Below are 123,085 nucleotides of genomic sequence, written 5' to 3'. Positions count from 1 at the left end.
CTTGGGCCAGGACCTTGGCCTGGAACCAATCAGGGGCTGAAGTGATGATTCACCCTATGTAAATGAAGACTCCCCCTGTGGCCAATCACAGAAAGGTAAGCATATGTAAAATAGGTGAAAACTAAGAGACTAAGGTGTGCCAAAGAGAGTGAAATATGTCCAAAAAGGGAGTGGTATTTGTTCATCTGGGTTCCTAGAGTAGGTATTTCCATTCCAGGATGCGGGCTGTCACTTATCTGGGGCCTGCAGTTTAATTTTCAGGCTGTTCTTTGTTTGAAGGAGTTTTACCAAGGACCCACCTTAACTGCCTGCCTGACTGGTTTCTTCTTTCTCCTCTCTCATTTGATTCAGAATTTGCTCTTGAACACTATTATACATTGCCTACTAAGATTGGGAGTGAATTTTTTTTTTATTTTTTAAGACAGTGTCTTGCTTTCTCACGCAGGCTGGAGTGCAGCAGCACAAGCTCGGCTCACTGCAACCTCCACCTCCCGAGTTCAAGCAATACTCCTGCCTCAGCCTTCCGAGTAGCTGGGATTACAGACACGTGTCACCACACACGGCTAATTTTTTATATTTTTGGTAGAGATGGGATTTCACCATGTAGGCCAGGCTGGTCTTGAACTCCTGACCTCAAGTGATCTGCCCATCTTGGCCTCCCAAAGTATTGGGATTACAGGCGTAAGCCACTGTACCTGGAGCTTTTTTTTTTTTTTTTTTTTTTTTTTTTTTTTTTTTACCACTGCCCTCCAGCCTGGGTGTCAGTGAGACTCTGTCTCAAAAATAAATAAACAAAGAAACAAATGAACAGCTGGGCACAGTGGCTCATGCCTGTAATCCCAGCACTTTGGGAGGCTGAGATGAGTGGATCACTTGAAGTCAGGAGTTCAAGACCAGCCTGGTCAATATGGTGAAACCCCATCTCTACTGAAATTATAAAAATTAGCTGGGCTGTGGTGGCGTGTGCCTGTAATCCCAGCTACTTGGGAGGCTGAGGCAGAAGAAACACTTGAACCTGGGAGGCGGAGGTTGCAGTAAACCTAGATGGCGCCACTGCACTCCAACCTGGGCAACAGAGTGAGACCCTGTCTCAAAAAAATAGGTAAAGATAAATAAATAAATAAATACAATACAATACAATAATAAAAAAGAATACAAAGACAAGCTGCAAATTGGGAGAATATATTTTCAAGACATATAACTGACAAAGGATTATTATCTGGAATTTTTGAAGACTTCCTACAAAAAAAGATAACCGGCTGGGCATGGTGGCTCACGTCTGTAATCCTAGCACTTTGGGTGGCTGAGATGGGCAGATCACTTGAGGCCAGGAGTTTGAGACCAGCCTGGCCAACATGGTGAAACTCTATCTCCACTTAAAATACAAAAATTAGCATTAGCTGCGCATAGTGGTGCACACCTGTGGTCCCAGCTACTTGGGAGGCTTAGGTAGGAGAATCGCTTGAACCTGGGAGGCAGAGGTTGCAGTGAGCTGAGATCGCACCACTGCACTCCAGCCTGGGCATCAGAGTGAGACTCTGCCTCAAAAAAAAAAAAAAAAAGAAAAGAAAAAGAAAAAAAAAGATAACAAACTAGAAAAATGGATGGGAATTTCACAAAAAAAGCAGAAATAGCTCATAAACATATGAAAAGTTATTCCCTATGTAATAATCAGGAAAATGCAAATTTTAGAAGATACCATTTCACACCCACTAAATTGGCTTTTTTTTTTTTTTTTTTTGAGACAGGGTCTTGCTCTGTCACCCAGGCTGGAGTGCAGTGGCGTGATCATGGCTCACTGCAGCCTTGACCTCCTGGGCTCAAGCAGTCCTCCCACCTCAGCCTCCCGAGTAGCTGGGATCACAGGCACGCTACCACACCCAGCTAATTTTTTTGTATTTTTTGTGTAGACAGAGTGTCACCTTGTTGCCCAGGCTGGTCTTGAACTCCTGAGCTCCAGCGATCTGCCCACTTTGGCCTCCCAAAGTGTTGGGATTACGGGTGTGAGCCACAGCAAAAGTTTTAAAGTCTGGCAATATTGAGGGTTGACATGGTTATGAATCAACAAGCGCTTTCATTCACTGTTGCGGGAGTGTAATTTGGTAAAACTGTTTTGGAAAATAGTTTGATATTACCTGGTGAAGTCGAATATGTGAGTATTTCAATTTACATTTAATATCTCAGTAATCCTGCTCTTAGACATATGCCCTAAAAACACAGGCAGTAAAGTTTATAGTCTCACTGCTTGCATTAGCAAAAACTGGAAATGACCCAATATCCGTCAACCCTAGAATGATAAGTTGTGATATATTCACTGGAAGGAATGTCATAGAGCAGTGGAAATTAATGAGCTACAGCCACACACATCCACTGGATGAACTTCAGAAAGTGAAAAAACCAAAACCCAGAAGAAAACATACAGTGCAATGCAATTTATAAATATTTAATATCAGGCAAAACTGAACAATATATTGTTTATGGGTAAATACATAGGTGGTAAAAATAATTAATAAAAAGCAATAGAATCATGACCATAAAATTAAGGATAGAAGTTACCTATAGTGAGCAAGGGAAAAGAGTTTGGGAATGGTTGTTTGGCAGTTAGTAACACCTTACATAGCATCTAATTTAATATGCTTGTTTTCCAATGAATGGCCAGCCATTTCAATATATACTATCATTTTCTTCTTCTTTTAACTGTTTCCTTTTACAGTTTTACCATATGCTTTTATTGTATACTAAGTTTCCTTGTATAGTTAGGTGTATTTCTGGATCTTAGCCTCTCTTTTTAAAAAAATTTTAATTTAATTTTATTTTTTTAAGACAGAGTCTCACTGTTACCCAGGCTGGAGTGCAGTGGCAGGATCCTAGCTCACTGCAGCCTCAAACTCCTTGGCTCAAGTGATCCTCCCACCTTGGTGACCTGAGTAGCTGAGATTATAGGCGCATGTCTCTTTTGTTGATTCTTTTTGTCTATTTCTCCACCCATAACACACTGTTTTAGTTAATGTTTTGAAATACTATATTTCAAAATATAGTATATTTTGAAATCTAATGCTGAGAGTCTTCTGTTATTGGTTTTATTAACTAAAAAAATTATTCCTATATATGGAAGATTGTATTTTCCAAATGTGGCCACAATGTTTCTGGTTCCACACACTGTTTCAGAACCTTACAACTTCCCTGTCAAGAGGTGGAGTCGGCCGGGCATGGTGGCTCACACCTGTAATCCCTGCACTTTGGGAGGCTGAGGCAGGTGTACCACCTGAGGTCAGGAGTTTGAGACCAGCCTGGCCAACCTGGTGAAACTCTGTCTCTACTAAAAATACAAAAAATTAGCTGGATGTGGTGGCGGGTGCCTGTAATCCCAGCTATGTGGGAGGCTGAGGCGGAAGTATTGCCTGAACCCAGGAGGCGGAGGTCGCAGTGAGCTGAGATCATGCCATTGCACTCCAGCCTGGGTGACAGAGTAAGACTCCGTCTCAAAAATAAATAAATAAATAAACAGATAGATACATAGATAAATAAATAAATGAAAGAAATGGAGTCTAGTCCCCTGTTTCCTTGAACCTGGGAAGGCCTTTGTGACAGGCTCAGTAATTGGAATGTGGTGGAAGTGATGCTGTGTGACTGTCAAGTGTCGGCTGGAGTAGGTGACACACCTTCACATTTGCTGCTCTCTCTTGGAACACTCGCTCTTGGAACCCAGCTACCATGTTGTGAGGGAGCCAAGCAGCCATATGGAAAGGTCATGTGTAGATGTTCTGGCCCCAGCTGAAGGTCCAAGTGACAGCAGCATGAGTCTCCAGACATGTGAGTAAGTGAGCTATCAGATGATTCTAGCCTCTAGCCTTTAAGCTGCCTCCACTGACACCAAGCAGAGACAAGCTGTTCCTGCTGAGCCCTGTCCAAACTACAGATCTGTGGGCAAAAGTAATGTTGTCATTGCTTTAAGCCACTAAGTTTTGGGGTAGTTTGTTACACAGCACTAGGTAACTGGAACAGTATACATTCGCATTTCCAGGCTAGTTTTAGAAAGACCTTGTCAAGTTTCATAAAAAATCTCACCCCTCTGAGGTGACATGTTCTGATAAGTATCCTGCCGTATTCACTTCCATGTCATTGCAAACACAGGGCCACTTAAATAGAGGTTTTGTTTTGTTTTGTTTTGTTTTTTGAGATAGAGTCTTGCTCTGTTGCTCAGGCTGGAGTGCAGTGACGCAATCTCGGCTCACTGCAACCTCTGCCTCCCAGGTTCAAACGATTCTCCTGCCTCAGCCTCCTGAGTAGCTGTAACTACAGGTGTGTGCCAGCATGCTCAACTAATTTTTGTATTTTTAGTAGAGATGGGGTTTCACCATGTTGGCCAGGTTGGTCTCAAACTCCGGGCCTCAAGTGATCTGCCCTCCTTGGCCTCCCAAAGTGCTGGGATTGCAGGCGTGAGCCACTGCGCCTGGCCTTAAATAGAAGTTTTTGTTGCTATTGTGGTTGAATTTGTTTTTAAAACTGGGGATTATACTATAGTTATAGAATTATTCACATAACTCTACGATTACTTTTTTTCATGAACAGTGTATTGCACACATTCCTCTAGGTCAGATAGTATTGAGAGTAGAGAGTCTGCCACACATCAAAATAAGGAAGTCAGGGAAGGGACTCCTAAGAGCATGCCAGAGGAGGCACAGAGCAGATATCCAGAGCATGGAGCCAGCTGGTCAAACACTTGGAAGATGAAAGTGGGAGGACTGGATGCAGGAATGTGAGAAGGAGGACCTCACTAATCCCTGAGATGAGTGCAATTGCCTGATGCTGTCTTTTAGAGACTTACTGGAGTGCAGTGTGTGAGATAATGCTTGAAGGACCAACGATGGGATAGACATCTGCCAATGCTCTCTTATATCCTTTGTCCTGGTGGACTGGCACTACAGCTTTTCTGAGGGTGTCCCTGAGCTCAACAAACTTTCTAGAACCTTCTACATGGCCTCATAAGCCATGGTGCTGGCAGGAGATCCTAGGTGATATAGTAGACTTTTCCCACAGCACACTCCTCAGCTTTGCTATTCTTGCTCATCTAGCCTGGTTCTGGGGTGTGGGGTAGAATCTTTGTGAGTGCAGCAGAGAGAGGTATCTGGGTGGGTACCCTCTGCATGTTGCTGGTGCCTGGGTTGTCTGTTACAGGAGGGCCTCTTGTTTTTGGAGTCTGTTTCAGTGATGTAGGGTTAGACATAGTGAGAGGATGCCAAGATCAGGATAAAAGTGAATAGAATTTTAAGCTTTTATTATGAAAAAGATTTCTTTCTTTACAAAATTAATTTTATTGTGTATATTTAAGAGATATATATATAATGTTACTATAGTGAAGCAAATTAATATATACATCTTCTCACAGTTACTCAATTTTTTTTGGTTTTTTTTTTGGAAGAACAGCTAAAAACTATGAAAAATTTCAAATATATAAGAGGAGAAGGAAGAATGTAATAAACACTCACATACACATACCCATCATCCTGCTTGAATGATTGTCCACATCTGATCATCTATTTTTTTTTTTTTTTGAGACAGAGTCTTGCTCTGTTGCCCAGGCTGGAGTGCAATGACATAATCTCTGCTCACTGCAACATCTGCCTCCTGGGTTCAAGGGATTCTCCTGTCTCAGACTCCCTGGTAGCTGGGATTACAGGCATGCGCCACCACACCTGGCTAATTTTTTGTATTTTTAGTGCAGACAGGGTTTCACCATGTTGGTCAGGCTGGTTTCAAACTCCTGACCTTGTGATCTGCTCACCTTGGCCTCTCAAAGTTCTGGGATTACAGGTGTGAGCCACAGCGCCCAGCCCCCCCCACCTTTTTTTTTGAGACGGAGTTTGGCTCTTGTCGCCCAGGTTGGAGTGCAGTGGCGTGATCTCGGCCTGCAACCTCTGCCTCCCAGGTTCCAGCGATTCTCCTGCTTCAGCCTCCTGGGTAGCTGGGATTACAGGCACAGACCACCATGCCTGGCTAATTTTTGTATTTTTAGTAGAGATGGGGCTTCACCATGTTGGCCAGACCGGTCTTGAACTCCTGACCTCAGGTGATCTGCCTGCCTTGGCCTCCCAAACTGCTAGGATTACAGGCATGACCCACCGCACCTGGCCATGATCTTTTTTTTTTTTTTTTGACAGAGTCTCGCTCTGTTGCCCAGGCTGGAGTGAAGTGGCGTGATCTTGGCTCACTGTAACGTCGGCCTCCCATGGTCAAGAGATTCTCCCGCCTCAACCTCCTGAGTAGCTGGGATTACAGGCATCTGCCATGATGCCCAGCTAATTTTTGTATTTTTAGTAGAGATGGGGTTTCACATGTTGACCAGGCTGGTCTTGAACTCCTGACCTCAGGTGATCCGCCCACTTCAGCCTCCCAAAGTGCTGGGATTAGAGGCGTGAACCACCGCGCCCGGCCGATCATCTTGTTTTATCCACGCCTCCCCACTCTAAGTTAATATAATGCAGAGATTCATTATATTGTATCATCTTTAAATACTTAGGTATTTACAGTAAATAATTTAATGTGACTAAAAAATAAAGACTCTCTTTTAATAATGCCCAAAGCCATGATCACACCTAAAAATTAAAAATTATCTCTCAATATCATTACACATCTAGTCAGTGTTCAAATTTCTCTAGTTTTCTCAAAAACTGTATTTTTCTCTTGATAGGTTCAAATCAGGATCAACAAAGGTCACGCACTGCGTTGTATTTGGTTCGGTTAATGTGTTTCCTAATTCTTTCTAATCCATAGTCTGTCTCTCTCAGTGGGTCTGTTGAGGAGACAGGTCATTTGCTCTATAAGATTTCCCACATTCTGGATTTTTATTATTGTATCTTTATGGTGGTGTTTGTTTGTTTGTTTGAGACAGGGTCTTGCTCGGTCACCCAGGCTGGAGTGCAGTGGCATGATCACAGCTTACTGCAATCTCCACCTCCTGGATTCAAGCAATTCAAGCAGGATGATGGGTATGTTTATGTGGGCATTTATTACATTCTTCCTTCTCCTCTTATATGTTTGAATTTTTTCATAGTTTTTAGCTGCTCTTGCCAAAAAAACAAAAAAATGAGTAACTATTTGAGATGATGTGTGCCTATGGTCCCAGCCTCAGCCTCTGGAGTAGCTGGGACCACAGGCACATGCCACCATGCCCAGATAATTTTTGTATTTTTTTTGTAGAGAGGGGGTTTTTGCCATGTTGGCCAGGCTGGTCTTAAACTCCTGAGTTTAAGTGATCCACCCGGCTTGGCCTCCCAAAGTGCTGGGATTACAGGAGTTAGTCACCGTGCCTGGCCTATAGTATTTTTAAACTTGTTCTTCTGTTCCTTGTATCTCCTATAAACTGATGAGAGACCTAGAGGCTTGATCAGACTTTTTTTTTTTTTTTTGAGATGGAGTTTCTCTCTTGTTGCCCAGGCTGGAGTGACTGCAGTGGCACGATCTTGGCTCACTGCAACCTCTGCCTCCCAGGTTCAAGTAATTCTCCTGCTTCAGCCTCCCAAGTAGCTGGGATTACAAGCATGTGCCACCAGGCCTGGTTAATTTTTTGTATTTTTAGTAGAGATGGGGTTTCACCATGTTGGCCAGGCTAGTCTCGAACTCCTGACCTCAAGTGATCTATCTGCCTTGGCCTCCCAAAGTGCTGGGATTTCAGGCATGAGCCAACACATCCGACAGGTGGGCAGCTCTGTTGCCCAGGCTGGAGTGCAGTGACGTGATCTCAGCTCACCAAAACCTCCATCTCCCATGTTCAAGCTATTCTTCTGCCTCAGCCTCCTGAGTAACTGGGACTACAAGTGCACACCACCACACCTGGCTAATATTTGTATTTTTGGTAGAGATGGGGTTCACCATATTGGTGAGGCTGGTCTCGAACTACTGGCCTCAAGTGATCCACCCGCCTCGTCCCCCCAAAGTGCTGAGATTACAGGTGTGAACTACCATGCCCATCCCTTTTGTTCATTTTCTAACTGGAGTGTTTGGTTTTTTACTGTTGAGTTTTTAGAGTTTTCCACTCATTCTAGATACAAATCTTTTGTCAGATATGGCATGAATCCTTTAGACATAGCCCCAGTTGTCTTTTTTTTTTTTTTTTTTTTTGAGACAGAGTCTCGCTCTGTCGCCCAGGCTTGATCGAGTGCAATGGCGTGATCTTGGCTCGCTGCAAGCTCTGCCTCCCAGGTTGAAGTGATTCTCCTGCCTCAGCCTCCTGAGTAGCTGGGATTACAGGCGTGCGCTACCATGCCCGGCTAATTTTTGTATTTTTAGTAGAGATGGGGTTTCACCATTTTGGCCAGGCTGGTCTCGAACTCCTGACCTCAGGTGATCCACTCACCTCTGCCTCCCAAAGTGCTGGGATTACAGGCGTGAGCCACCGCGCCCGGCCGCCCCAGTTGTCTTCAGTAGTTTCCCTGCCTTCAGGTAGGGCAATTGCTCTTACCAGAATGAACAAGATGAATGGGATGGAATATTGCTGAGCGGAATTTTAAGCTTTTAGGAAGAGATAGAAATGATGTAGAACTACATTATCCTTTCTCATTCTGAAGAAGTTTGGTTATTGAAGAGAACAGAGCAGAAACCAAGGAGAGAAACTTCTGGTAAAACCTTGTAAATCCCAAGGCTCCCTGTAACTTCCTACTCATTTTGAGCACTTCCTTTATATCCATTTATTCATTAAAGTGTACTAAGTGCCAACATCCAAGCTAGGTGCTGGGAATTAACAGGGAGTTTAGATTCCAAGAGACATGTGTTTATGATGAGGTTAAGTGTGGCAGGCTTTGTGAGCGTTAAAATGGGCCCCTGGCCTGGAGGAGCCAGGGAAGGAGGCTTCCCAGAGGACAAGGAAATCTGGCCTGGATGACAGGTGAGGCAGAAGGAGGGAATCAGGACTCCAGTTGAGGTGGACATTTCAGGGAGCATGTTTAAAGGCCTCAAAGGGAAAGTATGGTGTATTCCTGGGGTGGTGAGACCATCCTGGGGGTCCTAGGCTGCTCCAATGTTTAAAAGAAAGACACCTTTTCAGAAGACTGAAAAGAATGTAGGTCAATACCTGAATGTTGTTTAATATTGTCTAGGGAGAGAATAAAGGAGTCAGTAGAATTACCATTTGGGCTGGGCACAGTGGCTCATGCCTGCAATTCCAGCACTTTGGGAGGCCGAGGTGGGCAGATATCTTGAGTTCAGGGGTTCGAGACCTGCCTGGCCAACATGGTGAAACCCAGTCTCTACTAAAAATACAAAAATTATCCAGGTGTGGTGGTGCACGCCTGCAATCCCAGCTACTTGGGAGGCTGAGACAGAAGAATTGCTTGAACCCAGGAGGCAGATGTTGCAGTCAGCCAAGATCATGCCACTGCACTTCAGCCTGGGCGACAGAGCAAGACGCTATCCAAAATAAAATAAAATAAAATAAGAATTACCATTTGGCTGCTATCTCTATCAAATTTCTATCAGATTCCTTCTATAAAGGAATTTCTATCAGATTCCTTCTATAAAGAATTGAGTCAGGTGTGATGCTTATGCCTGTAACACTGAGGCTGCAGCGAGCTGTGATTGTGCCACTGTATTCCAGCCTGGGCACCAGAGTAAGACCCTGTCTCAAAAAAAAAAAAAAAAAAAGAATTGTAGGCAGGGCATGGTGGTTCACTTGTGTAATCCCAGCACTTTGCAAGGTTGAGGCAAGATGATCACTTGAGCCCAGGAGTTTGAGACCAGCCTGGGCAATATAGGGAAAACTTATTTTGAAAAAGAAGAAAAGAAGGAGGAGGAGGAAGGAAGGAGAAGAAGAGGAAGAAGAAGGAGAAGAAAGAAAAAGAGGAGGAGGAAGAATAAGGAGGAGGAAAAGAGGAAGAAGGAGGAGGAGGAGAAGAGGAAGAGGAGGAAGAGGCAGAAAAGAAAGAAATGAAGAAGAGGAGGAAGAAGAGAAGAAGGAGAAGAAGAAGAACAACAACAACAGCAACAACAACAACAACAACAACAACACCTCCACCACCACCACCTAGCACAGGGAAAGGAGACATCTCTGAGTAAGGTTCTAAAATACCATCTGGGTGAGGAGACAAGAGTGCCATGGCCTGGCCTGTTGGATTGGTTCACCATGGTGTTCCTAGCCCTCCTGTGTGGTAATGTTCCTGTATTCCAGGTAGAGGTGACACATTTAACCTCCTGATATGGTTTGGATCTGTGTCTCCACCATATCTCATGTTCAGTGGTAATCCCTAGTGTTGGAGGTGGGGCCTGGTGGGAGGCCGCAAAGGCATTTCAGAGACCTTTGCAGCAGCTCCTCCCATCACAGGCCCAGAGGCCTAGGAGGACTGAATGGTTTTGTGGGCCATGTCCAGGCTCCCCCTGCTCTGTGCTGCTCCCTGCATTCCAGCTGCTCCAGCTCCAGGCATGGCTCAAAGGGGCCCAGGTATAGCTTGGGCCACTGCTCCAGAGAGTGCAAACCTAAGCCTTGGCAGCTTCCATGTGGTGTTAAGCCTGAAGCTGTGCAGAGTGCAAGAGTTGAGGCCTGGGAGCCTCTGCCTAGATTTCAGAGGATGTATGGAGAAGACTGGGCTCCAGGCAGAAGCCTGCTACAGAGGCAGAACACTTATGGAGAACCTCTACTAGGGTCAGGTGGAGGGGAAATGTGAGGTTGGAGTCCCCACACAGAGTCCCCAGTGGGGCACTGCCTAGTAGAGCTGTGAGAAGAGGGCCACTGTCTTCCAGACCCCACAATGGTAGATCCACTGCCAGCTGGCACCCTGCACCTGGAAAAGCCACAGGCACTCAACACCAGCCCATGAGAGCAGTCGTGGGAGCTGAACCCTGCAAAACCACAGGGGCAGAGCCCAAGGCCTTGGAAGCCCATCCATAGCACCAGTGCGCCCTGGATTTGGGACAGGAGACAAAGGAGATTATTTTGGAGTATTAATATTTAACAACTGCCCTGCTGGGTTTTGGACTTGCATGGGGCCTGAAGCCCCTTTCATTTGGCTCATTTCTCCCTTTTGGCATAGGAGTATTTACCCAATGCCTATACCCCCATTGTATCTTGGGAGTAACTAACTTGTTTTTTATTTTACAGGCTCATAGGTGGAAGGGACTTGCTTTTTCTCAGATGAGACTTTGGACTTTGGACTTTTAAGTTAATGCTGGAATGAATTAAGACTTTGGGGATTATTGGAAAGGCATAATTGTATTTTGAAATGTGAGAAGGACATGAGATTTGGGGGGGGCCAGCGGCAGAATGATATGGTTTGAAACTGTGTCCCCAACAAATCTCATGTCAAATTGTAATTCCCAGTGTTGGAGGTGGGGCCTGGTGGGAGATGACTGGATCATGGGGGGTGGGTTTCTCATGACTGGTTTAGCACCACCCCCCTTGGTACTATCCTTGAGATCGTGAGTGAGTTCTCCTGAGATCTGGTTGTTTAAAAGTGTGTGGCACCTCCCCCCTTGCTCTCTCTCTCTTGCTCCTACTCTGGCCATGTGATGTTTGTGCTCCTCCTTCACCGTCTGCCATGATTGTAAGTTTCCTGAGGCCTCCTGAGAAGCCGGGCAGATGCCAGTGTCATGCTTCCTGTAGAGCCTGCAGAACCATGAGCCAATTAAACCTCTTTTCTTTATAAATTACCCAGTCTCAGGTATTTATAGCAATGCAAGAGCAGCCTGATAAACCTCCCAACAGCTGCGTTCTCCCAGTCGTCTTGCCATCAGTGGAAATATATTACACTATACACAACAGGGATCCTGGGGTCTCCTGTGTGTGAGGGAGCATGTTACATTCTCTTGAGAGTGATGGGTGAGATTTTTAGGTTCATTAAAAGAAAGCATGGGTTAAAAAATAAACAAAACTTTAGAAACACCGATTTACATTCTCTACCCCCAGGTCTCCTTGTGACGATCACCCCCAAAATTTTCAGATTTTGTCTGGCCATAAAAGTGAGATTTGGGCATTATTAGCATCATGTTGGAATCACTGGTGTGAACTAGTTACCATAACCCCCCCTGGAGGCCTCTTTAGCCCTTTCTTGTGCAAGATACAAAGGGTAGGCAGAAGAAGAGACACAGGCCCTGGGCCCCCAAAGACAAGGCCATCTGAAGGACAGGGTTACCAGTTTATTTCTTGGTGCCTCCAAGAGCTCATGGAAAAGCAGCACAGTGAGCAACAAGCAACAGTGGTCAGTAAATGTATATGACTCAACACATTGCCACAGTCTCAGCTTGGCTGTGTGGTACATGCTGCCAAGGGTCGGGTGCCAAGAGAGAGCAGAATGAAGCCAGGTCCCCAAGGAAGTGAGGGCCCAAAATAGGGAGTGTGGGTGATGAGGGTGGAGTTCAAATCCAGATGTCAGAGCTACAATCGCCCCCAGGGTAGCGGAGCTCATGGGCAAGGGCTGGGCCAAGGGGCTCCTTCCCAAAATCCACCAGGAAGTTGGGGTTCAACTTCAGCCCTCCTTTTACTGTGTCTACATCAACCTGCAGCATCACAGAGCCTTCCCTGGTGGAAAAGGGAACAGGGTAAGGGAGAGGTCAGAGGTGGCTGCCCCCTTCCCCTAAGATTTTAGGGGAAAGCTCCTGAGGAAGGAGGAATGACCAGGGTCTCAATGGGCCATCTGTGTGGTGGGGTACAGGGGTCTCCTTGAGGAGTCTTCAGAAAGCCAAATGACCCCTCTGGAAGAGGAGGGCTGGGGAGGAGAGCCCATGTGTCTGCTTCTCACCTGATGAGATCAGGGTAAAACTGCTTGTCCCAGGCACTGTACAGCGACGTGGTGACGTAGAGGCGATTCCCATCCAGGCTGAGCTGGATCATCTGAGGGCCTCCAGCCACCCGTTTTCCCTTGGGAAAACCAGGGGTCAGAGCCCAGGGTAACACACAGATCCTAGGCACCACCCCAGGCACCACCCCAACCCCAAGAGTATGCTCAGCTGCTCCCCCACATATTCCTCAAGCATGGGTCTGAGGGGTCCAGCAAGTAGGGGGAGAGGCTCTTACCTTGACCACTAGGGGCTCTGGCTGGGACTTTAGTTCCTGGTCCTCCAGCACTTGCACAGGGCCTCCCTTAACAATGCTGCCTCCGAGGAAGAGCTAGATGGGGAGGTGCAGAGTATAAGGAGGACCATAGTGGGAGGCGCAAACATTGCAGGAAGAGCAGCTTGCCTGGCTGGAACCCCTCTCTCCTTTCAGACATGCTCTGCATGCCCATCCCTGGCCTGGACAGTCCTGGGCCTGTGCTGTCCCACAGCACACATGTCTGCTTTTCCTGCACCTCCCTCAACATCCTGCAGCTGCTTCAGATCATCCACCCCATCCCCAGCTTCTCTTCTCCTTCCTTCCTTCCCTTCTGCTCCTCCTGCCAGGGTCTCCACCTGTCCTGTGAGGCGGGGTCTCTGTGGGTCAGAGATGTCATACTGCCTCAGGTCCCCATGCAGCCAGTTGCTGAAGTAGAGGAAGCGGTCGTCCAGGGAGAGCAGGATGTCGGTGATCAGGCCTGTGGGCAGGGGGCGAGTAGAGCCTTTAAGGACTCTTGTTTCCCAGGCCAAGAATCAACTTTCCTATGCCCTAGGCACTCACCTGGCATTTCGGGCAGCAGCCAGCCCTTCACTTTCTTGGGGGGCACCTGGATCACCTTCTCCACTGACCATGTACCTCCCTACATTGAGGGGTGGAGGGTGAGGTTAGCTGGCAGAGAGGTGAGCCTATCAGAATTGGGGACTAGGGGTTAGATCTGGGTTGCCCAGACCTGGGAGGGAGAGAATAGATGCCTGGCCTTCTTGCCAGCAGGATCTAACTCCATGCAAGCCCCTTGAGGCAGGGGTTGTGTCTGCTTCACCACTGCATTCCCAGAACATAGCACAGTGCCTAGCACAGACATTCACTAAGTAGTTTTTGAATGAATGAATAAATACGGCCAGTTAGGGTTCAGGCAGAAGTTGCCCTAGCACTGAGAGAAGAGAGACAGGGCATGCAGCCTCATTTTTTTCGTTCCTGGAGATGCCTGGGAGCACCGTTACAGAAGCCTGCTTAGGTAGAGCTGCTGACAAGACTACTGGGAGGGGAGGGCCAGAGGGCGTATGTCACCTCGTTCTTGTAGAAGCGCTGGATGGTGGAGCTGAGTGCGCAGCCCACAAAGCCTTGGGCAGCGTCTGGGTTGTGCAGGAAGCGGATCTCCAAGGGAATAAGCCCATCTTTTAGAGACAGGGTCTGCACAATCTCATGGTGCTGCCAGTCCCATACATATAAGTGGCTCCCGTACAGTCCTGGGGTGGGAGTGGGGCCGGAGGATAGGCTCAGCATCAGAGGTTGGAAGGCATGGGCAAAGACTGGGCCACCAATCAGGGCAGAAGGTTAAAAAATGGATTGGAGGGATCAGGAGGACGCTTGAGCAATCTGAGCATGCGGTACATCCTATGCCATCTCTCTTAGATTCTGGGGCCACAGGAGGGAAGTGCGGGGGTGGGAGATTTGGAGCAGAAAGCAAGGGGATGTAGGCCCAAGGCTCCTGCTGGCCCATGGGGGGATTCTCACCAGCCTCCACATCAGCGGGGTTGAAGCCATCTCGTAAGACATTGGGAGCTGCCCACTCAGTGCTGATCATGACATTGTGTCGAGGCTGGTACCAGAAGTCATAGCCCGACGGTGCAGCACCCCCAGGTCTCTCCCACGTCCCCTTCACCTCGAACGTCTCCCCATCCAGCAGCACAAAACCCCCTGAACAGGGAAGGAAGCAGGGTGGCAGGTAGAAGCAGTAGAGACACTAACCCCACCCTCCAGCCCTCTCCCCGAGGCATGTCTAAGAGGCTGTAAGCCCATTGCCTCTACCTCCACTGCTGGATTTGCCAGTTCCTTAAATTCAGGCATCCAGGGCTGGGGGCAGAGTGGCTCATGCCAGTAATCCCAGCCCTTTGAGAGGCTGAGGCGGGCGGATCACTTGAGGTCAGGAGTTCAGGATCAGCCTGGCCAACATGGTGAAACTCTGTCTCTATTAAAAATATAAAAAATTACCCAGGCATGGTGTCACATGCCTGTAATCCCAGCTACTCGGGAGGCTGAGGCAGGAGAATCTCTTGAACCAGTGATGCGGAGGTTGGAGTGAGCTGAGATCGCGCCACTGCACTCTAGCCTGGGCAACAGAGCGAGACTCCCATCTCAAAAAAAAAAAAAAAAAAAGAAAAGAAAAAGAGAAAAGAAAAAGAAAAAAGAAAAGAAAAAGTAAATAAAAAATTCAGGCATCCAAAGGGTCTCATCCAGGTATTCAAATTTGGCCAGGTGGCAGGGGGGCCTTTACACCAGTGCCCCTGTCTCCTGTCTACTTCATCTCTCTCTCAGACTACAGCAGAAATGTTTCTCCCACGAGATCTTCTGGAACTCAGCACCTGGTATTTCTCTTGTCCAGCCTCCCACTTTTGGAGTGGGATTCCTCCCAGAGTCTAAGCTCCATTCTGCTCACTACATTTTTTTGAGATAGGGTCTCACTCTGACGCCCAAGCTGAAGTGCTGTGGTTCTATCACAGCTCATTGCAGCCTTGACCTCCCTGGGCTCGGGTGATCCTCCTACCTCAGCCTCTTGAGAAGTGGGGGTTATAGGCCTGTACCACCACACCCAGCTAATTTGTGTATTTTTAGTGCAGAGTTGCCAGTGCCAACTCTGTATTATCAGCAGACAACACAGAGATGGGGTTTCACCATGTTGGCCAGGCTGGTTTGGAACTCCTGAGCTCAAGCGATCCGCTGGCCTCGGCCTCTTGAAGTGCTGGGATTAGAGGTGTGAGGCACAACACCTGGCCTGTTTTGACTATAACTTTGAACTGAATTCATCAGTGAAGACTCATCTTAATAGAAATATTCAAAACTGAAGTTACTTGCTAACATTTAAAATACTGGCTGGGATCCAGCTCACTGGTTCTCCTTGGGAAGTCATTCCAACCCTCCCCTTCCATTCTGCTCCTCCCACAGAAAAATGCTTCCCACATTTCACAGCTGTGGAAGTTTTCATGAGCACACAGTGCTGGCAGGTACCTTTGCCATTGCCCTTGACGTCTCCCAGGGAGCTGATCATCACTTCCCCGCTGGCCAGGCAGTGGCTGGTGTGGAGAAAGGCCAGTTCGCACTTGGCATGGATGTCCTTGGGCTCAATGACCTGGAAGGGGTGGGGAATGGTGTCAGAATCATACAGGACTGGGAGTCCCTGCTCTTAACCTCCATACTTCCCCTACTTCTATCTGCTGACTCTGTCATCTTTTCCTTCAAAACATGGACACAACTCTCCCTGTGGGAATATGACAAAGATTCAGTCTGGTAACTTCTACAGAGCAGCAAGGGAAAGTCAGAGAGATTGCTAATAACTCCCCAGGCAGAAAGCGCTGACCTTTCCCCATGTGTCCTGAAGGCACACGCAGCCCTGTGAAACCATAAGCTCCTCCCGGGCTGGCCTACACCAGTGTCAACTCTGTATTACCAGTAGACAACACAGTAAATGCCTGGCACCAAAAGTGCACTAAACAAAGTGTTGGGAGAGACCGGAATTTTTAAGAGAACCCTGAGCTCCTAACTGCATGGGGGAATAAATGGCTCCCTCCCTCTCTCAGAGTAAAACAAGAAGCCTTGTCCCTCTTCTCCCATGCCCTGGTCACCGTGCTGGAGCGTGATGACCCAGAATGCCTGGGTAGACTCTGCTCTGAGGTCCAACCTCCCTCCCTGCTGCCGAGCCAGTTGCTGCGTAAGAGCTGGAGGCTGCTGGTTTAGGTCTGGCTTCCTGCCCGTAGACTGCCTGGGGTGGCAGGTGTCTTATGGTCTACTGAGCTGGCAAGGGCAGAGGACATGCCTTGTGCAGCTTTGGGGCCCGGGGCTCAGAGCCCACGTCCACCACATAGATACGAGAGGAGATGAGACTGGGCAGCACCAGCTTGGTGCGCGACTTGGTGCTATCACCGAAGCAGCTGCTGCAGGTGTTCCATCCTGAGTGATGCAGCTCGTCCTTCAGGTTGGGCATGGGCAGCCGGTGGATGACCTAGGATGCAGGGAGAGGTGGTGCTCTCCCAGGCCATGCCTCTGTCCACTTTTGGAAGAGGCGCCCCCGTGGATGCATTTTGGTTTGGAAGCACGGCACAAGCTGGATTTCAGCACTCCCCTTGTCCCAGGTTGAGCGTGCACAAGCATCCCCAGGGAGGGCCAAGAAGGATGGAGCTGGGAAGGGGGGGCCCAGGGCCAGGGATGAGGGCAGCTACGGTCTCAAAGTAGCTGGCGCCCAAGCCCCGCCTAACCTGGCAATACTGGGGAGACTTGGGGTCAACATCCACAGTGGCCAGATAATCTGGGGCCTCAGTGCCTGTGTTTCGGTAAATGCAGGGCAGGTAGATGATCTCTTCCCTGGGTCCTGCAGGGTAGAAAGCAGGCAGCAGGGACGGCAGGGTGGGAAGGAAAGGTAGGGGAAGTGCTGGGTGTGCCAGAGGGTGGGGGCTAGATCTGAAGTCCCTCCACCCCCAGCTGTGGAATCAGTAGTAGGGCGCTGGCTCTCAGACCATGGGCAATTACCTTTCATGGCCTCCAGAGGGGTGGAGTAGCCGGGTCCACAATTCCCACATTTCGTAGCTGTGGAAGCAATGGGGCGCATTGGCTGGGCCACGCTCTGGAGGGTGAAGGCTCCCTCCGCACGTCCTGCAGCACACATCCCAGCGGGCCACTGCAGTGCAGCTGGCCTAGGTCCCCACTCCAGCCTCATCGCTCTGGCCTGTCCTCTCCGCCCCCTCAGAGCCCTGAGGAGGGTGAGGTTGTGCTGGGAAGAGCTGGAGACACATGACCTGAAGGTGGACAGACAGTCCAGCAAGGCCCCGGGAGGGTGGGAGGAGGGCTGATGCAGCCGGGGTCGTGTGGTGTAGTGAATATGACACGGACTCGGGGCCCAACCCCAGCCCACCACTGACTAGCCAGGGGAGCTTGGGCAAAGTACTGAAGCTCCTCGACCTCAATTTCTGCATCCTCTGTAAAATGGAGATGGTAAGAATTTCACAGTGGGCTTTTACGAGAAGTAAACACGAGGATGCAGTAGGTGTGCAGCTCTGTGTTTGTCTGGTCGAAGCCCAGGCACCCTTGGCTGTTCTTGAGGAGCTGCTCTCAGGGAGTGGGGTGGCGCCTGCTCAGCTCCCTTCACCAAGATGTTTCTATATCAGGGGGAGGCCACTTCCTGCTTTTCTCTCCCCTGGGTCCTGATCCCAGGCTGCTAGCCAAGGGCTGGATTACATAACCGAGGGTCTGGGGCTAATACCAACTGGAAGTCCTCAGGCTGGTTTCTACCCCTGGGTGTGCCCCACTTCCTTTATCTGTAAAGTAAGGTGTTTGGCCCAACTCTGGAGAGCCCAGAGGCCTGCCCACCAGAGAGGTAGGGAGCAACCCTCCCTATCTCTGAAGTCTGGCAAGAGGGGCCATGCTAATCTCCAGGATATAAGTCAGCAGATGTGCAGTAGGGCTGGGACATCACAGCTACCAGCACCCCAGCATCAGAGTTTGGGGCCTGCTGGGGAGCAGGGGTTAAAGAATACCCAGAGGGGGCGGCAGGCTGAAAGAAACCCTGGAGTGGAGTCCACAGGCCTGGGCCCTGTCTCCTGCCTTGTCCTGTGGCCAGTCCAGCCTCTGCCTTCACAGCTGGGCCGCAAGTGGGGAGCCAGGAGTAGGCAGAGTGGGGCCTCCACTGGGGCCTGGGACTCCCACTCGCAGCAGCCAAGAGACTTAGGAAGCTGAGAGGCAGCGACAGCGTTCAGAGTCTGGAAACCTGGTTTCAACTCCCAGGTTTGATGCCCCGTTTCTCCATTTTCTCCTCTTCATTTACGAAAAGTGGGCAATAATGATATTCTACCTACTTCGCTAGGTAGATATGGAGGACAAATAAGACAATGTATTCCAAAGGCCTTTCATAAAAATGAATTAGGCCGGGTGCGGTGGCTCATGCCTGTAATCCCAGCACTTTGGGAGGCTGAGGCGGAAAGATCACCTAAGGTCAGGAGTTTGAGACCAGCCTCACCAACATGGCAATACCCTGTCTCTATTAAAAATACAAAAATTACCCTGTATTAAAAATTAGCCTGTATTAAAAAATACAGGCATACACCTGTAATCCCAGCTACTTGGGAGGCTGAGGCAGGAGAATCACTTGAACCTGGGAGGTAGAGGCTGCAGTAAGCCGACTAATTCTGACTAAAAAAAAAATAATAATAATGAATTACTGTGTAAATATGGGAAGGGCTGTGCCAGAGGAGAGGAGAATGCCAGGGAGTGCTCGATGCCCAGCGAGAGGGCTGGAGGTGGGGCAGGGAGAGAGAGAGAGGTCCAGTTCACAGGAGTTAAGGAGACTGGTTCTGTTACACAGTCTTGCTAAGTCGGGGCTTGGCACCAGATGACTGTGGGTGGGGAAGGAGGTTGCTGGATACAGAAGGGAAAGGAGATTTAAAAACTCCAAGACATCAAGACAGAGATACAAAAACTACAAAGCTAGGGAGAAGCTGAGAGGGAAGTAAAAGTGCAGAGATGGAGCTGCCCGCTCTGCAGCCTCGGCCCACCCCACACCCCAGCAACCCCAGCCCCAGCATTTCTTAGGGTCAGGCCTGGCATGCCACTGCAGCCCCAGGGAGCATCATTCCTCTTTCTGGGGAATACCCCCATCTGAAACATCTCAAGCAAGGTCTCGGAGCAGCTTTGGGTTTGGGATGGACTCATGGAAAGCTCAAGTGGGTTTTCCATGTCAGGCTGGCTGCTGGGCATTCTGCCAGCTCAAGAGCCAGCCCCAGGCGGGGAAGGACCTCCCAACCAAACCTCAGTTCCTTCTTAGCCTGTCACCCAGAAGCCTACGGATGGAGGAATAGCAGGGCCAAGGGGGATTTAGGGGTGGGGGAGGCATTGAAACAGGTCCCCAGTGAAAGAGTGTGGGGGTCTCTGATTTCCCTCCCAGAGAGCTTTGCTGTGTGGAGTAGCTAGAGAGTGACCTGGGCACAGAAAGGCTTTGGACTCCCTACCTCGCTGGAGTACAAAGTTGGCCCAGGGCTGAAATCAGGATCACCTCTCTCCTATGTGAGGGCCAGGGACCTAGTGGTGTTTTCTAAGAGCGCCCATCTGATTTTCCCAGCTGCAGAAAGGCACCCTGGCCCCAGCCTCTGCTGGATGGAGCCAAGTCAGGGCCCAGGATCCCATCTCCCAGCAGTGCCTCTGCCCGTCTTCCTCAGAAAGTTTGGCTGAGCTGGGAAATGCAGTGGGGTGGTGGGGGAGGGGGTGTGCAGACTGGGGACAATGAAGCAGAGTCCACTACTCCCTCCCCAGCTCCCCACTCAGGTTTTCTAGCATTTTCTGGAGGAGGGCCTTCCAAATTAGGGGCAGACAGAGCAGGCAATGGGTGATTGGAAACCCCTCTCCTTACCCATGCTGCCGACTGGTACACTTTGATCCCGGCGGGTTTGCTGTGCTGGTGTCAGAGGCCGCTGTTCCGGGGAAGGAGCGAAGGGAGGGAATTTATACAACCAGCTGGGGGTGGGGCAGAGAAGGAGGAGGGCCCGGGCTGTAGCCCAGAGTAAACTACTCAGGGCAGCTGGCCAGGATACTCTCAAGTGGCCTAGGGCAACTGGTGTTTGAATTATGGGGTGTGCGTGTATGTGTGGGAGCCTGTACTTTATTTATTTATTTATTTAGAGACAGGGTCTCACTCTTGCCCAGGCTGGAGTGCAGTGGTGCAATCTCGGCTCACTGCAACCTCTGCCTCCTGGGTTCAAGTGATTCTCCTGCCTCATCCTCCCGAGTAGCTGGGATTACAGGCACCCGCCACCATGCCTGGCAATTTTGTATTTTTAGTAGAGAAGGGATTTCACCATGTTGGCCAGGCTGGTCTCAAACTCCTGACCTCAGGTGATCCACCCGTGTCGGCCTCCCAAAGTGCTGGGATTACAGGTGTGAGCCGCTGCCCCTGACCAGCTCGTGCTCTTTAGTGGGTGCCTGGGTGTGTGTGGATTTGTGTGTCTGGGCATGTGTGTGTTCCTGTATACCTGCGTGTTGCTCGTGCACGTGCCTGCATGAGTGTGTATCTGCGCCTGTGTGTGAATTTCCACCTGTGTGAATGTGCCTGTGAGTGTGCTTGTGTGTATTTGTGCGTGTGTGTGTGTGCGCGCCTCTGTATGTGCCTACCAGAGTATCTACGCCTGTGTGTGTGTGTGTGTGTGCGCTTCTGTGAGTATGTGCTTGCTAGAGTATCTACGCCTGTGTGGACATGTGCATAAGTGCTTGTGTATGTGTAGTATGTGGCTATGTGGCTGTGTATGTGCTTGTGTAAGCCTGCGCACGTATGTGTTCCTGTGTCTCCAAATGCTCATCTTTGTATTTGGACCTGTCTCTTAGCATTTAGGGGCACCCGGGACTGTGGGCCCATCAGCCAGGGTCACTTCTTCCCTAAGATTGCCCTCTTATTCCAGATATTCATACTCTTTGGATAAAAGCTCTGGGGTGAAGTTTTTATTGGCTAGGAAAAAGAATAAAGTCTGGGCTTGAGATTGCAAGTAGAATACAGGGTTTCCAAACCAGAGTGGGGGAAGGGGAGCAAAATTGGGCCTTGGTGCATTGGGTGTCTGTCTTCCTGGCTCCCATCAGTGAGGGATCATGTGCCCATCAAGGAAGACTCCCTGTGGCTGCCCGGGGCAAGGGTCTTCTCTTATCCCCAGCGCCACTCAACCCCTCTTGGCTCCATCCTGCATCTATTATCCTCACCATTGTGCCATCAGCCTGCCAGGCATCAAAGAGAGTCTTGTGTGTGCAGCTGCCCCACGGGGAAGGCCCCGAAGCCTGCTTTCTTGTCTTTGCCAGCTTCCTCCTGTCCTGACTACCTCCACTCACCCTGCCTTCACCCTTCCCTCTGGCCCTCCCCTCTTCCTCCTCCTGAGGTCTCCATCTCCTGCCTCTCTATTCTCCAGCTTCTTGGCTTGGGGTAGTCCACCACCCAAGATCTGAAAGAGAAAGAAACTTTATCCCCACCTTCTCATCAAAAATTATTGAGTCATTAACTTAAAAAAAAAAGGCTATTTTGTTTGTTGTGGTCTGTCATTGACTACCTCTTTTATGCTCCTGAGCTCTGACCTGGCTGGTCTCTGCAGCAACTCCATGGCACCCCTCACCTCTGCCTGTGGTTTTCTCCCTGAACTCTTGCTCTACAGCCAGCAGGTGGTTGGGGAAGTTATCCTAATCTGGGCTACAGAGGGAGGCAGTAAAGGTAGAGGGGCGATTCTCCTGCCTCAGCCTCCTGAGTAGCTGGGACTACAGGTGCCCACAACCATACCTGGCTCATTTTTGTATTTTTAGTAGAGACGGGGTTTCACCATGTTGGACAGGCTGGTCTCGAACTCCTGACCTGAAGTGATCCACCCACCTCCGCCTCCCAAAGTGCTGGGATTACAGGCCTGAGACACCGTGCCTGGCTGACCTGGATAATTTTTAAATTTTTTTTGTAGAGATGGGGGGTCTCACTATGTTGCCCAGGCTGGTCTCAGACTCTTGGGCTCAAGTGATCTGCCTTGGTCTCCCAAAGTTAATTTTGGATTTTTTAAAAAATAATAAGTACTGCTTTTGTAACTAAAAGCTCAAATAAATATATTAAAAGAAAAACTATAAGGAAGATGAAAGGAAGGATGGAAGGTCACATGCAGTGCAGGTGAGGGCCACAGTGAGGGCCCATGCTGGGGAGAAGGACTGGCCCCGGTCCCTTTTGAGCTACAGCTCTCCCAACCAGCTGCCTATCCTTCCCTCTGGAGCACCTCTTTTGAGCCAGATATGGTAGACAAAGTGGTGAACAGGGCAAAGTTGCTACCTTCATGGAGATGACTTTTTAGGGGAGATGACTGATAATCATGCAAATACACAAATAAATAAAATCACTTCAGATAAGTGCTATGAAGGAGTAGGGTAATGTAGGGGTGATGCAGCATTAGGTGGGGTTGCTTGGTATGTATGGGTACAGAATTATATGCAAACAAACAGTATAAAAGAACTAAAACAAACAAACCAAAAAGCACAAACGTGCGCAAAATGCCTGTAAGGCATAAAGGTAGCAGCCTATGGAGGTCTGAGGCAGGGCTGGCTGGAGAGGTTGGAGTTTTCACCAGCTAAGTAGAGTTTCAGAGCCCTGTTCTGCTCATTTCTCCTTATATTAACAGACCAACTCCATACCCTCAGGGGTGTGTAGGAGATGTGAAGGGAGTAGCGTTTACTGAGAACCTGCTACTAGAGGTGACGGGCGCCATGCCGGGCCCTACACACTAACAATTAGATCAGGTTCCGTCCATGGCACAGCTGGAGAGGTTAAATGCCTTTTTCTTTTTCTTTCTTTTCTTTTTTTTTTTTGAGACAGAGTCTCCCTCTGTCGCCAGGCTGGAGTGCAGTGGCGTGATCTCTGTTCACTGCAACCTCCGCCTCCCAGGTTCCAGTGATTCTCCTGCCTCAGCCTCCTGAGTAGCTGGGACTACAGGCGCATGCTACCACGCCCAGCTAATTTTTGTACTTTTTAATAGAGATGGGGTTTCACCATATGGCCAGGCTGGTCTCAAACTCCTGACCTTGTGATCTGCCCGCCTTGGCCTCCCAAAGTGCTGGGATTACAGGTGTGAGCCACCGTGTCTGGCCTGTAAATGCCTTTTTTTTCATCTTACATTCAGGAAACAGAGTTTTCCCAATTCACTCCGTTGCCCACACTTAATGCACTGTTTCTGAATGACAGTGAGTTCAAAGCCTGCTGCTCAGGGTAATAACATGGCTCAGAGAAGAGAAATTTTTTTTTTTGAGACGGAGCGTCACTCTGTCACCCAGGCTGGAGTGCAGTGGCAAGATCTTGGCTCACTGCATGTTCCATGTCCTAGGTTCACGCCATTCTCCTGCCTCAGCCTCTCGAGTAGCTGGGACTACAGGTGCCTGCCACCACGCCTGGCTAATTTTTCATATTTTTAGTAGAGACGGGGTTTCACCGTGTTAGCCAGGATGGTCTCTATCTCCTGACCTCGTGATCTGCCTGCCTCGGCCTCCCAAAGTGCTGGGATTACAGGCGTGAGCCACCGCGCCCGGCTGAAATAATTTTTTTTTAATGCCCTCTGCCAGGGCTGTCTATAAAAAGCATGATTTGAGAACCACTTGGAGGACTTTCTCCTCACTGCCAATCCACTCAGGAATATCCTCCCTTTGGCCTGCCATTGATGCTTGAAACGTCACCAATAGCAGTTTATTTCTTTGCGTTACTACCAGATGGCCTCTTCTCACCTCCTGGCTACAGTGAATGTCTCTGGAGTGGTAACCCTTTAAGCTCCTAGTACTGCAGCGCCACTCAGTTTTATCAGAAGCCTGTGTCCCAGTGGGCAGCACTGAAGAGTGGCTGGGGGCCTAATCATATCCAGGGAGATGCTAAGGTTGGGGACAGAAGGTGTTTAAAAAGCAAATGTTATCGTCTTGACTCCTTACCTCTATTGCTTAAAGAGAAGGAAGAATAAACAGTGAGGTGGCTCACACTTGTAATTCTAGCACTTTGGGAGGCTGAGGCAGGTGGATCCCTTGAGCTCAGGAGTTCAAGACCAGCCTGGGCAACATAGTGAAACACTTTCTCTACAAAAATTACAAAAATGAGCCAGGTGTGGTGGTGTGCACCTGCAGTCCCAGCTACTCGGGAGGCTAAGGAGGAGGATCACTTGAGCCTGGGAGGTGGAAGCTGCAGCAAGCTGTGATCATGCCACTGCACTCCAGCCTGGGCGACAGAGGAGGCTCCAACTAAAAAAAAAAAAAAAAATTATAAGCCATTTTGTTTCAGTTATGCCTCCTAGCCTGTAGCCTCCCTCCACCCTGAATTTTTTTTGAAACATTGCTTTAATGTTTCAGAATATATCTCTTTAAAATAGGAATTCTGAATTGGGTATGGTGGCTCACTCCTGTAATCCCAGCACTTTGAAAGGCTGAGGCAAGAGGATTGCTTGAGCCAGGGAGTTCAAGACCAGCCTGAGCAACATAGGGAGACCCCGTCTCTATGAAAAAAAAATTACCTGTGGTCCCAGCTATTCAGGAGGCTGAGGTGGGAGGATCACTCACGCCCAGGAGTTTGAGTCCAGACAGGACAACATAGCAAGACTCTCATCTCCTAAAAAAAAAAAAAGGAAAGGAAAGGAAAAAGAAGGTTCTGACTAGAACAGAAATTATGTATCTTGTTACACATTTAATGCACAAGAAGAAAAGATGAGGTGGGTTTGAAAACCAATTATGCAGACTGGAAGAGGTAGCAGCAACTTTGGTTACAAGAACACAGGTGACGCTTGCCATCACCAACACCCTCTCTCCAGCCTTTCTCCTGTGCCAAGCCTGGCTCCAGAAGAACTGAGACAAGAGCCATAAAATGGCTTTCATGCAATAATCTCCACCTTTACGAGGCCCACTTGGCTAGCACCCATTCATTTAAGAGTCCTGAGAAGAAAGAATTACATCAGTCTTGGTTAATGGCCCAAATTAAGCCATCAAACCCGTAATAAAGCTTCTATTTTGAACATGTTACAATACTTGAAATAAAATTTCCAAAGGAAAATAAAAGCCCTTCCATTTGGGGGCGGGAAGAATCTTTGGTCCCTGGGGTCATATCCCTGAGTCACAGTTTCTCTACTAAGGCTCAGGACGGGCAGAAACAAATCCCCTTCTTTGGGGAGCCCAGGCCTCCACTTTCTCACCTCAGCACCTGAATGCTGCCTTAGAAGAAGGTAGGGGATCCTTCTCCCAGTGTCCCAGAAGGACAGGAGGCCAGAGACTTTGGGAGACATGGCCTCAGGTCTACATGGAATCGGGAGGAGGCCCGGGCAGGGGCTTCACTGCCCATCCTGGATCTGCTGTCTCTTTTGCATCATATCCACCCGGCTGGTTTCCTTTACAATCTCCCCAGGGTCACGTCCATGTGCAGGAATGCTAAAAGTGCTATGTGGGATATGGGAGCCCCAGATTTCCTTTCTCACCTTTTCAAAAGGTGCTCAGAAACCAAAGTTTAAAAAGGCTTAAACTGAAAATAATAGCTGTTCCCAATATACAGTAATCTTTAACAAATCAATTGGAAAAAGATAAATTACACAAAGAAAAACATTCCAAGGATATGAAAATACAATATAAATGGCTAATAACCATAAGAAAACATACCTGGTCTCATTAGCCATTAGAGAAATGCTGGTTAAAGCAACAAAAAGATATGATTTTCAAAAATAAAAAGATCGATAATATTCAGGATCAGAAGGAGTGTGGGGAAAAGGACGACTCCTGTATTCTACTGGCAAGACTATAAAATGGTGGAACATTTTTAGAAGGAAATTTAGCAACATCTAGCAACATTTTAAATGGAAATCCACTTCTAGTGATCTACCTTATGGAAATCAATAAGTATATAAATATATAAATATAGGATGTTCATTGCAACAATGTTCTTAATAGTGAAAGGTTGGAAACAACCAATAGCAGAATGGTGAAATATATTATGGAACATCCATAGTATGAAACACCAAGCACCTTAATGTGTAGTTTTCTATATACCAACACAGAAGGATATCAATAAATACGGTGGAGGGGTGGGGGAAACCAGAAAGTATAATCTCATTTTATTTTATTTTATTTTTTATTTTTTGAGACAAGAGTCTCGCTCTGTCACCCAGGCTGGAGTGCAGTGGTGCCATCCTGGCTCACTACAACCTCCGCCTCCCGGGTTCAAACAATTCTTCTGCCTCAGCCTCCCAAGTAGCTGAGATTACAGGCGTGTACCACCAAGCCCGGCTAATTTTTTTGTATTTTTAGTAGAGATGGGGTTTCGCCATGTTGGCCAGGCTGGTCTTGATCTGCCTGCCTCAGCCTCTCAAAGTACTGGGATTACAGGTGTGAGCCACTGTGCCCAGCCTCATTTTAATTAAAACTACATAAAAATTAAGCTATATAGTTTTAACTAGTTAAATTTATATTTATTTATTTATTCATCCATCTATACGTTCATAGAAAAGGATTTGGCTTATGATTGATGCCAGTATTTTGGGAGGCTGAGGCAGGCAGATTGCTTGAGCCCAGGGGTTTGTGACCAGCCTGGGCAACATAATGAGACACCGTCTCTACAAAAAATTAAAACAATTTAGACCTGGCAGGCTCCTGTAGTCCTAGCTACTTCGGGGGCGGGGAAGGTGTGCTGAGGTGGGAAGATTGTTTAAGCCCTGGAGGTCGAGGCTGCAGTGAGCTGTGATTGCACCACTGCACTCTAGTCTGGGTGGCAGAGTGAGACGCTCTCTCAAAAAAAAAAAAAAAGTAGGCCAGGCATGGTGGCTCACTCCTGTAATCCCAGGACTTGGGGAGGCCGAGGCGGGCGGATCACGAGGTCAGGAGATCGAGACCATCCTGGCTAACACAGCGAAACCCCATCTCTACTAAAAATACAAAAAAAAAAAAAAAAAAAATTAGCTGGGCATGGTGGCAGGCGCCTGTAGTCCCAGCTACTTGGGAATCCGAGGCAGGAGAATGGCATGAACCCGGGAGGTGGAGGTTGCAGTGAGCCGAGATCGTGCCACTGCACTCCACCCTGGGCGACAGAGCAAGACTCCGCTTAAAAAAAAAAACAAAAAACAAAAACTAAAGGAAAGGATTTGTAGAGATAAAGCTTCCCTTATCATGCCAAATGTAGCTAACAGTGGTTACCTCAAGAATTGGATTACAGGGAGCAATTTTTATTTTTCACATTATGTATCAATCATATTTTAAAAATTTTATATTAAGTTTGAAATACATGTGTAAACAATTGAAACAGTGAAAGAATACAGTAACATTTTTGCCTATAAGATGGGCAAAAAATTTAAAGGTTAAAATCTTGTATTGGTGAGACTATGCGGCAAAGGGACCACTCATTTAGGACTAATGAGAGTGTCAATTGGTGCCTTACTAACAAAAACAATTTGTCAATACCTCACAAAAGTTAAACTGTGCATACTGTTTTACCTAGGAATTTCACTTCAAGGATGCAATCCCATGGAAATACCTGCACAAGTAGGCAAGAAACAGGTACAGGTTGAGGCGGTGGCTCACGCCTGTAATCCCAGCACTTTGGGAGGCTGAGGCAGGTGGATCCCCTGAGGTCAAGAGTTCGAGACCAGCCTGGCCAACATGGCAAAACCCTGTCTCTACTAAAAGTATAAAAATTAGCCTGGCGTGGTGGCACACACCTGCAATCCCAGCTACTTGGGAGGCTGAGGCAGGAGAATCACTTGAACTTGGGAGGTGGAGGTTGCAGCGAGCCAAAATTGCACCACTGCATTTCAGCCTGGGGCGACAGAGGGAGACTGTCTAAAAAAAAAAAAAGAAAGAAAAAAGATATAGGTACAGGTTGAGCATCCTTAATCTGAAAATCTGAAATCCAAAATGCTCTAAAATCTGAAATGTTTTGAGCACCAGTGTGACACCACAGGTAGCAAATTGCATGCCTGACCTCACGTGTTGGGTCACAGTCAAGACTTTGTTTCATGTACAAATTATTTAAAATATTGTATAAAGTTACTTTCAGGCTATGTGTATAAGGTGTTTATGAAACACAAATAAATTTGCGTTTAGACTTGGGTCCCATCCCCAAGATATCTTAATATATATATATGTATTCCAAAATCTGAAAAAAATCTGAAATCTGGAACACTTCTGGTCCCAAGCAGTTTGGATAAGGGATACCCAAACTGTAATAATAAAATAACAACAGCTATCATTTATTAAATACATGGTACTGTTCGAAGCACTTAGGGATAAAGAAAGAGAAATGAACCATATCCACCTCATATAAAAGCTTTCCATGTGCCAAGTACTTCTCTGAGCTCTTTGCATGTTCTGCCTTTACTTATACAGGGTTTACAACATCCCTATGAAGTGGGTATTTTCATTATGTCCAATTTACAGATAAACAAGTTACAGCATAGAAAGAGGAAGCAACTCATACAAAGTTACACAGCTAGTGAGTAGCAGAGCCCAGGATCTGAAGCCAGGCAGTAGCTTCAGGCTCTGGCCTGGGACCTCTATGCACATAAGTTCGCAGCCCCTTCAGACAGAATGCTTTTGTGTTTTGTTGCTTGGATGGCTGGCCAGCACATTCAGCCCTTTCTATATTGGGTGGGAGGCAAAAGGCCAGATACTCACCTTCCCAGGCCTTAGGCCTCCTTGCTGCTAGGAGTAAGCATGTGACTTGGTCTTGGACGCAGCCAGGTGTGCCCACCGGGGACTCCAACACAAGGAAGTAGGGAGTGGGTTCTGGTTGCTGCAGGGAAGGCTGGTGTGTGGGTGGGTCACCATGCTGCAGAAGCTCCCAGGGTCCAGCGCAGCTGGTGGTGCCATGGCAGCACATAGAACTTGAGGGGCAGAGGCAGTGTCCTTTGATTGGGGTCTAGGACAAGAAAGGGCTCTCTGGCTGCAACCACTTCTGCCACTGGGGCCTTATGATCGAGCAGATCCAGTGATGCTTGGTGAGTTGGGGTGATCCATGGGATGAGGCAGGCAAGAGGCAGAAGGAGAGTCCCCAGGGTGACCCCAAATGATTGAGCCCAGCCCACTTCAGCAAAGAACAGTTCTCTTGAAAAACAGCCTCTTCTGAGCTTCTGGGTCCCAAGAGAAACCAAACATGAGAGGATGGGACACCAGGTGGCCTTTGACTCAAGCCTCCTTATGAACTGGGGATTATCTGATCCACCTAGCTAGCCCAGGAACCAAGCCCAGGAGCTCCTCATCCTTAAGTAGAACTGGGTTGAGTCCGAAAGGAACCCTGAGAGCGAAGCTGCCAACAGCAGAGAGAAGCTGCGGAGTCGCCTGGCTAGCCCTGTCTTGCCAATACCCTCTCCCCTCAGTCCACCCTAAGAGCTTTAGAAGTTATACATGAAGACTACAGAGAAGAAAAACATTCTAGGCTGGGTTACAGGTGGCTGGCTCTCCACTATACACCATCATCAGCCAGAAGTGGTCTATTATTAAGAGATTAACAACGAGAATTTTAGAACCAGACTGTGTGTGTGAATTCCACTTCCACCAGTTACTAGCTTTATGAATCTGGGCAAGGAATTTAACCTCTCTGTACCTCGGTTTCCTCATCTCTAAAAGAGAGAAAATAAAATATCTATTCCCCTCATAGGGTGTTTTGAAAATTGCATGATGATATACATAAAGCTCTTCGAAAAGCACCCAGAACCTAACATACGCTGTGTTGTTGTTGTTGTTGCAGCAATACAGCCCTTCTGAGAAAGTTCTAGAGAGCTGTTGAACAACAGTGTGAAATACTTAACACTACTGAGCTATACGTTTAAAAATGGTTAAGATGGTAAATTTAATGTTTTGTGTTTTTTTGTTTTGTTTTTTGAGTTTCGCTCTTGTTGCCTAGGCTGGGGTGCAGTGGCGTGATCTTGGCTCACTGCAACTTCCGCCTCCCAGGTTCAAGCGATTCTCCTGCATCAGCCTCCCAAGTAGCTGGGATTACAGGCTCGTGCCACCACACCTGGCTAATTTTTTGTGTTTTTAGTAAAGGTGGGGTTTCACCATGTTGGCCAGGCTGGTCTTGGACTCCTGACCTCAGGTGATCCACCCGCCTCGGCCTCCTAAAGTGCTGGGATTATAGACATGAGCCACTGTGCCCAGCTGAAAATGTAAGTTTTTAAACATAGAATTTTCTAATTGTGATTTTCACTTTCAGGCTGGGTGTGGTGGCTGACTCCTGTAATCCCAGTGCTTTGGGATGCCAAGGCAGGGGGTCAGTTGAGGTCAGGAGTTTGAGACCAGCCTAGGCAACATAGAGAGACTGCATCTCTAAAAAAAAAATTAGCCAGCCAGCATGGTGGGGCACACCTGTAGTCCTAGCTATTTGGGAGGCTGGTGCATGGGATTCCTTGAGCTCAGGAGTTTGAGGTTACAGTGAGCTGATGGCGCCACTGCATGTCAGCCTGGGTGACAGAGCAAGACCCTGTCTCTGGAAGAAGAAAGGAAAGAAAATGAGTGGTCTTTTTATTAAATTGCAGATAATTAGAAATGCCTCTTTATTAAAAAAATAATAATAAAGCTGTTTTGAAAGACGGCCTTCGAAGTTACTGTCATTGCATTGGCCACGTTGCCTTGGAGGAGACGCAGCCTGAGGGTCTGCCCTGACTCATGAGCAGGGCCCATGCTTTGCTGGGTGGACAGACTTGGATAGAACAAAATCAAAGGGCTGGTGAAAGGGGGTTTGGGAAGAAGGCCTGTGAATGGACCTCACAGAAAGAGCCCAGAATGCAAGAATATTTGTGTCTAGTGTAGCCATTCAACCAGCAGGCCCTCTCCCTGGAGGATGCTCGTGACGATGGAGGGTGAGGCGAACCTGTTCTGTGGATGTCATTGTTTTCTCACTGATATTCCATGAACAAAGAGGTTGTGGTGGCCAGAGCAGAGGCTGCACATGGCCTTGCCAGCATGGACCTCCTCTTTCTGAGTCAGACCCAGTTGGAGCCACTGCTGAAGACACAGAAGCTACCACAACAGTCCACCACCTGGGGAAGGGTTGTTTCCACTACTGTCTGCCAACATGGAGGGAGCAGAAATGCATTCTCTTTAGAAGGCAGTTTCATATTTCTAGGTTTGGATTTGCGTTCTCTGACCCGATACTGCCACCACCACCATCTATAGACATCCTGGATGTCTCATACACTATCACAGTGCCCCACACTGAGTTACCACTTCTGACAAAGGGTCTCACTGTACAGTGAAAGACGGGTAATGATACCCAGCGTGTGACGAGTCCTGCAAGTGTTAACCCATCTTCACAGCAAACACATAGATCTAGGCACTATTATTAGCTCCATTTTACAGATAAGGAAACTAAGTCACAGAGAAGTTTCATAAATTGCCTGAAGTCAACTGTGAGTAGTGAGGTCCATATTTGAACCCAGACACTATGGCTCAGAGTCCATGCTGTGAACCCATGGGAGTCATGGAACTTACCATGTACCTCATCCCTCAGAAGCAGCTGGCCTTAGGGAAGACTCAGTTATGGCAAAACCTTCTGAGGTTGGAGTGCTGGCCACAGAATGCAGTTTATGCCCTGAACCTGCAACCATTCTGCAGCAGCGTTTCTGTCTCAGCCGGAATTCATGATGGGCCCAGGATCAGAGAGGTAGAAGTGGAAGTAGGGCCTCTCGCTATTGCACCTGATGACCCATTCACAACATTTTCACGTGCAGTCCCATGATGCTGAGCTCTGCTAGGTGGGAGGTTTGATGCCCCACAGAGATTTGCTTCCACAAAAATAAGCATTGAACTGGAAGCTGAGACAGCTACCTTGCTCTTCTGGGCTCCTTATGCCATCGAGTGAACAGGCAGAAAAGGAGGAGAAGATGTGAGCTGTGGTGATCAATCCTAACATCTTGATGATTTACAGGAAAAAGAGTTGCTGTTACACAGCAGGGCCAGGGAGGAGGATGGGTGGAACCCTCAGCAGCCCACAGGAATATCTTGTACCACCATGTCCAATAGTTAAGGTTAACAGAAGATGAAAGCATGAGATAACCAAGACTTCAGGTCCTCTAGCAGCAAAGGTTTAGGTCACTCCACGAGGAAAGAACCCCAACCATCTTCAGTCCTGGCTGTATTAACATAGTGGTTAAGAGGCTGAGCTCTGGTACCAGACTGGCTGGGGTTCGAATCTGTGTGCTAACACTGCTGGCTGTGTGCCTTTCCTTACATTAGTTTGCACATCTATAAAATCGAGATGATAATAATTAATATCTCAAATGGTAATTTTGAGAATTAAATGATTTAATACTTGTAAAGCACTTAGAACATGTTCTGGCATGTAATAAGCACTCTATAAATGTTACCTATTATTAAGTCAAAGGAATGAGAAGTAAAAGGGAACCAAGTCATAAATACTAGCTACAGCCTCAGGATCAGTTGGGAAAATGAGACTATGACACACAAAACCCTGTACAGAAATGTTTATGCCAGTTTTATTTGTAATAGCTAAAAACTGGAAAGAAAAACCCCAGATACCCTTCAATGTGTGAATGATTAAATGAACTAGTAAGTCCAGGCCATGGTGTATTACTCTCCAATAAGAGCGAATGAATGATTGATACATGCAGTGACCTGGCTGAATCTTCAGAGAATCATGCTGAGTGAAGAAAGCTAATCAAGAGGTTTCATACTGTATGATTCCTTCTAAAGAACTTTTTTTTTTTTGAGACAGTCTTCCTCTGTTGTCCAGGCTGGAGTGCAGTGGCGTGATCATGGCTCACTGCAGCTTCAACTTCCAGGGCTCAAGGGATCTTCCTGCCTCAGCCTTCCAAGTAGCTGGGACCACAGGTGAGTGCCGCCACACCCAGCTAATGTTTTAAAATTTTTTTTTTAGAGATGGTGGCTGGACACAGTGGCTCACGCGTGTAATCCCAGCACTTTGGGAGCCTGGGGTGGCAAATAACATAAGGTCAGGAGTTCGAGACCAGCCTGGCCAACATGGCGAAACCCCATCTCTACTAAAAATACAAAAATTATCCAGGCATGGTGGTGCATGCCTGTAATCCCAGCTACTCAGGAGGCTGAGGCAGGAGAACAGCTTGAACCCAGGATTTGGAGGTTGCAGTGAGCAGAGATCACTCCACTGCACTCCAGCCTGAGTGACAGAGTGAGACTTTGTCTCAAAAAAAAAATTTTTTTTTGTAGAGTTGGGGTTTCGCCATGTTGCCCAAGCTGGTCTCAAACTCCTGGGCTCAAGTGATCCTCCTACTTCAGCCTCCCAAAGTGCTGGGATGACTTACATGAGCCACCATGCCCAGCCTATAGTACAGGGGTCCCTAACCCTTGGGATGCAGACTACTACTGGCTGTGGCCTATTAGGAACCAGACTGCACAGCAGGAGGTGAGCCCCAGGCAAGCTTTACAGCCTGAGCTCTGCCTCCTGTCAGATCAGCAGCCACATGAGATTCTCATAGGAGCTCAAACCCTATTGTGAACTGTGCATGAGAGGGATCTTTGCTGTACACTCCTTATGAGAATCTAATGCCTGATGATATGAGGTGGAACAATTTCATCCCAAAACCACAGCCCATCCCCCGCATCTGTGAAAAAATTGTCTTCCATGAAACCCATCACTGGTGCCAAAAAGGTTGGGGACCATTGCTATAGGACATTTTTGAAATGATAACATTATAAAGATGGAGAACAGACAGTGGTTGCCAGGAGTTAAGGGGGTGTGGGGTTGGGAAGGAAGTGCATGTGGCTGTAAAAGAGATCCTTGCAGTGATGGAAATATTCCATATCTTGACTGTGTCAATGTCAATATCCTGGTTGTGATAATGTACTATAGTTTTGCAAGATGTTATCAATTGAGAGAAACTGTGTAAAGGGCAATCTTTCTGTTATTTCTTACAACTTCATGGGAACCTACAATTATCTCAAAATACAAAGGTTTAATTTAAAACATGAGAACAGTAATTTATTTATTTATTTATTTTTTCCTCTCGAGACAGAGTCTCACTCTGTCACCCAGGCTGATCTCAGCCTGGGTGTGATCTGGGCTCACTGCAACCTCCACCCCGGGGTTCAAGCAATTCTCCTGGCTCAACCTCCCAAGTAGCTGGGATTACAAGTGCCTGCCACCACACCCATTTAATTTTTTTGTATTTTTGGTAGAAACGGGGTTTCACCATGTTGGCCAGGCTGATCTCAAACTCCTGAGCTCAGGTGATCCACCCGCGTTGGCCTCCCAAAGTGGTGGGATTACAGGCATGGCCCACCGCACCCAGCCGAGAACAGGAATTTCTACCTATATTTCCTTCCTTACTGTATTGTGTGTGTTTGTATGTGTGTGTGTTTAATTTGTAGCATTTGCCAGTTTCTGTGGTGTAAATACTCCCACTACAGCTGTTTTCAAGCTAACATTGTGATGCCACAAAAAATGGAACTGGGAAGGCACAATCAAGATTAACAAGCCAGTTTAGACCAAGACAATTTTTCTGCCCTATTAGTTGGGCACAAGTTAGAAAGGCTGATAGTATCTCATGTTGGAAAGGTGAGAGAGAAGGGCCCTCATGCATTATTAATGGCATATGCATTGAAGTGACCTTGTTTGAGGGCAATGCTGTTAGTAACTTTTAAAATATGAGATGTCATACTTTTTGACTGAAAATCAACTCTTGTAGGATTCTATTTTATAGAACTACTTAGGTGTATAAATATACAAAAATAACTGTCATTGCAGCATTATTTGTAACAGTGGAAACAGAAGACTTTTCATTAATAAGAGAATGGTTAGGCCAGATCCAGTGGCTCACACCTGTAATCCCAACATTTTGGGAATCCAAGGCAGGAGGATCGCTTTAGCCTAGGAGTTGGAGACCAGCATGGGCAACATAACAAGACCTTGTCTCTACTAAAAAATAATAATAATAATTAGTCTGGAATGGTGGCACACCTGTACTCCCAGCTACTTGGGAGGCTGGGGCAAGGAGGATTGCTTGAGCCCAGGAGATTGAGGCTGCAGTGAACTGTGATCACACCACTGCACACCAGCCTGGGTGACAGAGCAAAACTCTGTCTCAAAAAAAAAAAAAAAAAAAAAAAAAAGCACTTGGGAGGTCGAGGGAGGCGGATTGCCTGAGCTCAGGAATTTGAGACTAGCCTGAGAAAAATGGTGAGACTCCATGTCTGCAAAAGATATAAAAATTAGCTGGCTGGTGGGCGCCCTGTAGTCCCAGGAACTGGGGAGGCTGAAGTGGGAATATGGCTTGAACCTCTGGGAGGCGGAGACTGCAGTGAGCCGTGACCCACCACTGCACTGCAGCATGGCCAACAGAGCCAGACCCTGTCTCAAAAATAAAATAAAATAGGCCAGGCGCAGTGGCTCACACCTGTAATCCCAGCACTTTGGGAGGCCAAGGTGGGCGGATCACCTGAATCAGGAGTTTGAGACCAGCCTGACCAACATGGAGAAACCCCGTCTCTACTAAAAAATACAAAATTAGCTGGGCGTGGTGGCGCATGCCTGTAATCCCAGCTACTCAGGAGGCTGAGGCAGGAGAATTGCTTGAACCTGGGAGGCGAAGGTTGCAATGAGCTGAGATCGCGCTATTGCATTCCAGCCTGAGCAACAAGAGCGAAACTCCATCTCAAAAATAAATAAATAAATAAATAAAATAAAATAAATAAAAATTAGCCAGGCATGGTGATGCGAGCTTGTGGTCCCAGCTACTCAGTAGGCTGAGGCAGGAGGATCACTTCAGCCCAGGAGGTTGAGGCTGCAGTGAGCCATGGATTGCACCACTACACTCCAGCCTGGGTGACAGAGTGAGACCCTGTCTCAAAAAGAAAAAAAATGGCTAAATAGTTCATAATATATCTGTGCTGTGGAATATTGTGAAGCAATTACAACAAGTTAAGTAGACTATACAGGGAAGGAGGGCCAAGACATTTGAGAGCAAAAAGCAGGCTGCCAAACTGTATATAACACGATTCCATTCCAAAAAATAAACAATTCTGTTTGCATGTGGATAAAAACAGTCTAGAAAGACACAACAAGACATAAATGAAGGTTACTTGGGAAAAGAGTGAAGTTGGGTAATTTTTACTTTGTATATTTATTTATTTGGGAGAGTTTTGCTCTTGTTGCCCAGGCTGGAGTGCAATGGCGCTATCTCGGCTCACTGCAACTTCTGCCTCCCAGGTTCAAGCGATTCTCCTGCCTCAGCCTACCGAGTAGCTGGGATTACAAGCACCTGCCACCACGCCCGGCTAATTTTTGTATTTTTAGTAGAGACGGGGTTTCACCATGTTGGCCAGGCTGGTCTCGAACTCCTGACCTCAGGTGATCTGCCCACCTCGGCCTACCAAAATACTGGAATTACAGGCATGAGCCACCACGCCCAGCCTTATTATTATTATTATTATTATTATTTTTTTTTTTGAGACAAAGTCTCGCTGGGTAGCCCAGGCTGGAGTGCAGTGGTGCAATCTCGGCTCACTGCAACCTCCACCTTCTGGGTTCAAACGATTCTCCTGCCTCAGGCTCCCAAGTAGCTGGGACTACAGGCGCCCGCCCCCACGCCTGGCTAATTTTTTTATTTTTTTATTTTTAGTAGAGACGGGGTTTCACTATGTTGGCCAGGGTGGTCTTGAACTCCTGACATCGTGATCTGTCCGCCTCAGCCTCCCAAAGTGCTGGGATTACAGGCGTGAGCCACCGCGCTCGGCCGTACCTGTCCTTCTTGGGAAGGCTTTCCAGGTATTTGAAGGGACTTAGGTGTTGTCATCTAAGCTGTCTCTGCATTAGGCGGCACCCCAAGCTCAGTAATGCTGTGGTCCCTGCAGCCTCATAGAGTACCACCTTGGTGGTCCTGAATAAGAGCCAAAAGAATTCTCTGGATTACCAAGTAGAAATTCCTATTCTTTTCTTGTATTTTCTTCCAAACAAACAGAGTCTCTCTCAAAGTCTCAAAGCCATTTGTAGTGGCATAAGGATCTTGCCTGTGAATAGCCACTGCTCTCCAGCTTGGGCAACACAGTGAGAACTCATCTGTCAAAAAAAAATTTTATAGTAATGCTGAAATCTAAAATCGTATTATAACCTCTCTCAACCCACCATTTCCCTTTCCAGGGACCAAGTTACTCCCTTCCTCCCCTTTCCCCAGGAAAGCCTACTTCCTGCTTTAATTCCATTATAATTGGCAGATTTCATTTATTTTTATTTATTTATTTTGAGACGGAGTCTCGCTCTGTCGCCCAGGCTGGAGTGCAGTGGCGTGATCTCGGCTCACTGCAAGCTCCGCCTCCCGTGTTCTCGCCATTCTCCTGCTTCAGCCTCCTAAGTAGCTGGGATTACAGGAGCCCGCCACCACGCCGACTAATTTTTTGTATTTTTAGTAGAGACGGGGTTTCACCGTGTTAGCCAGGATGGTCTCTATCTCCTGACCTCGTGATCCGCCCGCCTTGGCCTCCCAAAGTGCCAGGATTACAAGCATGAGCCACCACGCCCGGCCGCTTTCATTTATTTTTTATTGCTGGAAAATGTTTCAGAAGTTCCTTACTTGTTTCCCAGAGCATCATTATAAGTAAGACTATATAAAACTCATTTTCAACTGCCACCATGACTCAATTTTACACACATGCGCGCGCATCCCCCACCCTCGCCCGCCCACATTCTTAGTGTTGTTTTGTGTGTTTAAATTAGCGCAGATGGTACCATATCATATATGTCATTCTGTGGTTTATCTGGTTCACTCAACAATGTGTTTGATATGTTAGGTTCTTTCCTTTAAGCTACCTTGTAGTATTCTTTTGTAATAATATACTGCATTTTATCTACTCCCCCTTGATGAGCATTTAGACTGTTTCTATTTTTTTGCTATTACAAACAATGCTCTGATGAACATTCTTGAATGTTTCCTAACGTGTACATGTGAGTGTCTCTATGTTATAGGTTTATTGGGTAATTTAGCATGTGTAATTTTCAGTTTTATTAGGTGCTATCAAGTTTTTTTTTTTTTTTTTTTTTGAGACAGAGTTTCACTCTTGTTCCCCAGGCTGGAGTGCAATGGCACAATCTTGGCTCACCGCAACCTCCACCTCCCGGGTTCAAGTGATTCTCCTGCCTCAGCCTCCTAAGTAGCTGGGATTACAGGCACCTGCCATCATACCCGGCTAATTTTTGTATTTTTAGTACAGACAAGATTTCATCATGTTGGCCAGGCTGGTTTCGAACTCATGACCTCAGGTGATCCACCTGCCTTGGCCTCCCAAAGTGCTGAGATTATAGGCATGAGCCACTGCACAAAGCCTTAAACATTGCCTCAAACCTCAGTGACCTTTGCCTAGAGGTGTAAACCTTGACTCTAATCTACCCCGACTAAAGGACTATGACTCTGGAGCATAATCTTGGCAGGAAGCATGTTAGAACTGCCCTTCTCATTGCCAGTCTCTGATTTTATTTGTTTGATTTAGCACAGATTAGGGGAAAATCTGAATATCCATAATCAGACAGGTTCACTGGTCTGAGAAGGGTGTGGAGGTTGAGCACAAAATTTCCTCTCCCTATTCCAGAACTTGGGAGTTACACAGTTCAGTGAACCCTTGAAGGTAGAACATCAGAGGAACAGAGGGTACAGAACTGAATGTGTAAACTGTTGATCTTCTGGGCATTCCTGGTTGTGAGCTTTCCCAGTATGAGAGGTGCTCAGAACAGGGTGGGCCAGGCCTAGTGGTTCAGGGGAATAACATGTGTTCTGAATGTGTGTTTATTCTTTTCAACTTTATTATTTTTTATTTATTTATTTATTTGTTTGTTTATTTATTTTGAGATGGAGTCTCACTCTGTTGCCAGGCTGGAGTGCAGTGGCGTGATCTCTGCCCACTGCAACCTCCACCTCCCTGGTTCCAGCGATTCTCCTGCCTCAGCCTCCCAAGTTGCTGGGATTACAAGCGCCCACCACCATGCCCAGCTAATTTTTCTATTTTTAATAGAGATGGGTTTTCACCATATTGGCCAGGATGGTCTCGATCTCTTGACCTCATGATCTGCCCGCCTCGGCCTCCCAAAGTGCTGGAATTACAGGTGTTAGTCACCGTGCCTGGCCTTATTTTTATTCCTTATTTTTGAGACAGAGTCTCGCTCTGCCACCCAGGCTGGAGTGCAATGGCACCATCATGGCTCACTGCAGCCTCGGCATCCTGAGTGCACGCCATCCTCCCACCTCAGTCTCCTGAGTAGCTGGGACTGCAGGTGCACACCACCAGGTCTGGCTAATTAAAAAAATCTTTTTTTGTAGAGATAAGGTCCCATTATGTTGGCCTTGAACTTGAACTGCTGGGATCAAATGATCTGCCAGCCTTGGTCTCCCATAGTGCTGGGATTATAGGCGTGAGCTACTGTGCCTGGCCTTATTTTAAACAATGCCACCAAAGGGCTGAGGAAGGAATGAAGACTAGATGAACTAAAATTTCAGAGAGGGGAGAACTTTTCTGAGGTGAATTGAGTATATGCTTAGGATTGGGTTTAACCTAGACAGAATGCCTCTCCTTGGGAAGACCATCAAAAGTTTCTGGTGGCCATGCAAAGCAAGTTGGAAACTTAAGGGGCCTCTAACTATGGCCAGTTTTTCCTATGGAATATTTGCTGAACACTGGGAATGTGCAGGAGCCTGGAGAGTCAGGCTAAAAGCTCCTAAAAGGCAGACTGAATCTCCTATGGTCTGGAATTATTGATTAAAAAATGAAGATCTGCTGAGGCAGAGCAGGGAGAAGAGCCTCAATTACTCAACTGGTCTTCTCCTCCTCAAGATATTTGCCAGATTTTGAGTCTGCATGAAGTAGAAGCCTGGACAGCTAGCTCAATATCATTCCGTATTTCAGGGCAGAGAGGATGAATACCTGTCCAGTTTTCAATCAAAGGTTGTGAGAGGCGGGGCACAGTAGCTCACACCTGTAATCCCAGCACTTTGGGAGGCTGAGGTGGATGGATGGCTTGAGTCTAGGAGTTCAAAACCAGCCTGGGCAACATAGTAAGACCCCCATCTCTTAAAAAAAAAAAGAAAAAGAAAAGAAAAGAAAAATTAGCCAGGCATGGTGGCACGCACCTGTGGTCCCAGCCACTAGGGAAGCTGAGGTGGGATGATCACCTGAGCCCAGGAGATGGAGGTTTCAGTGAGCCATGATTGCACCACTGCACTCTAGTCTGGGTAACAGAGCAAGGCCATCTCAAAACAACAACAAAAGGTTGTGAGAAGGGGGACGAACCAGGCTGAAACAGCAACCCAGTCCTGTCACAGTCTAATCCCAGATTGAATTGAAGTGATCAGATCCTTACTCTATCTGCCTGATAGAAAAAAGGGAAAACTCTCTTTGGTAGAAGATGATATGATATGGCTCCTCTATATTTACTCATAATTTCTGGCAAACAATACAAAATTGTAAAACTTGCAAAGTCAAAAGTAAACGTGACCAAAATTAAAAAAAAAAAAAGATAATGGAAGCAGACCCACAGATGATCCAGATATTAGAGTTAGCATTCAAGAATGTAAAATAACTACAATTAACATGTAAAGGAAAATAGAGAAAATGATGAATATATAGATGAAAATATGGATCATTTAAACAGAGAAATGGAATCTATAAAAAAAGTCAAATGAACATATTAAAACTGAAAAAAAATCTGAAATTAAGAACTCAGTGTACAGGTTTAATAGCAGATTGGGTACAGCAGAACATAAGATTAGTGAACTTGAAGACAGGTCAGTAGAAAATACTCAAACTGAAGGACAGAGATTTAAAAAAGAATAAAAAAGAAAAAGAAAGGAGGAAGATTAGGGGTAAGCTAAAATATCTACCATACATACATCTGGAGTCTCAAAAGGAGAGAAGAGAGATTATTGGGCAAAAGCAATATTGGAAGAGATAAAAACAGTAGTGCAGCCATGGATAAACTGGACATGTTTTCTTTCTTATCTTCCTTTTATAGCCCCTGAGGCCAGATAATTTTCCAAACTGATGAAAGATATCAACTCACAGAGTCAAGAAGCTCAGCAAACCCAAGCAGGGCAGATACAAACAAAACAATTCCTAAGAATATACTAGTAATGCTATTAAACACTGGCCAGGCGTGGTGGCTTATGCCTGTAATCCCAGCACTTTGGGAGGCTGAGGTAGGTGGATTACCTGAGGTCAGGAGTTCAACACCAGCCTGGCCAACATGAACCCCATCTCTACTAAAAATACAAAAATTAGTCGGTCATAGTGGTGTGTGCCTGTAATCCCAGCTACCTGGGCAGGCAGAGGCAGGAGAATCGCTTGAACCCGGGAGGCAGAGGTTGCACTGAGCCGAGATCACGCCATTGCACTCCAGCCTGGGCAACAGAGCAAAACTCCATCTCAAAAAAAAAAAAAAAAAAAACACAAAAAACAAACAAACAAAAAAAACTATTAAACATCTTAAAGAAGTCAGAGGAAAAAAAGCCACATTACCTTCAAAGAAACAATATGACTAACAGGTAACTTTTCAACAAAACAATAGAAGTTTGCTGGGTGCAGTGGCTCACACCTGTAGTCCTAGTACTTTGGGAGGTTGAGGCAGGCAGATCACCTGAGGTCAGGAGTTTGAGACCAGTCTGGCCAATATTATGAAAACCCTTCTCTACTAAAAATAGAAAAATCAGCTGGGCGTGGTGGCGCATACCTGTAAACCCAGCTACTTGGGAGGCTGAGGCAGGAGAATCGCTTGAACCCAGGAGGTAGAGGTTGCAGTAAGCTGAGATTGCACCACTGCACTCCAGCCTGGGCAATAGAGTAAGACTTTGTCTCAAAAAACAAAACAAAACAAAACAAAAACCGAAAAACAAACAAACAAAAAACCAATGGAAGCCAGGAGACAATGAAATAACACATTTAAAGCTCCAAAAGAAAATAACTATCAACCTGTGCCAAAGGATAAATGCTACAAAAATAAAAGTTTAAGAAAGACACTTTTACCAAAACAATCTTGAAGAACAAAGTTATAGGTCTCACATTTCCTGATTTCAAAACTTATGACAAAGCTACAGTAATCAAAACAGTGTGGTACTGTCATAAAGACAGACACACTGGCCAGGCGCGGTGGCTCACGCCTATAATCCCAGCACTTTGGGAAGCCAAACTGGGAGGATCATGAGGTCAGGAGATCGAGACCATCCTGGCTAACATGGTGAAACCCTGTCTCTACTAAAAAATACAAAAAATCAGCCAGGCGTGGTGGTGGGTGCCTGTAGTCCCAGCTACTCAGGAGGCTGAGGCAGGAGAATGGCGTGAACCCCGGGAGGCAGAGCTTGCAGTGAGCCGAGATCGCACCACTGCACTCCAGCCTGGGCAAAAGAGCGAGACTCCGTCTCAAAAAAAAAAAAAAAAAAAAGACAGACATACAGACCAATGGAATAGAATAGAGAGCCCAGAAATAAACATTCACATACATGATCAAATGAGTTTTGGGCTTTTTTTTTTTTTTTTGAGACAGGGTCTCACTCTGTTGCTCAGGCTGGAATGCAGTGGTGCAATCATAGCTTATTGCCGCCTTGAACTCCTGAGCTCAAGCAATCCTCCTGTCTCAGCCTCCCAAGTAGCTGGGACTACAGGCACATGCCACCATACCCGGCTAATTTTTAATGTTTTTGTAGATATAGGGTCTCATTAGATTGCCCAGGCTGGTCTTGAATTCTTGAGCCCAAGCAATCCTCCTACCTTGGCCCCCCAATGTGCTGGAATTACAGATGTGAACCATTACACCCAGCCTCAAATGAGTTTTGGCAAGGGAGCCAAGACCATTCAATGGGGAAAGTAGAGTCTTTTCAACAAACAGTAGTGGGAAAACTGGATATCCACATGCAAAAGAATGAAGTTACAGCAATACAAAAATTAATTCGAAATGAATCAAAGATTTAAACTAACAGCTAAAACTGAACTGTTAGAACAGGAGAAAAGCTTCATGACATTGCATTTGGCAACGATTTCTGGAAATGACACCAAAGTCAGGACAAGAAAAGAAAAGAAATAGGACTACATCAAAATTAAAAGCTTTTGTGCATCAAAGGACACTTTGCAAGACAAACTCAGTTCCTGCCTTTATGGAACTTTTAGCTTAGTAAGGCAGTCTTCCAAGTTATGACGAATGCTATGAGAGGTGTTATAGAATTGAATTACAGAGGATATAAAACTTCAAAAATCCTCAGGGGATCCTCAAGGGGGACTCACATACTAGTGCAGCCATGGATACATTGGATATGTTTTCTTTCTCATCTTTCTGTTCTAGTCCCTTGCGACAGACCTTGCGTAGGTCAAGAAAGAATCCTTAACTGTATTGGAGTTGAAGGTTCAAATCCCATTCTCTTAAAAAGTGGAGTAGTGGCCCGGGCACGTTGGCTGACGCCTGTAATCCCAGCACTTGGGGAGGCCAAGGCGGGCAGATCACCTGAAGTCAGGAGTTCGAGACCAGCTTGGCCAACATGGTGAAACTCCATCTCTACCAAAAATACAAAAATTAGCCAGGCATGGTGGTGGGCACCTATAATCCCAGCTACTCAGGAGGCTGAGGCAGGAGAATTGCTTGAACCCGGGAGGTGGAGGTTGCAGTGGGCCGAGATGTCTTATGTCTTGTTCTCACGTTCTTTTGAATATTGCATCATCAGTAGTTAGCAGTTTGCTTTCTCTGACATCCTACTCTCAGGAGGGATGACTCTGGATCCTCTCATTTAAAAAATTATTTTATATATAGATAAAATATATAGCTATATTACCCCACCGGTAACATAGCTTCTAAAAGCTCAGGGTCACATCCCTGAGGTGACCATCTCCTGCCTTAAAGTGTCTGCCTGAGAAAACTCAAGGCTGCCAAAATAATTTACTTTGTTCCAGCCAATACCTGAAAATAGGCCAGGGGCAGTGGCTCACGCCTGTAATCCCAGCACTTTGGGTGGGCAGCTTTCTTTCTCTCTCTTTCGTTCTTCCTTTCCTTCCTTTCCTTTCCCTCCCTCCCTCTCTCTCTTCTCTTCCTTCCTTCCTTTCCTTTTCCTTCCTTTCCTTTCCCTTCCTTTCTTTCTTTTCTTTCTTTCTTTCTTCTTTTCTTTCTTTTTCTTTCTATCTGTCTCTCTTTCCTTTCTTTCTTTCCTTCCTTCCTTTCCTTTCCTTCTTTCCTTTCTTTTCTTTCCTTTTTTTGAGACAGCGTTTCGTTAGTTCTGTCACTCAGGCTGGAGTGCAGTGGTGCAATCTTGGCTCACTGCAACCTCTGTCTCCTGGGTTCAAACGAATCTCCTGCCTCAACCTCCCAAGTAGCTGGGATTACAGGCGTGTGCCACCACACCTGGCTAATTTTTGTATTTTTTGTAGAGATGGGGTTTCATCACGTTGGCCATGCTGGTCTCGAATTCCTGACCTCAGGTGATCCGCCCATCTAAGTCTCCCAAAGTCCTGGGATTACAGGCATGAGCCACCGCGCCCGGCCTGAGGTGGGCAGATTTCTTGAGCTCAGGAGTTTGAAACTAGCCTGGGCAACATGGTGAGATCTCCCCCGGTCTCTACAAAAAAATACAAAAATTAGGCCGGTCGTGGTGTCTCACGCCTGTAATTCCATCACTTTGGGAGGCTGGGGTGAGAGGATTACCTGAGGTCAGGAGTTTGAGACCAACCTGGCCAATGTGATGAAACCCCATCTCTACTAAAAATACAACAACAACAACAACAACAACAACAAATTAGCTGGGCATGGTTGTGCACCCCTGTAATCCCAGCTACTGAGGAGGCTGAGGCTGGAGAATCGCTTGAACCAGGGAGGCGGAGGCTGCTTTGAGTTGAGATCGTGCCACTGCACTCCAGCCTGTGCAACAGAGCGAGACTCCCTCTCAAAATAAGAAAAAAAGAAAAAAAACAAAAACAAAAATTAGCCGGGTGTGGCATCTGTAGTCCCCAGCTACTCGAGAGGTTGCAGCTGGAGGATCGCTGGAGCTGGGGAGGCAAGGGTCGCAGTGAGCCGAGATCATGCCACTGCACTCCAGCCTGGGTGACAGAGCCAGACCTTGTCTCAAAAAACAAACAAAAGACACCTAAGGACAGTGTTGAGGATGGTATCCTCACCAGTCTCTGTGGGAGGATGGAATCCTAACTCCCATAAATGCCAGCTAGCAGACATCATTGACCTAAGCACATTTACATTGACTAATTCTGTAAATGTTACTTCCCTGACTCTACTGACCCTCTGTCTCACTGTCCCCTAACCTCATTTTCCCTATAAAATACCCATTACTTGCATACAAATTGCAGTTGAGTTCAGTTCATGCTGAACTGTTTTTCCTTATTGTAGTAGTTATTACTGATTGAAATCTGTCCTTTCCACTTTAGTGTCCGGCTTTGTTTATCTTTGACAAAATTCACCAGTTTGATTCAAGACACAGTTTCCAGCCCCTGCTATGGAGTTACACTGAGAAGGAAACCCCTGGAATTTAGTTTCACCCCTACACTTCCAATGGAATTTTTCTGTTTCTTTAGAGGTGGGCAAGGGCCCTTGACAATAAGGAAACTTTCAGACTTGTCTAAGGTCCCACAGAGAGTGCTTGATCCACCTGAGCTATCACACCCCACAGGGTATACACAAGTGTATTCTTCTTTTTTTTTTTTGTGACAGGGTCTCGCTCTGTTGCCCAGGCTGGAGTGCAGTGGCGCCACCTCGGCTCACTGCAACCTCCCTCGGGTTCAGGCGATTCTCCCACCTCACCCTCCCAAGTAGCTGGAATTACAGGCCTGGCTAATTTTTTGTTTTGTTTTGTTTTGTAGAGGTGAGGTCTCACCATGTTGCCGAGGCTGGTCTTGAATTCCTGGGTTCAAGTGATCCTCCCGTCTTGGCCTCCCAAAGTTCTGGGATTACAGGCATGAGCCACCGCACCCGGCCCTGATTCCTTTTTTAATTCTAGCTTCAAGATTCAGTTCTACCGTTATCGGCTGTGTGACTGGGTAAATCACTACACCGCAAGCCTCGGTTTCCTATTTACCAAAAGGGTCGAATAATGCCTGCCACATGGGGCTGCTCTGAGGAGTACAGATGTAAGAGATCCTGTGTTCACCGATATTTTCATGTGGGCTTTTTGATAATGATACAAAAGGAACATGAGAACTGTGACTTCTAGGCCGGGCGAGGCGGCTTACTCCTGTAATCCCAGAACTTTGGGAGTCCGAGGCAGGCGGATCACCTGAGATCCGGAGTTCGAGACCAGCCTGGCCAACATGGTGAAACCCCGTCTCTAGCAAAAATACAAAAAATTAGCCAGGCGTGGTGGCAGGCGCCTGTAATCCCAGCTACTCGGGAGGCTAAGGCGCGAGAATCGCTTGAATCTGGGAGGCGGAGGTTGCAGTGAGCCGAGATCGCGCCACTGCATTCCAGCCTGGGGGCCAGAGCGAGACTCCGTCTCAAAAAAAAAAAAAAAAAAAATTGTGACGTCTCGCTCAGGATCAGCGTCTTTAAGTGGCCACCTCCCCACCCCACCTTCATGCCTCCCTCCTCCTTGAATCGTGTGTTAGAACGCTGTGATCTGGTCCAAACTCCACAGAGATGCGATGCGATGCGAAGCGATGTTGGGCAATTTCAACTCCCTGTCTCGGTCGCCACCTAGGATTACTGCATGTTCAGCTACGACCTCATCAACATGGCTGCTGGAAGTCGCCTACAGGAAAAAGAAAGAAATGACACTGAAGGATCACTTCCGCTTCCGTTGGCGCAAGCGCTTTCATTTTTTCTGCTACCGTGACTAAGATGGAGGCGTTTTTGGGGTCGCGGTCCGGACTTTGGGCGGGGGGTCCGGCCCCAGGACAGTTTTACCGCATTCCGTCCACTCCCGATTCCTTCATGGATCCGGCGTCTGCACTTTACAGAGGTCCAATCACGCGGACCCAGTAAGTTCTCGGCGCTTTCGTTTGCGTAGCGGGAGGGACCGCGGGGCCTGGTGCTGCCGGCTGGTTTTGAGAGCCCGGGAAGGTGAGGCGGGGACCCCGGGGGCGCGCGAACGGCAGGGGAGCTCAGGGCGCGGAGTCCTGGAGAATGCAGAATAATTGGAAGGAATTATAGAAAATCAGAAGCGCAGCTCAGTGCGCGGAAAGAGGGCGCAGTCCATCCCCCCTCTCAGCTCCCACCGTTCTCACTCTTTAGGAACCCCATGGTGACCGGGACCTCAGTCCTCGGCGTTAAGTTCGAGGGCGGAGTGGTGATTGCCGCAGACATGCTGGGATCCTACGGCTCCTTGGCTCGTTTCCGCAACATCTCTCGCATTATGCGAGTCAACAACAGTACCATGCTGGGTGCCTCTGGCGACTACGCTGATTTCCAGTATTTGAAGCAAGTTCTCGGCCAGATGGTGTAAGTCATCCAGAGAACAGGAGAGTGGTTCCCAAGTAGAGAGGGGAGTCCCCTGTTTTTTATTCCCTTCGATGGGATGGGGGGACTTGTTGCAGCGGGGGACTGGGAGAGTTGTTGGAGGTGGGCGATCTGTGTTTGCAATAAAGTTTTTGGCATTAGGAGGTGTAAAATGGGGGAAGGTGTGGTAACTTCTTTTGGGGATGGGTGGAGACCCCGACTTAATTCTCTCCCTTTTCTCACAACCAATTCCTTTTAAGGATTGATGAGGAGCTTCTGGGAGATGGACACAGCTATAGTCCTAGAGCTATTCATTCATGGCTGACCAGGGCCATGTACAGCCGGCGCTCGAAGATGAACCCTTTGTGGAACACCATGGTCATCGGAGGCTATGCTGATGGAGAGAGGTTCATATGAATACAAATAACTTATTTCCTTTACCACCCAACCTAGTACCTGTGTAGTATCTCTTCTGTCTCTTCTCCCCAAGTGAATCCCACTTTAACTCAGACCCCATGGTCCCCTTCTTCAGCTAAGATGAACCTAAGGTGAAATGAGTTTTGACCCATTGTGTCCTGTTAGCTTCCTCGGTTATGTGGACATGCTTGGTGTAGCCTATGAAGCCCCTTCGCTGGCCACTGGTTATGGTGCATACTTGGCTCAGGTAAGTAGTAAGTCTAGAGGTGGGGGAAAGGGAAGACAAAAGGAAATGGATTAGTGGTTGTCTGCTTTTCTCCTGAAATTCTGATATGAGGGATGGGCTGGGATCGCTATTACTGGGCAGATGGTTTTCTTTGTAGTCTGGGGGCTGTAGGTGTTGACACTGATTCCAGTGACAAGATGACATGACTGGGAGTCAGTAGACATGCAAAGAGAGGACACCCTAGAACTTCTTCTTGAAGTGGCTCTTAGCTTATTTTCTAAGCAGAGTTCATTCTGGTGAGGCAAGAAGTAGAATGTCATCTTTCACTCTTTAATGCTTTTTATACCATAGATTTGAGACAACTAGCCTGTTATTCAGCCCAATATCCCCCTATGGTTTTCCCCCAATCTCCCTAGCCTCTGCTGCGAGAAGTTCTGGAGAAGCAGCCAGTGCTAAGCCAGACCGAGGCCCGCGACTTAGTAGAACGCTGCATGCGAGTGCTGTACTACCGAGATGCCCGTTCTTACAACCGGGTGAGGGATGTGCTGGGAACCTAATTGGCGGGCTCTGGATACTTGCAATCCCTGGGTCTCTATGCTTTGAAGAACAGATTGCCTTACTTGTGTGACTCCTATTTTCACATTGGGGAAGACCTCCACCTGACCTTTCATTTAAGGACTTAAGGCGTGGGCATTATTGAATGCTCTGCTTTCTTCCAGTTTCAAATCGCCACTGTCACCGAAAAAGGTGTTGAAATAGAGGGACCATTGTCTACAGAGACCAACTGGGATATTGCCCACATGATCAGGTGAGTAATAGGGAAAAAATTGGTGACAGACTTGGGAGGTCTTTGGCTTACACTAAGCTGGGCTTTTCTGGGAGGCTCACCCAGGAAAATTTTCTGGGTGGAAAGTTTTGGTTGGACAGTACAGCTATTTTTAGGAATTGATCCCTTTATGCTTCACAATTTTATTATTCTGTCTTCCTTTTTTAGTGGCTTTGAATGAAATACAGATGCATTATCCAGAACTGAAGTTGCCCTACTTTTAACTTTGAACTTGGCTAGTTCAAAGATAGACTCTTCTTTTGTAAAGTAAATAAATTCTTCAAAATGCTTGCTGAGTGGTTTTTGTCTGACTGGGTCACACCAAGTGCAAAACTGCTGAGTACTGCCATGTGCCATCTCCCTCCCTGGTCGGAGAACCCTTGTGGTCTTGCAGCACATACAGAAATTCTCTCTGCACAATACAGAAAGACACACTAGCGTCATTTGGAGCTGTATTAGAAGCAGAGCTTCCTGTAGAAGCCAGACTTAATTTTTGTGTGCTAACTGGCTTTTGTGTTCAAATTCCCCTCCCAAATCTTCCTCCATTGCACTGGATTATCAAAGAATACAGATTTCTTAATGTTGGCTGTGATTTTCATTAAAATACCACTTTAAAGATAATCTAGTAGAACTATTCTGCATCAGGTTGCCCTCAAGTCAGCTGGGGGCATCAGCCATCCCTGGAATGGTTCTAAACCTGAATATTTTAGAAACAAAAGTCTCATTCTGTTGCCCAGGCTGGAGTGCAGTGGCATGATCATAGCCTACTACAGCCTTGAATTTCTGAGCTCAAGCAACCTCCTGCCTCAGCCTCCCAAGTGCTGGGATTACTGGCATGAGCCATCATGCCCAGCTTGAATTTTTAAAATGAACACTGTAGGCGATTCTGACACATATCCTCTCCAAACTTCTTGAGAAAGAAAATATAGGCAGCAAATTCAAAGTACAGAAATTCAGTGAGAACTGAAGGAAAAAATAAAACCATCCCTCCATTTGCATTGTCCGTAACAACAAACTTGTAAAGCCAAACAATGAGCTTTCAATCTGAAACCTCCACACATTCAGTCTCAACACAGAAAACAGTCAATAAATACATGTTTATTGATTAAACTGAATTATAAAAAACAAAACAAAAAAAAATTTCCTTCTACTACTAAGCCATGCAGGCAGAGTCCACAAAGACAACTTCCTGGCCAAAACCCAGCTGATCCACTGTTGGTATGATCTTAAAAAAAATTACCCATCAAGAAAGTCAATCGTGTGCAGAAGACAGGAACCCCAGCTCTGCTAAGGCTGTGGCTGCTGCAGAGACTACCAAAGAGGAGGATTAGGTTGTTGTAGATAGACGTGACCAACCATAGTTCTTGAACTTTCTCAAAGGCAAAGGCTGACTTCAAAGTCCATTGTCTGTCAATAAAATGGCATCAGGCAAAAAGCTGGGGAAGAGAAGCCCAGATGGATCCTTGGTTGTTTTCAGATGTCAAAGGTTCACAAAGCTGGCCAAGCTGTTTCTGGAAGGGACTTTTCCAGTTCACTATATTATAGTGTGCTGGGGGATGAAAAAACAAACAAACAAAAAAGCAGGGTGGGGTGGGAGAAATGGGTGGTAACAAATGTCACACCTGTACCACCAGGCCCATCACATCTTGAGCATTCCCCAGTCTGTGAAAGCCTATTAAACAGGGTCACCTAGAAAAAAAACAAGTTTATAAATCCATTTCCCCTCATTTTATTAAATGTTCCACTTATGTACATTTTAAAGACGAACCATTTACAAGCTTGTGCAGGTTGCCTCCTTGGCTCACAGGAGGGGAACATTGTGGAAAGCCTCAGGATAAACAGAAGACTTGGTTTTTTGCTCCTTTTCTCTGTACGGTACAGTACGTTTTGGTTTACAACCATGAGTACATACAATTAAAAAAATCCCTCATGCAAATTGTAGAAAAAATTTTCTTTCCTTGAAGCTGGCAGTGAAAAATAAAGATTCATGTCATTTTCTTTGTGCACACCCCTGTGCGCTTCTTCCTGTCAGATTCTTCCCTAAGTATTAAGAGAAATAGGGGAAAGCCACAGAGCACGCTGGATTTCAACAAGTGGTCTTGTCTTTTTAAAGTTCAACACTTCTTGAACAATTAGCTCCTGGCTGTAGGACCAGTAATCCCTTAAACAGGCATGCTCTCCATCTAACAGGATGAAGTTCAGTAAAGCAGGGACTGCCCCTGGGGGCTTACAGGATGAAGACTCAAACTGGGAATGGCTTCCACCCTAAAACTGTTTGATCGCTTCAGTATCTCTTGCTTGCTAATAACACCTGTATGATCCTTTGTCCAGAGGGATGGATGGTGTTGAGAATGGGGAAAGGGGCCAAGGATCACAAGTGCAAAAAATATTGTTTATGTCATGTTTTGGAGGGAAGGTGGTGAGGAAAAGACAAATCTATTCATTCTGGATAATTAAAGGTGGTTTCATGCATTTTTAAAGCCACAATTTTATATCTAGGGTTGCTGTAGAAACCAACATCTCTGGAGAGGGAAGGAAAGAAAAGGAGAAGGAAGAGAGAGTTCAGTGGGACTTTTTTTCCATTTTCATTTTTATATAAAAGTGTTAAGACCACAATGAAAAAAGTTTTTTATCCATATATATAATAAACCAGTTTGTGAGCTACATAATTTGTCTTTCCCATCTTCAGAAATGTTCTCACATTAACAATGATTAGATAGCATCATGCCCAAAGACATTGGCCACACAATAAAACAAACAAAAAAACCCAGTACTATGATACAATTGAGGTAAAAGGGGAAACAAAAAAATTTAACATTCGCCCACAAATAATTTTTTTCTTTTTCTTAATTTTGTCAGAAAAATACCAAACACAGTGATTTAAATTTAAAAAAAAAAAAGTCACAAAAACCTGTTTTTAGCAGAAGTGAATGACCAATGGGCCAGCTCCTTGGCTCAGACGTGATTACTATTGGTTTTCCTAATTAATCCACAAATCCACAGGGAAGTGTAAGTCAACTTCAGGGGGGAGTGGTGGTATAAAATTAAAAAATAGAAACCAAATACCCCACCTGGTATGCCCCCTTTTCCCTAAGCCCCTTTACCCTCCCTCACATGTTCCCACCCCCACTCCACACCCCCTCATGACCCCAACACTCAGATCTCCATCAGATCTAGGTCAGCTTCTTCAAAGCCATAGAAAGACTCGGTCTCACTTTCACCCTCAAAGAGCTGGTGAAGACTTTCAGGCTCAATTGTCTCTTCAGGAGATGATCTGGGTCGTGGAGTGGAAGACTCAGAATGTTCCCCACTCAGCTTCAGTTGCTCCTCTAGGGAGGCAATTAGCTCCTCCTGCATGTCAGCATTTCTTGTAGGTGAGTTAATGTTGCCATCGGGGCCAGGCAGAACACTAGCCACCAGGAAGGAGCGCTGAACTAGCTCTGGACAGTCCCCAATGACACCTAGCACTTCACCCAGCCAGACAAGCACCAGCTGAAGCAGGACATCAGAATCACATGCAGTATCTGCCATTTCCCGAGCCTGTTCCTTCCATTTTTTATGCAGGAAGTTCTTGACAGTTCTTTTGATGCATACATCTAATGGCTGAATTTTGGAGCTACAGCCTGCTGGGACCACTGCAGGCAAAGTGCTAGAGGCACTAAGCATAGCCAGTACCTCTTCTGACAAGTGAGTGCGATGACAGTCCATCACAAGCATGCCTTTGCTGCGCTGGCAAGCTGTGTGCTTCTGCCACACTCGAGTTGACCACAGCTCCATGATCTCGTCATCACTGTAGCCACTCTCCTTTGCCTCTAGCAATATGGAGTCTGGCATGTTAGCAGGCTGATCCATCTGCCCTCTGTAGAAAACCAGGGTGGGAAGGACAGTGCCATCTGCCAGAATGGCTAGGACTACATCACACCAAGGTTCCCCTGTGCCCACTGTCTGCAGGGCATTCTCCTTTCGATCATCACTGCTCAGCACCTCTGTATCCAGGAACAAAGAGATCTCATCAATAGCCACAATCATAGACAAGGGTAAGTCCTGGTTGTGAATCTGCCGTTGTACAAAATCAATGAAGAGTCCTGCATTCTCTGCTACATCCTTAGGTAGGGTGTGGGCCACAGCTCGCCGGGCATGGGGAGTCAGGTGGTGCCGCAGCATGAAACGCACAGCCCACTCATAGGAGATCTTAAACCCCCCTTCCAAAGAACGTCCTATTTTGGTGGCCTTCTGGAACAAGGTCTCCTCATTTACAGGTAGCTGTTGTTCGCGCTGGGTTAACACCCACTCAGCCAGTTTCTCTTCTGCCTCAAAGCTCAGATATTTGCCCTCTAGATTCTCCCCCTGGGAGGCCTGGAAACGTCGAAGCCAACGGCGAATACGTCGCTGGGGATTTCGGAAGTGTTCAGCTGCCTGTTCTGTATTGCAGCATAGAGCAAACAGTACTACTCGAAGCTTCTTCACAGACAGCTGCTCCTTTTTGCCAACCCCACCACTACCACCACCACCTGATGCTAGCTCAGGTTCTTGGGTGACTGGGCTCCCTTCATCCTGATCATCAACATTCAGACATGCGGCTCCCTCTGTAGCCAGCGGTGGAAGGGCTAAAGCCTGCGGGTGAGTGGGGGTTGGTGGTGGGGTTGCAGTTGAGGCTGGTGATGGGAGTGCTGGGGCTAAGGGAGTTAGTAGCTCTTCAGGCTCAGCTGGGGTGGCCCCCGCAGATTTCACAGTGGCAGCTTTGTTAGTGGGGAAGGAAGGAGGAGGGTACATATTCTTCACGTTCCGGTCATGCACTCGGTCACGAGTCTGGCCATGCCTAAAGGGGTGAGGAGCAAAGAGAAGAGGAGAAATCTCAGTTCAACTAGGAAATTGAAACAATAGTATGATAATAATAATAATAATGACAGAGTAAACACACTGCAAACCAGAAATTAAATTGTGAGGTGAGTTTTTGTTACCTTGAGTGAGCTATCCAAGTGAGTCCTATGGAAAATGAAACAACAAAAATAGTTAGCTCAGTGAAAAAATAAGCCCTCCAAAGACAGTGCCCTGGGATTCAACTTACTACATACAAATACGCTGTTCGCAGTGACCAGCTTTCCCAGTTTTATATAAACTTCAGGTCGAAAGGTTTCTAATTAGGTCCAGCACATCTCAACAGTGAATGAGTGAGGCCAGGTAGGTATGCTCCTGATGCATACAGTACGAACCTGTATCTTTTTTCCTCCCCTTGCTCAACTAATCCCCTTCTCTCCTACTTACCCCGTGGCAGGATGCTGCTGGATCTGTGAGAGGGGTTGAATACCAAATGCTTGGCCATAGCATCGCCCACAGAGGTAACAAAGGTACATGAAGTGCAGGCCAGCTTGATTCCACTAAAAAAGAGAATTGAGACTATGTAAGACAAATACAGCAGTGACACTTGAGACCATTAAGCTTTGAGGCTTAAGAAAGAAAAGGAATGCCCTCCCACTTTCTCCTTTTTCTGAAATTAATTCACATAACCACCTCTCCAAATAATGAAAAACCTGAAAATTAATGTAAAAACCTGAAAAATTAAGATGCTGCCAATAAGTTTTTTCTTACCTCACAGAATTTTTAAACAAAGCCAAATACTTGGGGCTCTTCCGTGGAACATGATTGCTGAGAAAGACAAAGAAGTGGTATGAGTTATGGAGTTCTGCTGGCTAAGCTAGAGATCACCAGCCAGTGACAATGCCCCCAACAAAAGAGACGCTTCTTCAGTGCACCCTAATCTCAACCTAAGCCAGTTTTCCTGTCACCATGCTTCTTAAACTTTAATATGCATACAAGTCACTGAGGATCTATTAAAATTCACATTCTGGTTCAGTAGGCCTAGGGCGGGGCTGAGAGTCAGCATTTCTAACAAGCTCCCACCTAATACTACTGGTACTTGAATAGCAAGGCCCTATGAAATTAGAGCACAGACCATCAAAACCGAAAAAACAGAGCCTCTCACTCTGCTAGGAGAGAAGAACAAATAGCTCTAAGAGTTGAAGGAGGAAACATATTAGAAGCAGGGGAGAAAATGAAATGAGTGCTCAAGAATCTGGCTGGGGCTGGGCGCAGTGGCTCATGTCTGTAATCCCAGCACTTTAGGGAGGCCGAGGCAGGTGGATCACCTGAGCTCAGGAGTTTGAGACCAGCCTGGCCAACAAGGTGAAACCCCGTCTCTACTAAAAATACAAAAAAATCAGCCAGGCATGGTGGTGCACACCTATAATCCCAGCTACTTGGGAGGCTGAGACAGGAGAATCACTTGAACCCAGGAGGCAGAGGTTGCAGTGAGCCAAGATCGTGCTATTGCACTCCAGCCTAGGGGACAGAGTGAGACCACGTCTCCAAAAAAAAAAAAAAAAAAAAAAAAGAAGAAGAAGAAGAAAAAAAGAATCTGAACTCTCAAGCTAAAACACTGGTTAAAAACCAACTTACTTGATCATGTGGTTGGCATAAGCTCGAGAACAGCAGGTGCTATAGCGACACAGAGAGCAGTGTACGTAAGTAGGGAAATGATTAGGGAAGTCTGGGATCTCGAAGCTGCACTCCAGGCATGTCTGCCGGCCCATGACACTCCTGTGGGGGAAAAAAAAAAAAAGAGTTCTCATTACTGCCTCATGGGTCCCCAAAATGTAGGATTTTCAGACAACAAACCCTGCTAAAAAGCTACCAGATTGCACTGTGTATCAGGAATAATCCTGGCCACCCAGTCCCCACCCGCCCAGCACTTAGAAGAAGGCGCTGACATTTTCCTAACAGCTCTCTTCTGGATGCTGCGCTGGACAGGGGGATAAAGGAAGACAGGCAGAGGGTCCATTGAGGAGGTCAGCGGTGCTGCCTCCTGCAAGGCGCTGGGAGGTGTATCATTAGAGGATACAGGAACAGTTCGTGGCTGCCCTCGGGAAGCCCGGATTGTCACCTGAGAACCAAGGGAAGTAACAATGAGACATCACCCACACTAAATTTCAGAATACTGAAAATCTCTATTCCTCCCTCCCTGGGCCTATAAAAGACACTGGCAAACTCTTTACCTTGGTGCCTGGTTTCAAGCCCTCCAGCTGCTTGGGTTTACGGAAGGTTTTATGGTGTTGAAGCTTGTGTTCAATTTTGTCCTTGGCAAAGAGAAACTGCAGCCGGCATTTGTTGCAGTGATAAACATTTCTCTTCTGAAGTGGGGGAGGGAAAAAAAGAGACAAAATCCCATAAAGGTTCCTAATAAATTTTCTTTTTTGAGGAGAAAGCAGATCAATGTCAACCATATCATTCTTCCCACCTTTCTGTTGATAATTTAAGAGAGTAAGAAAGAAATATGCAACATGACCACAAAACCTACCATTGAGAATCATCACCTCCCATGATATCAATGAAAGATGGATTCTAGTCCAGGATGACTAAGTTCTCAAATCATCCTTTCCTGACTTGTTTTAACAATTTGAATGAGTGATGTAACCTTTATTTGTATTATATCTTTACACTGCTGACAACTGGACATTCTTCTGGACATTCTTCATTCTTCTTTTTTTAAAAAAGGACAATGTACATAGTAAACTAAAGTCATACTTTTTTTTCTATACTCTTCCAACTTTGTTTTCAACTCCAACACTCAGTCCCCTTCCATACAAACAACTTATTACCAGTTTCCTGAGTATGCTTTCGTGGGCAGTCTACACATATAACTATATCACAAATACATTCATATCCAATCATTACCTGCCTCGCCCCCTTTTTTTGAGACAGGGTCTCTCTCTGTAGCCCAGGCTGGAGTGCAGTGGCATGTTCATAGCTCACTGCACGTCCCAAGTAGCTGGGACTACAGGCACGTGCCACCACGCCTGGCTACTTTTTGTATTTTTTTGTAGAGACGGGGTGTCACCATGTTGCCCAGGCTGGTCTTCAACTCCTGGGTTCAAGTGATCTACCCGCCTTGGCTTCCCAAAGTGTTGGAATTACAGGTGTGCATCACTGTGCCTGGCCCTCACTTTTTTCCCTTTCCTTTTTGTAGAGATATTGTCTCACCATGTTGCCCAGGCTGGACTCCACCTCCTGGGCTCAAGTGATCCTCCCACCTCAGCCCTCTTCTTTTTCTCCTTTTAACACAAATGATAGCACTTGTCTATACCTTGCTGTTTTCTCACTTAACACATCAGTATATACAGATATGTCTCCTGGTGAGACCATTTTGCGGATTCAGTCTGCCTAGTATTGAAGTCCTTCAAAAATAGAACCCATGTCTATGATTTTCTTTAGTAGGATAACAAAGCTCTGTAAGCTTAGGCTAAGAGACAATTTCCATGCCCCTATTTGGAAATACAGTTGTGGCAGACAATCAGCAGTCACTACTGTGCAAAGGAGACTATGAGTGTAATAGGGTACATATGTTTGTGTGCATATGTATGTAACTATTAAGCACACATGCACTCATCTTATTCTCCATTTTGAATCCTCTCTTATATACCCCTTTCACTCTCCTCTAGTGGCTCTCTTCTTGTAGTATTTTAAAACGAAGTCATAGCTTTTCATCTTATAAGGAAAATAAAAGCAATAAAAAACTCTTCTTTGCCACTTCTTCCTCTGGATTTACCTACCCTGGGTCCTCCCTTTTTATAAATAAACTTCTTTAAATACATCGTCTTCATTTCCTTACCTCTCATTCATTTGTTCTGCTGAAATGTGACTTCCCCCCTACCAACCAACAAAATGGCTCTCATCAATGTCGCTAAATTAAAGGCCTGTTTCTAAGTCTCTATGTTGCTTGACACCTTCCTGTAACATATGACATTTTGATCACACCCTTTTCTTTAAAACACTTTCTTCTCCCCAGTTTCCTTAAGGTTAAGACTCTTCTGGTTTTCCTCCTAGTACTATGGTGGTTGCTTTATAGATAAGGGACTTCAAATATCCTAAGCCTTCTCTTATTCTCAACAGGGTTGGGGGGCCCATGGTATTTAAGTTTAAAATCTATAGGATTTATATAACGCTGATTCCTAAATCTTTTCTACAACCCAGAGTTCTCTCACAGGCTTGAGATCTATTATCCAACAGCTACACTTGACATCCACAGATACTGCTAACTTACAATATCCAAACTCATGATCTCCCCCCTCACAAATATACTTTCTCTATTGTTTCTATTTCAGCAAATAGTTCCCTCATTCACCCAACTGCCCAAGACAGAATCTTAGGCACTATTCTTAACTACTGCATTGCTACCTTCACCTAATCCATCTCTACATCATAAATATCACAAATCTTCTGAATATCTCTCAACTCTACCCTCTTTTTATTTCAAAAGCCAATAGCCACTATCATCTCTCACCTAAACTACTGAAAAAGGCCTTCTAGCTAGTTTCCCTAACTGTAGTCTCAATCTTCTTTAATCCATTCTCTGCAGTGCAGGCAGTATAAAGCCTTAACTAAAGCTGAACACATCACTCCAGGGCTTAAAACCCCTTTAGTGGCTTCCCAGTAAATTCTTTTCATGGCTTAAAAGATCCTCCATGATCTGTCCCTGCCTAACTTCCAACCCCTCTGTCTCTTACACCCTACACTGAATCTCTCTCAATTTCTTGAACCTCCACAATCTTGCTTTGTGCCTTGGCCACACTGTTCTTCGTCTTATTTCATCTGGCTCATTCTTATTCATCCCTCAGGTATTGAACAACACTTCTTTCTGGAAGCCTTACTAGGCACCCAGAATAGCTATGTGATTTTCTATATCCTATAATTTCCCCAACACAGTACTCTTCATGCTTTATTGTATTGTTTGCCCTGTTTACTACTAAATCTCTAGCATCTGGACTAGTACATGGCACATTAAGTGAATTCAATAAATTTCTGCAAACATATGCATATTATAATCTCTGCCCAAATTATTTGCCTAGCTCAGCCCTGGCCCCAGCATCCATGTTTAAAAAAAAAAAAAACAAGAGAATATGGGAATTGCTTGGTGCCTAGTACCTGGTGCCTCATGTAATGCTGTTGGAATGCATTGCCATTTTTGAAGACCTTCAGGCAATAAGGGCAGAGCAGATGCCGGGTATCCTCATGGATCATCCGAAAATGGACATCTACCTCAGAGTAGAGTGAGGAGCGATATTGACACACCTGAGTCACATAGGAGGGAAAATAAGGCTAAGAATGAAGTGAACAACTGAGAGGCCTTAAAAAAAAAGGTAGCAACAAAAATTTTTAAATTAAAAAAAAAAAGTTTTCTCAAATGCATACAAATCAAATTATTTTCCTGACTTTGTAATGCTGGGCTATGTTTATGATAGGTTTAGCTATTACTTTAAAAATAGGAAGGGACAGAAAGTCTAAGAATAATCCATGTTCTCTAACTAAGAAAAATAAAGCCTTTTCTGTCAATTTCCAAAGGGCACGTTCAGGAGACAGACACTCCCTTAGAATATGCACATGTTCCCTGGCTAGTCTACTTGTGGACATGTTTTTATGTTTTTCTCCTGCATGGAAACCCTGAAGATAAACTGTGTTTACTATTTCTTCTGTACCTACTCAGAGTTCCTAAACTGAGTGTATGCAGTAGGTGGTCAACAATATTCATTAGTAGATTCTTTGTATTCTTCCTGAGAGCAAAACTGCTAAAACTCCCTGGAGAAAAAGGCAATACCTGGCAAACATAAGGCATCTCTCCAGGCTTATGAGTATCCTTCATATGCTGGAGAAATAGTGGCTCACTTTCAAACGCCCATTCACAGATCTTGCACTTGGCTGTAAGAAGAAAAGTAATCAATAAATCCACTTGAAAATAAGACAAAAGTCCTGCTGACTCACAATCTTTATTTTCTCTGACTCCTTTATTTTGATTTTCAACAATCAGTAAATCATAGGTCCCTTCTGTTCTTTCTTTAAATGGCTCCACCTTAACATATATGTTGCTGATAATCTTATGTACGTAGCTCAGACTTCTTACCAAAGCTTCGTTCTAGATCTTATCTATAAGACATTTTAAATTCTATCGTCAACTCTAACCTAATTCAGCATCCTCCTGGCTTACCACTGTTTCCCTTTTTCCTTTCCCCATTTCTTCCTGAGCTCAAAATTTAGGCACTATCTCGGATTCCAAACCCTGCATTCTGTCACCATTATTTCAAACTGCATGTAGGAACTGTCACTTCTCTATACTTATAATAAGGCAAAAACTTGGTACTAGCCCATATGATTTCCCACTGCTAATCAGCTGGCCTCCAATACCTCCTACTCTCTTTGAAATTGTCCATTTTGTCAAGCTTATGAGAAAAAATTTTGACAAAATTTTATGACACAAATTAACAATTTTGTCAAACTTCTGAGACAATTTTTGGTAATTTCATGTTGGCCAGGTTGGTCTCGAACTCCTGACCTCAGGTGATCTACCTGTCCCAGCCTCCCAAAGTGCTGGGATTATAGGTGTGAGCCACCATGCCTGGCCTTTTTTTTTTTTTTTTTTTTTTTTTTAAGAGACAGAATCTCACTGTTGCTCAGGCTGGAGCATGATCATAGCTCACCGCAGCCTCCTGAGTAGCTAGGACTATCCTTTGAGCTCAAGCGAGCCTCCTGTTTCAGCCTCCCAAGTAGCTAGGACTACAGTGGTGCACCACCATGCCCAAGTAAGTAAAAAAAAATTTTTTTTGTAGGGACAGGGTCTCGCCATGTTGCCCAGGCTGGTTGGAAACTCCTGGCCTCAAGCAATCCTTTTGTCAATCCACTTCAGTCTCCCAAAGTGCTAGAATTACAGGTGTGAGCCAGTGCACCGGCCAATTTTGGTAAGACTTTTAACTGCTACATATTTTTAATTATACAGTATGGCAAAAAGAGAGAGATTATTTACATTTTTGTCACTTTAATGGAATTAGTTTCAAGTTTTTGCAAATATGAAAACTGGAAGCTTAAAGCCTTGGGCATTTACTGGACAATGTCTAACCTCCCCCCGCCCCCAGCCCCCTACACCCCAGCCAAAGAAATATGAATAAAGTTGAAATAATTCTTTTTTCTTTTTTTAACTACCTAGAACCCTGGATTTTTGTTTTGAGACAGAGTCTCGTTCTGTCTCGCAGGCTAGAGTGCAGTGGCTCAATCATGGCTCACTGCAACCCTGACTTCCCAAGCTCAAGCAATCCTCCCATCTCAGCCTCCCAAAGTGCCAGAATTACAGGTATGAGCCACTGTGCCTAGCCAAGTAATTTTTTAAAGTAAAACAAACAAACAAAAGCCAGGGGTTCTTAATCTGGGGTCTATGGAACAGGCCTCTAGGAATCCAGGTTTTCTCTGAAATTATTTGCGAAAGAGTAAAATGTAGATTTTTCTAGGAAGAGGATTCACACATTTCATATTTATTCTCAAAGAGGTCTGCAACTCCATTTAGAAACACTGTCTAGGGGTACATTAGGTGCTATGAGGACATGGATAAATAAGAAATTCTGCATAAAGGAATGAGGAAAAGCTATAACAACATATAAAGCCTGAATTGTCAAAGAATGGGGCTCAGCCAGCCAGAGAGAGGACCAAGAGAAAAGCAGGAGGAAAGGCAAGTAGGTATGAAAGTTAACCACATGTTTGGGAAACAGTTAACTAGCAACATAATGATATTATCTCTTTTCCACTCACCCCCCGATTTGTTTACCTCTCTCATTTTTCTCTTCTAGAACACCTTTAAGCAATATTTTGTCCAGGCCTTTCTTAGTCTATGTTTTCCCTGGGCAATCTCATTCACTCTTTCTCCTATAACCTATTTATCAGCTCTATTTTCACAGCTGTCATGCAACATCAATAATAAAAACACTTATTAAGCAATTTCTAATGTACAAGCATCAGGTTAAGATTTACATGTGTTGGCTGGGCACGGTGGCTCATGCCTGTAATCCCAACACTTTGGGAGGCCAAGGCAGGAGGATCACCTGAGGTTGGGAGTTCAAGACAAGCCTGACCAACATGGAGAAACCCTGCCTCTACTAAAAATACAAAATCAGCCGGGCACAGTAATGCATGTCTGTAGTCCCAGCTACTTGGGAGGCTGAGGCAAGAGAATCGCTTGAAGCTGGGAGGCAGAGGCTGCGGTGAGCCAAGATGGTGCCACTACACTCCAGCCTGGGCAACAAGAGCGAAACTCCCTCAAAAAAAAGAAAAAAAAGATTTACATTGTGTTATCTCAAGAAAACTAGTGAGGTAGGAACTCAAATATAAGGGGATTTAAGAGATCTCTGGTAACCTTTGACACATCAGTTCTACAGGGGAAGGAGCTAATACAGAAAAAGATTCAAGAGGGAGAATGAATTGATTCTCCATGGTGGCTATCCTAACACTGTCCCTCTGAGCACCATCACCCTCCTTAACACCTAACACAATCTCCTACTTTGAGGAAATAGGCATGAACAACTGTAACTTCTGCTGCTTGTTTTCCAAATTATGGAAGGATAGATCTCTTGTACCTTCCTAAGGCTCATCCAACCTCATCATGCCATATATTCCAAGATTTTGTCAATTCGTTTTCCCTGTCTTCAATCTTCACCACCCCCAACAGGCTCCGACTCCTAAACATGGTTAAGCTCCTTAAAGCATCCTTCTCTCAATCCTATTTCTTCCTCAAACTCTCTCCTTTCCACTAACACAAGATTTTTTGAAAGATTAGAATAACCTACATCTGTTACCTTTAATGAGATGCTCAGGAAGTGGAGGTAACGATGCCAGGAAGAAAAATGTTATAATATTTGAAGAAATGGGCCGGGTGTGGTGGCTCACGCCTGTAATCCCAGCACTTTGGGAGGCCGAGGCAGGTGGATCACGAGTTCAGGAGATCGAGACCATTCTATCCTGGCTAACACGATGAAACCCCGTCTCTACTAAAAATGCAAAAAAATTAGCCGGGCGTGGTGGTGGGTGCCTGTAGTCCCAGCTACTCGGGAGGCTGAGGCAGGAGAATGGCGTGAACCCAGGAGGCAGAGCTTGCAGTGAGCCGAGATCGCACCACTGCACTCCAGCCTGGGCAAAAGAGCGAGACTCCGTCTCAAAAAAAAAAAAAAAAAAAAAAATATTTGAAGAAATGTACCTTAAGATAGCCACTATGGAAAACAGGAATAATAACTAACAGTCTTAACCATTTTTTAGTCCCAAATCTCACACTAACAAAAGCTATGCAACCTTTCCCTTGAAAAATGCACACACACAGGCAAAGTTTATATGTAATTTCAAGGGGCTCACAGGACACCTCACCACCAAGCAGGTTAAGATTTCTGTATTAGACGTAAATATTAAAAGACTATGAATCAGGGCCGGGTGCACTGGCTCACGCCTGTAATCTCAGAGCTTTGGGAGGCAGAGGCAGGCGGATCATCTGAAGTCAGGAGTTCAAGACCAGCCTGGCCAACATGGCGAAACCCCGCCTCTAATACAAAAATTAGCCGGGTGTGGTGGTGCACGCCTGTAATCCCAGCTACTCGGGAGGCTGAGGCAGGAGAATTGCTTGAACCTGGGAGGCGGAGGTTGCAGTGAGCTGAGACTGTGCCACTGCACACACCAGCCTGGGTGACAAGAGTGAAACTCCATCTCAAAAAAAAAAAAAAAAAGAAAAAGAAAGAAAAAAAAAAAAAAAAGACTATGAATCAGACAGAGTGTGGTGGCTCATGCCTGTAATCCCAGCACTCTGGGAGGCCAAAGCGGGTGGCTCACTTGAGGCTAGGAGTTCGAGACCAGCCTGGCCAACATGCCTGTAGTCCCAGCTACTTGGAAGGATGAGGCAGGAGAACTGCTGAACCCGGGAGGCTTAAGTTGCACTGAGCTGTGATTGCGTCACTGCATTCCAGCCTGGGTGACAGGGTGAGATTCTGTCTCAAAAAAGACTAAGAATCAGCATTAGACAAACTTATGAAAAGAACCCTAGGGCCATACAAGCTCCTTCAAGTCACTGCACTGCTCTTAAACAAGTGTGAATAAAAATGTAATACTACTTTTTGGGTTTTTTTTTTTTTTTTGAGATAGGGTCTTACTCTGTCACCCAGGCTGGAGAGCAGTGGTGTGATCATATCTCACTGCTGGCTCGACTTGCTGGGCTCAAACAATCCTCCCACCTCAGCCTCTTGAGCAGCTGGGGCTACAGGCACAAGCCACCACACCTGGCTAATTAAAAAAAAAATACAAAAACAGAGATAGAGATAAGGTCTCACTATATTCGCCAGGCTGTTCTCAAAACTCCTGGGCTCAAGCAATCCTCATGCCTTGGCCTCCCAAAGTGCTAGGATTAGAGGCATGAGTCACCATGCCTTGGCCTGTAATGTTATTAAGATGATACTGTTATCACAATTAAATATAATGATCCACTGATATTCTGGGGACAACTCAGAAAATTTTTAAATAAAGTAGGTATTGAATGTTATTAAGGATTTCTGATTAATTCTGTTAGATCTTTTTTTTTTTTGGAGATGGAGTCTTGCTCTGTCGCCAGGGTGGAGTGCAATGGTGCGATCTCAGCTCACTGCAACCTTCGCCTCCCGGGTTCAAGTAATTCTCCTGCCTAAGCCTCCCGAATAGCTGGGATTAGAGGCGCGTGCCACCACACACGGCTAACTTTTTGTATTTTAGTAGAGATGGAGTTTCACCATGTTGTCTGGGATGGTCTCGATATCCTGACCTCGTGATCCACCCGCCTCGGCCTCCCAAAGTGCTGGGATTACATGCATGAGGCTCCGCGCCCGGCCCTCTTTTTTTTTTGAGACAGCGTTTCACTCTTGCTGCCCAAGCTGCAGTGCAATGGTGTGATCTCAGCTTACTGCAACCTCCGCCTCCCGGGTTCAAGCAATTCTCCTGCCTCAGCTTCCCAAGCAGCTGGGATTACAAGTGTGCACCACCATGCCCAACTAATTTTTTGTATTTTTAGTACAGACAGGGTTTCGCCACGTTGGCCAGGCTGGTCTTGAACTTCTGACCTTAGGTGATCCGTCCGCCTCAGCCTCCCAAAGTGCTGGGAGTACAGGCGTGAGCCACTGCGCCGGCCTATTAGATCTTAACAAAGGTACTGTGGCCACACACACACGCATACACAAAAGGCCTTATTTTTTAGAGCTACATATTAAAATATTTAGGAGAAAAATATCATGATGTCTACAATTAACAAACAATTCAGAAAATAAAAGGAAAAAAATCCCCCAAAATATTAGCATGTAAAAATAAGCTACTTTTTGAAAAGGTATCTGCACTCCCATGTTTATTGCTGCACAGTTCACAATAGGCAAAATATAGAATCAACCTAAGTGCCCACCAACAGATGAACGAATAAAGAAGATGTGGTGGCTGGGCACAGTGGCTCATGAGGTCAGGAGTTTGAGACCAGCCTGACCAACATGGTAAAACCCCGTCTCCACTAAAAAATACAAAAAAATTAGCCGGGCGTGGTGGCGTGTGCCTGTAATCCCAGCTACTCAGGAGGCTAAGGCAGGAGAATCACTTTAACCCAGGAGGTGGAGGTTGTGGTGAGCCAAGATTGCACCACCGCACCTCAGCCTGAGTGACATAGCAAGACTCCTTCTCAAAAAAAAAAAAAAAAAAAAAAAAAGTGGTATATATACCCAGTGGAATATTATAGCCACAAAAAAGAATGAAATTCTGTCATGCAGCACATGGTTAGAACTGGAAGTCCCTAAGTGAAGTAAACCAAGCACAAAAAGACAAATATCACATGTTCCCACTCACATGTGGGAGCTAAAAAAAAAAGTAGATCTCATGAAGAGAGAGTAGAATGGTGGTTACCAGAGGCTGGGAAGAGTAGGGGAGTAGGGAGTTGAAGAGAAGCTGATCAACAGGTACAAATATATGGTTTGAAAGAAGAAATAAGACCTAGTAGATCCGTAGGGTGACTATAGTTTACAATAACCTGTTGTAAATTTTAAAATAGCTAGAAGAGAATAATTTGAATGTTTCTAGCATAAACACATAGAGTGATGAATATTCCAAGTACACTGATTTAATTTTTACAGATTATATAAATGTATATTACATTATCACATGCATCCCTAAACCATGTACACCTATTATGCATCAATTCTTTTTTTTGAAAAAGCTACTTTTGGGCTGGGCACGGTGGCTCATGCCTGTAATCCTAGCACTTTGGGAAGCTAAGGTGGGTGGATCACGAGGTCAGGAGTTTGAGACCAGCCTGGCTAACATGCTGAAACCCCATCTCTACTAAAAATACAAAAAAATTAGCCGGGCATGGTAGTGGGCGCCTGTAATCCCAGCTACTTGGGAAGCTGAGGCAGGAGAATCGCTTGAAACCAGAAGGTGGAGGTTGTAGTGAGCCGAGATTGTGCCACTGTACTCCAGCATGGGTGAAAGAATGAAGCTCTGTCTCAAAAAAAAAAAAAAAAAGAAAAAGAAAAAAAGAAAAAAAGTTACTTTCGACCGGGCATGCTGGCTCATGCCTATAATCCCAGCACTTTGGGAGGCCGATGCAGGTATATCATTTAAGGCCAGGAGTTTGAGACCAGCCTGAACGACACGGCGAAACCCCATCTCTACTAAAAATAAACAAACAAAAAAATTAACTGGGCATGGTGGCACATGCATGTAATCCCAGGAACTTGGGAGACTGAGGCACAATAATTGCTTGAACCTAGGAGGTAGAGGTTGCAGAGAGCCAAGACTGCGCCACTGCACTCCAGCCTAGGTGACAGAGCGATTGTCTCCCAAAAAAAAAGCTGAGCATGGTGGCTCACACCAGTAATCACAGCACTTTGAGGCTGAGGTGGGTGGACTGCTCGAGCTCAATAATTTGAGACCAGCCTGGGCAGCATGGCAAAACCCTATCTCTACAAAAAACACCCCCCAAAACAAAAAACCCCCCAAAATTAGCTGGGCATAGTGGCATGTGTCTGTAGTACCAGCTATTCAGGAGGCTGAGTTGGGAGGATCATCTTAGCCTGGGAAGTGGAGGTTGCAGTAAGCCAAGATTGTGCCACTGCACTCCAGCTTGGCTAACAGAGTGAGACCCTGTCTCAAAAAAAAAAAAAAAAAAAATACTTTCATGCCAGATCTGTCAAGGGGCAAAAAAGGAAGTTACGAAAGACTGCAAGAATAAAATTGATATATGCTAAGGAAAGGTGATTTTGATAAGCATAAAATTTTGTCGTAAGAGACTCAAAAATTAAGTCAGGGAAACCAAGAGAAAAAAGATCAATGAGGGTCTACATTGTTTCTTTTCCATAAGGAAAAACTTATCTTCCCTCTGTGTAATTTTATTATTTGTGGAACTTCGGAATAACAAAACCCACCCCCCATATTACGCGTAAAAATGAGTTAGGTGCCCAGACTGGGCAACAGAGCAAGACCCTGTCTCTACCCCCAAGAAAAGGAATAAATTAGCTGGGTGTGGTGGCGTATGCCTACAGTCCCAGCTACTCAGGAGGCTGAGGTGGGAGGACTGCTTGAGCCCAGGGGTTCGAGGCTGCAGTGAGCTAAGATTGCACCACTGCACCCCAGCCTGGGTGGCAGAGCAAGACCCTGTTGTCTCAAAAAACTGGTGTTTTCACTAAGAGGTATGCATGAGTTACTCTGGCTTCACATTACTGACAGTGAAGAATCCTGAGTCCTATTCTAGACCAAGCTGGCTACCCTGGCACTACACTGCAGTGTCACCATTGATTCTTTGTTTTTTGAGAGAGAGTCTTGCTCTGTTATCCAAGCTGGAGTGCAGTGGCGTGATCATGGTTCACTCTAGCCTTGACCTACTGGGTTCAAGCAATCCTCCCACCTCTACCTCCTGAGTAGCTACGACTATAGGCGTGCGCCACCACACCCAATTTTTGTATTTTTTTTGTAGAGACGGGGTTTCTCCATGCTGCCCAGGCTGGTCTTGAACTCCTAAGCTCAATCTGCCTGCCTCGGCCTCTCAAAGTGCTGAGATTACAGGTGTGAACCACTGCACCTGGCCCGGTTGATTCTAATATACATTCTACTCCCAAATGATTAGTCCAAAGTTCCACTGTCTAATATGGTGGCACCAGCAACATGTATCTAGTGAACACTTAAAATGTGGTAAGCTCAAACCCAATTTAGATTTGTATTTCAAAAGATCTGTTTTTTAATGGAGGAAAAAAGAATGACAAATATCTCATTAATTTTAAATTTTGAGTTCATGTTGAAATATTTTTAATATACTGAATAAAATATGCTGTTAAAATTAATTTTGCCTGTTTTTTTAAACTTTACAGTAGACGCCCTTTGCCAATGGGAAATATACGTTCCAAGACCCCCAGTGCATACATGAAACCTCAGATAGTATTGAACCCTATACATACCGTGTTTTTTCATATATATATATATATATATATATACACACACCTATGATAAAGTTTAATTTATAAATTAGGCAAAGAGATTAACAATTAAAAATATATATAAAAGGACAATTATAACAATATACTGTAATAAAAGTTATGTGAATGTGGTGTCTCTCTCAATAATCTTATTGTACTGCACTCACCTAGTTTTGGACTGTGATTGAGACTAAAATTGAGGATAAGGGAGCGCTACTGTATTTAAAGTGAAAAAAATTAAAATTACTCATGAAGCTTGCGTATTTCTACTGCCTAGTGTTACTGTAAGCCATTAATGTCAATCCCACTTCCCTTGCCAATAAATGGTCAAAGAGATATAAAAGGAAAGCAATTCTCACTCATAAGAAAACAGATTCAAGAAAGAAAGATGGGAAGATAAGATCTCTTCTTTGTCTAACAATTTTTTGTCTGGACATAGTGCCTGACACTTATACAGCCACCCTGCTATGAGCCAGAGACAAGAGAATTGTTGAAAAACAGCAGGGCAGTCAAGTTCTAGGCTGAAGCATCCATTTCTGTATCTCTCAGTTAAATGATATAACAGATATTCTTATTGTTTTCTTTTGTTTTGAGACAGAGACTCGCTCTGTCATCCAGGCTGGAGTGCAGTGGTGCGATCTCAGCTCACTGCAACCTCCACCTCCTGGGATCAAGTGATTCTCATGGCTTGGCTTCCTGAGTAGTTGGGATTACCTGCGCACACCACCACAGCCAGCGAATTTTTGTATTTTTAGTAGAGATGTGGTTTTGCCATGTTGGCCAGGCTGGTCTCCCCTGGCCTCAACTGATCCACCCACCTAAGCCTCCCAAAGTGCTGGGATTACAGGTGTGAGCCACCACACCCAGTCCTTATTGTTTAATTCATTTTTAGTTAAGGATTTTTACTTGTAGCAAATGCATCCAGATAATATGCATATGTCTTCCATGCTTTTGATCATGCTGTTTTCAATCACCTAAAAGCTTTTCTTACTACTCTCCATCCATCTAAACCTTTCTTAAATTTAAGCACGACTTTCTTGGAAACCTAGCCACAAGGATTTTTTCCCTTCTCTGAAGTATTTCACCTATCAATGATATCTTAAAATGTCTATGTTTATAATACACTATCTTGTTCTCACATTTTCCTATATTTACATAATTTTTGTCTTTACAACAAAACTGGAAATCCCGTAAAGGACATGAGAAGTATTCTCAATACTGGGCTTAAATCCTCACTATGTATCCCTAGTAGAGGTGTATTTAGAGGTGTACGCTCATAAGCAAATGACTCAATTTCTTTGAGCTTATGTTCAGCCTACATCTATCTATAAAATGTACAGTGTAGAAAAACATTCCAGCTTACCTTATATTTCACTGAAAGCACTGTCTTAATGATAAAGTACTTCATAATATTATCCTTTTTTTTTTTGGAGATGGAGTTTTGCTCTTGTTGCCCAGACTGGAGTGCAATGGCATGATCTCAGCTCACTGCAACCTCCGCCTCCCGGGTTCAAGCGATTCTCCTGTCTCAGCCTCCCGAGTAGCTGGGATTACAGGTGCCCGCCACCACACCCAGCTAATTTTTGCATTTTTAGTAGAGATGGGGCTTCGCCATGTTGGCCGGGCTGGTCTCGAATTCCTGACCTCAGGTGATCTGCCTGCTTCGGCCTCCCAAAGTGTTGGGATTACAGGCGTGAGCCACCGTGCCCGGCCATATTATCTTTTATCCTACTTAATTTTTTTGAGCTTATGTCCAGCCTACATGTATAAAATATACAGTGTAGAAAACACTCCAGCTCATCTTATATTTCATTGAAAGCAATGTCTTAATGATAAAGTACTTCACAATATTATCTTTTAGCCTACATAAAACCTATCAGGGTTTAACTAAAGTGGAAGAGCAAATAGATGACTGTTCCTTCTATAAAGAGACCTAAGAAATAAATTAATTACATTTGTTTTTCTACAGTGGTTCTGAATCAACGCCCCTAACAATTCAGGATCTAACACTGAACTCAATCCATGCTTGAACAAAATAAAAGTCAGGCTTGTAAAAAAAAACAAGGTGAATGAAGTAAAGAACTGGCTACAAATATGAAAAGTACTTCCTCTACACTGTTACCCACACGTAAATAAATATAATGGGCTCCCCCCAGCGCCATTCAATGAGTGAACAGCAAGGTATATTCCCCTTGAGTTTAAGAGTTTCCAAACTTACTAGTAGATTCATAGGGACTATGAACATTTTCCAAGTGGCACTGAAGCTGGAAGGGAGTGGAAAACTGGCGGTAACAGTGCTGGCAGATAGTGTGACCATCTACCTCACCGTTCTGCTGATCGAGTTCTACGTGGTGTTTCATATGGTTCATGAATCTGTAATAAAGCACAAAGAGAAAGTACAGAAAACATAAAAAATTGGTAGCCTTTTAGAAATATAATGGTAAAATCACAGAACAAACATTATCTGCTCCCCTCCATTCCCCAGACTTCCTGTTTTGGATATCCTTTTCTGAGCCCAGAAAGATAATGAGTTCTTGAAACTAAGAGAGTTCTGGGAAAGGAGATATACTGCTTTCCCTTACTCAATCCAGTTACCTTTTGTTTATTACAATATCTCCTTCTATAGTCCTAGTTATTGATTTAATGATAACCCCAGCAAGACTGCATAGTAGTTAGGTCCATTCTCCAAAGAGAAAGACTTAAAATATATAAGAAAATGTAAGTCTTCTCTTGTTCAAGGTAACTTCCAAGGCTCTTAAACACTTACCGAATATTGTTTTTTAGCCTTTTGGTACAATGTGGGCATCGGAAAGATGTGGCGACCTTAGGGAAATTTGTGAGCTGGGCTACTTTGCCACCATCCCGTCCATAGTAGAAGTCATCTACAAGCATAATGAGTTTGGTCTGGACGGCATCGCCCACGTTCTCATTTGGTTCTGGTACTTTGGTAGGCGGTGACAGAGCAGGAATAGGTGTAGAAGAGGGTGTGGAAGCAACAGGAGCTGTTTTCTCAGGGGACGGGGGCTTTGCTGCTGATGGGACACTGGGTTCTGAATCCAGGGACTTTCCTTTCTTCTGGTATTCAACCATTTCTGGGCAACAGTACTATAAAGAAAGACATCTGATCATTCTGGTTATCCTGGGGGCTAGAATGTGCTAACTCCTTAACTTCACTACCATTCCTTGTTAACGGTTTGGTTTCAGGTATTCTCATTCAGCTTTCACCCTTCAGTTTTTTTAGCGTTTCCAAGTTTTACTCCTTTTCTAGAGTATATCCACAGACATATGCCACCCAAGCGCTATACTTTGTATTTCTCCCTCCTGCCTGTCTTAGGTCCCTTAATCATTAGTATAACTTGGCTCTGAGCTCCCTGGCAAAAAAGAAGTTCCAACCTTTTTATCTGGACTAATACCAAAAAATGAAAAGCTAAAAAATGGAAGTAAGAGCTCCCGATTCATCCAATGACACAATTAACAAAAATGAACTGAGGCCAATATGGTTTGAGTCCTTATTATCTATAAACCTGTTCTCCTGTGTGGTTTCAAAATCTACCACACTAAGAAAGTAAGATCACATATGTTCTGATCTATTTGAGGGTCTTTAAATGTATCCCATCACATTCCAAAGTACACAGCTCTTCTAAAAACAGACCAAGAGAAACAGTAACCCTTTAAAAAGCTTCAGTCATTTTAGAGCCCCTGCTTACAAGCTTCCAATATTAATGAAGGTAAATGGCAGAAGCCACTTAAGCTGGATCACAGGTGATATCACTTACACACATGTGACCTCTCAAAGCTTCAGTAACACGAAATTGAGCATTACATCGTGGACATATTTTCCGTCCACCATCCTGGAGGTCAAATACTGGGATGGAAGAGGTCACTGAAAGAAGTGAGAAGAATTGATAAGATTAATACAATGACACTGGAAAAAGATTACTGACCTTTTGGGAAAAAGTCAAACACTCCCTGAGAAGTATATAAAAGGGTAAGCAAGCATGAGAGATCACTATGGTTTTTTGTTTGTTTTTGTTTTTTTTGAGACACGGTCTCTCAGTCTGTTGCCCAGGCTGGAGTGCAGTGGCACGACCACAGCTCACTGCAGCCTTGACCTCCCTGGGCTCAAGATCACTATGTTTGAGGCTTCCTTTTACTGTTCTAACTCTAGGCCAGGGGTCAGCAAACCACAGCACACAGATCAAATCCAGCCCAGCTACCAGTTTCTGTTTGGCCCATAAGCTAAGAATAATTTGTATGTGATTTTTTTGTTAAGGTTTTTGTTTTTTTTAATCTTGCAGAACTGAAGCTATATCCAATAAAAACCTCCTCACCATTCTCCCCTCGCCTCCACCCCGGCAACCACAATTCAACTTTGTCTCTATGAATTTGACTACTCTAGGTACCTCAAGTAAGTGGAATCATATGGTACTTGTCCTTTTGTGACTAGCCTATTTCACTTTAACATAATGTCCTCAAGGTTCAACCATGTTGCAGCACATGTTGTAGCAGAATTTCCTTTCTTAAGCCTGAACAATATACCATTGTACGTGAATACCACATTTTATTTATCCCTTTATCAGCTGATGGACCTCTGTGTTGCTTTCACCTTTCAGCTATTGTGAATAATGTTGCAATGAACATAGGTGTACAAATACCTGTTCTAGTCCCTGCTTTCAATTCTTTTGGGTATAGAATGGAATTCCTGGAGCATACAACAATTCTATCATTTTTAACTTTTTGAGGAACCACCATACTGTTTCCAAAGTGGCTGCATAATTTTACATTTCCACCAACAGTGCGTAAGGGTTCTGCTTTCTCCACATCCTCAACAATATTTGTTATTTTATGGTTCTTTGATAGTAGCCATCCTAATGGGAGTGAGACGGTACCTCATTGTGGTTTTGATTTGCATTTCCATAATGATTAATAACACTGAGCACCTTTTCATGAGCTTATTGGCAATAACTTTCTTTGGAGAAAGGTCTATTCAGTCCTTTGCCTACTTTCCTACTTTTTTTTTTTTTTTTGAGATGGGGTCTTTCTCTGTTGCCCAGCCTGGAGTGCAGTGGCACGATCTCGGCTCACCACAACCTCTGCCTTCCAGGTTCAAGCAATTCTTGTGTCTCAGCCTCCCGAGCAGCTGGGAATACAGGCACACACCACCACGCCTGGCTAATTTTTGTATTTTTAGTATAGACGGGGTTTCACCATTATTGGTCAGGCTGGTCTTGGACTCCTGACCTCGTGATCCACCTGCCTCGGCCTCTCAAAGTGCTAGGATTACAGGCGTGAACCACCACGCCCAGCCAGTCCTTTGTCTATTTTTTAAAAAGGTTGTTTGGGAGTTTTTTTGTTGTTGAACTGTACAAATTCTTTATATATTCTGGATATTAACCCCTTATTAGATACATAATTTGCAAATATTTTCTCCCATTCTGTGGCTTCCCTTTTCACTGTTGATAACGTCCTGCACAAAAGTTTTAAATTTTGATATAATTTAATTTACCCATTTTTTCTTTTCTTGCGTATGCTTTTGGTGTCATATCCAAGAAATAGTAATCACTGTCAAATCCAGTATCATGAAGCTTTTTGTCCTATAATTTTTCTAAGAGTCTTATAGTTTTAGTTCATTTAGGTCTTTGATCCATTTTGAGTTAATTTTTGTATTTATTGTAAGGTAAGATCCAACTTCTTTTGGACATGGGTATCTAGTTTTCCCAACACCATGTTTTAAAGGTTTTTACTTTTTTTGAGACAGGGTGTCGTTCTGTTGCAGTGGCATGATCATGGCTCACTGCAGGCTCAACCTTCTGGGTTCAAGCCCAAGCCATCCTCTCACCTCAGACTTCGGAGTAGCGAGGACTGCAGACATACACCACCACGCCTGGCTAATCTTTTTTTTTTTTTTTTTTTTTGTAGAGATGGGATCTCACCATGTTGCCCAGGCTGGTCTCAAACTCCTAGGCTCAAGTGATCCTCCCGTCTTGGCCTCCCATAATGCTGGGATGAGGTGTGAGCCACTATACCTTGCGGTTTTTATTTTTAAATGGTTGAAATAAAAGAATAAAACTTTTCGACACATGAAAATTTTATGAAACTTAAATTTCAGAGTCCATAAATAGTTTTTAGTGGAGCACAGCCATGCTCATTCGTTTATGTATCTGTGGCTGCTTCCCCACCACAACAGCACAGTTAATAGCTGCAACAGAGGCTATATATTGTGCACAAAGCCTACAACTTTACTACTAGGCCCTTTACAGAAAACATTTGCCGACCCCTGCTCTAGACCACTGAAAACCCTCATGCTCATCATTCTCAACCTTCAGATCTCTCTACCAAATCCCAACTTTAAAACCTTGCTCAGAAATCCATCTCTTCCATGAAGTTATCTTTCATTATCTCACCCATCTTTAATCAATCAATTTCACTAATCTCCAAAGCACAATTACACACAGAATTTCTTGGAGCTGATTCAGTTACACTTTTTGTAAGTGGCTTTCTCCTTACTAAAGTTTCTGTAAGAACAAACTACAGCAGCTGTATTTTATTTTATTTTTCTATTTCTGAGTATAAAGCTCTGATACAACAAACACTTTATTAATGTTTTTGAATGACTGGCTGCTCAGAGTCTTTCAGGTTATTGTACCTTTCATTGAAGACTCAGGTCCGCTGGTTCTTTGAGAGCCATGAGCAGAGCTGTTGTTGGACACCACCACTGGCCCAGGACTCTGGCCCAGGGAAGGGATGGTGTTAAGGGTATTCACCAATTTGGCCACTTCATTGCTATTTTCGCCCGTAACACCAGGTCGCTTCACAGTGACAAAGCTGGCAATGCTCACTGCAGGTGGAGAGGGGAAGGAGGGAGCTACGGTGACCAAGTGATAATCATCTGTTCTCCACCCACCATCCCAACCTGGCTCTGCCATCTCCTCTTCCGAAGCCTTACCTAGCTTGGGATTCGTGGTCTGGTTTGACTGGCCTGGAGACTGAACAGCTAGTTGCCCCAGTGAGGTTGGCTGTGTGGCAGTGGGAGTGGTGGAAGTACTGGGAGTGGACTTGGTCTGCTGGGACTGGGACTGTGGGACGGTGCTTCGAATGGTAAGAGTGGCTGGGATGACGGTGGTGAAGGTGTTGGTGGTGGGCCTCACAGGCATTGTGGAGCCTGGCCTCACAGGGGTCATCTGGGAGAACACTTGTGGAACTCCAACTGTCGGCTTAACAAACTGGGTACCTGGGGCTTTAAAAGAGAGACAAAGTACCAGATCTTGGTCAGTGAGCTCACCTATAACACATTCTCCCTGCCTTTACTGGAAAGATTATTTCCCCAAACTGATGGATGATCATCAGAGGTTTCCAAGAGGAGTATAGATTCTAAAGACTAAGAAAGCACAAGGTGTCCATGTTGACAAAATAAATTAACCTGGGCAGCTTAAGAACATTAAGTTAAATAAGACTCCCATCAACTCCTCCTAAAACACCTTATCACACTGCCTTTTTAATTCTAAGAATACAATCAGTGGCTTGACCTCGGTACTGGAAGAAAAGAGTGGGAGGCAATATGGGTGTATATAGGCCAAATGGCAAACCTGGTCCTGAAAAAAGAAATCAGTCTTTCTCAGAGTACTAAAGGAGTCTTCCATCCTCTTCTATCAACTCAGAAGACAGACTATGCCATTCTACTAGGATGTCCCAAAGAGGAATGTCTCCTGGCTCAACTGTAGACAAGTCCACTGAGAAAAATAAAGAAATGCCAGGGTAAGCTGGTCAGACTTAAACCCCTATGGGCTACGAGAACAAAAAACAAAACCTTAGGAAGACAAGCTACAGAGGTACCCTTACAAATAGCTAAATTAAGATACTCTTTTTTGGTCTGAATTGTAGTAAACTTATACATGCTAAATAGAGCAATGGAAAATTCTAAGATTTTAAAAAAATTATCCTTCTCAGAATCTTAAAAAAAAAAAACTATCTAGCAAAATCTTAAAAAAAAATACTATCTAGTCATTGACAGTATTTATCCATAAAGGGAATGTCATTTGTTTATATCTAAAATCTATGCTATAAAATTAAAACAAAGTTTATAATCCCACCGTGCAAATGAGGAGATGTGTAGGGAGTGTAGAATTTATGAGTTTGCATTAATAACATAGTCTTAATAGCTGACTAAATACCAGTTACAGAAAAATGACTGTAAACTCTGTTTTACTACTTGATGAAGGGTGGTGAAAAGCTAAACAGAAATAAATAAAACCACCACCCTGGCCAAAGGTTAGAAGCAGATTTTTTAAAATTGGGCTTAAATCATTAATATTTTTATATTTTTAGATTTTCTTTAAATATACTTACTAAATGACTTAGGATATTTAGAACAATAAAAACAAATCTTCTGGATGCCGGTTTATTCCAAATGGATAGACATTTTTCCTTACCTGGAACTAGTGTAATTGGTCTAACCGTTTGGCCTTGCTGTACGTTCAGCACAATCCCAACCTGATTCATTGCATTTTGTACAGGCCGGACATTCCTTACAGGAAATCCCTGTATTAAAAAGCAAAATGATCTTTAACATGGAGACCAATTAACACTGACAAAGATTGCAGTATGACCTACATCCAAAAAAAAATTCCCATACTCTTACTTAATGGTTCTTTCTCTAGAATTAGAGGTTTCAAGTGACTGAGATGGAAAAATTTAGGAAATTCTGGCAAACTTTTGAGAGACAAAATATCAAAATTAGAGAACAAGCTTTGGTACACATGAGCAAAAATGAAAACCTATTTCCTGACTTAAGAGAGCATCGGCTTAAAAAAACCTCATCAACAGACTGGCTCCCTAAAGTGCTAAATGAACAGAAGTGGGGGTGGGGGGCAGGGGGAAGAGCAATGTTCACTGGAGTGATTCAACATACAAACAATCCTAAAAAATTGTTCCCAAAGTCTACTTCAAAGGCCATAAACCTTTGGCAAATTCATAAGAATTTACAACTCAGGAAGCCACAGGCAAAGAGAAGCATTTGCCTTTAGAATCCATATTCAGAATTAGGCTTTCAACTTCAATTCAACACATTATATATCAAATAAGTCAACTTGCTTGTCTCCCAAAGGTCTCCATGAACTCCACCAATTACATACATACATCTCCAAAAGTTAACTAATTCATCCCATGTGAAGAGGAGCAGTCCACGCAAAGGGTGAAAAGCCTCAAGAGCCAAGCGTTAAGGCTTCCTAATTCAAGTTTTCCCACTAATTTCTGCCTAGACTTTAATCAAATCACTTAATAAACTTCTAAGGGGTTTAAAGAAGATATTACCCAGCCATGCTATGCTGGGCTTTCCACAGTTGGCATCAAATTACAGAACAGTAAAAGAGAAAGCCAGGTCAAAAGACAAGACTTAGAACCACTTCTAATGACGCCAAAGACCCTAAGTCAGAGTTTTCAGAGGTTTATAGTCTTTCTCTCCTCTAGCAACCTTGGAATTCAGAGTCCTACTCACCTGCGTAGTGATAAATATTGGTTGTGAGGCCACAGGGGAACTAGTCACATGATTGGCATTCTGCATGACCTGAACAGGCCTCAATACTGGTTGAGTAACCATTGTGCCCAGACCTGGGGCTGGATTCTGGGTCAGGATGAGTGGCTGTCCACCTTGCTGGACCAAAGGATTGCCAGCTAAAGGGTAAAGGAAGAAAAAAAAAAAAGGAATGTTAGAAACAATGTTAAACCCACATTTTACTTTATTTTATTTTATTTTATTTTATTTGATACAGGGTCTCACTCTGTCACCCAGGCTGGAGCACAGTGGCACAGTCACGGCTCACTGCAGCCTCAAGTTCCTGGGCTCAGGCGATTCTTCCACCTCAGCCTCCCAAGTACAAATCCACATTTTATTAGAAACAGAAATGGTGTCCTATATGCCAAAATATCCAAGACTGCCACTCATCTCAGGTTTAATGTGACCAAACTCACCAAAAATTTAAGTTTCACCGAAATCTACAACTAACAGAAAAACAGACGGGTAGGGGAGGTTCACTAACACTTCACCCATATGTCTTCACTGGGGATGAAAGACATTAGAATTCTATGTGGCTAGCACCCTGACTCTCATGATTTAAGTGACCACACATAATCTCCCCCATCAAATCAGCAGAACAAAATATGTTAGGTCTTTTTCCATATTTTAACTAGGTAAAACCTATTTTATTAGAAGATAATTTGTTAGCTAATCCCCCTTAATTTTTTAAAAAGAATATTCATCAACAAACATTAATTCAGCAAGTACACAGAATCTAAGGAATGGTTTCTCTTCCTAGTGAGTTAAATCTGAGAAATGCAAGATTCTTTAAGCAACCACTGGGAACCCAGAGACTGACAGGCTACCTACCGTAGCCCTCTCTTTATGTCATCAGGGGTGATAAACAGAAGACCTGGACAAAAACTAACCCACACCAAGTAAAAATGACATGATTTCAGAAGATAATGATTCATTCATGAATAAATATTAATAAACTGGGCTATTATTGAAATATCTTAAATTCTTTTCATTTGTGAAAAATTTAATAAATATTTTTAAGTCCCCTATTTCATGACATTTGGTGAAAAAACCAATACTAAGTTTCCTGATTTACAAAGTATACTCAAAACCAGATAGAAAATTTCAGAGAGCCAATATACCTAAGCCAAAGAGTCAAGCAGGCCAGGCATGGTGGCTCACACCTCTAATCCCAGTACTTTGGGAGGCCAAGGCAGGCACATCACTTGAGGCCAGGAGCTCAAGACCAGCCTGGCCAACACAGCAAAACGCTGTCTCTACTAAAAATACAAAAATTAGCCAGGCATGGTGGCGCATACCTGTAATTCCAGCTACTTGGGAAGCTGAGGCAGGAGAATTGCTTGAACCAGGGAGGCGGAGGTGGCAGTGAGCCAACATTGTGCCACTGCACTCCAGCCTGGGCGACAGAGCAAGGCTCTGTCTCAAAACAACAACAACAGCAACAACAACAAGAAACAAAAAACCAAAGAGTCAAGCAAAATATGGCCTCAACTTTTTACCCAAAATCACCAGAATGGGATGGGCCCCTCTGAAATGTATGTTCCACTTGGCAGGTTATATCACCACAGTTAACTACAAAGCTAGACCACCAAAGGAATAGGTATGTAGGTGGCTACTAATGGGCCAACAGTGGCTTATCTCATACTCTCTCAGAAACTGAGAGCTCATCAGTAGACTAGACCCTCAGTTACTGAGCCAGAAGACCAGTGATTGTAGAGGCAGATAGATAAATAAAACAGAAAATTCCAGCAAGTTCTATCCATGTTAAACTATACTGGCAATTTATCTATGGTGGGTTTTTTAAATTTTTAAATGTTTTATTATGGAGAAGTTAAAACATACATAAAAAGGGAACGCTATAGTGAACCCCTATGCAACGACCACCCTGCTTCAATAATTATCAATGTATGGCAAGTCTTATTTCATCTATACCTTCTACATACTTACTAGTTCCCATATCACTTTAAAACAAGTTCTAGATCATATCATCTATAAGTATTTCAAAATATACCTTCTACATAAGAACTTCAAAAAAAGATAAAAGAATCATACCAACATAACTCCTGAACATTATAATAATTATTCAATATCAAATACCCAGTCAAAATTCAAATTTACTTGTATTTTTTAAGTAATTTGTCTGAATCCAGTTACAAAATGTTTGCAAAGTGCAACTGATGAACTAACTCAAGTCTTTTAATCTATAGGTTCCCCAACCATCTCTTTCTATCCTTTTGAAATTTATGGTTGAAAAATATTGACTAAGCAAAAGTCTATATTTTTTAGTCATTATTTTAACTGCTAGGACAAAAGAAAATAAATTATCTCTTATTTATCCTAATTCTAAAAATTCTTAAGATAATTACTAGCTCAACATCCCAATTAAATACAAGAAGGGAAAGATGGAGGCTTTTTGCATTTATGTGAAATCAGTCAGCATTAGCAAGTCTCTTAAAGACAGACCAGGTTTCCATGAAAGCCGTAAATACCATTATAAAGAATTTTAACAGCATTTTCTGCAAATATTTTCTCTTATATCAGGGTCAAGTTTAAATTTTGGTGGATTGTTAGAATTTTTCCAAAAAGGCTGGGCAAGGTGGCTCATGCCTGTAATCCCAGCATTTTGGGAGGCTGAGGTGGGTGGATCACCTGAAGTCAGGAGTTTGAGATCAGCCTGACCAACACGGAGAAACCCCGTCTCTACTAAAAATAACAAAACTAGCCAGGCGTAGTGGCGCATGCCTGTAATCCCAGCTACTCGGGAGGCTGAGGCAAGAGAATTGCTTGAACCCAGGAGGCAGAGGTTGCGTTGAGCCGAGATCGCGCCACTGCACTCCAGTCTGAGCAATAAGCGAAATTCCGTCTCAAAAAAAAAAAAAAAAAAGAATTTTCCCAAAAATATGGTACAATCAAAAAGTGGTTTTCTAAGACCAGATTAGATTCACAATGCAATGGAAAGCAAAAGCCAGACTATGGAAAGTCATACTGGGTAAATTATACTTACTTATTTAGAAGCATTTTAATGATTTCTGCAATCTTTGCTCAAAGGAATTCTGACAATTCAAGTGTCTTACAAGGTTCTATTTCCAGAGGATGAAACAGGCAATCACAATTCTGGTGCTTTAAAAAAAAAGCCTTTAAAAGGATTATCCAACCTAGAGCAGTGGTGTGCACCCGTAGTCCCAGCTATTTGAGAGGCTGAAGCAGGTGGATCACTTGAGCCTAGGAGTTTGAGTCCAGCCTGGACAACACAGTGAGACCCCCATCTCAAAAACAAAACAAGGCCAGGCGTGGTGGCTTACACCTATAATGTCAGCACTTTGGGAGGCCGAGGCAGGCAGATCACTTGAGGTCAAGAGTTTGAGACCAGCCTGGCCATCATGGTGAAACCCCCATCTCTACTAAAAATACAAAAGTTAGCTGGGCATGGTGGCATATGCCTGTAATCCCAGCTACCTGAGTGACTGAGGCATGACAATTGCTTGAACCCAGGTGGGGTCTTCAGTGAGCCAAGATTGTGCCACTGCACTCCAGTCTGGGCAACAGTGTGAGTCTCAGTCTCAAAAATAAAAAATGAAAAATAGCCAGGCATGGTGGTGTGTGCCTGTAGTCCCAGCTACTTGGGGGGCCGAGGTGGGAGGATCGTTTGAGCCTGGGAGGTGGAGGGTGCAGTGAGCCAGCTGTGTTCGTGCCACTACTGCACTCCAGCCTGGGTGACAAAGTGAGACCCCATCTTGAACAAAACAAAGAAAACCTAAGAAACAAATGAAATAAAACAATCCACCTCAGTGACAATTAATTCCATGAGTTTTCTTCTATACTTAAGACGTCATATGGTATCAAGCACATTATTTTTTGAGACAGAGTCTTGCTCTGTCACCAGGCTGGAGTGCAATGGCGCAATCTTGGCTCACTGCAACCTCTGCCTCCTGGGTTCAAGTGATTCCCCTGCCTCAGCCTCCCAAGTAGCTGGGACTACAGGCACATGCCACCATGCCCAGCTCATTTTTTTGTATTTTAGTAGAGACGGGGTTTTACCATGTTGGCCAGGATGGTCTTGATCTCCTGACCTTGTGATCTGCCCACCTTGCACATAAATCAAAGAATTATGCAACTAACTTTCTCCCTCTAAGTTTGCTCTCTCTTGATTTTTTTCCTTCATTCTTTTTTTTTTTCACAAGGAGTTTTGCTCTGTCACCCAGGCTGGAATGGCGTGACCTCAGCTCACTGCAACCTCTGCCTCCTAGGTTCAAGTGGTTCTTCTGCTCAGCCTCCCAAGTAGCTAGGAATACAGATGCCCACCACCATGCCCAGCTAATTTTTGTAGTTTTTAACAGAGACAGGGTTTCACTATTTGGCCATGCTAGTCTCAAACTTCTGACCTCAGGCGATCTGCCCGCCTCAGCCTCCCAAAGTGCTAGGATTACAGGCGTGAGCCACTGCGCCCAGCCTTCCTTCATTCTTTTAAGTTTACTTCCATACCCTTAAAGCCCAGAAATAGAGGGCTAAATACAATAGGAACTGAAAACCATAATTAGTTATACTGTAAGAAATTTATAACATTAAATTCACATCATTCACAGCTCAGAATTAAGCAATAGTTTATTTCACCTCATAATGTTTCTTTCCTGTGCAAACATAAGATGAGTCAGAACTACAGGAATAATTTTAAAATACTGAGTAGTAAATTCTAAAGAACATCAAACAGAATAGTAAAAATATTCCAAAATTTTATTCCTGATACTTTCCTTTTTTTTGAGATGGAGTCTTGCTCTGTTGCCCAAGTTGGAGTGCAGTAGCGTGATCTCAGCTCACTGCAACCTCCACCTCTCAGGTTCAAGCGATTCTCCTGCCTCAGCCTCCCAAGTAGCTGGGACTACAGGTAAATGCCACCACACTCGCCTAATTTTTTTGTATTTTTAGTAGAGATGGGGTTTCACCATGTTGGTCAGGCTGGTCTTGAACTCCTGACCTCAAATGTTCTGCTCACCTCGGCCTCCCAAAGTGCTGGGATTACAGGTGTGAGCCACACACCTGGCCTTGATACTTTCTTAAAAACAAAACACACACAAAAAACCAAACCCAGCTTTGAGATATAATCCACATACTGCCCATTTAAAATACACAATTCAGTGATTTTTTTTTATATTCCCAAGGCTGTGCAACCATCATCATCATTATTTAGTTCCAGAACATTTTCTTTTCTTTTTTTTTTTTTTTTGAGATGGAGTTTCGCTCTTGTTGCCCAGGCTGGAGTGCAGTGGCGCGATCTCGGCTCACTGTAACCTCCGCCTCCCAGGTTCAAGCAATTCTCCTGCTTCAGCCTCCCGAGTAGCTGGGATTACAGGCACATGCCACCATGCCCGGCTAGTTTTTTATATTTTTAGTAGAAAAGGGGTTTCACTATGTTAGCCAGGCTGGTCTCGAACTCCTGACCTCAGGTGATCCGCCTGCCTTGGCTTCCCAAAGTGCTAGGATTACAGGCGTGAGCCACCGCGCCTGGCCTAGATCCAGAACATATTCATCGCCCTCAAAAGAAACCTCATTTCCCCTAGCAATTATTCCCCATTCTTTTCTCTTCCCAGCCCCTGGCAACCACGAATCTAATTTCTCTCTCTGTGGACTTGCCTATTCAAGACATTTCATATAGATGGAATCATATAATATGTGACCTTTTGTGTCTGGCTTCTTTCTTTTTTCTTTCTTTTTTTTTGAGACAGAGTTTTCCTCTTGTTGCCCAGGCTGGAGTGCAGTGGTGCGATCTCGGCTCACAGCAACCTCCGCCTCCCGAGTGCAAATGATTCTCCTGCCTCAGCCTCCCTAATAGCTGGGATTGCAGGCATGCACCACCACACCTGGCTAATTTTGTATGTCTGGCTTCTTTCTCAGCATTATGTTTTCAAGGTTCATCTATGTTATAGAATGTATCAGTATTTCATTCCTTTTTATGGGCAAATAATATTCCATTGTGTACATATATTACATTTTGTTTATCCATCAATTTATGGACACAGGTTGTTTTTACTTTTAGCTATAACAAATGATACTGCTATGAACATTAGTGCACAAGTTTTTATGTGAACATACATTTTCCATTCTCTTGGGTATACAGCTAGGAGTAGAACTGCTGGGTCATATGGTAACTCTATGTTTAACTTTTCGAGGGCCAGGTGAGGTGGCTCATGTCTGTAATCTCAGCACTTTGGTAGGCCAAGACAGGCAGATTACTTGAGGTCAGGAGTTTGAGACCAGCCTGGCCAACATAGTGACACACTGTCTCTGCTAAAAATACAAAAGTTAGCCGGGTGTGGTGGCAGGCACCTGCAGTCCCAGCTACTCGGGAGACTGAGGTACGAGAATCATTTGAACTTGGGAGGCAGAGGCTGCAGTGAGCCGAGATTGCGCCACTGTACTCCAGCCTGGGCAACAAAGCAGGCTGGAGTGCAGACTCCGTCTCCAAAAAAAAAAAAAAAGTAATACATGCCACAAACACCTTCCAGTTTGTGGTTTGTCTTCTCCGTGTGTGTGTTTTTTTTAAATCACATCTTTAATGTAGTTCTATTTATCAATTTTACCCTTTATGGTTAGCTCTGTTTTTGTATTTGGTTTAGGAAATCTTTCCCTCTTCTGAGACCACAAATTTTTTTTTAATTTTAAATTTCTAAACTTTTTAAAGTACACTAAGTGAAACAATACTGAATTGTTTAAAAATTATTCTCATTTGCTGGTGGGGAGCAGTGGCTCATGCCTGTAATCCCAGAACTTTGAGAAGCCGTGGTGGGTGGATCACTTGAGGTCAGGAAATTGAGACCAGCCTGGCCAACATGGTGAAACCCCATCTCTACTAAAAATACAGAAATTAGCCGAGCATGGCAGCGCATGCCTGTAATCCCAGCTACTAGGGTGGGTGAGGCATGAGAATTGCTTGAACCAGGGAGACAGAGGTTGCAGTGAGCCGAGACTGCGCCACTGCACTCCAGCCTGGGTGATGGAGTAAGACTCTGTCTCAAAAAAACAAACGTTATTCTCATTTGCTATGTTACTAATGTAGTAAGCAGATAATATATCAATACAATTAAACTGAAGGCTTAAAGGGAAACTGGGTTGTATGAGGCAATATTTCTCATTCACTTTATTCTGAAGCCATATCCTTAAAGTTGGACTAGCATTTCAAGAGTTCCTAGGCTGGGCGTGGTAGCTCATGCCTGTAATCCCAGCACTTTGGGAGGCCGAGGTGGGCAAATCACCTGAGGTCAGGAGTTCGAGACCAGCCTGGTCAACACTGTGAAACTCCATCTCTACAAAAATCACAAAAAACTTAGCCAGGCATGGTGGTGCATGCCTGTAATCCCAGCTACTCAGGAGGCTGAGGCAAGAGAATTACTTGAACCCGGGAAGTGGAGGTTGCAGTGGGCCAAGATCACACCACTGCACTCCAGCCTGAGTGACAGAGGGAGACTCCATCTCAAAAAAAACAAAAAAGAAAAAACAAGAGTATCTGATGAAAAAAAGTTACAGAACTGTATGTATTTTTTATATAGATATATAAAGTAAAATAAATTAGACAATTGCAATTAATTTATGCTTATCTATGGATGAATTTTTTTTTGGAATACACAAGACTGTGGTTACTTACCAGTCTATACCCACTGTCTTCTTTTTTTCATGAACATGGGTTATGGGTTAACATTTTAATTTAAATATTAGAGGCTTTTGAAGTAAATAAAGTCAATTTATATTTTTTAGAAAAAATTAGTACACTGGCCATAGGCAGGCTCAAGAATCAAGGGTACATTCAAGGAGTCAAGGAGACTAGGTCATCTCAGCATGTCACAAGATGCTCAGCTGGCCTGGCATGGTGGCTCACTCACGCCTGTAATCCCAGCACTTTGGGAGGCCAAGGAGGGAGGATTGCTTGAGCTTGGGAGTTTGAGACCAGCCTGGGCAACATGGTGAAACCCTGTCTCTACAAAAATTATAAAAGTTAGCCAGGCATGGTGGCATGTGCCTGTAGTCCTAGCTACTTGCAGGGCTGAGATGGGAGGATTGCTGAGCCACAGAGGTTGAGGCTGCAGTGAGCTGTGTTCACGCCACTGCACTCCAGCGTGGGTGACAAAGTGAGATCCCGTCTCGGGGAAAAAAAAAAAAAGAAGATGCACAGCCATCTCAGTATGGGCCTTGGAACCCTGGGATCAAAGAAAAGGTTAGGTAAGCTGGTTGCTAACAGAACTTTAACAGTTTGAGAGACACATAGGACTAGTCCTGTGGTAGTGGGTTATCAGAACTTATAAACATTAGTGTCACTAAAGTTGGTATACAACTCCCCCACTGCTAAATTTGACTGGCTTAAAAAAAAAAAGAAATACACAGGAAAGCAATATAATACAGTGGAAATCCCGAAAGCTTTGAAGTCCAGAAAATTCAAATACAGTTTAGTCACTTAGCAACTATTATTACTTATAACAAAAGCAAATTATTTAGACTCTCTAGGCCTCAGTTTCCACATCTGTAAAATAATAGAAATCTTTACATAAATGGTTCCCCATCTTTATACATACAAGGGATCCCATTTATAAGTTTTTTAGAAGTCTAAAGATTCCCCATAAAATCATCATATTTTCAGTACCCAAATACTGAAAACCTTTGGAAATCATGGAGGTTTTAAAGTTTGATAATACCTAAAGTTGGCAACAATGCGGGGAAAGAGCTACTGGCGGGCACTTATTTAGAGCAACCTATTAGGACAACTTGACAACGTCTATCAAATTATAAACACCTGATCCAGCAAATCTCACCTCTAAGACTTTATATTGCAAATACGTTTTACACAGTAGGCAAGGACACATGCCTGAAAACATTCACTACAGCATCATTTGTAATCACAAAGGATGGGGACCCTAATAAATGTTCAACAATGGGGAATGCATATATAAATGGTTATATTCCCAAACTAAAAACCATACTCTCTTCTATCAGCAATATAAACTGACACAACATTTCTAGATGGCCAATCCAGGAACAATACTGATCACAATTCTTAAAAACTGTGATGACCTTTGAGCCAACAATTTGTTTCAGAAATATATTTGCAGAACTAATTAACAATGCGAGAAAAGATACAGAGATAGGAATGTTCACTGAAGCTCTTAAAAATAGCAATATACCCTCTTACAACCCATTGTTAATAAGTTAATCAAATAATGGGAAATACAGTCAGTCATCAAAAATGTTATAGATGACTATTAAGATATTCACTATTAAGGGGAAAAGGCAGGCAGAGTAATGTACAACTTGTATAATCTTTTTTTGTCAAATGAAAATCACCACATATAACATATAGATGTATATAAAAATAAATATATGTACAGAATAAAAGTAACCATCAGTTATCTTCAGGTGGTGGGATTATGGTTAAACATTTTTTTGTTCCTTTTTTTTTTTTCACTTTATAGTTTTTCTACAATGCATATATTATTTTTGTAGTACTAAAGCTGTTTTAGTTTTAAAGGAAATAAAATAATTAAAAAATAAAGTCCCTCGCAGCGATGCAATGACTCTATGAAAGTGCCTACTTCAGTTATGAATCTTGAGACATAACTGGTCAACAACTCATCTTAGGAGTGTAGAAATAGACATCAGAAATTAAATAGAAACCAATACTATATAGCCTTTCTATTAAAAAAAAATAAAATAAAATACACTAAAAACATTAGTCTTTCACCATTTCTTTCATGTAGACAACAACCCTATCCTATCTTCCATACTCAGGAACCAATAAACAAATGAATCTGCCAGAGAAAATACAGAACTGCCCTGGGAAAATTCTTACCAAACTAATGGAATTTTTCTCATTAAAGAAACAAAAACAACCAACCAACCAAACAAAAAAATCTTAACAGGAATTTTGGGTTGACATTTTCTCTCCGAGAAATTATCAATAGCAAGAATCTACTGCTCTCTCACTTGAAACACCAGTACCGAGTCAGCACTAACTTAGAAGGAATAGCACCATCTACAGAAATCACTTCCGTATCAGAGAATCATTACTAAATTCATTTTCCAACTAGTAGAACCACATCTGTACCTAACTAAACAGTATGGCTGTCCCTGAGACCTTTTTTATTCTTTCACCCCTCTAGCCCAGGATTATTATTTCCCAATAATCCCACTTACCATTGTTGTTGGCAATTAGTGTGACAAGAGTCTTCTTTGTACTGTCGCTGTTCTGTGCCCCGCTGCTACTAACGGTGGTGGATGTAGAGAGGTGCCCAGCAACAGAAGCATGGGCAGCGATGGGCACTGGAGCCGAGACTGGCTGCTGGCTCACAGAAACTGTGGGGAAGGGGAGGCATAGTCACTTGGAGACAGGGACAGATGACACTAAAGGATACTGCTCTAATCTTCCCTTTCCATCTTATTGTGGGTCTCTATAGCCAAAAAGTTTCCTGTTTCATAAATCCAACTGTTCATGTGATTTCTCCTCCTACTTAACCCTTAGTCCACCATTTAAACACAATCCCTTCTTCGTCTCACATCTCCTGGTTAATTAAGTTACATCACGGAGCCCACTGAACTGGGATTTTAATCTTTGCTTACATAGCACTAGCAAACCTCTAGGACTCAAAGGTTTATTATTACCACTAGTGGTATTCATAATCATGCATATTAAGCCATCCAAAAGACCCTGAACTGTGCCCTATTTCAGCCCAAACCAATGCCATCTTCAGGTCTCAAGACAGGAAAGATAAAAATATAGAGCAACTGGTACAATTTAGGGGAGCAAAAGAACTACCACCCATTTTCTGAATTCAGGGCAATCTAGAATTTGACCCAGCAGTATCACCTTTATGAAAGAAAAGCTAACAAGCCTAAATTTGTAAACTGTCCATGAAGGCAGACACAAGGCAATTTCTACTCCACTCACAAAGGAAACCAAGTTCAAGTAAAACAAAATAAAACAAAAAAAACAAGACTATGGGAACCTATTTTTGACTGGGTACATAAATGAGCACTGACACACACACGCCACCACTTTGAATTCTTGTTCATACATCTTTTAGTAAGAAGACTGCTAGATATTTGATAAATACTGGTTAATCCAACCTTCCAATGTTTTCGATGAATTAAATATATAGTTTCTAGCTATATGGATGAGGAAACTGAGGTTTTCACAGATTAGAGCATAGGAAAAAAGGCAGCACCAGTGAGTGCCACAATGAGGTCTCCCTGGATTCTTCAAGTCCTTTTCCATCTCACACTTTGTTAACCAAAATACCATTCAATTTAATTAATTTAAACCATCTAAGATCAGAAGAGCTTTTGTTACCTGTGGTAGTTTTATCCACTGAATTATAATCTTCAACTACAGAGTCCTCAATGACATCACTGATTTTCTGCCATGGCTCCAACTCCTCCTCCTCACATTCCATGAACAGGTCGGTGTCCGCCATGCTATAAGAAAAACATTCAAATAAGATATGGGCCTAAGAATAGGAGATATTGCTTTATACCAAATATGAAATCAGAACTTTGACTCCATTGGTAACCTACCTCCCTTGGACTCCTTTATCATATCCTCTAGCCTTCCTCCATTTCCAAGGGTTCAGAATTACAACTTCTATTATTGAATATTAGAATCCATTCCACAGCAAATTATTTAATAATTAGGGTTACAGGCCGGGCATGGTGGCTTCTGCCTGTAATCCCAACATTTTGGGAAGCCGAGGGAGGTGGATCACCTGAGGTTGGGAGTTAGAGAACCAGACTGGCCAACATGGCAAAACCCTGTCTTTACTCAAAATACAAAAATTAGCCAGGCGTGGCGGTGCACGCCTGTAATTCCAGCTACTTGGGAGGCTGAGGCACGAGAATCGTTTGAATCCAGGAGGCAGAGTTTGCAGGGGGTCAAGATCACAACACTGCACTCCAGCCTGGGGGACAGAGTGAGACTCTGTCTCAAAAAAAAAAAAAAAAAAAATTAGGATTATAAAAGTTTAGGCCAGGCACAGTGGCTTATGCTTGTAATCCCGGCATTTTGGTAGGCTGAAGTGGGTGGATCACGAGGTCAGGAGTTCAAGACCAGCCTGGCCAACATGGTGAAACCCCATCTCTACTAAAAACACAACAATTAGCCGGGCACGCTGGCAGGCGCCTGTAATCCCAGCTACTTGGGAGGCTGAGGCAGGAGAATTGCTTGAACCCCGGGCAGCAGAGGTTGCAGTGAGCCAAGATTGCACCACTGCACTCCAGCCTGGGCAATAGAGACTCCGTCTCAAAAACAACAACAACAACAAAAAGTTTAATGTGTAATACCCAGGGCCAGGGTTAGGATGAGGACAGTGAGGTGAGTCAAGCGAGTGCAGGATCGGATTCAGTCTTTATTTAAAATAGATATTCTGTTCATTATGGATTGTTCTGCATTAATATTGATCTTTTAAAATGATGCATTAAAATGCATTTATTATGATTACTGAACCTCTCTGTAATCCTTTAAATTTTGCATCTAAGATGAGAACCTTACTTGTCATACTCTAGTCCCAGTCCTACTACTACCTTGTACGTCTAGTCTAGGAAATCCTGGAGGCCATTCCACTGTGATTTCGGAGACAACCCTTAATTTGAAAACACTGCCTAAATTACATGTCCCTTTAAAAAATTAAAGTCTGAGCCGGGTGCAGTGGCTCACGCCTGTAATCCCAGCACTTTGGGAGGCTGAGGTGGGCGGATCACCTGAGGTCGGATCACCTGAGATCGGGAGTTCGAGATCAGCCTGACCAACATGGAGAAAACCCATCTCTACTAAAAACACAAAATTAGCCGGGCGTGGTGGTGCATGCCTGTAATCCCGGCTACTCGGGAGGCTGAGGCTGGAGAATCGCTTGAACATGGGAGTGGAGGTTGCAATGAGCCACAATTCCCGCCACTGCACTCCAGCCTGGGCAACAACAGAGAAAGTCCATCTCAAAAAAAATAAAAATAAATAAAAACAAATAAATAAAGTCTGTATCTCTGCATTGCAAACAAAGAGTTAATGCTATTCTGCCCTCCAATAACAGTTTACTAAGGGTCAGTTTCTCTGTGTTGGAACGGGAGTACTATTACTGCTCAATGTTCAAACAAAGCCTTTACTGTAAGGCTCTAAGTGTCCTTAGTGTCTTAGTAATTCTGCTGCTACATCCATAAGCGAAAACCAAAACCAAACAACCAACCTAACCATTCTGTTTATTGAGTATTTAGTTAGGGCTATACATCCTGACAGTAGCAGTTTGCAAGATGCCCAACAGATGGCATCTTGCCCCAGTGAGTCAGCTATAGCCAGGGGCACTCTGGGTTTTAATGGGTAAAGTGCTTAACTGGATTCTAACTGGTCTTTAATCTTCTATTTTGATTATTTCTGTCTTTCTAAACCAAAGCCACAAAGGGGGTGAGGAAAGAAAAAGATCTAAGGGATCAACTTACTTAAATTCTCTTATTTTCAGGCTTAATTATGTGAAGACAATACTAGCCAGAAACTGAATTAAAAAGAAATCAAATCCATATCACAGGTATTCTTTGAGACAAAGACAACACATGCCTTTGTTTTCCAGTCTAATTCCACTACAAAATACATTTTCAAAAACTTTTTCCTTAAATACTTAATTTTATTCCATTGTTCTTTGCTGTATAACTTTCTGAGAGCTTAGTCAACAGATAATTAATGCGCAAATATCCAACACCCAGCAGAATAAATATAAACTGTGGATAATAACCTCTGCCGATGGTTTTCAAGGACCTACTTTTGTCCTGACCACTTACAAGCAAACTCTCCACACATATGAAAACTTTGATTTGGAATATGAAGAGCTATCAGAATACAAATTGTGGTTTTCAATGTCATGCCTGTGGTTATTTTAATAGCATATCCAAAAGGGTGTTCTTTTATCTTAAGTATTTACAATACCTTAAGAGTTTCAGTTCTTTATTTTATAAAGCAATGAATTTTAATAAGAATATTGAAATTTCTTCCATTTGACCTTCTGAGAGAAATGGAAAGAACTCCAGCTTGGGTAGCACAGCAAGACTCCATCTCTACAAAATTTTTTAAAAAATTAGCCAGGCGTGCAGCACACACCAGTGGTCCCAGCTACCAGGGAGGATGAGGTGGGAGGATTGAGGATCGCCTGAGCCCAGGAGTTCGAGGTTACAGTGAGCTCGAGGTTACAGTAACTGCAGTGGTGCCACTGCACTCCAGCCTGAGCTGGAGAGCTGGAGAGCAATACCCCATCCCTACAAAATAAAATAAAAAACAAATGGAAATAACCGAAAAGGGTAGATCTGAAAAGATGGCAAAGAAAAATGTTTATGTCCTAACTACTTGTTAATCAAGTGAGAAAAATATCTCTTCTCCTTAGGTATGAGTACTGCCAAGATATCCAATGTAAATTAAAAGACTCAAAATGAAAAGAAAATCGAACTTGGCTGGACACAGTGGCTCACATCTGTAATCTCAACACTTTGGGATGCTGAGAAGGGTGGATCATTTGAGGTCAGGAGTTCCAGACCAGCCTGGCCAACATGGTGAAACCCCACCTCTACTAAAAATACAAAAATTAGCCGGACATGGTGGCACACGCCCGTAATCCCAGTTACTCAGGAAGCTGAGGCAGGAGAATCGCTTGAACCCAGGAGGCAGAGGTTGCAGTGAGCCAAGATCACGCCACTGCACTCCAGCCTGGGCAACAGAAGCCAGACTCTGTCTCAAAAAAAAAAAAAAAAAGAAAGAAAGAAAAAAAAGAAAATCCAACTTATGGGGAAATATTTTTCATTTTTTTTTAACAACATAGAAGATGGAGTTAGCTAATAAGGTTTGTCAACTCAGAAAATATTAGGTCTGCTGACTGAACATATTTCACAGACTTATACACAAAGCATCTCTGAAAGACACTGAAGCCAAATTTTTCAAAACTGTCCTTGATTCTGACCTACACTCTGCTATCTCAGGATGTGATCAATTCCTTTCACTTTCAGCATCTATAACTCAGGGTCTAAAACATGATACAACAGAGATATATCAACCTAATATAAATATTCAGCAAACCAAAAATAGAAAATTCAAATTTAGATCCTTCTTGTAGTTTTCTAGCTATCAAAAGGAAATCTTATACTAACATAATAAAATGCAGTATTTAATATTTCTACCAAGATTCTCAAGAAACACCACCATTCTCTGTGGTCTTTCAAGTGATCCATGGCATACAGTCTCCTTTCAACTTTTTTTTTTTTTTTTAGCCCCGATCATGGCAAGGGCAGCCTTTCAACTATTTTTGAACAAAGAAGACAGGAATTACTAAATATGCAGTGTTAACATGTATATCCAGATTCTGAAAATGTGCCCTCCTCAAAAAAAAAAATAGATCTTCCCAAACTATCGTTCCACACATTTAACCTCCTTCCATACCAAATCTTTCTCATAAGGAAAAAAAAAAAAAAAAAAAAAAACAACGAATTTTATTCCCTCTTCTCTAATTTCTTGCTATGAAGGATTGGATACTTATCACACTAAAAAAATTATGCTGAAATGTAATCCTTAAGGGGCATTTTAATTTCTCATTTTTTATTTCAAAACTGCCAAACAGAAATGCGAATTTCAGATATTTAAAGCCAGCCCATAGTGAATACAGTGCTACATCAAGAGGAAAACGGCCGGGCGCGGTGGCTCACGCCTGTAATCCCAACACTTTGGGAGGCCGAGGCGGGGGATCACCTGAGGTTGAGAGTTCGAGACTAGCCCGGCTAACATAGTGAAACCCCATCTCTACTAAAAATACAAAAATTAGCCAGGTGTGGTGGCACACGCCTGTAATCCCAGCTACTCAGGAAGCTGAGGCAGGAGAATCGCTTGAACCTGAGAGGTGGAGGTCGCAGTGAGCTGAGATCGTGCCACTGCACTCTAGCCTGGGCGATAGAGCAAGACTCCATCTCAAAAAAAAAAAAAAAAAAAAAAAAAAAAAAAAAAAAAAAAAAGGAAAACTTGGATGGGCAGTAAATTTGGGAATCATACTGCAACAAGTGAACAGGCAAATTTTCATACGAGTCTCTGAATCAAAATTGTAGTGGTTCCTTTTCTGCTAATTTTAATGATACAAATTTTAATTGAATAAAATAGTTAGACATGTATTCGTCGCTCAGTTTCAAAAATTATCAACTCAAAATGGATTCCTTCATTTATGCCCCCACTTCCCTGTATTATATTGAAACAAATCTCTAAAACATCATATTCATAAATATTTTGGTATGTAGGTCTAAAAGATAAGGACTTTAAAAGACTATAGTTTAAAAAAATTGTATGGCTGGGCGCGGTGGCTCAAGCCTGTAATCCTAGCACTTCGGGAGGCTAAGGCGGGCGGATCACATGAGGTGAGGAGTTTGAGACCAACCTGGCCAACACGGTGAAACCCTGTCTCTACTAAAAATACAAAAATTAGCCAGGTGTGTAATTCCAGCTACTCAGGAGGCTGAGACAGGAGAATTGCTTGAACCCAGGAGGCGGAGGTTGCAGTGAACCGAGATTGTGCCACTGCACTCCAGCTTGGACAACAGAGCAAGACTCCATCTTAAAAACAAAAAAATTGTATTACCATTACATGCCTAAAAAATTGATAATCCCTTAATATGAAATATCTAGTCATCATCCCAATTTCTTTTTTCTCTTCTTTTTTTGTGAGATGTGGTCTCATCCAGGCTGGAGTACAATGGCACAATCTCAGCTCACTGCAACCTCCACCTCCCAGGCTCAAGAAATCCTCCCACCTCAACCTCTTGAGTAACTCTTGGGACAAAGAGCTAACTAACTCTTGGGATAACCAAGAGCCACCATGTCTGGCTAATTTTTTTTTTTTTTTTTTTTGGTAGAGAGGGGGTCTTACCATGTTTCCCAGGCTGGTCTCAAACTCCTGGACTCAAGCAACACACCTGCCTCAGATTCCCAAAGTGCTGGGATTATAGGTATGAGCCACTGTGCCCAGCTTTTGATGTGTTTTGATCCATGCAGTTATCTTTACAGATACTCAATGTGCCCTATTTTGGCCAGTGGGAACGTCTTCAGTTGGCTGCTGAGTCCTTCTGACACAACCCTAGCATCGTTTGATAAAATCTTTGCTGATAGTCAAGATGTTTCAGCTTATCTCATATATTTCCTGCCCCAGACCTAGAACCAACCATTTCTTCAAGGAATGATACTGGTGGGGAATGAGTTTCCAAGACCACAATAAAAGGCTAGGGTCCTTCTTGCTCATTTTAAATAAAAAATTACCTCCATATGAATCCCCAAGTATTAGCTATCTTCAACTTTGCTCTTACGTCATCTGACAGAAAAATTCCACATCCACAAATATATTTCTTAGAAACCTAAAAAAAAACTTTCTCCTGAAATTTTTACTTGAAATGTTTGTCTTATATATTTATTAAACCACTCATTACTTCCCCTCTTATCCTATCCTGACTGTAGGTATTCCCCTAACAAAATACCTAGATCATTAAGATAATTTATATGTAGTTAAGAAATTTTGGCCAGGTGTGGTGGCTCACATCTGCAATCCTAGCACTTCGGGAGGCTGAGGTGAGAGGATTACCTGAGTTCAGGAGTTCGAGACCAGCTTGTGCAACATAGAGAGACCTCATCTCTATTAAAATTTTTTAAAAATTATTTTAAAAAGATAAATTTTAAGAAAAATATAATCAAACAATCAAAGGTTAACAAAGAGGACACATTTAGTTTAATCAAGCCTTTTAGCAAGTAACTTTTCCAGACTATCTTTTCTTTGCCTGTAATCCCACCACTTCAGGAGGCTGAGGTGGGAGAACTGCTTGAGCCCTAATTCTTTGAGCCCAGAGGTTCGAGACCAGCCTGGGCAACTTGGTGAAATCTCATCTCTATAAAAAGTAGAAAAATTAGCAGAGTGTTGGTGGCATGCACATCTGTAGTCCCAGCTACTCAACAGGCTGAGGTGGGAGAATCTCTTAAGTCCAGGAGGTGGAGGCTGAAGTGAGCTGTGATCGAGCCACTGCACTCCAACCTGGGCAACAGAGCAAGACCCTGTTCTCAAAAACAAACAAACAAACAAACACGCAAACAAACAAAACTATCTTTCCTTGAACACAAGATATAGACAGATCATGTCAAACATTTCAAACAAAATTCTCAACTATTCCTAAGCTAGTAAGGATCTTTTTCAAGCAAATGCATGAGGGGGTGGTGGCAGAGGTGGAAAACAGAGATTTAGATACAGCAGAAAGCGTACACCTTTACTTTCAAAACAAGAGCTCATTTCGAACCTTCAATTAAATTCCCAATAGTGCTAAAATATTTCATCATATTCCAGTGTTCTCCAACATATATCAGGCACCGCCCAAGCTATACACTACATCTGCAGAAGGGATTCATTCAACACCTGTACCTAGCTTACATCAAGGGAACCCTAGTTCATAAAAGGCATAAATAAATAATTAAGGAATCTTCATAAGTGACAGTGAATTTTATCAGAGGTCACGTTTGCCCCCCAGAGGGCATGTGGCAATGTCTAGAGACATTTTTGGTAGTCACAATCAGGGTGGGGGTGAGGAGAGGTGTTACTGACCTATCTAGTGGGTAGTGGCCAGGAGTGCTACAAAACATCCTACAATGCATAGGATAGCCTGGAGATTATCCGACCCTAAATGTCAATAGTGCGAAGACTGAAAATCACTGATCAAACTGAATACATGTTCTGAAAACGAGGGCAATTAAAAAAAAATCATCCCACATTCTATACATAAAGAACTATCATTTCTTTTTAAAAATATTTGTCCTCTCAGGCCAGGCACAGTGGCTCACGCCTGTAATCCCAGCACTTTGGGAGGCCGAGGTGGGCGGATCACGAGGTCAGGAGATCAAGACCATCCTGGCTAACACGGTGAAACCCCGTCTCTATTAAAAATACAAAAAATTAGCCAGGCTTGGTGTCGGCTGCCTGTAATCCCAGCTACTCGGGAGGCTGGGGCAGGAGAATGGCATGAATCTGGGAGATGCAGCTTGCAGACTGCACCACTGCACTCCAGCCTGGGAGACAGTGCGAGACTCCGTCTCGAAAACTCTGCAACAGAGCAGAACAAGGTTCTTATGAATTATTCAAATGGTTATATCTTGTATGTTAAAATTTTTTTTATAAAACCCATATATACCTAGTCTGTTTCATCCTATAATCACCTACCTGTGAAACTTGAATTTTTTTTTTTTTTTTTTTGAGACGGAGTATTGCTCTGTCGCCCAGGCTGCAGCGCAGAGGCACGATCTCGGCTCACTGCAACCTCCACCTACCGGGTACAAGTAATTCTCCTGTTTCAGTCTCCCAAGTAGCTGGGACTACAGGTGCCCACCACCACGGCCGGCTAGTTTTTGTATTTTTAGTAGAGATGGGTTTTCACCATATTGGCCAGGCTGGTCTTGAACTCCAGACCTCAGGTGATCCACCTGCCTTGGCCTCCCCAAAGTGCTGGGATTACAAGTATGAGCCGCAGCACCCAGCCAGGAACTTGATTTTATCTTCATATTCATCTGACAACTTTTAGGTCACAGGGTCTTTGTCGCCTGGGCTGTAGCGCAGTGGCGCGATCTCAACTCACTGCAGCCTCGACCCCTTGGGCTCAAGCAATCCTCCCGTCTCAGCCTCCCAAGTAGCTGGGACTACAGGCATGTGCTACTATGCCTGGTTAATTTTTGTATTTTCTATAAAGCTAGAGTTTTGCCATATTGCCCAGGCTGGTCTTGAACTTCAGGACTCAAGTGATCTGCTTGCCTTGGTCTCCCAAAGTGCTGGGTTTTACAGGCATGAGCAGTCGTGCCCAGCCTCCCCAGTTCTAAATTTTTTCTAGTTGTGGCCCCTTTACAATTCCTCTACAGGTTACTTTTGCTACATATAAACTCTTCTAGCTTCTTCAACTTCCAAATCATTTTTGCAGAGAGCAATGCCTCAAAGTGACAAAATGGAAACCTATTTCTATGTTCTTCCTCAAAAATCTTATTTATGGTTGAACTTAAAAGTTACAGTAGCTCTGTATCTCAAAAGCCAAAGGTTATGATCGTAATATGTTTAAATAGAAAAACATTAGCCAGGCCCGGTGCAGTGGCTCACGCCTGTAATCCCAGCACTTTGGGAGGCCGAGGTGGGTGGATCACTTGAGGTCAGGAGTTCGAAACCAGCCTGGCCATGACCATGACCAGAGATGTGGTGAAACCCCGTCTCTACTAAAAAAACAAAATACAAAAATTAGCCAGGTGTGGTGGCACACGCCTGTAATCCCAGCTATTCAGGAGGCTGAGGCAGGAGACTGCCTCAAAGGGAAAGAAAAAAGAAAAACATTAACCAATAAACTATTGACTAATAATTCACATTAGTTATCAGCTATTTTGTCTATGGCATTTTTTTGCAAACAAATACACAAGAAAAGCCAAAAACAATGTATGAAGTATTACTGACAATAATATTTAACCTGAATCAAACCAATTATTTATTTTTTTTATTTTTTTTAAATTTTTTGAGATGGAGTTTCACTCTTGTTGCCCAGGGTGGAGCCCAATGGCGCGATCTCAGCTCACTGCAACCTTCACCTCCTGGGTGCAAGCGATTCTCTTGCTTCAGCCTCTCAAGGAGCTGTAATTACAGGGGTGCGTTACCATGCCTGGTTAATTTTGTACTTTTAGTAGAGATGGGGTTTCACCATGTTAGTCAGGCTGGTCTTCAACTCCTGACCTCAGGTGATCCACCCGCCTCAGTCTCCCAAAGTGCTGGGATTACAGGGGTGAGGCACCGCGCCTGGCCCAAATCCATTATTTAAACGTAACTTTGCGTTTACAAGAAATACAGCAATAAAAGAACAAATTAAGTATCACCACAAAGAAATAATGAGATAAATCCAGAAGGTGGGACATTCTAGAAGGAAATAATCAAATGCAGAATATGGAACATTCTATAAAATTAATAGAGTCTCTTTAAAAATGTCAATGTTCAGCTGGACGCGGTGGCTCACGCCTGTAATCCCAGCACTTCGGGAGGCCAAGGCAGGTGGATCACCTCAGATCAGGAGTTCGAGACCAGCCTGACCAATATGATGAAACCCAGTCTCTGCTAAAAATACAAAAATTAGCCGGGCGTGGTGGTGGGCACCTGTAATCCCAGCTACTCGGGAGGCTGAGACAGGAGAATTGCTTGAACCCGGGAGGTGGAGGTTGCAGTGAGCCGAGACGGTGCAATTGCACTCCAGCCTGGGCAACAAGAGCAAGACTCCGTCTCAAAAAAAAAAAAAAAAAAGTCAATGTTGGCCGGGCATGGTGGCAGGCCAAGGTGGTAGGATTGCTTAAGGTCAGGAGTTCAAGACCAATCTGGGAAACAGAACTGATCCCTCTAAAAAATTTTTAAACAGAAAGGATAATCATATTATATTCATGTAGGAGAATGTATTTATTCCTAGGAAATGCACAAAATATTTAATAGAAATATCTTGAAAGTGACTTTCAAGGGGTTAAGCAAATACATAGATATTTGGTTTTTTTTTTGAGACAGGGTGTCATTCTATCCCCCAGGCTGGAGTGCAGTGGCACAATCACGGCTTATTGCAGCCTCAACCTCCTGGGCTCAGGTGATCCTCCTGCCTCAGCCTCCCAAGTAGTTGTCACTACAGGCGGGCTATTTTGATATTTTCTTATAGATACTAGTATGCCAACTTTCAAAAAATATTTGGCATGGGCCAAAACATTAAAAATCATCCTGTCACCAGGCGCAGTGGCTCACGCCTGTAATCCCAGCACTTTGGGAGGCCAATGCAGGCGGATCACAAGGACAGGAGTTCGAGACCAGCCTGGCCAACACAGTGAAACCCCGTCTCTACTAAAAATACAAAAATTAGCCATGCGTGGTGGCTGGTGCCTGTAGTCCCAGCTACTCGGAAGGCTGAGGCAGGATAATCGCTTGAATTCGGGAGGCAGAGGTTGCAGTGAGCCAAGATTGTGCCACTGCACTCTAGTCTAGGCAACAGAGCGAGACTCTGTCTTAAAAAAAAAAACGTAATTCTGTCTAGGTGGTGGATAGTTTAAGTGTTCCTTGTAGAATTCTTTCACCCTTTTCTTTTTTCTTCTTTTTGTGATGGAGTCTCGCTCAGTTGCCCAGGCTGGAGTGATCTTGGCTCACTGCAACCTCCGCCTCCCAGGTTCAAGTGATTTTCCCGCCTCAGCCTCCTGAGTAGCTGGGATTACATGCATGCGCCACAATGCCCAGCTAATTTTTGTATTTTTAGTAGAGACAGGTTTCACCATGTTGGTCAGGCTGGTCTTGAACTCCTGACCTTGTGATCCGCCCATCTTGGCCTCCCAAAGTGCTTCGGTTACAGATGCGAGCCACTGCGCCCAGCCTCTTTCTCCCTTTTCGCATGCGTGAAATTTTCTTAATAAAAACTGAGGTGGGGTAGGAGGGAGTGGAACTACCTACTCATATCTTAGCTGTGATATTCTGTACTGCTACATTCTGCCTATCTCTTTGGTATTTACTAAATAACTGGTAGCCTTGTTGGTTGAATTTCTTGATTTATTCCCAGGACCAATTTTCATGTAGCTTGTATATATACATTCCTCTTTTATTTTTATGCATCCATTTTCACTTAATATACATTTCTTAAGACATAGCAAAATAGTTAAATAAGAAGTAACAAATTAAGGTGGATTATGTAGGCTACCAAGGAGGTACATTCCTTTCTTCCATTAATCCATTATTTGACATCTTGGTAACCTAGGTGGTTTCTCTATTTTGTAGTAATTGTAACATGATTTTTTTGTGCACTCAATAGGTTTTACTTAACACTGCAGGCTCACACAGAACTATTAGCAATACTCAGTCTCTTGTCTCATCCTTCAATCCATAATATGGGAGTACCAGATAAATACTCTCCTGGAGGGAAGGGGATTATTTCTTAAATGCTGGCGAATATGGTAGTCTATACTAAGGCCCTATATGATCAGCTAGTCAATAAAAGCCTATATAATTGTAAAGGCAAGATAAAAACAGGCCTTTTAAAACAATGTACTATTTAAAAGCAGCAAAAAGAATCCTGCAGATACACCTGTATACTTTTAAGGTATTTAATGGGCAGCAAATGTTGCCTATCTTCATGTCAAAGAAAATGAGAAAAAGATCTGTTTTCCACAACTATCCTGACATACTTGGTTCTTGAAGCTCTGAATTCCTTTGTCTTGTTCTTTCATAGCTGTAAAGTCCAGAAATGAAGAATGAAGAATTCAGAAATGAAGAATTTGGTATCTAACGTTTTCAATTTACTGCCAGTACATACCTGCCCAAAAATCAACATAAAAAGAACATTTGGAACAGGAAAAATATTTTACAGAAAACAAACATTTTAAGAATACCACTTTCTTGTTCCAGGGTGAAAAACAAACAATGATAATCCTCAACATAACTGGTAATTATGTTTTCAAGTTACCTCAATTTTTGGCTCTAAAAAGGACTAATACCAGAAAACCTATAGGGCTGAATACTTAATCTGTGTATAAAACTATAGTTAAACATGTAATAAGCTTTTATTTATCCAGTCTTTTGCACAGCCCATTTTGTCCCTCACAACATCTGTTATAGTACCTCATATGTAAGAATCATAAGGGTTTTAAGTAGTCTTAATAACCTAAAATTTCCAAACTCAAAATACTTTCCTCTTGTCTGGTAGCCAATCCTGTATCAAGAAACACCCGAATACTTAGTTCTGTGCTCTTTACTAAAACAAGTAAGCAACAAGTTCTCTTTTTTAAAGGGGTTCAATATTCAGGAGTCCCTTTCCCAAGAAAAATATCTATACTATGATGGAAAGCTTTTCTTCAATGACAGCTGTGTGTTGCCTAAATTCCATTTCTATGCTTTCAATTTCTTTTAACTCTGCTAAAACCTAGCAATAGGTTAGTGTCTCTTTTCTGCTCTCCTCCCCTTGGTTACATATAAAAATACGTTTTTCAGTTGGGCGCGGTGGCTCACGCCTGTAATCCCAGCACTTTGGGAGGCCAAGGCGGGTCGATGAAGAGTTCAGGAGTTTGAGACCAGCCTGATCAACATGGTGAAACCCCATCTCTAGAAAAATACAAAAATTACCCAGGTGTGGTGGCGCGTGCCTGTAATCCCAGCTACTGAGGAAGCTGAAGGAGGAGAATCGCTTGAACCCAGGAGGCGGAGGGTGCAGTGAGCCGAGATTGTGCCATTACGCTCCAGCCTGGGCAATAGAGCGAGACTCCATCTCAAAAAAAAAAAAAGACAAGTTTTTGTGGATATGGCTTAATATCACAAACAAGAATACCAAAGAATCTATCAAAATGTTACCATATTGATATTATGGCAAAGGCATTAACCAGCTCTAGGATTTGTAATCAACCAGCTCTAAAGTTTTTATTTTACAGATAAGGTCAAAACAGTGGTTTAGAGAGACGAAGTAACTTCCGCAAGGTTACAGTTAGTAAATATCCCAGTTAGGATTCAAAGCAAGCTTTTTTTGCTTTAGAATTCTTCCCCAGGTGCCTCTTCCATCAACTTCAACTATTTATAAATTCTCCCAAGTTCCCCAAGGGAGTTAGATTTGAATGATGTAAAGAGCAGAAACATAGGACTGACTGAATGATTCTCATTTTTTTGACTCTTAAAATTATTGAAGACGCCAAAGATCTTTTGTTTATGTGAATTTTATCTTTCCACATTTACCACATTCAAATTTTTAAAATGTAGTATTTATCAATGTATTTTAAGACAAGCCCATTACAAGTTAACATAAATAACATTTCAACAAAAAATACTTTCCCTCCAAAAAGTGAGAAAAGTAACGTTGTTTTGCATTTTGCAAATCTCTTTTATGTCTAACTTGATAAAAGATGGTTGGATTCTCACAGTTACTTCTGCATTCAGTCTGTTGCTATATGTAGCTTTGGTTAAGTATATAATGAAAATCTAGTCGGAAAAGGGAGAAGTATTTTAATAACCTTTTCAGATAACTGTGTTTGGTAAATACTAAAACTCAACAAACGGTAGTTTCTTTTTTTTTTTTTTAATAAATAGAGACAGGGTCTCACTATGTTGACCAGGCTCAACTCCAACTCCTGGGCTCACACAATCCTTCCCCTTGGCCTCCCAAAGTGCTGGGATTACAGGAGTGAGCCACCACGCTAGGCCAAATAGTAGTTTCTTAAAGGACAGTTAACATTTTGGAATCTGAAACCACATCAATCCACTTTTTTACTGTTAAAATCCATTGCTATATCTGGAATTTTCAAAGGATCTTTTGCCTTTGCTTGATTTTGCAACATCATGCATTGGTCATTTGCAAAGCATAGATTTACTGAGTTATGCCCATCTTCCAAATAACATATTTCATTATACAACATTTTAAAATGTTGCAGTCCTTAACCACTGATATCATAAGGAAAGTCTTTTAAGTACTAGGAAGCTGTCAAACTCCAGCTGTCAACTTTTTAAAAATTCTAATTTTCACCCAAATTTTATCACTGGTAATAAATACTGTCAGTTGTTTTCCTAAAAGTGACAAGCTCACTTCATTTTCAAGAAATATCTGCCAAATACTAAGTGTGAAAAACCATAGTCTGCTAGTCGTTCTTTCAAGTAAAAATGCTACTCCATGAAATAAGCCATCATTCATTCACAACCCAATCTCACAAATGCTTTTCCTTCATGACAACAATCACACCTCCCTAGGCAGCATAAATGCTTTATCCATGTTTATTTAATCACAAATTCTTAAAAATTAAAAAGACATGTAGTCAAAAGCTAAGACTTAATAATAATAGGCTGGGCACGGTGGCTCATGCCTGTAATCCCAGCATTTTGGGACGCCGAGGCAGGTGGATCGCCTGAGGTCAGGAGTTCGAGACCAGCCTGGCCAACATGGCGAAGCACTGTCTCTACTAAAAATACAACCAGGGAGGAAGAGATTGCAGTGAGCCGAGATAGTGCCACTGCACTCCACCCTGGGCGACAGAGCAAAACTCCGCCTCAAAAAAATAAAAATAGAATAATAAATTTTACTGCTTCAAGGGCATTCTCAAGTAGTTTGGTGCCCCTGACTTGCTTTGTGCTAAGGTACCGCCAGTAGTTTTACCCAGCCTTGCTTTTGAGCCATCAGTGTATCAGTGAAAACAATAAATAGCATCTTACTATTATTTTGAAAATAGTTATGACCTTGAGGCTACCCTGAAAGGGTAAGAGGAGATCCCCATGGGTCATCTGTCCAGACTTTGAGAACTGCTTTCCTACATTATACCACTAGTTCAAGATGGGAGTGGAAACTCTAACTAAATCAGGTTCGTCCCAAGAGTCCACTCTGTTACCTCCTTTAGTTTGAGATACACCACCAACACAGCTCTGGAAAAGGGAAGGAAATCAACGGCACAAGGTGTCACCTGTTTCAACATCTTGAACACTTTTATGTTAGACCAGTAATTCTCAATGTAGTGGTTACATTAATCAGTCTCAGCCGCAGGACTGCTCATTTGAAAATGTAAAGATGACAACCCCCCTCTGCTCCATTCAAATAAATTTGGGGGATGAGGCCCCCCAAATTGTACGTTTAACCACTTTCAAGTTACTTTTTATGCACCCCGAAGTTGAGAACGATTGTGCTAACAGTTCGAATTCAGAGTTCAAGCTCTCAGACCCTGAGCAATAGTGTCTCAAAATTAATCGTTTGCCAAGGAGCAGCCCTCCCTGCCCCCTCCGTTTCCCTTTCCTCTAGTTGGGTAAATGCCTACAGAAGTAAAACCCCGGCCGGGCGCGGTGGCTGACGCCTGTAATCCCAGCACTTTGGGAGGCCAAGGTGGGCGGATCACCTGAGGTCAGGCGTTCAAGACCAGCCTGGCCAACATGGTGAAACCTCGTCCCTACTAAAAATACAAAAATTAGCCGGGCGTGGTAGCACATGCCTGTAATCCCAGCTACTAGGAAGGCTGAGGCAGGAGAATCACTGGAACCCGGCAGACGGAGGTTGCAGTGAGCAGAGATCGTGCCACTGCACACCAGCCTGGGCGACAAGAGTGAAACTTCGTCTCAAAAAAAAAAAAAAAAAGTAAAACCCCATTTCTGTGGAGTTTTGAGCTGCGGTAAGAGGTGTCTACGGGCTTGGAAGGACGGGCTACACCGCTTGCATCAAGACGGCGGCTGCTCTGAGATAGTCCAACTGCATCTTAGTTTCCATTTCGAAAATGAGACTGGCCACTAAATGACTCCAAGGACTCATCAGCACTACCTTTTTCTGAACTAAGAATGTCTAAGACAAATGCTACTAGCAGTTTGAGAGAATACCACATCTGGAGAGGAAGGAAATAAGAACAACACGCAGAAATTTCGACGGAAAGCAAGTAGATCAATGACAGTACTCCTTTGCAAAAGGTGCCAAGAACCTAAAGAAAATAGTCCCCGGGATAAACATGGCGCCCACCGCGGCAGGACATAATCACCAGAAAATAAAGATTCCCCGCCCCATTCCATTTTATAAATCACGGCGCCATCCCAAAAGAAATTTGGGGACCGAGGGAGGAGACTTCGTAAACTAGCTGCAGTGCACTAAGGCTTGGGATGTACTATTAGACCAAGCAGAGATTACATAACACAAGGGATCGGCTCAGCAATCACTCATTTTCCTCCTCCCGCTCAAAACGAGCGCCCCACTCCTTCTCGGAGCGGGAATGGGGCGGGGAGGGCCGCGCACCCCCACCCCCAGGGGCCGCTCCGCCGCCGCCCGCCGCCGCCCGCCCCCTCCGCCGCACGGCCTCGCCCCCTCGCCGGCCCCTCCCGCCGCGCCCCGCCGTCTCGCCACCGCCCGCGCCCCCGCCCCTTCCCCAGCGGGCCACCGCCCGCGCCCGCGCCCGCGCCGCCCACTCCTCCGAGACGCCTCGCGCCGAGCGTGCGTGTGGACGTCGGGCTGTGTGCGGGGCCGTGGGGCGCGAGTGCGCGCGCGCGCGCCGCGGCGGGCGCCGGGGGGCGGGGGCGGCCGGCCAGCCGGCAGGCAGGGGCCTCCGCCGCCGGCCCTTCGCGCGGCTCCCGCGGCCCGGGGCGCACGCACACACACTCGCGCTCGCGCGCCGCACCCCGCGGCCGCCCCTGCCGCGGGCCGCGCCGCCACTCGCGGTGGGCGGGGGCGCGCACCGCCGGCCCCCCGCCCCCACCCCCGCGCGTACCGGCCCCATCCCCCTCTCATTGTCTCGCCTCTGAACGCCTCGCCGAGCGAAAAGATAACGGAACCCCCGGGAGCAGGGGGTGGGGAGAGAGAAGGCTCGCTCGCTCACTCACCTCCCGTGGTCGTCGCCGCCGGTAGTCTGACCCGAGGAAGGCGCCGTCGCCTTAAAGGGACCTTACACCCGGCGCCAGAAGGGGGTGGGAGCAGGGGAGGGGACGGGGGCTTGGGGGGAGACGAAGACGAGGTAACCGTTGAAAGCTCGTCTCCCCAAGGGTGAAAGGAAGCCTCCCTCGGGTTCGAGTGATTCGGGGTGGATTTTTTTCCCGAGGGGGGCGGGGGGGCCCCGAGGGAGGGGGGTGGGGGGGCCAAGGAATGCGGCTCCGTGTACGGGAGCTGGCGCGGGGGAGAGAGACGCCGACTCCCCCCACCGACCCTCTCGCCCCGCGGAGGGATACGGCTCGTCACTTCCGCCCTCCCCTTTTTCACGGCCTCCCAATTGGTCGGAGCGCGCTGCACGTCATGGGCTCATCCAAACCCCTGCCCGGGCTTCTTTTCTAGTCAAGTTTGGCTGGGCCTGCAAATAAATAAATAAAGGAAAACATTTTTTGTAATGAAAAAAGAATAATTAGCTTCAGAAGCTATATCTAAATTTTGGTGAGAAAAATGAGACTTCCAAAGAAAATATTCCCCAATTTACTTGCCTAGAGTTTCCAAGGAAGTGTTGGGAGGCTCCCCCACTTTCCACTCAAGGCTTAGACCCAGTCAAGAGGGAGACTTCATGACACAGGCCAGGTGGTGAGGCCCAGTGGCACCAACAACTGTCATTGGAACAAAGAACAAAATGGCACTCACTCTTTCTCAAGAGACACTCGGCCAAGTAACCTTGTGGCTGTGGCCTTGTTTAAGTGAAGAACTTTTAAAAGCCATTTTGATCCTCAAGCCCTTCTGGATCCTGTAAAGAAGTGGCACACGATTGTTAAAGCGATTATTGTGATGGAAACTGCTTTGCTCCCATTGTGAGTAGATTCAGCAGAGATCCCCAGTTCCAAGAAACCACACACACTCCACATCCTTATGCTTTTTGCTCCAATCAAGGCTGAGATGGGTTGGCTCAAAGAAATTGGTTAGTCCACTCAAACGACCATCCACCTGTTTATTCTTCCCCAGACAAAAACTACCTCTTTTCAGGTAGCTAAGAAATTTTGTCCTTTATTGCCTTCTGAGATTATAAAAATGTAATATTTTCCTTGAATATTTGAAAATGTTTGCTATTTAAGCAATACACAAATATTTGCTTCAAACCAAATGTGAAATCAAGGTACTTGGTGCAGAAAGGGGAAATCCAGAACTATGTTTATTCGTGTTCTTTATATACACACTCCATTCAAACCACCAGACTGAAAATAGGCAGTGGAAGTAGGCATTCCAAATTGTATGCACCTGCCCGTGTGAGTGTGCACATGTGCATACACATACACACACTGCCACCACCCAGTTTCATTCCATTTCATACCAAAACCATGTGAGTGATTTCCACTAGTGTAGGATGCTTAGGAAGGACTTCATTATTTGAATGAGAAGAATCACTAAATCCTTCTGAAAATACTTCTGAAGACTTTCCAGACCTGATCTGGAGAAGCCCATATTAGGATTATGGGATCAATCACCAAAAGACTACATGAAACTCAAATCCTATTTTATGCTGTCGTGTAATTACTATAATTCATTATATATGTTATATTTACATTATGTATATTACGTTATTAACCTTTGAAAAATTCCAACATATTTTCCCATGCTCTGTCAATTTATTCTCCCAGCCAATGAGATCTAGCGCAGACTATGCCATGTACCGTTGACCAGTAACTGTTAGCATGCTTTATTGAATATGGATCATGCATCCATTCATTCATTCAATGAATATTTATTGGGGGCTGGGCATGGTGGCTAACACCTGTAATCCCAACACTTTGGAAGGCCAAGGGAGGAGGATCACAGCAGTCTGAGGGCAGCCTGGGCAACTTAGCAACATCCCATCTCTACAAAAAAAAAATTTTTTTTTTTAAACAGAGTCTCGCTCTCTCCCCCAGGCTGGAGTGAAGTGGCGCGATCTCGGCTCACTGCAACCTCCGCCTGCTGGGTGCAATTCTCCTGCCTCAGCCTCCTGAGTAGCTGGGACTACAGGCGTGCGCCACGATGCCTGGCTAATTTTTTCTATTTTTAGTAGAGACGGGGTTTCACCAAGCAGGCTGGTCTCGAACTCCTGACCTCGTGATCTGCCCGCCTACGCCTCCCAAAGCGCTAGGATTACAGGCGTGAGCCACCGTGCCCGGCCCCAAAAAATTTTTTTCATTAGCTGGTTGTGGTATTCCTAGATACTTGGAAGACTTGGGAGGATCACTTGAGGCCAGGAGTTTGAGACTGCAGTGAGCTATGATGACACTACTTGCACTCTAGCCTGGGAGGGACAGATCAAGATCCTGTCTCAAAAAAAAAAAAATTATTGAGCACATGTACTAGGCACTGTTTTAGGTGCTGGGAATACAGCAGCAACAACAACAACAAATACCTGAATCTGTGGGATTTATACTCTAGAGGGAAAGAGACATAAAATATACACATAAACAAATTGTTCTATTATCTATTGTTAAATAACAAATGACCCCGAACTTAGTGGCTTAAAACAACAATTTCATTACCTCTCATGGTTCTGGGAGGTAATTAGGCTCAGCTAAACAGTTCTCACTTGGGAGTCTCGTATGCAGTGGCTAGGGCTGAAGTAATCTCAAAAGCTTCCTTACATGTCTGGAAGTTGAGGTTGACTGTTGGCTTGGACCGCAGCTGGGGTTGTTGGCAGACCATTTACAAGTGGCTTCTCCATGTAGCCTGGGCTTCCTCATATCATAGTGGCTGAGTTCCAAGACTGAGTGCCCCAAAAGGACCAGACAGAGATCGTGACCTAGTCTCAGAGGTCATATAGTGTTACTTCCATTACAGTTACAGGATGGAGAGCATAGATCCCCATCTCTCAACAGGAATAGTGGAAATGTCACATTGTAAGAAAGTGTGCGGAAAGGGAAATCTTGTGGCCATCTTGGAAAATGCAATCTGATATACATTATGTAAATAAATATGGATTATATGAAATGGTGATAGGTGCTATGAAGGGTAAAGGGCAGGATAGGGGAATTAGGAGTGTGGTGCAGACATGGGGGTGGAGAATTTGCTATTTTATGTGGGGTGATTGGAGAAGTCCTTGTTAAGGTGACATTTGGGCAAAGACCTGAAGAAAGTGAAGCAAAGTTTAGGTTTTACCTGTAGTGAAAATGAAGCTGCTGGAGGATCATAAAGCAAGTAGTGACACGGCCTGACTCACGTTTTTAAAGGATCACTGTGGCTGCTTGTGAAGAATAACTAATAGAGGCAAGGGCAGATGCAGGGAGACCAGATAGAAGGCTATTGCAATAATCCAGGTGAGAGTTGATGGTAGCTTGGACCAGGATGGGAGTTGTGAAGCTGCTGCTTCAGGTGATTGAGTTCTGTGGTGTGTTACTTACTCCTCTCTATTTTTCTGTCATTTAGTTTGTGCCCTGGGAGACAGTTTTGACCCATAATGCCCAATAAAATGAGTGATGGTGCTATGCCTGCCACCAAGAAATAGAGAAAGTCTATCATGCTGAATGTAAAAGTGGGAGTTTTGCAGGATCTGGAGGCACCTTTGAGGAAATGGGTGTGGAAACAGAGGGTAAAGATCAACAGGCAATTAGGGAATGGAGTGTCTTTTGACGTTGTAAAAGGTATCCTGGCCAGGCGTGGTGGCTCATGCCTGTAATCCCAGCACTTTGGGAGGCCGAGGTGGGTGGATTACAAGATCAGGAGTTTGAGACCAGCCTGGCCAACATAGTGAAACCCCATCTCTACTAAAAATACAAAAATTAGCCAGGCGTGGTGGCACATGCCTGTAGTCCTAACTACTCAGGAGGCTGAGGCAGGAGAATCGCTTGAACCCGGGAGGTGGAGGTTGCAGTGAGCCGAGATCACACCACATCACTCCAGCCTGGGCGACAGAGTGAGACTCCATCTCAGAGAAAAAAAAAAAAAGGAAATGATGAGCAAAGACATTTTATACCTTCAGAAGATTTCAAGGAAACTCTGCCACCTTACATTACAACACTGGTGCAGCACTTCAAAAGAGACTATACAGTTAACACTGCTATTTCCAGAAACGTATTCCTTGTGCTAAAGAGAGAATGCTCATATTAATTTGGACAGTGTTGGAACATTTTGCTTCTTCAGCTAAAACACAGGTTTCCAGAGTGAAGTAACAGAACTGATAGCTTTGGTCTCTCTTTTGGACCATCTGGATAATGGTTTGAACCATCTTGATGATGATGGGAAACCCAAGTAGTAGAACAAATAACCTGAATCAGATCCTTAGAAATCAACTCGTATGTGCCTCTATAACATACTGGGGAGGAATCTGAAAGCCAATCCAGTCTGATATGTTGAAGAAATTTGATCCTAATAGTGGTACTCCTAAAAATTATTCCAGTCTTCAGTAGCCAACTTAGAAACTTTTTCTAAGAAAGAAAGTCAAAGGTTAATGGATGTCCCAAGCTGAGCTTTTCAGTTACATAGCTGGAGAGTGTTTCTTTTCTACAGTTTATGGAAATACTTACTTGCTTCCTTGACTTACGGTTTCTGCCACAAGTTGAAAATTGGGGCTGGGCACGGTGGCTCATGCCTGTAATCCCAGCACTTTGGGAGGCCGAGGCAGGCAGATCACCTGAGGTCTGGAGTTCAAGACCAGCCTGGCCAAAGGTCTTTAGTAGAGATGGTGAAACCCCATCTCTACTAAAAATACAAAAAAATTAGCCAGGCGTGGTGGAACGCGCCTGTAATCTCAGCTATTTGGGAGGCTGAAGCAGGAGAATCACTTGAACCCAGGAGGTGGAGGCTGCAGTGAGCCAGGATTGCACCATTGCACTCCAGCCTGGGCAAGAAGAGTGAAACTCCATCAAAAAACAAACAAACAAACAACAACAACAAAACATACAAAAGAAAATTGGAACCACCTGTAGCTTGGAGAATGTTAAAGAAGAGAGACAAATGATTTCAGCATGTCTTCAAAAGCATTGAGTCATGGATGCCCTCGGTGGCATCATTTTGCTAAAATGCAGACCTAATCACTTATTGTTCAGGTTCAGCGTGAGGTTGACTGGTATGTGTTTGGGCGGGGAGTAGGGAGGCTCAGATGGTGAGGTTAGTCCAGGCAGAAATAAGCTTCATGGGAGATAATGCCAGATTTCTTTAAGAAATGGGTAACAGCTGAACACGATGGCTCACGCCTGTAATCCCAACACTTTGGGAGGCCGAGGTGGGCAGATCACAAGGTCAGGAGTTTCAGACCAGCCTGACCAAAATAGTGAAACCCCGTCTCTACTAAAAATACAAAAAATTAGCCGGGTGTGGTGGTGCATGCCTGTAATCCCAGCTACCTGGGAGGCTGAGACAGGAGAATTGCTTGAACCTGGGAAGCGAAGGCTGCAGCAAGCCGAGATCACGCCACTACATAGCATCCCGGGCCACAGTGTGAGACTTCGTCTCAAAAAAAAAAAAAAAAGAAAGAAAGAAAGAAATGGGTATCCCACTCTCTGTAATGCACACTCAGGATTGTCAAAGCTGGAACCTCAAAGAGAGCTACTCATTTCAGAAAACGTTAGAGAAAAACAGTAGAGACATTTTTACCATCTGAGCAGCTCCCAGGTTGAAAAGATGGATAGCTGATTGCACTGAGCCTGGGATTCAGCATGTGTATAAGTCAGCATGTGTGGTGGAAGGAAAACATTGAGGTGCTTAACTTGACAGGCAAATTGCCATGAAATAAAGGGCAAGTGGAGATCTACATTTGACCAATGTCAAATTAAAAAATGGGGAAGTTAACAGCTGTGGCTGGATTTTATTTAGGAATATTATTTGCTACCTTCTTATTTTTAGAAGAGTTGGGGACTTTCCTAGAGACACAGGAGGTGAGAAAAAGCCTGAGGAAGTTCTCAGACTGGGTTTCTAAAGGAAGAATTCCCATTAGCTTTCAGTAAGAAGCAATTAAGATCTCTGTCTTCAAAATATATTTCATAAGAAATGCATGAGCAGCAGTGTTATCATCATCAAGAGCTCACTGTGAGTTGCTGCATGGTTTCCTAGGAGGTAATGATGTAGTTTAACTTCGAATTAAATTAATATTTTAAAGAGATACCCAGAAGCAAAGCTATACTTGTCTAATCTAGGTTGTTGCTATGGAGTTGACCAGGTATGATTATCAAGTAATTAAATTGACTCCATAAAGCTTCATGACAAAATAAATTGGACTATTTTATAGGTATGCTTGATATATGACTTGTTCCTGATAATGGATTGCAGAGTAAAATGTAGTAAAAATTCCTTTTCCTCTAGCATACATTCTTTTTAAATTTAGCAGTGTTTATATTTTATTATAGTCATGCATAATTTTCAGAATGCAACTGTGGACAGTAAATAGCTTTTCCAATTCATATTTTTGAAGGACATGAGGATTAATATCATTGTTTTACAGATGAGAAGACTGAGGTATCATTCAGAATTAATTTTTCTTTTTCAGGCAGAGTCTTGCTTTGTTGCCCATGCTGGAGTGCAGTGGTGCAATCTCGGCTCACTGCAGCCTCCGTCTCCCCAGTTCAAGTGATTCTGCTGCCTCGGCCTCCCGAGTAGCTGGGATTACAGGTGCCCGCCACCATGCCCGGCTAATTTTTGTATTTTTAGTAGAGCTAGGGTTTCACCATGTTGGCCAGGATTAAATTTTTTAAAGGTTTCTGGTGTAGATAAGTGGTAAGGTCCGTTTGGGTCTTCTCTTATTACTGAATATGTACAATAGGAGTTAGAGGTGGCAAAGGGGCCATCTCCCATGACAGCAAAAGATCATCCATTTTTAATGACTTTTCTGTTACCTGAAACATAGAGGTAATAAAATCTGACAATGTGAGAGTGCCACGATTCACCAGTTTAAAATCATTTTATAGGAGGAAAATGATTTAACTTTCGTTCGTTCAGGAAATAATTCTCATTTCTCAGTTTTCACATAAATGTAGCTGTGTGTATAAGTGCTGTGCATCAGGTGTGAATAAGAGTTTTATCTTTCCTACGAACCTTGCTTCCTGGCAGGCTCTGATCTCTGTTTCTCCTATTCAGAGATCTTATTCCTAGCCTAGAAAAGTGAGTCTTAAACTTTTCTGCATCATGACCCCCTCAAAAATCTCTATAAAAGCTATGAATTATCTCCCCCAGAAAAATGCACATTTGTACATATACACAACATTTTGCAAGCACTTTCAGACTTGAATCCTGTTTCTGGGCTTGTTCATGAACCCCAGTGGACAAGATGCTTCTGGCCAGTCATGGTGGATCACACCTGTAATCCCAGCACTTTGGGAGGCCAAGGTGGGTGGATCACTTGAGGTCAGGAGTTCAAGACTAGCGTGGCCAATATGGCGAAATCCCATCTCTACTAAAAATACAAAAATTAGCCGGGCATGGGGGTGCGGGTCTGTAATTCCAGCTACTCCTGAGGCTGAAGCATGGGAGGCGAAGGTTGCAGTGAGCTGAGATTGTGCCACTGCGCTCCTCCCTGGGTGACAGAGCAAGACTCTGTCTCGAGAAAAAAAAAAAAAAAAAAAAAAAGATATGCTTCATTCCCTGTCTTCCTAGAGAAATGACACATTTCTCAATAATCCTATATGAGCATATGTGCCCAAAGAACTAGAGTTTCTTCTCACTCTAACATGTGGCTTATTATTATTATATTACTATTACTATATTACTATTATTATTATTATTTTTGAGATGGAGTCTCACTGTGTTACCCAGGTTGGAGTGCAGTGGTACGATCTCAGCTCACTGCAACCTCCGCCTCCTGGGTTCAGGCAAATTCTTCTGCCTCAGCCTCCCGAGTAGCTGGGACTACAGCTGCGTGCCACCACACCTGGCTAATTTTTGTATTTTTAGTAGAGATGGGGTTTCACCATAGTGGCCAGGCTGGTCTCGAACCCCTGACCTCGTGATCCGCCCGCCTTGACCTCCTAAAGTGCTGGGATTACAGGCGTGAGCCACTGTACCCGGCCATTATTATTATTATTTTACTTCTTCCTTTATCTTTGCCCAAGATGTTCTTTGACATGTAGGAAAGTCCAGGAACCTCTAGAACCCCATAGATGATCAGATAGTCTAGTTACTTCAGCCAGTTGAGTTGATGTAATTGGCATTAAGGAGGTTATTTTGATTCTCCAACCTTGCAAGAATAGTGGCTCTCCTGGGATGCCTGCCTTTACTATATTGACTGTGGCTCACTGAATATTCATGTACTCTCATTTCCCAGCCTCTCTTGTAGCTGTATCAGGGCCTCAAGATTGAGTCCTTGTAAATGGGAATGTAAGTGCAATTGATGGATTACTTCTGGCCCAGAATGTTATTCCTAGCCTAGAAAGTGAATCTTAACCTTTTTTTTTTTTTTTTTTTTTTTTTTTTATGAGACAAAGTCTCTCTCTGTCACCCAGGCTGGAGTGCAGTGGTGTGATTTCAGCCCGCCACCACACCTGGCTAATTTTTTGTATTTTTAGTAGAGACGGGTTTTCACCATGTTAGCCAGGATGGTCTCGATCTCCTGACCTCGTGATCTCTTAACCTTTTTTTTGCATTTTTTAGTAGAAATGGGGTTTCACCATATTGGCCAGGCTGGTCTCGAACTCCTGACCTCAAGAATGTTCTGGGCCAGAAGTAATCCATCAATTGCCCTTCAATTTAAAGGTTGACATGCCTCCTCTTTTCCCATCAAATGAGATGGTAGAACCAGAGTATGGAAGCATCCTAGATTCCTGAGTCACCCCATGAAGTAGAGTTGAACTAGTGAGTTGCCCAGAATACATCAGACTTTACCAGAATAACAACAAAAAAAATTTATTGTGCTAAATCACTGAGATTCCAGGATTAATTTGTTAATGTAGGATAGCTTAATTATACTGACTAATAAACGGGTATAAAGGTTGGACTGAAAAAATAAGAAGTTCCCAGGACACTTTTATGGTTAAGAATGTGAGACAAGGCCAGGTGCAGTAGCTCACGCCTGTAATCCCAGAACTTTGGGAGGCCAAGGAGGGAGGATTGTTTGAGTCCAAAAGTTCAAGAGCAGCCTGGGCAACGTAATGAAACCCTATCTCTACAAAAAGTAAAAAGTTAGTTGGGTGTGGTAGTGCGTGCCTGTAGTCCCAGCCACTGGAGAGGCTGAGGCGGGAAGACTGCTGGAACCCAGGATTTTGAGGCTGCAGTGAGCTATGATTGTGCCATTGCACTCCAGCCTGGGTGGCAGTGTGAGACCTGTCTCTAAACAAAACAAAACACAACAAAAAAGAATGAGAGACAACATGGTGAACTGGATAGAGCCTGATATTAGTTACATTGCAGGGTTGTTATATTAGAGATATAATATATAAAATGTCTAGGCCAATACTTTACAGTAGTTACTCCATAAATGATAGTTTTTACCAATAATTCTTAAGATATAAATATTTTATGGGACATGATAACATTTGACTATACTCATGGATGACAGGCTCCCTATTCTGATTCTTCCCGAGATTTCTTACCTTAAGGTATCTCTTCTAAATACTTTGGGTCTTGGGCTCAAGCATCTTTTATAAAATTGCTTGAAGTAATAACTTCCAAGAAATATGTAGTTATTGTTCTTAATCAGTCAAGCATTTAGTAAAACCCTACTATTTCTTCCACATGTTAATTAACAAAATAGGTAACGTAATATTGCCAAGTGTTAATTTGTGTGGCCCAGGCAATTAAAGAATATGACATATAAAATGATGTTAAATGTATGAGACAGACAGTACCTTCTGGCAAGAGATAGGAAAGATCTGTGCAGGCTCAAGTCTTTGGTGAAAAATTCTTAAAAGGAGTGGGCTCAGACCTTGTCTTAAAGAAGGGGCAGGATGTAGATAAATGAGGGAAAAGAAGAAAGGCATTCCACGTGGGCAGCAGATTAATAAAGTTACTGATAAAACCAACAAAGAGGCCAGACGTGGTGGCTCACGCCTGTAATCCCAGCACCTTGGGAGGCCAAGGTGGGTGGATCACGAGGTTGGGAGTTCAAGACCAGCTTGGCTAACATGGTGAAACCCTGTTTCTACTAAAAATACAAAAATTAGCGAGGCATAGTGGTGTGCACCTGTAATCTCAGCTACTCGGGAGGCTGAGGGAGGAGAATCACTTGAATCCGGGAGGCAGAGGTTGCAGTGAGCTGAGATTGTGCCACTGCACTCTAGCCTGGGCAACAGAAAGAGACTCTGTTTCAGAAAAAAACAAAAAAATTAAAAAAAACCACCTAAAATATTAGATTGAATCAAGAAAAATTACTGGTTTTTTTTGTGGGTCAAAAACAATCTAATATCAGCAGTTTCATATCATTTGACCTAATAAAAGCAGCATTTGCGGAGTGATACTCTGGAAGTTTCAACCGTATTGGTAATGTTTTATTTTTTATACTGAGTGGTAGGTTTATAGATTCCTTATATTCTTAATTTTCTTGTGGTTTTAAATATTTCATAATCATCTTTTTAAAATAATTTAAACATTAGCAAAAAAAAGAGTTAAGTCTCATCAAATAATTTAAACAATCTCTTTACGTAATGCTTATTCTCATCAGGAAAATAACACCTGGTTTTCTCAACATCCTCAGACATTCATCCTTTTCTCTAGCTTTTCTCCAGTGTGGTGTCCAATTGTACTGGCGACAAGCATGGCTTGTGCAACATTATGATAAAGAAGAATCCAGAGGGCCGAGTGTGGTGGCTCACGTCTGTAATCCCAGCACTTTGGGAGGCTGAGGCGGGTGGATCATATGAGGTTAGGAGTTCGAGACCAGCCTGTCCAACATGGTGAAACCCCATCTCTACTAAAAATACAAAATTAGCTGGGCATGGTGGAGCGCACCTGTAGTCCCAGCTACTTGGGAGGCTGAGGCAGGAGAATCGCTTGAACCTGGGAGGTGGAGGTTGCAATGAGCCCAGATCCTGCTATTGCACTCCAGCCTGGGCAACAAGAGTGAAACTCCATCTTAAAAAATAATAATAAAAATTAAAAAATAAAGAAGAAGAATCCAGAGACCCCAAGTGGAATGTTCTTTAACTCTTCTGGCCTCTGGGACAATGCCCCTTCTCCATCTGCCCACCGCTTGCCCTACTGGTGTTCGCGGTTGAAATTTGTGGTTCAAGACCGTGTGGGTACAACTTGTGAGCTGGTCCCACTCAGGTTGCCCAGGCCTCGTGGCTCTCCCTCAACCTCCTTTCAACTCTCTGGCTCTACAGGTCCCTCTAAGTTTGTCTGAGGGGCCCCTTTGGCCCTGAACTTGGGGTGGTTCACTCTGCAGTCTTCACTGCAGTGTCACCTTGCCCTACTAAGGCTGCCTCCTCCAGCAAGCTTCTCAGCCACTGTGGCTCTCCCTCATAGCACCCCAGGAAAGCGGGGCCTCAGGGTCCCTTTCTGCCAGACTGTAGTTCACTCACACTTTTATCTGATGTGCCGCGCCACAGGAGGGTACAAGGCATGCCTAGTGTGGTGGCGCATGCCTGTAATCCCAGCTACTCGGAAGGCTGAGGCAGGAGAATTGCTTGAACCCAGGAGGCAGAGGTTGTGGTGAGCGGAGATCGTGCCATTGCGCTCCAGCCTGGGCAACAAGAGCAAAACTCCGTCTCAAAAAAAAAAAAACAACTGTCAATAATTATTATTTTAGTTATATTATTATTGTTTTATCATTTTTCTTATTATTAATATCCTTAGTGGGTAAGTGGGCCGCTATTGACAATGGGGAGTGTTTCCCAACCATCAACACTCTCACCCACACATACACTTGGGCTACTTTTTTTTTTTTTTTAAGATGGAGTTTCGCTCATTACCCAGGCTGGAGTGCAATGGCACCATCTCGGCTCACTGCAACCTCTGCCTCCCAGGTTCAAGTGATTCTCCTGCCTCAGCCTCCCGAGTACCCAGTAGCTAGGATTACAAGTGCCCACCACCACGCCTAGCTAACTTTTGTATTTTTAATAGAGACCCCATCTCTATTAAACCCCTTTCGCCATGTTGGCCAGGCTGGTCTTGAACTCCTGACCTCAAGTGATCCACCTGCCTTGGCCTCCCAAAGTGCTGGGATTACTGGTATGAGCCACCGCACCGGGCCCAATTTGGGCGTTTTAATCCAAACGTTAAGCTAATGAAAGTGGCCAGATTGGAGTGTGTGTAATGGGGGGAAGAAATGGGTGTAAAGATAGAAAGTTTCAGTCACAAACTTGTTAGCATGACAGAGAGCTCCCCTACTTGAGAAGGGACAAAGTCAATTCAAGACCTTTGGGCTTTCTGGCTGGATGCGGTGGCTCATGCTTATAATCTCAACACTTTGGGAGGCCAAGGCAGGTGGATCACCTGAGATCAGGAGTTCGAGAACAGCTTGACCAAAATGGTGAAACCCCGTCTCTACTGAAAATACAAAAATTAGCCGGGCGTGGTGGTGTGCGCCTGTAAATCCAGCTACTAAGGAGTCTGAGACAGGAGGATTGCTTGAACCCAGGACACAGAGGTTGCAGTGAGCTGAGATTGCGCCACTGCACTCCAGCCTGGGCAACAGAGCAAGACTCCATCTCAAAACAAACAAACAAACAAACAAAGACCTTCAGGCTTTCATATAACCTATATGGGTGGATAAAATTTTAGAAATAAATAATAAGGGGAAAAAGATAAATAAAAATTCAAATTTTAAAATAAAGTAAAATAGATCCATGGGGGTATCTGAAGACATGATATTCCAGCAACTCAGATTTCTCTGGGACTCCACTGGAGACAGATCTTTCAGGCACATTTGTAATATGTCCACTGCCCAGGGGACAGGATAGAAGAGCCATAGAAAAAAAGGGAACTTGGCAGAATTGCCTTTGTATAACTTTCTTTCAGTAAAGAAAGTTATAGCTTTCTTTACTGAAATAATAGCTTTAAAGAGACAAATTATTCACAAATCATTAGTAGGAAATGTTGAGATGAGATGATAAGCAAGAAAGGTAATTAAAGTCTGTACTATTCTTAAAATGAAATACTGTCTAAGTATAGAGGAATAAATTAGATGACTTTTCAACCTTTCCAATCTACGCATCCTTAAAAAGTTCCACTGTCTAGCACAGTGGTTTTTAAACATTTTTTGACAGCCACCCACAGTAAAAAGCATATTCTACATCTTGACTGGCTACACACAAACACACAGTACTTTTCATGATTCAGATTGCATCAAAGACTACTGATATTCACTATGTGATAGCTTTCTATTCTCTTTTATTACACCTTTTTTTTTTTTTTTTTTTTTTTGAGACAGTGTCTTGCTCCGTTGCCCAAGCTGGAGTGCAGTGGCTTATAAAACATGGCTCACTGCAGCCTTGAACTCCTGGGCTCATGCAATCCTCCTGCCTCAGCCTCTGGAGTAGCTGGGACCACAGAAGTGCACCACCACACCCGGCTAGTTTTATTTTTATCTGTAGAGATGGGATCTCCCTATGTTGCCCAGTCTGGTCTCCAACCTGGGGCCTCAAGTGATCCCCCTGCCTCGGCCTCCCAAAGTGCAGGGATTACAGCTTGGGCCACTGTGCCCAGCCCTTTCTTCCATCATTCCGTCCTCTCCTTCCTTCTTAATACTGCTTGTCAAACTGATTTTGCCACCCAGTTTGAAAAAGAAGGTCTAGAGGATTATCCCAATCATTAACTATTTCTGCAGGTTAGCTTACCTTTCCAGAATACAGAATAGAATTCAGTAAACTGCCTCAAAGAGCAGTTTCTAGATTTGACTTCTTCCTCTAGGGTTTATGAAGTCATCATTCTCAAGTGACCTGGATTTCCCTATACGTGAACCTCATGACGTGGGAGCCCGGGGTAGGGAGGGACAGATAACATGAGAATCAATAGAAAGAACTGCAAGGTCTGAAGACAAGAACCATTTGTCTAGTGGAGTCTATTTTATATCCATTTTTTAAAAATCTCCATTTAAGATATTTAGCTTCAACGTGCACCTTGACCAATTAATCCAACAAACAAAACTCTGGCTTGGGGGCCCAGTTACTCACTTTCATGGAAAGAGACCTCTGTTTTTAGAACCAGGGATCTTGTGAGTCCCTCCCACGTCCCCAGCCCTTCTCTGGCCTCGGGTAACTTTTCCCTCCAGTTTGGTGGAAGGTTACATTAGAAGAAAATAGTCCCTACCGTCTAGAAAGTTTTCGGGGGGGGGGGGGGAAAGGGCGTTGGACGTGCGGGTGGGTGGGTATACCGGGAAGGGACAGCTGGAGCCGCGAAGGCGCGGGGGCCCGCGGCGCGTGGGTGTGGAGGCCGCGGGGCGGCAGGAGGCACTGGGAAGCGGGGTGAAGAGCACCGAAGTCCAGAAAAGGGCAGTGTCCGCCCTGCGCTCCTCTGCTGGCGCCCGCAACCCGGGAGGGAGCGGCGAGGCTCTGGAGGGTGGGATTCGAGGTCTGAACCCTCGAGTGGGCTTGGGTTTTCAGGAGCCGCCTTTTCTTATTGATCATTTCTCTTTTGTCATCATAATCTCTTGGCCTCAGACTGAGTTAAGGGAGCCATAGTAGGAGTGCAGAAAATGAAGTGGAGGGAAAAAAAATGTGATATTTAAAATATAGTTTTTCCTACTTTCTTTTTCTCTCTTAAATTAATTTAGATGTAAATAACATTTTAACATGGCCCAACATCAGGCTCCTAGGCTCTGGCTGCTGGTCTCACTTGACACCAGAATAAGATTTTGGTGTGCTAGTAATTTTGCCAAATGGAGGCCTACTCCCCAAAACATCACCGTGGTGCACGATGAACATTTCTGTAGGTGATGACGTGGAGTTTTTGTTTTACTTCATTCTAATACATGTCCCTGCTTCAAGTGGGTAAAATTATACCTAGCTCAGCCCAGGTTTAATTCAGATTATTTAAAAAATTTCAGTGGCAAGTAATTTACGAGCTTCTCTTTATTAAGATTTAGGAAATTTTGCTTTATTGCGCATGCATTTTAAGTATTTTTTTTGCTGTGTTCTTAGTGTAGATAGAAAACAACCTGTCACTGTCTCCTAGTTGGCCCTGTCAACAAACATTTGAGAAGTGCTTAGATCAGAATGCTGCTGAGTACTACAAATTAAACAATCTGATGTACTTGTTAATTTCATTACAAACAGCAGTTAGGATTTCATATACATATAGTCTGTACCATGCTATATATCAGAAATCTTTGTAAATATAAACTCCTTAAATATAGGGACCCAGTTTTATTCTTCAGCGAAAGGGAGTTAATCTCCTTTTGGTGTTGTGCATTTAGAAGGATCTCGGATGTAAGAGGCTCATTAAATGATAGCTGTTAGTATTATTTATCTTGGTATCTTCCAAAGGGCTTTGCACATGGCTAACACTAAGAAATATTGGTTGAATGAATGAAGGTGCCATGTCCCATACTGCGGTATACACAGAGAAAAGACCAGGATGGGGACACTAGCACAGTGATTTCATTTCATCAGTGAAGCTTTGTGTGGAAGTATCCCTCCTGCAGCCCTTTTACCAGATGCAGGCTCCCTTGACCTTGGATTGTGGACCACTTAAAATTTTCGGGGGAAAAAGTGTGCCTAATTAGCTAGTAGGGCCTAACCTCTTGTCAAGATGGAACTTAAGAAGTTTGTCTAAGTATGGAAAAGCTAAGCTCACTTGACACAGATCACGGGAAGAAAGATTTCTGCATGTTATTCAAGTTATTCACGTCAAAAGCGATTAGGGGGCCCCAGCTTCCATTACATCATTCATTAGGAAAATGTGTGCTGGGAGCTCTGCAAATCACATGATTTGATGGAGGCATTGAGACTGGGTTTCTTGTGTGTCTGCCCTTGGCCATATTCAGTTTTTAGTATGTTTGGAAAAGGCTGAAGCAGAACATGAAGATCTAGTTTATTTTAATGCTGTCAGACGGCTAAATGGTGGAAACTTGTTGAAGAGATTTACTGAGCTGTTTCCTTAGATTGAAGACTTTAGAGAATTAATTAAATTCTCTAAATTTAATTAATTCTGAGAGATACAACATGCCAGACCCCTACTGACTCTAAGAGTGTACTTTCTTACTGATATGATGTGATAGCTGAGCACAGTATATGTGAAACTGCTGGGGAGTAATACAAGAGCAGTGCTGATGTGTTCTAAGACATGCAGGTGTTCAGATGAGAACTGGCCGTGACAACTGAGTCAGCCAGGCACTGGACTCATTTCCTTTTGCTTAAGCACCATGAGCTCAGTAGAAGCACAGACTTTCACAAGGTGCTGAACTACTTGGTGAAAATGAAGTCACAATTTTGGAAGAGCTTCACTGATTTTGATGTGTAGGTATTGTTTCACATTTTAGCTGTTGCTTTTAGAATGCATGCCTTAAGATGGTTCTCAGTTATCATGCTATATCTATGCCACGCCATTTCTAGAGCAAGTAACTTAGCTGAAAGTGACTATACCTATAAGAAAACAAATATCCCT

General features: G+C 44.2%; 3 protein-coding genes across 15 annotated transcripts; 1 reads left to right on the top strand and 2 right to left on the bottom strand.

Annotated features, from left to right (window-relative positions):
• Window positions 1-12,103: 12,103 nt before the first annotated feature.
• On the bottom strand, window positions 12,104-20,517 carry SELENBP1 (selenium binding protein 1). Of its 5 annotated transcripts, none has more exons than XM_003817255.4 (12): window positions 20,409-20,517; window positions 17,540-17,596; window positions 17,269-17,381; window positions 16,830-17,015; window positions 16,025-16,145; window positions 14,534-14,716; window positions 14,087-14,265; window positions 13,580-13,658; window positions 13,375-13,496; window positions 13,001-13,093; window positions 12,726-12,844; window positions 12,104-12,505 (listed from the first exon to the last, which is right to left on the bottom strand). In XM_003817255.4, the coding sequence occupies exons 1-12, from the start codon at window positions 20,410-20,412 to the stop codon at window positions 12,343-12,345; spliced, it is 1,419 nt and encodes a 472-aa protein (XP_003817303.3). In that variant the 5' UTR covers window positions 20,413-20,517; the 3' UTR covers window positions 12,104-12,342. The 5 variants fall into 5 exon arrangements, with proteins under 5 accessions (XP_003817303.3, XP_003817304.3, XP_034791253.2 ...); XM_003817256.5 differs by having other exon boundaries at window positions 17,540-17,805; window positions 20,409-20,490; XM_034935362.3 differs by having other exon boundaries at window positions 17,540-17,790; window positions 20,409-20,470.
• A 26,483-nt stretch (window positions 20,518-47,000) lies between these two features.
• Window positions 47,001-49,645, top strand: PSMB4 (proteasome 20S subunit beta 4). Its single transcript, XM_003817252.5, has 7 exons — window positions 47,001-47,431; window positions 47,685-47,891; window positions 48,149-48,295; window positions 48,471-48,552; window positions 48,948-49,064; window positions 49,251-49,339; window positions 49,526-49,645. Exons 1-7 carry the CDS (start codon window positions 47,292-47,294, stop codon window positions 49,536-49,538), a joined length of 795 nt encoding a protein of 264 aa, XP_003817300.1. The 5' UTR covers window positions 47,001-47,291; the 3' UTR covers window positions 49,539-49,645.
• Window positions 49,646-50,435: 790 nt separating this feature from the next.
• On the bottom strand, window positions 50,436-120,351 carry POGZ (pogo transposable element derived with ZNF domain). 9 transcript variants are annotated; one of them, XM_055101303.2, is made up of 21 exons: window positions 103,350-106,006; window positions 102,385-102,526; window positions 101,451-101,494; window positions 89,553-89,677; window positions 88,400-88,558; window positions 78,170-78,345; window positions 77,106-77,214; window positions 75,623-75,913; window positions 75,323-75,541; window positions 72,453-72,559; window positions 71,444-71,781; window positions 70,895-71,049; window positions 60,006-60,106; window positions 59,336-59,482; window positions 56,410-56,544; window positions 56,125-56,297; window positions 55,814-55,954; window positions 54,947-55,003; window positions 54,623-54,735; window positions 54,319-54,343; window positions 50,436-54,176 (listed from the first exon to the last, which is right to left on the bottom strand). In XM_055101303.2, the coding sequence occupies exons 4-21, from the start codon at window positions 89,674-89,676 to the stop codon at window positions 52,514-52,516; spliced, it is 4,233 nt and encodes a 1,410-aa protein (XP_054957278.2). In that variant the 5' UTR covers window position 89,677; window positions 101,451-101,494; window positions 102,385-102,526; window positions 103,350-106,006; the 3' UTR covers window positions 50,436-52,513. The 9 variants fall into 9 exon arrangements, with proteins under 9 accessions (XP_054957278.2, XP_008968641.3, XP_003817297.3 ...); XM_008970393.6 differs by lacking the exons at window positions 88,400-88,558; window positions 101,451-101,494; window positions 102,385-102,526; window positions 103,350-106,006 and adding exons at window positions 106,579-107,039; window positions 107,318-107,417; window positions 120,319-120,351; XM_003817249.6 differs by lacking the exons at window positions 101,451-101,494; window positions 102,385-102,526; window positions 103,350-106,006 and adding exons at window positions 106,579-107,039; window positions 118,063-118,218 and having other exon boundaries at window positions 75,323-75,514.
• Between the last annotated feature and the right edge of the window lie 2,734 nt (window positions 120,352-123,085).

Source organism: Pan paniscus, chromosome 1 (assembly GCF_029289425.2).
Source record: "Pan paniscus chromosome 1, NHGRI_mPanPan1-v2.0_pri, whole genome shotgun sequence".
Lineage (NCBI taxonomy): Eukaryota > Metazoa > Chordata > Mammalia > Primates > Hominidae > Pan > Pan paniscus.
This window is presented reverse-complemented; position numbering and strand designations above follow the sequence as displayed.

Excerpts from the sequence above, each read along its gene's own strand:
- POGZ (XM_008970391.5), bottom strand. The coding sequence starts at position 89,676 with ATGGCGGACACCGACCTGTTCATGGAATGTGAGGAGGAGGAGTTGGAG. Across the intron at positions 75,914-77,105 it reads ACCAATTACACTAGTTCCAG|CCCCAGGTACCCAGTTTGTT; the intron begins GTAAGGAAAAAT and ends TCTCTTTTAAAG. Across the intron at positions 54,736-54,946 it reads TTGTTTAAAAATTCTGTGAG|TGGAATCAAGCTGGCCTGCA; the intron begins GTAAGAAAAAAC and ends TCTCTTTTTTAG.
- SELENBP1 (XM_003817256.5), bottom strand. The coding sequence starts at position 17,726 with ATGAGGCTGGAGTGGGGACCTAGGCCAGCTGCACTGCAGTGGCCCGCT. Across the intron at positions 17,016-17,268 it reads AGTCTCCCCAGTATTGCCAG|GTCATCCACCGGCTGCCCAT; the intron begins GTTAGGCGGGGC and ends CCTGCATCCTAG. Across the intron at positions 14,266-14,533 it reads CCCCGCTGATGTGGAGGCTG|GACTGTACGGGAGCCACTTA; the intron begins GTGAGAATCCCC and ends CTCCCACCCCAG.
- PSMB4 (XM_003817252.5), top strand. The coding sequence starts at position 47,292 with ATGGAGGCGTTTTTGGGGTCGCGGTCCGGACTTTGGGCGGGGGGTCCG. Across the intron at positions 47,892-48,148 it reads CAAGTTCTCGGCCAGATGGT|GATTGATGAGGAGCTTCTGG; the intron begins GTAAGTCATCCA and ends ATTCCTTTTAAG. Across the intron at positions 48,296-48,470 it reads GGCTATGCTGATGGAGAGAG|CTTCCTCGGTTATGTGGACA; the intron begins GTTCATATGAAT and ends GTGTCCTGTTAG.